General features: G+C 37.8%; 1 protein-coding gene, 1 non-coding gene and 1 pseudogene across 3 annotated transcripts; 1 reads left to right on the forward strand and 2 right to left on the reverse strand.

Annotated features, from left to right (window-relative positions):
- Positions 1-33,117: 33,117 nt before the first annotated feature.
- YES1 (YES proto-oncogene 1, Src family tyrosine kinase) lies at positions 33,118-106,775 on the forward strand. 2 transcript variants are annotated; one of them, XM_027576216.2, is made up of 12 exons: positions 33,118-33,247; positions 82,562-82,834; positions 85,499-85,598; positions 88,266-88,364; positions 89,611-89,714; positions 89,801-89,950; positions 91,298-91,453; positions 91,615-91,794; positions 97,245-97,321; positions 98,615-98,768; positions 102,414-102,545; positions 103,402-106,775. In XM_027576216.2, the coding sequence occupies exons 2-12, from the start codon at positions 82,570-82,572 to the stop codon at positions 103,608-103,610; spliced, it is 1,626 nt and encodes a 541-aa protein (XP_027432017.1). In that variant the 5' UTR covers positions 33,118-33,247; positions 82,562-82,569; the 3' UTR covers positions 103,611-106,775. The 2 variants fall into 2 exon arrangements, with proteins under 2 accessions (XP_027432017.1, XP_027432016.1); XM_027576215.2 differs by lacking the exon at positions 33,118-33,247 and adding an exon at positions 33,325-33,565 and having other exon boundaries at positions 103,402-106,774.
- On the reverse strand, positions 46,664-46,767 carry LOC113913397. Its single transcript, XR_003517187.1, has one exon. It is a non-coding gene; the product is annotated as a U6 spliceosomal RNA (small nuclear RNA).
- Positions 72,889-73,248, reverse strand: LOC113912358 (annotated as a pseudogene).
- Positions 106,776-113,784: the final 7,009 nt, after the last annotated feature.

A 113,784-nucleotide genomic window follows, 5' to 3' on the forward strand; every position in this document is an offset into this window, starting at 1 on the left:
TTTATTTGACACAGAGAGAGAAAGCACGAGCAGGGTGAGGAGCAGAGGGAGAGGGAGAAGCAGGCTCTCCACGAAGCAGAGAGCCCGATGCGGGACTCGATCCCAGGACCCTGAGATCATGACCTGAGCCGAAGGCAGACGCTTCACCAACCAAGCCACCCAGGCACCCATTAACTTTGTTTCTTTACAATATTGTTTAGTTTAACTTATTTTCTATTCTATTTCTAGGAACTAGAAGACCTAAAGACTTGATTACATTCAGGCTAACATTTTTGGCAAGTGGTAATATGTACATCATATTGCATGTATCAAGAAGCACATAATGCCTGATTGTCCTACTATTAGTGATTATAAAACTGATCATTGTGTTGGAGTGGTAAAAGCCAGACAGCAACATTTTTAAGGTATTTTTGCCCTTGACAGTTAGCAAGAAATCTGTGGGGTAATTCTACGCCTATGGCCAAAAAAAAAAAAAAAAAAAAAAAAAAAAACCCAATAATTGGGAGGGGATGTTTTAGGGAATTTACAAAATATTAAAACACAAGGTGATGATTAAAATTAAAAATAATATTTTAAGGAATAATATGTATACTTAGCATCTGGAACGAATTAAGTAGTGTAGTTGAGTCTGTATTTGGCCATGAGTTTTCTGGTAACCAAAACAATAAAGCGAAGACATTTAGTGCAAGGTCTCACTTCCAAATAGAATAAGGCACATAAATTCTTCCATAAAGGTGAACTGGACTCCAGCAAGAATTTCTCACAGGGATGCTTATATAAACACACTGAATAATGTAGTGGATAATTATTTTAATAAGTATGAGAGCCCGGACATTTGTATACTTTGACTGAAGAACCAGGCTTCCATATCTGAAAAGAAAGTCTTCCTCCATCACACATCAATTTTATAGACAGACTCTAAACAGTGAGAAAAGGGACCACTATCACTCCTGCCAGATCAATTAAAGCACCCTTAGAAATTAATAAAAAGACAGATTTGCCTAACAGTATTATTTGATTACTCTTATAAAGATATTTCTAAGGGAACTATGATTACACACACACACACACACAGCCAAGAACGTTATTTTCTGATCATCTCCTATAATACAGTCAAATAACTTAGAGACCCTGGAGAAGCAGATAAACATAATTTCCACAAACCTTTTTCACATTCTTCCTTTCTCTATTTATCTCTCTCTCTTTCTCTCTCTTCAGATGTCACAAGCAAACTTCTGGCAAGTGCTAAATTGCAATAAATTCACATGACTAGAATGCCAGTCTTCTGTGTTGTTGAGTGGAGGAAAATACATATGTTTTAGATCCTAGACATGCAGATGGTATGGTTGAAAGTGTTGCAGAAATTTAGGAACCTGATTTATATTCTTGCCAGAGACAGAGCATCCTACTTTCTCAGAGAAGCTACCAGAACCACAATATTTTTTCTCAAAAAAAAGAACAAAAAACAGCTTCATGGGGCGCCTGGGTGGCTCAGTCATTAGACATCTGCCTTTGGCTCAGGTCATGATTCTAGGGTCCTGGGATGAAGCCCCTGCTCAGCAGGGAGCCTGCTTCTCCTGTTCCAGCTCCCCCTGCTTGTGCTCTCTCTCTCTCTCTCTCTGTCTCTCTCTGTCAAATAAGTAAATAAAAATCTTAGAAAAAAAAAAAAGTTTCAGATCTACTCACAAACTCAAAAAAAATGCATTGTTGGTAAATCTGTATCATAAAACATGGAATAAATTGCTTTGTCTTTTAAGGTTCTTTAAGGATGGTCTTCAGAGTCCAGACAATATTTTAATTACAACTCTAGTACCTGTTAATTAAGTAGCCCTGAGCAAGTTACTAATATCTCCAAGTTTCTGTTTCCATGTCAGGGATAATACCCATTTCTCACAGTTGTTTTTTGTTTGTTTGTTTGTTTGTTTGTTTTTAAAAATTTTATTTATTTGACTGAGAGAGAGAGTGAGCGTGAGGGCGCACAAGCAGGGGGAGCGCAGAAGAAGAGGGAGAAGCAGGCTTCCCACTGAGCAGGGAGCCCGGATGCAGGGCTCAATCCCAGGACCCCGGGATCATGACCCACGCCGAAGGCAGACGCTTAAAGACTGAGCCAGCCAGGCGCGCCCCTCAGAGTTGTTTTGAGTAAGGAAAATACTGTAAAGTGCTCAGCACTCTGTAAATACTTCATAGATGGCTGCTTCTACTGCTGCTCAAGGCTCAACTCCCTCCCTCCAGCCCCTCCTCCCTCCAGACGCCCCCCCCCTCCACACCCCTCCCTCCAGGCCCCTCTCTCCAGACCCTCTTCTCTCCAGACCCCCTTTGGCCCCCTCCCTGCAGCCTCCTGCAGCTCCTTCCTCAGGTTGAGGGAGCCTGCGCCGAGGGAAGGAACACAGAAGTAAAGACAGTGTCTCTTGTTAATAGCTGAGGAATTCTCCTAGGGACTGGAGAAAGGCTCAGGCCTGAGGCTACCGACTGCTTCCCTTCCTTATCCACCTGTTTCACCGGCAAATCCAAGGGCAGGTGGAGCTATTGCCACACAGAGAATGGCCAGACCAAAGTACATTCCCAATGCCAAGCAAATGGCAAAACGGTGAGCAACAGTCTGGACTTTCAGCTGGCGTAGGTCGGCTCCCTGGGGACTCTTGACCTTTTGCCTGCAGTCTGGGTAGGAACCCCTTCAGGAGATAGTGAAGAAGGAAGGGTGAATTTAAGCGAGGTAACCCCCGCGCACTAGTAAAACCTGCCTCACAAACTAGCCACTCCTCTTCCCAAGGAACACAGGCCAGGCAGGCCAGGAGGAAGAAGATTCCCCATCTGTGAGCTACCTGGAATTCTATGGGAGAAGGACTTTGTCCCTCTGACCTCTAAGGATCTCTCATTGCCCCTGGGTGTCAGTACAGCTGTGTCCTAGAGGGTTTATCACAATGAGTTAGTAGCGGAATGTGTTAACTCTTTGAGGTGGGAATAATTGGTATTGTTCTCCTCAAAGTTGAAATTTGTTTTATGAATACAAAAACTGTGACAACGTTCTTCATTCCTCAAGGAGAGTGCCAGTGGCATTTGGGGACAGACAATATTTGGTTGTGCTGGGATCCCATACTGGCTAAAGTTCAGATGGTCTTGCTGACAATACTTAGTTAAAAGTTTTCATTCCTTCTTTTAAGCCATAAGTTCCTGTTAAATGAGCCAAATGCTTTCATATTTGTCTTTCTACTTGTTATGGTCAGAGAGAAGAAATTCCATTCACCCAATAATTGTACATATTTAAAGTAAAGCACTTAGTACAGTGCTTAGTAAATTGTGAGCACTCAACAAATAGCTACCATTTTCTTTGTCAGTACCTTTATCAGCTTTATTTGATGATTAAATATTTGTAAAAAGGAAAGTCAAAAGCAGCAATACTTTATACCATTTTTAACTTAAATTTCACCTGAGAGGAATTATTTTCATTTTCCAATTCCTGCATTAGCACTCCGGTCTCCCCAAAACTCAGTTTCCTTACCTCCGAAATGGCGGTGATGGTATTGACAGTACGTGGTTTTTATGAGGCTTAAATGAGACTGTCTATGAAGTATTAGTGAGTGATAGCAACTAAACAGATGTTTTTCTTAGGTTATTTTAACAGATGAGGGGCAGAAAACAGGGAAGAGGCAATAAAAAAGAACTCAGCTTATGAAATCTCTGTGTTGTCTAATTCCAAACATCAGTGTGCATACTAATCACCTGGAATCTTGATAAAATGCAGATTCTCCTTCAGCAGGTGAGGGTGGGAAGATGGGCCCTGAGATTCTGCATCTAACAAGCTTCCAGGAAGAAGCTTTACAACCAGACAGACCTGGATTTGCACCTGACTCAATGAATAATTCTGTGATAAGTTATCTTTGAGACTCAGTTTCCATATCTGTAGAATGGGTATACATACCTATTAGTATTATTATTATTAAAATATAATAAAATAATAATACACACTTTATATAATCAGTATGTTAATTATATAGCATAATATAAAGCAATTGCCATGTTGTAGGCACTTAGTATAAATCCTGCTTTCCTACCCAGGAAGAAAACTAAAAAAAACTAAGAAAAACTAACTAGAAGACTAATAAAAGATTTATCAAACTAACAAGATTTCATTTCCGTGACAGAGCTTTAGCTCTGTGGTAAACAGTGTTGTCTGTTCAAAATATTTGCTGCTCCTCACTGGGAGAAGATTGTATCTCCTCATCTCAGGAATGTCAGAGCCCGCCACACGACTTAAGCAAGCCAAGGGTACGGGAATGGAAATCGCTCCATTTGCAAGCCGAAGCTTTAAGAGCCAACATGAGGTTCCAACATCATTCTTTCATTCTCTCACTGTCCCAGAAAGGAGCTGCTCCTTCAGCCTTGATCCTAGAGCGAAGATGTGGAATAATAAACAATTTGTGTGGTTGTTTTAGGGCACAGAGCTTCTAAAACGCTTGGAATTTCCTGAGTGACAGGAGTGTCTTTGTTATCTAATGACGTGACTGTGGCAGGCACCTAGATAGCTTTCAGGATACCAGAAAGATCAACCATGTGACTAGAGGGTTGGAACTCTGGGTCAGCCTGACCTCGGGGAAGCAGAGGGGATCCGGAGACTGAGTTGAATCATGTGAGACTCTGGACACCGAAACCCAGTGGAGCTTCCTGGTTGGTGAATGGGTGAACTGCTGGGAGTATGATGCACGCTGGCTCCCCAAGGAGAGGGCTTGGCAGCTCTGCATTCCCTCCCAGACCTTGCCCTGGGAGGACCCTTCAGACTATAACTGTAATCATAAGTATAGCACTTTTGGGGCACCTGGCTGGTTCAGTCGGAAGAGCATGCAACTCTTGGTTGTAAGTTTGAGCCCCGTGTTGGGTGTAGAGATGACTAAAAGAAATAAACAAAATAAAGTAAGTATAGCCCTTCCTTGAGTTCTGTGAGTCATTCTAGCAAATTATCAAACCCGAGAGAGTTGTGGAAACCCCTGAATTTATAGCCAGTCAGTCAGAAGTGTGGGTGGCCTTGGGAACCCTGAAGTGTGTCCAGTGTCCCCGGTAAGGACGGTCTTGTAGAGAAGCGAGCCCTTAATTTGTGAGGCATGACCCAATCTCCAAGTGGTGCACATCAGACATGCATGGCAGCACACCCAGTTGGGGGCAAATCAGAATAGAAGGAGACAAGTTGCTGAACCAACAGATACCAGGAGGGAGAAATAAATCTTCGGTTTTGTGAACCACTGTGATCTTGGAGCTGTTTATTTTGGAATGCTAGGTCATCTAATCTGACTGGTACAAGGGTAGACAGTACTCAGATTCCAATCTGAAGGAATTACATCTCATTAAACTGGTGCATCTGGTGAGGAACGGGGTACACTACCCAGGGCATGCAATGTGCTGCGGTGGCTCTTGCTTCTGGCTGCCCAGCACATTCCCCTTTGTCAGGTAACTGTGCCTGGCTCCAGCCCTAGACCCAGGGGTGGGCATGTTCCACCAGCCTGGCTGATCTTCATACCAGCACACAGTGAAGGGAAGGCATCACTGAGGCAGGCCAGGATCTTTCCCTGGAGCAGCTAAGATGGGAGTGCAGCTGAGGCTTCTGCTGATCCCCTTTCTCGCCCTGTGGAGAGCACCTGTCTACAGATGGAAGCCAAGTGGGGCCAACAGAGATGGAAGACAGATGTCCATTAGGAGAGACCTCGTGACCTAAGCCCTGGTCCCTGCAGCTCTGCCTTCCATCCGGGGAGCCAGCCCAGAATCCTTCTCAACTGCATGAGCCTTGAAATCATTGTTTTTCCTTAAGCTGATTTGAGTTGGGTATCTGTCATGATAACCGAAAGAATCCAGATGAATCGAAGCTAACATTGAAACAATTCTGGCTATAAAAGAATTCTGTTGGATTTTTTTATTTTATTTTAAATGATTGGTACTTGTAAGTTGATGGGTGCTGAATTCTAGCTAAAAGGAACCCTGGAATCTACTAAAGACAGAGCCAAAAAAAAAATAGAAGGATGGCAAAGTGAACAGAAAGACCTGTATTTCTACGACTCCTCCTGGCTAGGCCTGGCATCAGGAACTATCATGTCAATATGTGGATGGTATTAGCCCTGACAAATAAGCCCTAGTCATCTCACTATGGGCCAACTTTTCCAGAGTAAGAAGTTGTTTTTAAAAGGACTAGACCTTAACAAATTTGTTTTTAATCTTAAATTCCATTTGAGGAATGATTTCACAAGTTTAGGATTTATTTTAACACCATGACAGTTTTAAGTCAAGGAAAAATGAGCAGTTACCTCTACTGTCTGCACATAGCATGCAGAACGTGTGTTTGGTGTCATACAGACCTCAGTTGAGATCCCACTTTGCTGCCTACCACCTGTCATGCCTGGGGTAAGTCTCTTAGTTCCTCTGAGCTTTACTTACTTTATAAAATAAAATTGATAACTACACTGAAGATGTAAAATACTTAGCACGTATATTTAGCAGGTCATGTATTTTATGCTTAATAACTGATAACTATTATCATTATTACATCAAGTCATCTAGGCTGCTTCCAGACTATTAAAATGTGTTACTGTATACAATGAAATCCTCTGCCAAAAACCCTCTTCGTGGAAAGTTTCTTGTGGGATTGGAAAGATGCCTACTTCTTCTTAACATTTTGTCATCATTATCTTACCATTTGAGTTAAGGATGGTCAAATCCACTTTTGAAAAGCAACCATACAGAGAGGCAGAATATATTTTAAAAGGAAAATGACCACTTTTAATTTCATCTCTAATTAAATTTATTTTTTCAAAGATTTTATTTTTAAGTAATCTCTACACCCAACATGAGGCTCGAACCCACAAATCAAGAGTCACATGCTCTACTGACTGAGCCCTGATTACTAATTAAATTTAAAATTTAATTTTCAGAGTGATTGGTTGGTTCAGTTGGTTAAGTGTTGGCTCAGGTCATGATCTCAGGGTCCTGGGATGGAGCCCCTGCTCAGCAGGGAGTCTGCTTCTCCTTCTCCCTCTGCCCCTCCCCCCTGCTCATGGCTCTCTTTCTCTCTCTCTCTATCTAAAATAAATAAAATCTTTAAAAATTTTTAAATTTTCAAATATCTACCTCAAACTGAAATAAGAATGGCTGACTATTAAAGTGCCAATTTTTTTCAAAAACCAAGCCCTTTAAATCGAAATGAAAATATACAGTATTATTAGCTCATGACAATAAATTCACTTGGCCAGATGGTTTCCATTTGGAAACCCAGAGAAATGGCCCCTGGAAAAGCAGTCTCTCCACACCAGGCTTCCTATGGTTGGAGCTTGGAGCCCTCCAGTGCCACAATTTCCTAAAATTATTAAGCTTCTAATGAGGGCTTAGGAGGCTGTCACATTTGTTCCAGAGATCCGAGAGTTCTGAATGCATAGCATATTAAAGTAGGACTAAGCAGAAATACAGACTAAGAGAAATCACGTGTTCTTGATGTTAACTAAGGTCATCCCGGCCACCCTCACCACCACTACCACTTACTTTCCCACATGAGTGAATAAGGAAAAATCTAAAACGTTGGCCCTGGGATTTTGTTTGGCTTGGTTTGGTGTTCTAAAATTGTTCCTATGTAAACACATCTTACAAAAGCCCAAAAGGGAGTTTAGAGGTTGGGGTCTTTGCCCTGCTTCCCTTCCTATCATGTTACCCAAAAAAAAAAGGAAGTTAGTCATTAGGAAATGAATTTCCAGTCACCTTCAGGACTAAGAAAAAAAAAAAAAAACACCTCATCATTTGCTTGGAGAGCTTGACGGGAATGATTCCACAGTTGCTTCATTACTATTACCACCAGGATCAGAGGTCTCCCCTGGATGCGTGGGCAACCCTTGTGAAGATGGAGAGGAGAAAGGACACAGTAAGAAGGCAGCCAGAAGCAGCCATTATATGCCTGGTGTAATGGAATTTGGTGAAGATGAGAATCTAACGGAACAGCAGAAATCGAAGGAGGAATTACTTTAAGGAACCAAGTGGTTAGAGATAGCTCTTAAAGAGAGTGTCAAAGAACTTCCAGAATTGGTACAGAATTCCCACTTACATGGGTATTCAAGTAAAAATTAATAAGGAAGCATTCATGGGTAAATTTGTTTGGGTTCTCATGACCTGAGGGAACCGATGTTACTAGGCAGTCTTTTTGGTGAAGAGTCCCATCGAAAGTGTTCCTATGATGGGGAGAAAATGCAAGCATCGAGGACATCTTCAGCTGAGTCCTGGAATACAAACTATCCCTTCATACAAATTGAAACGTAGCAAGAAACAGCATTCCCTATGTTTTGTAGGCTCTGGACTTGTGATCAGAGTTTGATTAGCAAGAGATTTCTGGTGGTTTGTCTGTTGTGAAGCAGGTCAGAATGACTGCCATTTGTCATAACAATTCACGGGGAAGGTGTGCGCAATGTGGCGGCAGACATAGGCTGGAGGCAGGGCATGCCCGACCCAGTGGGCCACATAAAGAATTTTTATCTTACTCTATGTGGCATGGAACCCATCGGAAGATTTTCAAACGTTAAGGACTAGGTCATGTTCAAGTATAAACCTGTCTTGCAGCTACATCACTCCCTTCCATTCACTCAATGAATATTTTGTTAAAGTCCAATATGTACCAGTCACTGTTGTAGGCTCTATAAATAAACTGTTGAACAAGACAGACAAAAGCCATGTCTACGCCAGCCTGGTTGTTATCCCTGAACAATTTCCTTAAACGGAGCTCTTCCGGCACATGAATAGAGGCAGACCAGATTTTAGCGCCTTCACTCACGTCAGCTAGGCTCCCTCATATAGTGCACACCCTGTATAAATGTTCATGGTGGCCCTGGGCAAGTCACTTGACTTCAAAGGGCTTCTGTTATAGTGGGAGCAGACAGACAATGACCAAGTAAACACAAGATAAGGGTAGAGGATGATATGATCAAGAAAAACTGAAGAAAGACTTCTATAGATAGGACGGCCAGGGACACTCAGGAGACTTTCTCTGAGGAGAGAGTAAATAAGCTGAGACATAAAGTACAAGAAGGAGCCAACTGTGAAATAAGCTGTGGTAAGAATGTTGCAGCCAAAGAGAACAACATGGACAGTGGCCTTGAGGCAGCGCCAAGTAGGAACATCCTCAGACCGGAAGAACAGCAAATAGGTTGGTATGGCTGGAGCGCCAAATGTGAGGAGCAGAGCAGGAAGACATGAGGTTGAAGGTGGTGAGGTCCCTGCCTATAGGACTCTGGGTTTTGATAAGATTTGACTGCAGTCAACAATAACATATTGTACGTTCAAAGTTTTGGTAAGAGGCTAAATGTCATATTAAGTGTTCTTTCCGTAACTAACAAACAAAGACTTCAAAAAGTTAAGGTTGAGGGACCTGTGGGACATGGATTTTTATTTATGGGGAGTGACAGTGCGCATGGTGACTTCACATGTATCAGCATAGAAACAGTCATCAAACCCCAGTGTGGGAATGATACTCCCGGAGGAAGGCGAGGGAACTGTGGACAGAGCCTTCAAGCAGGGCAGACTTTAAGAGGCCCGATGAAGGGGCACCTGGGTGGCTCAGTCGGTTAAGCATCTGCTTTTGGCTCAGGTCATGATCTCGGGGTCCTGAGAGCCAGCCACGCATCCTGGGATCAAGCCCCACATTGGGGTCCCTGCCCAGGGGGGGTCTACTTCTCCCTCTCGCTTTGCCCCTCTCCCTTTGCCTCTCCCCCCTGCTTATGCTCTCTCTCTCTCTCTAATAAATAACTAAATAATTTTAGTAAATAAATAAGTAAAATCTTAAAAAAGGGGGGGACCGATGAAGAAGAAACGCTGTAACATCTGCCTTTAAAAGGCAGATGACACTGGGTTTCTGTCTGTTACTCAGGAAGTTATTTAACTCTGAGTCTTGAGATCCTCATATAAAATGGGAATTAAAAACACCTACCTTATACATAAGGTTGTTCTGAATATTCAATGAGATAATGTATACAAACTATTATAGGACCTGGCACTTAGGAGGGGCTCAGTGAATGGCCAGCATCTCTCTTTCTCTCTCTCTTTCTCTCTCTCTCTCTCACACACACAGCATAAGCCTGAATAGGAAACTAAGAAGGAGCTTCTCAAGAGAAAGGAGCATCTGGGAGAGTGGTGTCACCAAAGCCGGTTGAGAGAGCTGAAAAATGAAGGTGGTCAGAGGTATTAAATGTGACAGAGAGGTCAAGATGGGCCAGAAAAGCATCCACTGAATCTGGCTGTGGTAAGTCTGGTGGAGCAGTTTCAGTAGCATGGTTGAGTTGGAAGCCTTGTTACTATCATTTGAGGAATTCTTATACAATATGGGACTGGAGATAGAGAATACACCCTGCTCTGTTAAGAGGGTTGGCTCAGACCAGAAGAAGAGGCCCAAGGCAGTAACCAAAGTGGAGAATAAGATCAAGTCTGATTCTTTGTCTAAAGATGTACACTTATGTACGCAGGATAATGTGCTCTGGAGGAGAAGCTACACATACGGAAGACAATGACAGTTGATGGATAGGGAGGAAGTCAGAGCTCCTAGGATCCAGGATGCGGGTGAGGGCACTCACTTTTGTTGTGAATGAGGGGAGATGAATGAGTATAAATGTCGTAGGCTTTTGGGGATGGGAGTCAAGAGTTTAGATTTCTCACAGTGTGCTAGAAGTTAGATCTGAGACCGGGGGGCAAGGACTTGAAGGGAAGGATTACAGGATTGACCTATAAAATTATAAAAGTAGGTGATTGGTTTGATATCAGCCTATAATAAATTTTGGATACTATAATTTTTAATCCATAAATTTCTTCATAGAGGAAATGAAATAACCCAAAATATAAAAGAAGACAAACTTCCAAGACATTTTTGAATCCAGCTCTTTGGAGGGGAAAGCTTTAGCTTTGCTGTTAAAAAAAAAAAAGTGAGGTTAAACCTAGAGTATGTGCAATCCAAAACCAGAGGCAAGGATCTCATTCCTTGAGGGTTCAAGGACAAGCACAATGACAGGAAAATTCCCTCCAACTTCTGCTCTCTTATCATTTAATTGTATCTGTTTCCTGACAACCTTCATGGCAGACACCGTTTCTGCCCATGGGTAGGAAATTCATAATCCAAGTCCATTCCCAGAAGCTTTTGTCCCAACAACCCTTTTGAATCAATACTGGCTCTCCAGTATTACTCATTAGTCATTTTAAAAATCCTTCAGAGACCAAAGAGGCTGTTGTGGCTCATTGCACAGTGACCATGACTTCATTTCAGCTCAACAGGTGCAGTGACATAAAGAGCAAACACAGAGCAGTTTTGCAACTCTACTGGGAAACTCGGGAGATGGGCCTGAATACGATGATGGCGTTATTTTCAAGGTCACTGTCTCAATAAAGAAAAATTTAATCGAAGTAAGCAGACTCTGAGTAAGTTTTGGCCAACGTTATTGGCCTTCTCTCTCCAACAGGCTGAGCATGCCATAAATTATTCACGTGTGTTGAGTTATTCTGGTCGCTGTGATGAGATTCTGGCCACTGTGCCATAACCAGCTCATCCTCAATTTATCTTAACAAGAGAGCACTCCTATCCTGGATAGGGCTCCCTGTCCCCGGAGAGATTTTTCTGTATATAAATAAAAGCGGCGCGCGTCCCTCAGTCTTAAGTCTGGTCAGAGCCTGTGGACAGCACTATCCGTTTCTACCACAAGGTGGCGCCCGCAACCTCCACAGGCGCTGTGCGGCTGAGTGGCTGAATCCCGGCCCTCACCAGCTAGAATGATGGTATTAGAGCAGAAAGGGTCACTTTCTGCAGCCCTGTTACGCCCTGGAGCCACGGGTCCTGGCGTCAAGGTGTCTGGAATCAGTGGTCTTGGAAAACGTACATAACAACCCCACCAGTGGCTTCTTAGATGTTATCTATCATGCTGGAACACTCCAAAGAAATCTTTTAATTCCTTATCCCTTACAAGGACCTACATTATTTGTGTATGAGGCATGTGTAAAGCATGGGTGCAGGTCCCAGCAAAATAGAAGCAGGAAAATGAGCAAAAAAACCAGTCCTCTATGGGGTCCCTTCAGTTTCCTCATCTCAAGAGGAGTTGAAAACGATTGATGGGGGTGGAATAAACTTAGAAATCCTAAAACGTGCTTCCCGTATAGAATTTCTCTCCCAAACCCTAACTTTCTCCCCTGCCGCATCTCCACCCGCTTCCCAGGCACGAAGCTTCCTCTGGGACCTCGGCAGGGTACAGGCACCAGAAGTCCTTCCTGATCCCAAGTCCCCCAAGAACCCCCACCACGCTCTGGGCGGAGCCTGTGATTCTTGGCCCCGCCTCCTGCCCCTCATTTGCTAATACCCCGCCTTCGCTGCGTCCTGTGGCGGAATTCGGCCAAGGAAGTCAAACAAGAACTCAACTATTCTGCTACAAATTTCTAGCTTGGGCTGCGCCACCAACACTGACCCCACAACCCCCTTTTCAGTTCAGGTTGGTTTCTTTTCCGTTCGTCTCAGAGGTGGGCCGTCATCAAGTCCAAGCTTAACCTCCGTGTCTGTGAATGAACCTGTGTCCACTCTGTGCCACGCGCTCTCCTAAGAACATTCACAACAGTTCTACCGGGCAGGAAATAGTATTTGAAATCCCCATTTTACAGATGAGAAATCTGAGGCACAGAGTTCACAGACAGGGAAATGGCAGAGGCAGAATTTGAGGGCGTGTTCTTATCACCCCTGGTGTGGTCTCTGCTTAGAAAACAGAAATTATCAGGGTGAGTCCCTCCATGCCCGCCCCCCGCCCCATCTCTTCACTTACCTGCACCTCCACCTGTCCTTGAATCCTTCCCTTTCTATCAATAATCTTGATCCCAATTTCTCTCGGTGTCCCAGAAGATTCGCTCTGCCAGTTATTGTTCCCTTATCCCTCTACTGGAAGTATTCCATGGAAGCTTCTGATAAAACCTTGTTTGCCAACCCCAGCGGCTGCTCCAGAGTCCTCTCCCTGCTAAGTCGCCGGGAAACACTTTTTCACTGTCAGCCATCTCCCTCACCTGCAGCCTTGCCCCTTTTAGTTTACGGGACATGGCCCTCACCTGACCTTCTACTTCTACAGCAGATGTTCTCACTTGTTTATTTCTTTCAAGGCAAATGCTGAACTCCTACCTCAGACCACACAACTCAGAACTCTTGGCTCAGAGGTTCAGGCATTTGTAGTTTTTCAAAGCATCCCAGGTGATGTGGCTGAACAGCCAGGTTAAGAACCACTGCTCCCGGGCGCCTGGGTGGCTCAGTTGGTTAAGCGACTGCCTTCGGCTCAGGTCGTGATCCTGGAGTCCCGGGATCGAGTCTCACATCATCGGGCTCCCTGCTCAGCCGGGAGTCTGCTTCTCCCTCTGACCCTCTTCCCTCTCGTGCTCTCTATCTCTCATTCTCTCTCTCTCAAATAAATAAATAAAAATGTTTAAAAAAAAAAAAAAGAACCACTGCTCCCAAGAAGCCGAGCACAACAGGTAAGCATACAGTGATTCCACTTACAAGAGGCGCCCGGATGGTCAAATTCATGGAGATGAAAAGTAGAACAGGGGTTACCAGGGACTGTTTTCTCCACCTGAAACGTTCCTTCCTGCCTTCCTGCCTGGCTAATTCCTACTCATGCCTCGGGCTCAGCTCAGAGCTGGTGTTGGGCTAGTGGAAACTCCACAGTCTTCTCTCCCTTGGAAATGTCATTTGTTCTGCAGCTGGAGCTCTTGCCTACATATTATTCATTCCCAAATCTACCTCCAGCCCTGCAGTGCTCCTGAAACTTGACACAAATTCACATTTCCCACAGGCTGTCTTTCCACAAGATACTGCTTTCCTCAGGCACCTTAAACCCTACATGTCCAAAACTCAAGTTATCATTTCCTCCTTTCCACCCTGCTTTTCCTCCTGTGTTTTCTATTTCAAAAACTAGCATCAGGGGCACCTGGGTGGCTCAGTTGGTTAAGCCTCTGCCTTCTGCTCAGGTCATAATCCCAGGGTCCTGGGATCGAGCCCCAAGTCGGGCTCCCTGCTCAGCAGTGAGTCTGTTTCTCCTCTGCCCCTCACGTGGCTTGTGTTCTCTCATGCTCTCTCTCAAATAAATAGATAAAATCTTTAAAAAAAAACTAGCATCAGTATGTACTGTGCATTTCAAATACTTAGTACTGTACTCAGTAGCTATTATTATATGAGGGTTCATAATATAATTAGCAATAGAATTATAGTAATAGCATTACGACCAAGACTTTAGAAACGTGGTGAAGCTGGTGGTTAAGTGCCTACCACTCTATAGCATCTCTGTGTAAGATAACTTTAAAAAAAATCAGTCTCTTAAATATCATGGTAGAAAAGAAAAAGTTTAATGATGTAACACGTTTATACTGTAGGCCATGTACCATGGTTGATTATCCCCAGAGCACCATTAGATACAGTGTAGAAAACCTCCTTTGAAAAGTGGAGATTTGCCAGAAGACCTAATGAAAGGTAGAAATAGCAAGATATAACAGCTATATAGAGTGAGAGGATGAACCAAGGGTTGAGCAATTTTATGTCTCTCTAATCAAGATGTGCTATAGATTATAGAAGACTCTCAAAGTATGTATTAAGGATTCACTAACTAAACAAAATTAATGTGACATTCTTAAAGATGAGCCCTTATGAATGGATAAACAAGATGTGGCATAAACATACAATAGAATATTAGTCAGCCTTAAAAAGGAATGAAATTCTGACACATACTACCAGGTGGATGAAGCTTGTAAATGTTATGCTAAAGTAAGTGAAGTATGCAAAGTAGTCAAATTTGTAGAAACGGAAAGTAGAATGATGGTTTCCAGGGAAAAGAGGGAGGAGGAAATGAGTGTTAGTGTTTATTTTTTTTTAAAGATTTTATTTATTTATTTGAGAGAGAGAATGAGAGACAGAGAGCATGAGAGGGAGGAGGGTCAGAGGGAGAAGCAGGCTCCCTGCTCAGCAGGGAGTCCGATGTGGGACTCGATCCCGGGATTCCAGGATCATGACCCGAGCCGAAGGCAGTCGCTTAACCAACTGAGCCACCCAGGCGCCCGAGTGTTAGTGTTTAAAGGGTACAGAGTTTTAGTTCAGGAAGATGAAAAATGTCCAGATAAATACTGGTGATGGTTGCACAACAATGTGACTGTACTTTATGACTCAGAACAGTGCATTTTTTAAATAGTTCAAATGGTAATTTTTATACTATGTATATTTTACCACAAATTAAAAAAAATCAAAAAGCCATTAAGCTCAATACTTAATAATTACAAAGTTTCCTTAAATACATTTTCCCTAATAATAGGTAAAACTTGTAAAATTTTTATTTCATTAATAAATGTCATTTACTCCAAGATGGAATATCAGTAAAGAGGGATAGCTGTTAGGGAACAGCTTTCAAGTATATCCAAGTTAAAGTTGGAAAGAGATAATTAAAAACAAGATTATAACTTACATGGAAGAAATAGTTGCAGGAGGAAGATGATAGTTCTTTCAAAGAATAAGGAAATAAGGGACATTTCATTTTATACCATGTCTTTGTATAAAAGATATATATACAATGACTTTATTTTATAAAGTCAATTAGTATAGAAATTGTAATATAAAAATCTGTCCCTACACTTCTACCATTTTACAAATGAAATATTTAATTTTGAGGGTCATATTGAAAAATGAAGAATTATGAATATTAAAATTGCTATTACTATTCTCTTTTTGATTTAATTCTCTCCTACTAGAAAACTTCAAACCAAAAATATTTCCTAAAATAATAAAGCTTAGAATGTCCAATGTGTTCATTCCCAGCTGCTCTTGTAGAAGCTGTGGTGGAGACAGTTGTCCCAGAACATCCGTGGGCTTCTCTGTGTCCTCCAGACCCCCTTGCCATCGGGCTGGGGCAGGTTACTAGTTCTGGCCAGTAGAAAATAGCAGAGTGACCTGTGTCACTTCCAGGCTGGAGCAGCTCAAAGCCAGTATGCCTCACCTTCTCCTGTCCTGGTGACTTTAGCAGCTAAGAAAGTGATAGAATTGCAGGATGAAGGAATTCTGCATCCCCAAAGCGCGGCGCACAGACAGGCCTGGTCAGCCTGCCCTGGAACTTTTGTGAGAAATAAATTTTTGTTTTTTGAGCCACTGAGATTTGGGGGTTGTTACCATAGCATAGCCACCATCCTGGCTAATACAGCAGGAGGACTACAGCTGATAAAGCCGGAATCATTATTAGCTTCCTTTCTCCTTGCAAGAGTTGGTTTTACGTGTGACCACTTTTGAAGATTCCAAAGTAGTCCTGCATTAAATACTATGAAACACTAGAGGGCACAATTGAGTTGTAGAGATTTTTGGCCACTATCGTAAATGAAGCAAGGTATGGAATCTTGTAAAAATTACACAATGCAACAGAAAAATGAGTGGTGAAAATCATTAGTTTTTGAAACAATTGTCTTCTTTATAAATCTGTTGGCTACATTTCACCATTTGAGAAGTGAGTTTGCGGGGCACCTGGATGGCTTGGTTGTTAAGCGTCTGCCTTCAGCTCAGGTCATGGTCCCAGGGTCCTGGGATGGAACCACGCACTGGGCTCCCTGCTCCACCGGAAGCCTGCTTCTCCCTCTCCCACTCCCCCTGCTTGTGTTCCCTCTCCCGCTGTCTCTCTCTGTCAAATAAATAGATAATTTTTTTTAAAAAAGTGAATTTGCAATACTTTAATTTTAATACAAAACCAATAAACTCCCAAAATGCATAAAGCATATATATTTACAAATATGAATACTTACCCTGTGGAAAACTAGTGGGAGTGTTCTCAGGGTAAGAGAAGAGTTCGTTTCCCATCTGTATTTCTCTTTTCTTCAGATATGCCTGTCTACCAGTGATGACCATTAGGCCATGGAATCCGTACGTTTTCTAACCTGGTTACTTGAGAAAGCTGAAGTTTCTAAGACCCGTTATTATAAGAGGTGACCAGATGTTCCAAACATCAAGCTGTGACAGGAAGCTCCCCACCCACTCCAAATGTCATGCTGAGTTCTGAGCAGACTTCCCTTTCCCGTTTCCTTTTTCCCCTCTCTCTAATTTTTTTTCTTCAAAGTCTATTCAAAAGCTGCTGCCAAAACTGTCTTCCTCTATTGTTGTTCTGATGACATCATTCCCTTCCCCAACACCCCCTTGTCTTTAGTCTCATGGTCAAAGCTTGCCTTCATTTCCTTGGACTGCCTCTGTGCCTGCCTGTACTTCATTTCCCCCTTATTTTTGGCTTCTCTTCATCAGTTGCTACACAGGATGTCATTTTTGATGTCCCCGTGTTGAGGTATCTATTCATCTTTACTTCTAACAAAGAGTCTTCCCATTCCTCTATCCCAGATGCCCCCATTTCTCTTTTAAACCCATTCCATTTATATATGCATTGCTCAACATATTGAGAACCTTCTGCCTGCCAGGCATTGCCTGGGCACTGTAAGAGGGGGTATAAACATAGTAGAAGTACCAGGAAGCCATTTAGGTTGGGTCTTTGTGAATCCAACTGGAATCCACTCTTCTTTAGACACTAAGGGGACAGAATTGCAGGAGAAAATTATGCAAGGATACCAAATAAATATCCCACCAGAGTGGCAGATTTGGGGTAATTCTAATTATTTTATCATCTTGTCAAGACTATAACTTCAGGGGTGCCTGGCTGGCTCAGTCAGTAGAGCATGAGACTCTTGATCTGGGGGTTGCGAGTTCAAGCCCCACATTGGACGTAGAGTTTACTTAAAAAAAATAAAAATAAAAAAGACTATAACTTCACTTGCAAATTTGAGTCTTAGATTGGGGTTAAGGATATGAATCCCTCACCAAATCACAAAAACTCTTATTTCCACTGCATACCAAGCTCCTATTAAAAAAAATTTTTGATTGAGTTTAAGATCACAGTAAACAGCATCATGTCAACAGAAAAAATGTATTACAGTAAACATAGAAAAAGGCAGCTGTGTCAAGCACAAGACTCTCATATGAGAAAAGCTATCATCTAGAGTATATGATTTTATTTAGTAAACCAAACTACCTTAACTAATACTCAGGAGTATAAAATTAGTTACTATAATTATAATCTCCTGTTATTGATGTGATATATAAAAGGTTTATTTTGCATTCCTATTAATATACAATTTTGAGATTTTAACATGGGATAATACTGCCTAATAATCACATTAGAGGAAAATCACTTTCTAATTAAAGATCGTGCTGATATTTTATACTTAGGAATTTGGAATTTAGTCTAATGAAGTTTGGTTATTAGAAAGCACACTAAGTTAATGGTTTTGAGCTCAGTCATTAATTTGATGTGTAATGGTTTGCATACTAATGTTTGGATCTCTCCTTTCTCAGTTTCCTCACCTGTAAAACAGGGATGGTGATATCTACTTACCCAGTCTTCAAGATTGTTGTAAGAATCAAATAGTTAAATAAAGTGTTATTCAGTGTAAAGTATTGTTATTACATTTATGCCACTGAGATTTAAAGATGTTATGATACAAATTATATACTTTATTGAGTCAACTAGAAGTTCATGTTGTTGTTTATGGAAACAGTTTTAGACATACAGGTTTCCAAGGCAACATAATTAACAGATATGAAGTAAATGAAAATACCTGCCTTCTGCCAGTACAACTCCTCCAAATGTTTCATTTCAAATCAAATTAGCATTTGTTAATAAGAAAATATTATTTATTCTCAAACTGTGCATTTTTATAATTACAGAATTCAAATACCCTAAATCATATTCTTCCTATATAACAATATTAACTGTTCCTAAAATTTGTATTGTGTACTCACTATGTATCAGGCAGGATACCAGGAGTTAAAAATAGAAATATATAGGAATGGTACCTGCCAAGGCGAGTATTATTATTCCACTTGAGTGTTTAAAATTAAAAACATAATTTGTCATTTTAAAAGAATACTTATGTGATAGAATCAAAGGAGTAGTAGTGGTATGCCTCATTCATTAAGTTTTTATTAATATTTTTTCTTTTTTTTTAATTTTATAGTAACCACCACTTAGTCAGTGACTACTCCGAGCCATGCACTGTACTAAGTGCTTTATGCACTTACTTTATTTCATTCTCAAAACAACAGTATGATGGAGAAAAAATTATTATTCCCAATTTATAGATAAAGAAACTGACACAACAGAAGTAACTTCCAATATCCCACATCTAGTAACTGGCATTTGACCCCAAGCAGAGGTGTTCTTCACCACCATGCTGTACTATTTCAACAAAAGGAACTGGTTTAAAATCCACATTTAGAATTAAATTTATAGACCATGACGTTTTAATGGAATAGATTTGGGATATTCAACTGATCACATTACTTGTGAATAGTGAAGCTTCATGATGGTTAATTTTATGTGTTACCTTGCCTGGGCCATGTGATCCCAAGATATTTGGTCAGATATTATTCTGGGCATGTCTTTGTGGGGGCTCCTAAATGAGGTTAACATTTAAATTAGTAGAATGAGTAAAGCAGATTGTCCTCCCTGGTGTGGGTAGGCCTCGTCTAATCAGTTGAAGGCCTGTCCAGAACCAAAGGGCTGGCCCTCCCCCCAAGTAAGGAAGAATTGCTCCTGCCTGACTGACTTCAAACTGAGACTTTTCCCTGTTTTCAAACTACAACTAAAACATCAGCTTGTCATGGTTCTCAGGCCTTGAGAATCATACGGAAACTATAGCATTGGCTCTTCCAGGTCTCTAGCTTGTTGACATACCCTGCAGATTTTGGAACTTGTCAGCCTCCATAATTGCATGAGCCAATTCCTCATAATCTCTCTCTCTCATTCGTCTCAATACATATACTCACATGCATGTGCACACACACACATACACACATATGTATCTTATTGGTTCTGTTTCTTAGTTTCTCTGGAGAACTTTGACTAATACAAACTTAAAGGCCACACAAGAAAATATCCAAAAAGCCAAGGAGAATGGAAAAATAATGATTTTGTAACATTTTACAGTTCATGTCTGAGTAGGATAAAAACAAATGGTCTGTTCCAGTCATAACTCTATCACTTTCTAGTTGTTTGACCTTGAGTAATTCACTTAAACTATCTGAGACTCATTCATTCATTCATTCAATCACCAAATACTTTCAGAAGGCACTGAATTTACTGTGTTAGGCACTAAGGATATCAGGGTAGATAAGATAAAGGCCCCACCCTTAAAAAATTCAGTAGAGGGAGAGCTGGAGGCATTTGATAGAAACTTTCATGTCCAAAGTCAAGAGTCATATATGTTGAATCATCAGACACCTTTATCTCTTATCTATCCCCCAACAAACTGTGCTGCTGGCATCGCTTGCACTCCATCTCCACACACATTTTGGGCTCTGAAATTCTGCCTAAGTAATCTTCTTCCCTTTGAGAAATGTCTTTATGGAATAGATTTCTCCATTAAGTCCCACTGCCTTTTCAAAGTTCAACTGCCTATTAAGATTTCCCTCTACTCTAATTTCCCAAAGTTTTTATTTTCTATGCTCTTCATTAGCATGTATCAGATATGAGCTATTATTCATCTTTGTGTATAATATTCTAGGTGTTAATTTTCTAAAAGCAGAATATATCCTTTCATTTCTTTGTTTCATTCAATACATTCTTGAGTAACAATAATGATTTCTTCTATTGACTAGTGATAAGAAACTGGGGAATCACCTCTTTTCAATGTTAATTTTTTGTAACCTACACAATGAAGAAGATACTTGATAATGGGAATTCTATGTAAAGTATTTTTTGTTATCAAGAGAGAAAAAATTAAGTAGGTTACAAATAGAATAATCTGCTCATGATGTCATTATGACAATAAGGAAATTAATCAACTCTGTTACTGAGATTAGATATTTTCTGCCCATGACAAATATCCAAAAGTATTCCCTTATGTAAGGATTCTAATCTATATTCAGTAGTTAAATTTTAATTTTTGAAAAATGCTTAAGCCAGATACAATTTACAGTTCAAATTTATTGATATGTGGTTAAGGAACTGAGCTCTCTAAGAAAATAGGTAGGGTTGTTGAGCACCTTTTAATTTGTGGAGGCAGTGGAGAAAACTTATTATGAATCAGACTCAGTTTATAATAATGATGCTACTTGTTATAAGGGCACAAACTTGGACACACTAGCCTTACGAAGTCTCACAATGAAAATTCATAAATTAGAATTTTATTCTCTTTTTATTTGGCATAAATTGAAAAGGATATTCATCACAGAAGAATATTTCTGATTCCCAGGACATTTGTACCTCATTAATACCCAAATTTGTAGGACTGATATGAGGGATTAAATGAGCTATCATGATGTGAAGTACTAGTAATTTGCCTGGTACTTAGTGATTGTGAAATAAATGGTACCTGCTGTTAAGAAGAGACAACAGGTCAAAATAGAGTCACTTGTGCTAAGCCTACCTAAGCACACCAAGACTTGATACCCAACCTACTTGCAATTTCAACTTCTCCTAGGAATGTAATCTTGAACTAGTCAATCTGGAATTTCCTGGTCAGCAGTAGTGCCGCCTGACAGACCCCTTCCATCCTCTAAAGAAAGAAGTAATTCACTCTTTCCTTGTCCCTGTCCCATCTGTTTATAAAAGTCTCCCAATGGGGCATCTGGCTGGCTCAGTCAGTAGAGCATGTGACTCTTGATCTCAGGGTTGTGAGTTTGAGCCCCACGTTGGAGGTAGAGATTACTTAAAAATAAAATCTTTTTAAGAAGATCTTAAAAATGAAAATAAATAAAAGTCTCCTATTTTGTTCGGCTCCTTGGAGCTCCTCTCTATTTGCTAGATGGGCTGCTGCTTGATTCAGGAATCACTGAACAAAGACCTGTTTGATCTTTAAATTTACCCAGAATGGCCAGAAAGCTTGTATATGGCTCGTCACACTAAGTTCTTCATACTAGTTCTGCATTATTCCTGCATGGCTAAAATCTCTGTTAAATGTGTTCTTTTTTTTTTTTTTTAAGATCTTATTTATTTATTTTTGAGAGACAGAGCATGAACAGGGGGAAGGGTATAGGAAGAGGGAGAAGCAGACTCCCCACTGAGCAGGGAGCCTGATTCGATGCAGGACTTGATCCCAGGACTCATGACCTGAGCTGAAGGCAGATGCTTGACCACCCAGACACCCTGTCTGTTAAATGTGTTCTTCCTCTGCCTTGAAGAAGTTCATAATCTGATTTTTCCAAAATAGGTTTTATAGGTTAGAAGTTTCTCTCTGTTATGCTTTATACAAACGCTTTTACTTTACATTATTTAATGTTCTTTGTGGGGATCATTATCTCAAGCATTGTTCCAAGGGTATAATTTTTTTTTTAAGATTTTATTTATTTATTTGACAGAGAGAGACACTGCAAGAGAAGGAACACAAGCAGGGGGAGTGGGAGAGGGAGGAGCAGGCTTCCCGTGGAGCAGGAAGCCCAAACCCTGACCTGAGCCGAAGGCAGATGCTTAACGACTGAGCCACCCAGGCACCCCTCTCAGGGTATGATTATAGAGGTTTGGATTAAAAGAAACTCAACCAGGGGTCTCCCTTCCTCTTTAAGTTCCATAATGAATTTGCAAAATTCCATCTAAATAGCTACATTGTTCCTGGCCCATTAGGCATTAGCAGCAGGATTTAAATTTAATAATTCACAGTGAAGCATTAAAAAGGAAATGTGAAAAATGTACATATGATTGTAAATATAAAGGAAATATTCATGATTTGAGCTGAACCAATGGTGAAAGAATAATAAGGGTCCCTATAGTTAAACCAAATCTTTTAAATAGCTTATAACAGTAAAATAGATCCCATAGCAGATGGAAACCAAAGAATGAGAGTATTATATTTATTTCAAATAATTGCAACAACAGAAAACATACTAAATACATATATACTGGGTATGGGCTAGAGGGGAAGAGCAACACTTCAGGGCTGTATAGTGGGAAAAACTAGGAGGTGTGGCTCAGAGAATCTGACGCTTAACTCAAGATGGATCTTTTAATACCAAATTATTTTAACTAAGTTTCAGTTTAAAGGGGGGAGTAACCTCACAGATGGTGGAGAAGACAAATGCAAGTGAATTAGTATATAAATCAGGGCAAGTGCCTGGTAAAGAACAAACACTCAACAAATAATAGTTTCCAATTTTTTTTTCTATTTTGTGTCTTTTTTTTTTTTAAAGATTTTATTTATTTATTTGACAGAGAGAGACACAGTGAGAGAGGGAACACAAGCAGGGGGAGTGGGAGAGGGAGAAGCAGGCTTCCCATGGAGCAGGGAGCCCGATATGGGGCTCGATCCCAGGGTCCTGGGATCGTGACCTGACTTGAAGGCAGACGCTTAATGACTGAGCCACCCAGGCGTCCCAATAGTTTCCAATTTTTATTGCCAAGAGATTGGAAGCTCCTTGAGAAGCAGGGACCATGTCAAAATAATTATTGTGTTTATTGAATTAGTAGAAGAGTATGTATGCATGCCACAGAATATAGCTATCATCAAAAGGAAAAAAAACATAGGAAGACAGAGAATCTAGCATTTGTTGCTGTTGTTTTAATTGCATTTTCTTCAGCCATTCATTTAAATTCTGTTTCTTATCTCTTATGCATCTTATTATCATTTGCCTTTTTTAGACGCTAACTGGGACAATTTTGAGATGTAGAAAGACACTAGACATTTTTGTGACCAAATTCAACTGAACTAAAGTTGAAGAAATCTTATATTAATAGAAACAAAAGAATTAAAGGAGTTTTGTTGTTGTTGCTGTTTTTTCTTAAGGGAAGACTATTGCAGAGAAATCTCTCTGTCTCTCTCTCTTTCTTTCTGTCTCTTTATAAGTGAAAATTTTCTGCTACTCGGTCAAAACCTTAAGATCTATGGAGGGCACTGGTCTGAAATGATATGTTGACTATCCCTCCCCCACCTCTTAATGCTTTCTCAAATGTGGTTTTGTTAATATCAAGGAAAATGTTTCTTTTTTTAGGTCAATATTCACCACCTAAAATATGTAATTTTATAATATTGAGTGGAGAAGAACTACAAGATTGTAGATCAGTTTAAAACTTTAAAGGTTTTTTGCCAGAATTCTTAATAGAATGACATAGTGGTTAAAACTGTTGGCTCTAAAATTAAACTATTTGGGTTTAATTTTCATTTCTACCACTTCCAGCTATATATTTTTGTCTTAGTTAGGACATTCTTTTTCCTTCATTTTCTTTGCCTATAAGACAGGAGGGTTTACAATAATTGTACTGTTTCGTAGTTTGCAGTGAGGATTGTTAGTACATAAAGAGTTCAGAATAGCTTCTGATATACTGTATGTGTTCAAAGAATGTTAACTGCAAGTTTTACAAGATCAGAGAGAAATTTTGCTACTACCAAATCAAATAGTGTAAACTGATAGATTTTTATAGAAGGAGAGACATTACAAATCAGCTAATACAGTGGATTGCAAACTTTTAATTGTAACACAGTGAAAAAAAAATTTTACATCATGACTCAGTGTATACACACCTATAAGGGAAACAAGAGTTTGGCACAATAATACTTATTATATGTGGCTCACACTCCTATTTCCTTGTTTCATTTTCTAAAAGATGTTGGTTGCCATCTACTAAATTGTTTTGCTACTTATTAAGGAATTACAACCTACAGTGTGAAAAAAGTTGATCTAATAAAATGCCTTCACTTTACAGTGGAGAAAACTGGAGTCTTAAGAACTTGGGAAACTCATTTAAGATTATATAGCTAGAAAACATGATTCACCACGTTAATCGAATAAAAGATAAAAATTATATAATCCTCTCAATAGATGCAGAAAAGCATTTGACAAAACTCAACACCATTTCATGATAAAATCTTTGAACAAATCAAGAATAGAAGGAACATATAATAAAGGCTTTATGTGACAAACCCACAGCTAACATCATACTCAATGATAAAAAGCTGAAAGCTTTTCCTCTGAAATCAGGAATGAGACAAAAGTGCCCACTCTCACAACTCCTATTCAACATAATACTGGAAGTCCTAGTCAATTAGGCAAGAAAAATAAATAAGTGTAATTTCCAGTGGAAAGAATAGAATATGGGGGCAAGTGACCACCTACTTGGAAAAAGAGAAAAATTAGATCACTACTTCCTATTCTGCATCAGTATCAAATGTATTCAAATGCACTGAATATTTTAATGTAAAAGGAAATCACAAAAATAGTAGAAAAACATATAAATAACTTTAGGATTAGAAAGGAAATTTTAAGACTGCCAATTTAAAAGAAACCAAAAAGAAAGAGATTGATAGATTAAAATACTTTTCAATTTTTCTGTATTAAAGGAAAATCCACAAATAAAGTTAAATGGCACATGAAAACATGGGGGAAATGTTACCATTGTTGATGAAAAATAAAGAATTCAAACATTCAAAATATAAAGAATATTTACAAATCCATAAAGAAAGAACAATCACACCTAATTGTAAATTTGGTAAAGGACAATTCACAAAATTAGAAACATGGATAGCTGGGGAGCCTGGGTGGCTCAGTCGGTTAAGCATCTGCCTTCAGCTCAGGTCATGATCCCAGGGTCCTGGGATTGAGCCCCGCATTAGGCTCCCTGCTCTGCGGGAAGCCTGCTTCTCCCTCTCCCAGTCCCTCTGCTTGTGTTCCCATTCTCTCTCTGTGTCTCTCTCTCTCAAATAAATAAATAAAATCTTTAAAAAAAAAAGTTTAGAAATATGGATAGCCAATAAATGTGCACAAATTTTCTAGGCAAATTTTCCTTTCTTCAGATGGACAGATTCCCAGTGTCCTATTCTTTCCATTGGAAATTATATTAATAATTTTATTTCCTTATATTGATGTACTTTATATCTTTGATCAATTCTATATAGTATAAACGGTGATGGATATGCTAACTGACCTTATTGTGGTAATCATTTTACAATAGATATGTGTATCAAGTCATCATATTTTATACCTTAACTTACATAATGTTGTATGTCAATTATATCTCAGTAAAGCTGAGGATGAAGATTACATAGCTACATAAAGGCATAAAATTCTGGGACCAGAATTTCTTTTGAGATATATTTTATGTACCATAAAATTCACCCTTTAAAATGTATAATTCAGTGGTTTTTAGTATATTCACATAGTTGTGCAACTGTTACCTTTTTCCAATTCCAGAATATTTTCATAACCCTAAAAGAAACCTCATACCCACTAGCAGTGGAACCAGAATTAGTATTTACTCCCAGATCAAAGATCTTTCCACTACCAAAGCTTTATATGAATTTCCAAACTGATTATCTTAAGGTAAGTAAAGTTTAACAAGGGTTGATATGTCTAAATGACCAAATTTACCAAATACATGCTTGGACTTTACGTGAGTCTGTGCCATTAACCATCCTAAGATTTTACATAAATTTCTATATTCTTTTTTTAAAAAAATATCTACCATATTCTTAAGGGTACCTGACAAACACTTAAGAAAAGAGTCTATGTATTCTAAACAGACTCAGGAAATGTTTTGTTTTTTGGATGTATAGCTCATCATCTCAAAGGAAATGAGACTAGTGACTTCTAGAGAGTATGTGAGACTTGGAGCCTTTCACAAAAGGAGGAATTTTTTTTTCTATTTCAAAGTTTTCAAATAAAATGCACAACTAGACAATAGGTCCTTAAGAGGTCTAAGGAGAATCTACATATTTTCCTGAACAGGAGTTCAACTAAATTTTAAAAGTGCCTCACGGCAATATAAACCAAAATTTTCACTCTTATTTTTAAAATATCCATTCCTTGGTCTCTGGCTTTGCTTCTATTTTAACTAGGTTGGAATTAATTTCCCATAAAATGAACATGAGTACCTATTTTCTATTTTAATTACGAGGTTTCTAAAAGAAAAATCTCTGTCACATTTGGATTATTTAAATAGTATTCTCTAAAGTGTGAGTCATTGTATATTTTTTGGTTCTTCAGTGCAAAATTGTTGATTCTTTAGTAAACACAGTTTCAAGTATTCATAAGGACATAGGCCCAGGCAAATTAATGATTCAGAACTCAGGGCTCAAAAAAAAAAAAGAACTCAGGGTTCAAAAAATTTGAAATGGTTGTAGATTAGTCCACCATAAAGAAATGAAAATGATGATAATGACAATAAAACCAAAAAATAATTTAAAAAATATAGTAGCTAGTTCTTTTAAGCAAAATAAAAAAAAATTAATCAAATTAGGTATAACCTGTAAAAACTGATTTTTAGTCTCTAATGAAAATTTCCAAAAGAAAACTATATATTTTAAATTAAATTTGGTAGGATATTAATTCCTTTTTCTCTGAAAAAAAAATCCCAGTAAAAGCTTTGAAAATTTATTAATATTTATATTCCTTGGATTTCAACACAAAGAAAATATCCTACCATCAATTTCTAGTTCTCCAAGTCAAGTCCCAAGACCTTTTAAATACTATATAAACTAAAATATAAAGAATTCATCAGGAAATATTGTATAGATGCTTTATGAATGAATAAGTTGATTTTAAAAATATTAAACAACCTTTCCTAGTGTTGGGTTATTAACAGTGTACTGACTCTAATCACTGAGTTATGGTTACTAGGGAAGACTTAAGTATAATTACATAGCCTTGGCATATTAAAATGTAAACTTTAACATTGACTTAACCTAAATATTTTGTATTTGGCAAGGTGATTATGTTGTACATGTATTCAGTTCTCAGACATTTGGTTCTCCATCTGAAGACCATGGTTTGGGGGAGGTATCATTGGAAGATTGACAATAGATGCCAAATGCTAATCTCCAGAAAGTTATGCTTAATGAATGTTGTTTTTTCTGAATTGAATTCATTCCTTTTAGGCTAGTCTCATACATCATTTTTTTTAGTTTGCCCCTCCCAAACCTTTCTTAGAGATACAAGATGATAAAATAAAGAATTTCCTACAAATCTGTAGAATTCCACATTTCTTATTTATAGATTCCTATTTATACAAACAATTTACTAATTTTAATTATTCCAGAATTTGGAGAAATAAATGCTGTTTTCATGGCCATTGAAATAACATTTAAAAATAATTTCCTTTTTGTAATCACAAAGACTTTCAGTAGAATAGGTTTTGGAAACTTTCCTCTTATTAGTTGTGTGCTGCTTAACCTCTCCAAGCCAGAGGAATCCAATCTGTAATTGGGGATAACACTACCTGCCTCCAGGGTGATTCAGTGAATGGTGCGGGTAAAGCACTTGGCATACTTACAGAGAGGGCTTAATAAAAGATAGCCATTGTTATTCTTGTTATCAATCCTGGTATCTGTATTGCCAATCTCACCGATTCATTCACATGACCTAAAACATTTCACCAAAGCATAGATCTTATTTGTTGCCTCTGTTATTCCCTTAGAAAGAAGAAAAATTAAGTAGCTATTTTAAGTACTCAAAAGCCCTATTTATATACAAATCAAAAGGAGTGTAAATACACTTTACTAAAGGATTAAATGCATTATGGTGTACATTGCATAATAAAATCTGGTCAGATTTTAATTTGCTCAGATTTAATTTACTTTTCACAAATGTGAAAAATAATTATACCACTGAATATACAAAAAGAAGAGTTAGCTTAAAAAGGATACTAAGGTTTTCAAAATGCATAGATTTATTTTCAACACATTTTTTAAAAAAAATGCCAACCAGTGTTAGCTTGTAAAATATCTAATTAATTAGTCCCTAATACTAACCCTTTATGTTTCATAATCTGATGTCAGTTGACTTAAGAGATAAGAGCATGCGTGATTTATAGTTTCTTTTCCAAAACTTTGATGTAGGTAAACATTCTAACTTCTTGCCTTCAAGCAAAGTTATGTTCTACTTTTCATAACCCATTTGTAAAGATTTCCAGGAAGTAGCAATCTGGTAGCAATTTTAGTCGTGCTTAAACTCAATGTCAGAGACACTGACATATTATGACCACACACCAGCTTAATGTACCAGAAAAGTAAGAGCCAAACACTTGGTAATGGCTACAGGAATTGCAAATATAGATCTTGGGAGGAAATTACAAGTCTGTAGGGCAGAGATATCAAATGAGTTTCAACATCTAACACTAATTTCAGGTGTTTGCTGCCTGAATTTTTGTGTTGGGGATTTTGAGGATGGGAGTTAGTGCTCTGGGAGAAAAGGTGTGTACTATGCTGTGATCTAAGAGCAATGCTGCCCTGGGCAGGCAGGATTTGCCAGCTCTGTTCTAGGTTTGGGGTGTTACATGTGGCTAAAGGCAGTTAGAGTCAGCCTTGGGGTCCTACAATATCTTATGCCTGCTTTTCACTATGCATCTTCTTCATTCTCTCTCTGAAAACTGGTTCTCCTATCTAATGCCCACCCCTGCTATGTGCATGAGACAGGAGATGTTTCCCTTAACAACATTTGAGTTTCCTGTTGGTAGTACAAACAAGTAGCAGAGACTTAGTGGTTTTTATTTGCAAAGAACAGAGGTCTGTACTTAATTTAAGCAGAAAGAGAATTTTCTTTTGGAAGTTCAGAGAAGCGACAGGAAGATTGGTGGAGCCAAGGAAGGCAGGGCAGAGTCCAGGTCCTGCCATAGGGATGGTCTGCTTAGGATGCAGGCACCCTCAGCACTGGACACTTGCCTACAGCTGCTGGACTCCCCTACCCCTAGACATCAGTCTTCTGCCACTGGATTCTCAATACCACAGCCACCATGAATAATCACCAAGTCACCTTTGCGTCACTCCCTCAAAATTCAAAATTCCAACCTGAAGCCTGGGAATAGTGGCACTCAGATCACAGGGCTACACTCCTGCTATCAGTAGAGGATTTGTTCTCAGGGAAGAGGAACTCGGAGTTAAACAATACCCTCAAAAGGTGTCCACCTCATGCTATATTCTGCTAGGCGGAAGGCATGTGAGAAGATGTCATGCGCCATCCAGCTTAGAAACTGCTGACACAGAACTAAATTGAGAGTGTGAAAGTTTAAAGTTATAGGTAAGGCTACCTAGGATTAGGCACAGTGGGTACTAGGAAGAGCTAGAGCAGAAACTAGGGGTTTTGCTAGATATAACAGGCCTAGGACCAAACTGCAGAAGAAATAGAAAGAACGTGAGTTAGAGAAACAAACCAAGAAATGACCCCAAAGTAGATTCCAACCCAAAGACCAGACTTCCAAAAAATAGTCCTGGAGCTCGGGAGGCACACTGGGCACAAGGTGGAATTTGATTTTAGACGGGGTAGCCAAGTTTAGAAGCTGGAGAGAACAAAACGGCAAAAATATTGGCTGGTTTTGCTGAAGCTGATATAAGATTGACATTTGTTACATCTATTCATTGTAGGATGTGTCCTTACACATCCAATGAATTGGTTCTCTTAGGCCTTGGCCAGTTGAGGGGAAGTAAAAAGTATAATACGCTGGCACCAGTCCTTGAGGCAATGAAGGCATCAGGAGCATTCAGAAATTGATGGGTTATTGTACCTCTCCTTAAACTTGGCACAATGAGCCTAACATTCCAGGATGAATACTTTCCATTTGCCTAATTTTCCAGATCTTTGTTTAGAGGGGTCCTCATATTTTTCCTAATGGGGCCTAGGAGCTGTTTTGGCCAGGTAGAGAAGCCAAGTCTAACATGCTATAGGTAACTTTAGGTAACTTTAGGCATCAAGCGGACATGAGAAGAGCCAGGCTTTGAGTGGGAGGCATTTTGAGGGCAGTTGTAATGGGATGGTAATTAGAGAGCAGAGACCACTGCATGCACCCTATGTAGGACTGCAGGCTTTCTAGTTATCAGGAAAAGAAAATCATCATCACAGCCTTAGTGATGGAAGCAGCAGGTAAATTTATCCTAAACACAAACATTTCCTGGCAAAATCACATGTTCTAGGGTGAGATTGAATGTGCCCCAGCTAAACTCTGAATCTTTTAAACTTTCAAAGCATTCAGTAAGCATTAATAAACTTGAATAAATGATACATTTCACTTTTGTAGGGACTTAACATATCTCCCTACTTTTGTTTCAAGCATTCCCCTAGCTTCCTCAACCAGTGGACTCTCCCGGGGATTCCAAGACTTATCCCTCCTTAACACATACATACCAGACCTCTCTATGCTATGTAGGAGGGACACAGGGGTGCACTTGTCTTCCTGAATGAACAGATTTTCACTTAAAAGCAATTTCTATTGTATCAAACTCAGCAAGACTTTAGAGATTCTCTTTCTTTTTTGTTTTTGGTGGTGTTAGTGTTGGGTTTTGGTTGGTATTTGTTTTTGTTGGTTTTGGTTTGTTGTTTTACATATCCTTGGAAATAAGTGAGCCATTGAGTCTAAGATTGAAGTCTCCAGATTATTTACAGAGTAAAACTTGACATTGTAGATGAATATTCCAAAAGACAAAACAGGGAATGAGGTAACAAAAAGAATCAAAATGAGGGTGAGTAGAAGAAAACCTAGTAAGTTAACAGAACATGTCGGAGATTTTGACATCCTTTCCCACCTTTAAAACTCCATACAGAACATTTTCAAAGCCACCTCATTCCTTAAACTGGGTAAACTAGTACTTTAGAGTTCATTTTTTGAGTCTGCCAGTTTAGGACAACAAAAATATATTTTATCTAGAAGTTTAGGAAAGTAACAGCTCAAAAATTTATTTCCTAGTTTATTTTTTTTAAAGATTTTATTTGTCAGAGAGACAGAAGGAGAGAGAGAGTACAAGCAGGGGAGTGGCAGGCGGAGGGAGAAGCAGGCTTCAGGCTGAGCAGGAAGCCAGAGGCCGGACCAGATCCCAGGCTCCTAGGATCATGACCTGAGCCAAAGGCAGACGTTTAACCTACTGAGCCACGCACGTGCCATTTTCTAACTTCTTTTTTTTTTTTAAAAAGCTGAATATAAATCTACATAAAAATGTTTAATCCCCAATACAACTAAGGGCAGATGAAATTTTAGTAGCTAAGTCAAATTAAAGCACCACGCCATATTATGTGTACCTTTTTGTTAATGTGAATGCATATGCCTACTTTTGGTTCATTTAGTGAGCTGAAGAAAAAAATTTCACCCTTAAATGCATTTCCTAAGTTCCTAGAATACCAGAATACTGACACATACGATTGTACTATTTATTTGTCAAAGATGATTCTGAATTTCGCTGAAAACCACAAAGGAAACCAACAAACCCACATTAATAATTCTGATAACCCCACCAAGGAGGAAATACAGAGAGGAAGTTAATCTACAAGTCTGATAGGGCAGAAGTGATTTTAGCAGAAGAGCCTCAATATTCAGCCCGTTCCGACCACTGACTAACCCTCATCTTTATCCCAGTTCCTTCTGGATCCTCTCCCTTCTCCTTCAGGCACTGGCTACTGGGCAGACAGGAAAGGTGCTCGGATTCGGGTTAGCAGAATTCTAGTTCTGGCTGCCTCACTTTCGGGGTCGCAGCCTCAGTTTCCCAAGCTGTCAAACAGGATATTAGTACCTGTCCCTCACTGGGAAGTTGCCGGGATCATATAATACGTTGTCTCCAGATAAGCCAAGGCCACCATTACTGGGAGAGTCGCCAAGAGAACTCAGCTTCGGTTCCCTCTCCCGGCAAGGCTGGTTCGACCAACAGTCAACAGGAAGCTCCAGGGGTTGGGACAGGATCCCTGGCTCGGAAGGAGGCCAGACGCGAGCGTTTTTGGACGGTGATCAGGCTGGTGATGAGAGCGTTAGGAACGCCCCCCTGGCTCATGCGGCTGGGCTGAGATTTTACTATCAGCGACAAAGGGTGCGGAAGCATAGTACTAAAAAGCAAACAGTGAACCAAAATAACTCAACCCTGTCCTCCCCCACAAAAACAAAGCCCCAAAGCCTTCGGCACTACAGAACGGGGCGAAGGGAACGGAGAAAGGCAGAGGGGGCGGAAGCTGCGCCCCTCACTCCATCTCCAGGGGCAGGCGCGTGTGTGGCCGCAGGGTCCGCGGAAGGGGAGGGGGCGCTGTGGGTCCGCTCTCCGCGTGCAAGAAGCACCTCCTCCTCACGCCCCCTCAGCCTGCGCCGCCTCGGGAATCCGCCCCGGACCCCGCCGCCATGTTGGGTCCGGATAAGTGACTCGGACTAGCAGCCGACGGGGACCGCGGCGGGACGGCCCGCAGCCGGCGGAGCGCGCCGGCGCCGGAAGGCGGGGGGCGCTCGAGCCCGTGCGGGCGCGGCGCGAGTTCCGGTGAGGAGGCCGGCCGCGCGCGCAGGTAGCCGCAGCCCCCACCCTCGCCCCCGCCCTCGCCCCCGCCCCGCCCCCGCCGAGGAGGGGCGGAGCCGGGAGTGAGGGCGGGCGCCGCGCGGAGTGGAGGTGGAGAGTGAGGCCGAGGGGTGGGGGAGCCCGGGAATTCCCTCCTCCTGAAGTAACGAGTGCGGGGCGGCTGTGCAGTCGTCGCTGCAGCCGGGCGCTCGGGACGAGGAGGTGGAGGAGGGAGAGGGCCCCGCGGTCCTCGCCTCCGCCCGCCGCCCCCTCCTCACCGCCCCGAGCCGCGATAGCGGCGACTCATGAGAGCGCGGCTGGAGGGCAGGTAAGGACCCGGCGGGGCCCCGCTGGCGGAGGCGCCCGACCCTGGCCCGGGCAGCGCTAGGCCCCGGCGCCCGCCCGCGTCCAAAGGCGCCGGCGCTCCCCGCCCCCGCAGACTCCGAGTCGGGAAGTTGGGGAGAAACTTCTCCCCTCCCCCGTCCCGGCTCGCCCGGCGGGCGTGTCTCCTTCCCGGCGCTACCTGCTTGCCCCCTGACTCGGTCTCCGCCCCGTCCAGTCCTTCCCGGTCCCGCCCAAGTCCGACTTAAGGTCCTTGGAGCGGTACGCTACCTCCCATCGGTGCCTGGGGGCGAGATTAATTTTGGCTCGCTTGGCCAGACTGAGGGCCGAGAGCGGCGGCCCCTTTCTGTCCCGGAGCTTGAGGGTCTCCGTGTTAGCTGACGCCGGGTGGCTACTGTGCTGGGAGAGCGGACGTGGGTGTGTGTGGGGGCGAGTGGGTGAGCCTCTCGCTTTACTCGGTTTGATTGAAAACCGCAACATGTTAAAGTTTTCCTTTGTTTTGGGTTGGGGGTTGGGAAGTATGCCATTCAGCATCCACTTTTACAGTACTAAGCCACTCCGCCTCCCGTTTGGTTCGGTTCTCTGTCCACATGTTACAGAAAATTCTGTTTTAAAGTGTTTTTTTCTTCTTGATAATTGCTTCCAGCTTTTGCTTTATTGGGCATGGGGCAGTGTCGTTTTAAGAAGCGCGTCGAAAACCAAGTCCAATGTAGGGATTGCTTTAATTTTTGTTTTGTGGTGAGTGGAAAATAAGTCCAGTGCAGGGACCGCTTTAATTTTTGTTTTGTAGTGAGTGGGATACAACATAGTTCGGATTTGGTTGAATTTTCTGCGTAATTAATTTAAAGTCATGGAATAACATACATTCTAACAATTTATAAATTATTAAAGAAATAAGTCTCTAATGGAATCACAACTTTATGTTCATGCCATTATGTATATGTGTTTCGTGGTGTGCTTTCACATACATGATTTCACATATATGCATATGATTGTAGTATATTCGTGTCCTTGTAACTAGGATTTCAGTGCCGAAAGTATCTCGATTAATTCTGAGTATATTTAAACCATCTTGTTAAATTTCTAAAGTTAAGTTACACACTAAGGACAATGTTACTAAATGTGTACATGTAACTGTGCACTTTAGGCATAGTATCCTGGTAAATCTAGTATCTTAACTAGGGCAATGCATACAGTGGACAGAAAACATTTTGAATGGGCAGGTTATGAAGGAGTGTCTTGTAGGAGAAAGAGGATCTTGTGTGCATCATACATGATTTTCATATATTCTGTAAGAAAGTTGTATTTCACTAAGCCATACATATGTTTTGTTTTACTAATACGTGAGACCTCTGTCAGAGTTGACACTTAAGAAAAGGAAGTTTAATTATTTTAAATTTTGGACATTACCTAAACCTCAAGTGGAGATTTTGAATGCTGGTTGACAATTCATAGGGTCCTAAATTTGAAAAACAAAACGAAACAATTGCCTTTGATCTGAATCTAAATAAAAGACAGTTCATATCCATGTTTCCAGAATAAAAGACAAAAAGGCTCTTAAAATATGTACTCTGCTGTAACCACCATAATGTTATAATAGCTTTTAATTTTGCAGTATGTTTTTGCTGACTTCATAAACCACAAAATTGACTCCTTTCTATTCAACCGAAAGTGAAATTATGGCTTTGACCTGTCTTCCTGGGATAGGTGGAATTTGTCTTATGGCTGAAGTATAATATTAATACATGGCTTAAGGTTTTTTTGTTTTTTTTTAATTCAGGAAAATCTCAAGCTGAAAAATCAACGTCCATGCAAATCTCCTTCCTGATATGTAATGTTAAAAGAATAAATGTTCTAAGCTAATAGCAACAATCCAGTATAAGTGAAATATTACCAACCCATGGTATAAGATTTATTAATGCAAAGTGCACATTTGCATATTTTTAGGCAGTAATTTGTTAATGTGAGTAATTTTTTTAATAAACATGTAGCTCTCAATCTAGTGTTCAGTGTAGGCGTCATTAGTTCCTTTTAGCATTATATTAAGAAGAGGTACAAACCCAGTTACAAAATAAGTCACGGGAATGTAAGGTACAGCATAGAGAATATGGTCAGTAATATTGTAACAACTTTGTCCGGAGACAAATGGTAACTAGACTTATACTGGAGGGGTTTGTTTCATGATGTATAAAAATATCAAGTCACTATGATGTACAGTTGAAACTGGCAGTGTATTCTATGTCTTTTATACTTCAATTAAAAGAAGTGCCTAGGGATGCCTGGGTGGCTCAGTTCGTTAAGCAACTGCCATCGGTTTGGGTCACGATCTCAGAGTCCTGGGATCGAGCCCGGCATTGGGGCTCCTTGTTCAGCGGGGAGCCTGCTTCTCCCTCTCCCTCTACCTGCTACTCTGCCTGCTTGTGCTCTCTCTCAGTCAAAAAAAAAAAAAAATTGCCTAATATCAAAAAATTTAAAAGCAATACTAAGCTCTGGTGTCTGGGAATGCAAACTTGGGAAATAAAACTATATTAAAAAAAAAACCTGCAAGGAAGTGATTTCTATAAAAGTAAAGATAAGGAGGTGGGAGGAAGTTGTGATTGGGACCCGGCTTCTGCAGTGGTTACAAAGTTTTAACCTGGTGGTGGTTGCAAGGGTGTTCCTTAGTATATTCACCAAACCATACATTTGTTCTGTATGCTTTTCTGTATCTGTTTTAATCCACATAAAATTTTTTTTTAAGAAGCCTGGGTGTAGGGCGCCTGGGTGGCTCAGTTGGTTAAGCAACTGCCTTCGGCTCAGGTCATGATCCTGGAGTCCCGGGATCGAGTCCCACATCCGGCTCCCTGCTCAGCTGGGGGTCTGCTTCTCCCTCTGACCCTCTTCCCTCTCATGCTCTCTCTCTCTCATTCTTTCTCTCTCAAATAAATAAAATCTTTAAAAAAAAAAAAAGCCTGGGTGTAATGTAGTATATAAGGTGCTTGGGTAAAGAACTTAACATTTAGTGAGTGCCTTTAGAACACTGGGCTATCCTTTGCAAACAGGATTAGACTTATTAAATCATAATTGTCATATTCCAGCTAGTGTTTGTCACTACTTTGACATATAAATAACTTGTTAATTATGTTAATATTTTGAGGGAGAACACCAGATTTTACTAACTTTAAATCCTTTTAGCTTATATATTGTAAATGGTAAATAGTTGGTAGTCAAAATGTTTATTAAACTAATGGATACTATTCTGTCATCAAATATAAAATACAGTTTATTTTTCATAAAATTATGTAAATGACAAAACTGTCACATCAAGGTAATAAGTCTTTTAACCATTTTGTTTTTTTTAAGATTTGAGCGAGAGTGTGCGTGTGTGTGTACACACACACGTGCGCACACGCGCCGCGCGCTGCGGGGAGAGGGAGAGGGAGAAGCAGACTCCCCACTGAGCAGGGAGTCTAAGGCAGGATTCTATCCCAGGACCCTGAGATCATGACTCAAGCCAAAGGCAGCCGCTTAACTGACTGAGCCACCCAGGCGCCCCCCATTTTCTGTTTTCTGTAACAGTAATTCTTTGGATCAGTAATTTTGGCCTTGGTTTTGATATTCTTAAGGATATAATGAAATTCTCAGCATAATAAGTTTTCGTTTACTTAAGCTTTATGAAGATGTGCCATATGGCACCTAACAGAAGAGTATGTTTTGTTTCAAGAAAGCAAATGACAGTATGGTGTTGGAGTTTCAAAAATGCTGAGAATCATTGTATTATGCTCCTTGCTTTATGTAATGGCTTGCTGTTTTAGTCGTTGATTTTGTTGCTTTGCGTTGTCTTAATGTAGAGTTAAAGAAGAGATCACGTCTGTGCCAGATTCTTATATCACAGGAACTTTTAGTCATGTTATAAAGGTGATGTTTGCGGCGCTGGCTTTGTTATATGAATATTTACAGGAAGTTTTAGTTAAGATCTTCCATTGTTCAGAGCTCTATGTGGCTTAGGTCATCTTCAGTTCACATTTAAACAGGTCTATAATACAAATCCAGAATTCTTCCAGAGAAGTACAACTGCTTTTCTTTAAAGGTAGTAATCTGTTCCTATTAAAGTATCTTGGCATCTTATTGGTATTGTATACAGCAGTTTGTGTGTGGCTATGGTAGGGTATGTATTATCGCTTTTCTTCCTCTCAGCTGCTCCAGTGCCACAATTAGGCTGAGTATTGCTCAGCTGCAGCTGCTGGGTGATTATGAACCATCCAGCTCCTGTCTAAACTCAGAGGCAGATTTAGCAAAAGGAGCTATAGTAACAGCAGAGGGTGAAAGAGAAGAGCCAGTGCTGCTGCCAGTATCATTTTAACATGTCTCTATGCCAAGGAATTGTTGGCTGCAGCAGCACTACTGTTGTCTTGGAACTGGCAGACTTGACGGCAACATATCCTGGTCTGGATTGAGTTTACCTGATGTTACTCTTTAAAATCTTGAAGCTCACTCCAGGAAAGAGAGAGAATCCTGTAATTTCAAAGTACAGGATAATACCGATGGACTGAATTACAAGCCTCCTAGCCCAGGAGAGCAGCGCCCTTCAGTTTCTCTTGCTTGAGTGCCTATATTGCGACTGCAGGGTCCCTGAAATTTATACCATATACTCCATGCTGCCGCAAGCTGTGTCACTTAGAAGTGCTGCTGCTATTACTGTTTGTGGAGTTGCAGGAGAGCTTATATGCAGGTTCTTTGGACATCCTACTTTTTCCCAGGAAGTGGAAGACCCTCAAGACGGATTATTTCTAGAACTACTTGCACATGGTATATGCCCTGTGTCTGCCTGAATTTTGCAAGTAGGAACCCTAGATTTCTTTTCTTTTGTTCTTTATTCCTGGGGTATGAGAAGATGGACATCGACAAACGCAGATACATTATCAGCTATATATGGCGAGCCCCAGACTGGAAGATGCCACAGGCAAATTTTGCTGCTTCTGAAATGTTACTCATTTTATAAACATGCTAAGCAAAGAGCATTATCTTTTCCTCTCTTTTACCATGACTGTCAGAAAATCTGCAGAGACGATTCCTTTTGCTAATTCTGGCTTGAAACTTAGTTTGAGGTTGGCTAATTTGGGGTGGGTAATAGGGAGCATTGGGAGAATCAGTGCTCCAACATATATAACCAGAAGGAAGGAAGAGGTATGGAAGACCGTACTCCTGAACGTTAACAAGTGCACATTGTTGTTGTGGCACATACTTAGCAAAACACTGGTATATTGGCTCCCATCTTTGTGCTCCCACAAAACTCCTCTGATATGAAAGCACATTCTCCTTACATTATAATTCTTTCCATTACTGTGATACATGTGGCAAGGAACTGTTTTATATGAATTTTTGAGAACAGTCTCCAGTAGAATAAATGCTTAATAAATTTTGAGTTGTATACAGAGATGTGGTTCTGTGTGTTTTATGACTATAATATACAGACTTTTGCTACACATGTTCTAAAGATCTACCTCTAAAATTTTATAAAACTTAGTGCTTTTCCGTAAGCTAATGTTAAAACAAATTCTTTAGATTTTTACCCTCAAAGTTTTGTTCTAGAAAATGATTTTATAAAACAGTTTGTAAACACTTGCAAATGTGAATTTAAAGGTCATTTTGATATTTCTAATAAACTGGGAACTCTTTGTAGTGAAGTTAAACTAGTCTTTAATAAGATTTATTTTAAAGAAATGGTTTTTACTGTTTTTTTTTTAAGATTTTATTTATTTATTTGACAGAGACACAGCAGGAGAGGGAACACAAGCAGGGAGAGTGGGAGAGGGAGAAGCAGGCTTCCCGCTGAGCAGGGATTGATCCCAGGACCTTGGGACCATGACCTGAGCCGAAGGCAGACGCTTAACGACTGAACCACCCAGGCGCCCCTGTTTTTTACTGTTTTAATGCATATAGAAAGCCCAGGCTATCCACCAAAAAAAAAAAAAAAAAAAGGAAAGAAAGAAACCTAGATTTTTCTAAAATACATTTGTCATCCTATCATGTTACTAGTGACAATCAGTATTATAATCATGGCTTACGTTCATATCTTCCAAGGACAAAAAGAAAAAAGTCCTGATTTTCTTGATGTAATGTGTGTAAAAGAATGTGTATTTTATAGGATATGTCTGCTGTTACTGGGGGTGTGGGTGAAGACAGGAAGGAAGTACTGGGAGGAAAGGGCTGACCACTGAAACTTAAAGATTGTCTGGTTTCAGCCTATGTTCCTAGCAGTATGTAAACTATAGATTTTCTTTAATTATGGAGGCTAGTTCTCTAATTTTTTAATGTAACTTACAGTTTGTTAGCGTTAAGTAGAAATGGGAGTGGAGTGGAGAAAGTTGGTGGCTTTTGCTGCATAATTTAATACTTATAATTGTTCTTTGGCAAGTTTATTTCTTACATTTGTTCTCACACAATTACTATTTTATTTTATTTATTTATTTATTTTAAAGATTTTATTTATTTGACAGAGAGATACCAAGAGCAGGAGCACAAGCAGGGGGAGCGGGAGAGGGAGAAGCAGGCTTCCCGTCGAGCAGGGAGCCCAACGTGGGGCTCAATCCCAGGACCTTGGGATCATGACCTGAGCCAAAGGCAGACGCTTAACAACTGAGCCACCCTGGCACCCCCAATTACTATTTTACAGATAAGAACATTTTTAGAATAATAGCTGTCAGGACTTTGAAAAGGAGCAGAGAAGGCAACATGGTATAATAAGGAAAGGACTAAAAGGTAGAAGGTCATCTGGATTTTAATGCCACTTTGGACAATGAGGAGCTATGTGGCCTTTGTCAGTTCAGTAAGTGCGCTATGCCTCAGTTTCATCATTTGAAACAGGAGGTAGTTGGGCCAGATGGTTTCTGATATCCTTTCAGCCTTACATAAATGTGTGGTTCTGTTACAGTTGAAGTTTTTATATTGATAACATTTTAAGGAAACGTTTCAGAATCTAGAATTTGAAGTGAATAACAGGTAAGTAAAGGTTGTAGTAAAAACCTGACCCATGGACTTGGCACTGGACTTTTCTCCAGCAAACATAGTATTATTTCATTAAGTGGATATTTATTAAACCCATGGCGTAACAAATACTGTGCTAGTTTTTATGTTATAAAAATGTTTGTAGCATGACTGCTGCCTTTTAGGAATTCACAGTTGGGTGGGACTGGCTATGATTAGGAGATTGTTACAAATTTTGTAGATGGGTAGATCTTTTTAGTGTGATAATCTAGTACAACACTTCTCTGGTTTTTGATGGTATTACTGTGTGATACCTCTGAAACTTTAATGAATCCCTTTGCACTAGATACTTGTAGCCTCAAAGCAAACTGATTCAATTCTCTAGGCAGGAAGACTTGATTTGATTTTCTAGACAGTTCATTACAGATATGTGTGACACATATGCAGGTTCCATAACACTTAGAAGTTTTACTATAAGAAGGCACATTTGGGGGCACCTGGGTGGCTCAGTTGGTTAAGCGACTGCCTTCGGCTCAGGTCATGATCCTGGAGTCTCGGGATTGAGTCCTGCATCGGGCTCCCTGCTCAGCAGGGAGTCTCCTTCTCCCTCTGACCCTCCCCCCTCTAATGTGCTCTCTCTCTCTCATTCTCTCTCTCAAATAAATAAATAAATAAAATCTTTTTTAAAAAAAAGAGGCACATTTGAAAATAAGGCCTTTAAAAACCATTTCAAGGGTGTCCGGGTGGCTCAACTGGTCAACCATCTGCCATCAGCTCAGGTCATGATCCCAGGGTTCTGGGATCAAGCCCCGCGTTGGGCTCCTTGCTCAGCAGAAAGCCTGCTTCTCCCTCTGCCTGCCTCTCCCTCTGCCTGCCGCTCCTCCTGCTTGTGCTCTCTCTCTCACTCTCTCTCTGTGTCAAATAAATAAACATTGCAGATTTATTTAGCAGTAAAATTAAAAAGATAAGGGCTTTATTCATTGAAGCAATTAGATGTGATGTCAGTTAACAGATAATCATGACTATTTGGATGATAGCTTTGCCACTTTATATCAGGAAAATAGCCACTAACATTAAAACATTTAATTTTTTTAATTGATAAAAACACAGAATAATTGTTCTGGATTTTTTTCTTTAACACATTTAGTTACTAGTTAGAACAAAATAAACATAGACATTAGAAAATGGTTAGCTTTTTAAGGTTTGCAAAAAAGATCTTGTTAAAAAAAGGAAAAAGAAGAAAGCCACTAAAATTATAAGTAGTTTGTGTTCCCAAAGTTTGTCAGTTGGGTCTTTGAAAATCAAAATCTTTTCCCAGAAAAAGTCTTTCCTGGAAGGTTAGCCTTTTTGGTTAGATTTCTAGGCAGACCATTAGAGTTTATAAAAATTTAACAGTTATAATAGTGTTTCAGTTTTTCAGGTTTTTGTTTTTTTAAATCTGAGCTCTTTGAACATAGGAAATATTTGGTCCACTAAATGCTCTGATTATATAGGGTATGACCCCATTGCCTTGCCAGTTACACTGTCTCACCTTCCCAGCTCTTCACCATTTAAAAATCACTCTGTTACGAGTTTCATATTAGAATGCCAGGAACCCTCCCAGTGACGCCTTGCTGTTAAGCTGAATTTAAGTACAGGAGGGTCCCTAGTTTCTCCCACCTGCTTGTTCCAGGCACTCTAAGCCTACTTCCTACTTTATCCCTATAGGACAGTGTGACGAATGGGAAAGCTTCTAAAGATTGGAAATGAGAAACAAAAATGAGGAAAGTAGAAAAGTGCTTGGGAAAATGAGGAATGAATGTAATGTAGAAGTTTATAATTTCCTTCTTTGGGCCTTTTTTTCTGTTTCCCACTCATTTACTTGTCATAGGAATTGGTTATGAAGGAAGAAAACCTGTTTTATGGCAGGTGCTGTGCTACATGTGTAGTTCATATGCATTATTGCAGTTAAATATTTGAAATGCCTTTCCAAAATAAAAAAATTGTGGATGAAATAGGCATTTATTACATGTGAAGAAACTGAGGATCAGAAAGTATATGTAATTTGCTAAGGTCACATGATTAGTGATGACTAGTGGAACTGAATTTATCTACCTGACAATAAGCCTGTTCCCTATAAGACAACTTCCTTATGGATAACGAGCAGTGATAGAAAGGAGAATTTATCTTTTTCCTTCTCCCTTAAACTGTACATTTTTATTGGGGCTGTGAATTTTCAACTCACACTTTTCTTTTTAATTGACGTAGCTTTGCCGTACTTATTTCATAATGGGAATCAAGGTCAGTTATTATATGAACTGAAAAAGATGGGTTATTACACTAAACTCTAGCAAATGCTTTCCTTTTGTAGTTTGGCTTTGTAATGGAAAATTGATATACTAATTCCAGAGCGCTCTTTATCTTTTTATAACAAGATGTTCAGCCCAGATTAACAAAGAGGCAGTGTTTGGATGTTTTTCTAATCAAGCTGCTGCTTTTCTTTTTTTTTAATCTAAATTTAACTCATCAAAAGAACAAAGCAGGCAAAAGATGGGTATTACGCTAACTAAACTGTAGCAAATGCTGTCCATTTGTAAGTTTGGGTGTGTAGAGTGTATATGGAGTTTGTGTGTATATAGTCAGCTCCTCTCTCTATTTCCCTGTCATTCCTCCTCCCCTGAATTGAGTTTATGCTCAAATATGAGTCTTCTGAGTCAAAAGCTGGCTCAAACTTCTATTGTGCAACATTGCCTTTATTTCTACTAATTAAATCATTTTTTCCTAGATGAGTTGGTAGAAATAGATGGAAGGTCTGCCTTTTCTGAATGGTCCTACATCATATTTTGGATATGCTGCAGAAAGAGAGCATACTTTTTAATTTGCCCTGTCAGTAAGATGGCAGTTTCCTACACCTTGGTACAGACTCATCAGCCATTCAAAGCTTTCCTACCTTCTGAAGGATACAGTAGGATTCTTCCATACTGGCTTGTCCTATGAATCTTCTTATATAAATTCCTTACTCTCTGGATGAAAATCTCATCTAAAGCTCCAAATGGAAATTTTGTTTGCTACTTATTTACCACTGTGTCAAATTCTATTGACAAAGATTTCTTTAACCACCTTAGAAGCCTTTTCTTCTTTGGCTTCCTTTTATTTCTTCAGTTGTATCTAAGAATGTACCCTTTGTCCTCTTTAATAAGCTGGAGCATTGTTTTCTAGTGGGAATGCTAGGTTGATTATCGTAGCATTATTATCCCACATAGAATATAGCTCCTTCATACATCACTCCAACAATTCCATCATTGCCCATGTTTATTAAGTCTACGTAAGTGTTGGCAGATAGGTTTTAAACTGTTGCACCAAGTCTAAATGATGGGAGTGGCTGCTGCTAGAATGTAAGCTCCATGGAGGTAGGGAGGGATCTTTGTTTTGGTTACAGAAGTTATCTCAAGCATCTGGAACAATAGCACAATCTTGGCACTTATTAAATGCTCTAAAATGTATGACAGTGTAACAGTCTGCTGGCAGTGTTTGCTTCTCATGGGCATGGGAGAAAGAAATGTCAACAAATAGCTGGCTCCTCATTGGAAACTCATGCTGCAAACACAGCTGCTTTTTACTGCAGGCTCCTTGGAGTGGCAGGCCTAGAGCTAAACTAGTGGCATCAGTGCTCAGGGTGAATTCATTTTTTTTTTTTTAAGATTTTATTTATTTATTTAACGGGGGGGGGGCTAGAGAGACTAGTGGGGGAAACTGTAGAGGGAGAAGGAAAAGCAGACTCCCCGCTGAGCAAGGGACCCGATGAGGGGCTTGATCCCAGACCCTGAGATCGTGACCTGAGCCGAAGGCAGTCACTTAACCTACTGAGCCACCCAGGTGCCCCGCTCAGGGTGAATTCAAATAAACATTGTACTTGAGTCTGCTGGAGAAATTGAGGTTTGATTTAGCAGTGACTTGTGTTAAAGACCAGTAAAAAAAAAATGTGCAATAAGGGGATTTGTTTTCTTTATATCTTATTCTTTATATTTCTAGTAGCTGTGTTTCTTAAAAACTGTGACACACATCAGTTCCTCTTACAGTATGTTGATGTAAATGAGTTATAGGCATATATCTGGTTGCAAGTAGACTAAGAAAAATAGTCTGTGGTAGGACTACCTTACAGTGACAGTCTTAGAAGGGGAGAATGAATTTTTGGTGGAAGAGTAGTTGCCTTTGTCCCAGAAGGGGAGAGAAAGTAGCCTGTTAAAGTTAGACATCTATATGGAAATATACTATTTGGTTGTAGAAACATGGTTAGAATATTTGAAAGTTGTGGATAAAGATGATATCTTTTTTTTTTTGTTTTTAAAGTAAGCCCTACGCTGAATGCCCTCATGACCCTGAGATCGAGAGTTGCATGCTCTACTGACAGAGCCAGCCAGCTAGGTGCCCCAAGATGGTATCTTCTTAATTGAAGACAACATATTAGTACAGAAGCAAACTAATTATGATGGAAAAAGTCAGACATCCCAGCACCTTCTGGAAGTTTGCTTTTTAGAGCAGAGCATCTGGAAAAATATAATTTCATGTTTTAGGTGGTAAAGGAAGCTATAAAGATATTTGCTGTTTTGAACTTAATTAGGACCAGTAGGAAAAAGTGATATACAAATTATAGAAAGAACTTTTGGAGATAGGGACCATGTTGCCCTGGGTTTATAGTAAAAGTAACAGGAAAAGTAATTTTGGACAGTAAGAAGATGTATGCCCTAGACTTTAGGAAACATATTTGAAAACCAGCAAGAGTCTTTGATTTCAGATTCTGATGTGCAGTATTCCACCTAAAGGAATGAAAAGTCTAAAAAGGCCCCAAACTTTTTATACGAAGAGCTTGGGAAGCGCTCTGATGTGGGAGGGGGTCAGAGGAGAATTGTGGATTGTATCTGCATTTATGTAGTCCTTTTAGTGATTGAGAAAAGATAGTAATTAGCCGTAGCAAAGAATTTGGTGGGGATAGTAGCAGGTGGGAATTTTGATAGGGCTAAAGCCCTACCCCACTCCCTCCTTCTCACCTCATTACTTCTCACCCCCTTAGCCACTCCTGCTGGGGCTTAGTTTTTGTTTTTTGTTTTTTTGTTTTGTTTTTTTTTTTTATTTATCTTTATTTTTTTTTTAAAGATTTGTATTTATTTATTGAGAGAGAGAATGGTAGAGAGAGAGCATGAGAGGGAAGAAGGTCAGACGGAGAGGCAGACTCCCTGCTGAGCAGGGAGCCCTATGAGGGACTCGATCCCGGGACTCCAGGATCATGACCTGAGCCGAAGGCAGTCGCTTAACCAACTGAGCCACCCAGGCGCCCTTGGTTTTTTTTTTTAATGAATAGGACTTAAGTCAGAAGGAGGAACTCATAGTAAAGGTCAAGTAGAAGAGAGGGTCAAGAACCTCTTAGGATATTGTCAGAAGATGAATAGGATTTTTAGAATGATTGATGCCTAGGAGAAAAAAAACTAATGACAATGTAGATGATTCTTAGAGATAAATTCAAAGTTGGAAGAAGGAAGCCACAGATCCACAACTTAGGGAAGGTGGCATAATAGATAATGGGAAATGCCTAGCATGTCTTCTTTGAATCTCCTGACTTCTGTAACATGCTCTTGAAGTTAGAAAAGCTAGAAAAGAGAGTAAGAAAGTAGATAATAGATAGTTAAGAGGGCATCTGGCTTCAGTTGATTTCAAGCTTCTAGGTCCAGAAGGATTCTTTCTGAAGGTTCTGAAAGACATTTCTCATATTCCCAGGGCCTCGGTAATAGAGAAATAAATAGAGACAGGTAGACGTTTCCAAAAAAAAAAAAAAAATTGATTAAACGATACCTTAAATGAGGTTTGTTTACTCTCGGGCCTGTTTCTGGGCTTTTGTTCTTGTCCAGATATTGTTTATTCCTGTGCCAATACCACGTAGCCTAATGATTAGGACCATGATAACAGCAAGAAGAGCAGTTAATGTTGAGTACTGCCTGTGTGCCAGTCATGGTAAAAAATACTTTAATATATTTTAACATTTCTCACAAAACTCTATGAGTTAAGTATTTTTCTTCTGAAAATTTGGCTAAATATTCTGACATTTAGCCCTTTTATTTCGTGAAAGGATTTTCTTTCTTTATAAGAAAATATGGAATGCTGCACAAATTTGTGTTTCATCCTTGTCTACAGGCTGTGCTAATCTTTGTATCTTTCCAGTTTTAGTATATGTGCTGCCAAAGGGAGCACTGAGTTAGTATTCTTTTAAGTACACTCCACACCCAGGGTGGAGCCCAACGTGGGGCTTGAATTCACGACCCTGAGCTCAAGACCTGAGCTGAGATCAAGAGGCCATCGCTTAATGACTGAGCCACCCATGCACCCCAAGATGTTACATTTATTCATGTACAAGCTAGGACTACAACCAACTCTCTAACTTCAGAGCCCATTCTCTGAACTATGAAGTTGTGATTACTAGTAGGACAAATCTCATTTTTCTTTTTCAAAAATTTCCCGGCTATTATTATGTGTTCACTTATCCATATGAGCTTCATTGTGATTTTGATTTAGATAATGTTAATTATTTAGGTTTATTTAGGAAGAATGGGCATCTTTTAATAATGGCTCTTACCATCTAAAAAGTTATAGGTTTCCATTTATTGAGGTTCTTTATATCACACAGTTTTATTTTTGTAATATAGACTCCAAACATTTTTCCTTAAACTTATTTGTAGGTATTATTTCATGTGTGGTTTGAAAAAACTTGTTACTTGGAAATAATTTCAAAGTTACAGAAGAGTTACAAGAATAGTACAAAGAACTTCTGGATCTCCCTCACCCAGATTTACCAGTTGTTAACATTTTGCTACATTTGATTTTATATTCCCGCATTGTGTATATGTGTATGGATATTCCCACTCTTTCCACCCACCCCCACCATTTGAAAATTAGTTGCAAACATCATGTCTTATTACCCTTAAGTACTTCAGCCTGTATTTCCTAAAAACAGGGACATTTTCTTAACCACAGTACGATTACTAGATTTAGAAATTTTAATGACACTGTTATACAGTTATCCAATATACAGTTGTAGGTTGAATTGTCTTTTCCTTAAAGATAGTTTTAAGTCCTAACCCCCAGTACTTGTGAATGTGACCTTATTTGAAAGGGTAGTTGTAGATGTAATCAGGTTAAGATGAATTAATACCAAATTAGGGTGGGCCGTAATCCAGTATGACCAGTGTCCTTATAAGAAGAGGAAAATGCCATGTGACAACAGAGGCAGAGATTGGAGTGAGCCAGCCCAAGCCAAGGAACCTCTGGGATTGCCAACAACAATCAGAAGCTAGGAGGAGGCAAGGAAGGATTCTGTCCAGAGTTTCAAAGGGAACATGGCCCTGCTAACACCCTTGATTTCAAAATTCTAGTCTGAGAGCTTAAATTTTTGTTGTCCTAAGCCTTTTTTTTTTTTTTATAGCAGCCCTAAGAAGCTAATTGGTATTTTCCCAGTTGTCTTCGTAATTCCTTATGACAAAAATCCAGAATCTAATCTATTGCAATTAGTTATCCTGTCTTTTTGGTCTCTTAGTTTGAACAGTTCTTCAGCACTTTCAGATGTTGGTATTTTTGAAAAGTCAGACTACATGTTTTGTACAGTGTACCTTAGGATTTTTCTGGTGTTTTTCATGATTAGATTAAGATTATGAATTTAGGGCAGCAATGCTATGTAAGGAGTATTGTGTCCTTCCTAGTATAGGCCATGAAGAGGCACTCTATGTTAGTCTGCCCCATTATTGGCAATATTAACTCAGGTAAGGTGATACCTGTCAGGCTTCTTCACTGTAGAGTTAGCATTTTTCTCTTTTAAATTAATAAGTAGTAGGTGGGGAAGTACTTTTAGCTCATTTATCAGTGAGTCTTGCCTGAATTGATTATTTAACATTGGTTGCAAAATAATACTTTTCTAGTTCTGTAATTCCTTCTATGTTTATTAGTTGAGATTCTGTAAGAGAAGACCTTTCCATATTCCTCGTTTGTTTACTATCAGAATGATTTATAGACTTTTTTTTAGTCAACAGGTTATAATCCATTAATATCCTTATTCATTTTTTAAAAAGATTTTGTTTGAGAGCACGCACGAGCTGGGGGAGAGGGAGAAGCAGACTCTCTGCTGATCAGGGGAGCCCGGTGTAGGACTCCATCCAGGACCCTGAGATCGTGACCTGAGCCGAAATCAGACCCTTAAAAAACTGAGCCACCCAGGTGCCCCTGTCTTTATTCATTTTGATGCTCAAATTTGTTCTATTTTTGGCCAGCAAGATCTTCAAGATGCTTCCTGTGTACTTTTGATATATTTGATTTAGTCCCATCATTTTCTGAGAACTACTTTATTATTATTATTATTTTTTTGGTGTGAGATGTACAGGCTCATCTTGTACTTACCTTGCTCCTTATCGAAGGAGCATTGATTCCTTTTAGCCAGGTATGTGTGATTTTGAATGCTTTGTTTTTAAAGTATATTTTTATAACTGGCTATTTTGGGTATATAAAGAAGCTATTTATCTGTATATATTTTGTAATTGTTCTATAGAAATCTCTTGTTTCTGATGGTTTTTCATTTAATTCTCTTAGGTTTTTCTGTATAAATAATCACTATGCATAAATAATTATTCTATCCCCAACTTATTTCTAATATTTATCCATCTTATTTGGTTCTCTTGTCTAATTACATTGTTTAGTACTTTGAGAACAGGTCAAAATGTTATAAATTTAGTTAAGAGTGTTTCTAGGGTTTGTCATTAAACCATGATGCCAGAGTTTATTTGAGCTTTAGCTCTGGATATAGAATAGAAGGATTTCTTTTTTTTTTTTAAGATTTTATTTGGTGTTTTTTTAAATTTTTTTTTTTATTTGAGAGAGACACAGCAAGAGAGGGAACACAAGCAGGGGGAGTGGGAGAGGGAGAAGCAGGCTTCCTGCTGAGCAGGGAGCCCGATGCGGGGCTCAATCCCAGGACCCCAGGATTATGACCTGAGCCGAAGGCAGACGCTTAATGACTGAGCCACCCAGGCGCCCCATAATAGAAGGATTTCTATATCTGTGTCGTGATTTATTTTATCACGTAGGGGTGGATGCTGACCTAATTTTTTCTCTTGGGTTTTTTTAATGGCTTTTCTTATTTTGTAATATGAATTGATATTATGAATAGACATACTAATACAAAACTGTCCTTAGATTCTGAGAATAAACTACATATATTTTTTAGTAGAGAAGCATACAATAGTGGTTACAAGCACTGTCGAGTATAGTAGTGAAAGGAAAAAAATAACAAGCTAGAGGAAAACTCTGTTTCCTTTGTACAGTACCCACAGAATATTCTGGTCAACAGGCATATGGGGTTTTTCCCATAACAGCTAGTTTTCCAACACCAGCTGGGTGTTCTTCAGTTCTGACACTCTTTACCTGGAGTTAGCTTTAGATCTCACAGATTAGGGGCTCAGTTTTTCAAGACTGGTCCCCCACCCCCAACCTCAGGTGCCAGTTGTAAATAGTGGATTCTCAGGTTACCCACAGCTTATGTCCAACAAGGTTATAAATTGGGAGTTTGTGCAACTCCCTCCTCAGGTTTGATAATCTGCCAGAATGGCTAACAGAACTCAGGAAAACAGTTCACTTACTAGATTAATGGTTTATTATAAAAGAGTACAACTCAGGAACCACCAGGTGGAAGAGATGCGTAAGGCAGAATATGTGGGAAAGGGCATGAACTTCCAGGTAAGCCACCCTCCTAGCACCTACCTGGGTTCACCAATCTGGAAGGTCTCTGAACCCTTTCAGTTAGGATTTTTATGGAGGCTTCTTTACGTAGAAATAACTGGTTAAATCATTGATTGTTGGTTATTAGCTTAACCTCAGCTTCTTTTCCTTTCCCTGAGGTGGGAGTGTGTGGTGGGGCAGAAAGTCCCAACCAACTAATCATACATGGTTGGTCCTCTGGTGAGCAGCCCTCTACACTTTGGGCTTTCCAAAAATCACCACATTAACATAAACTCAAGTGTGGTTGAAAGAGAGTATGAATAACAAAAGGTATTCCTTTCACCTTATTGCTCTTACCACTTAGGAAATTCCAAGGGGTTTTAGGAGTTCTGTGCCAGAGCTCCTTGGCTCTAGCATTTCTCTGGCACCTATCACTCTGTTTTATGAGTCTTTGGGAAGCAGGTATTTTGATAACCCAGAATGTCTGTTGAAACAATACTACAACCAAGAAAATTGAAATCTCTAAAAGACAAATGGCCTGGACTACTCTCTTAGGTTAAATCTTTGTATCAAAAGGTTAGAAAAATCGAAGGACAAATTAGATGTTTTAAGATTAGGAAGTAGAAAAACATGTATTCTTTTGTATTTGCACTGCATTTTCAGAACTGTCCTAGACTCTAGATCTGAAAAACAAAAAATTATATTCAGGGTTCAAATATGGTGGGAGAGGAGAGAACACTGCTGCTGGTCCTTGGTGGTTATAGAATATTAGGGGATTTTCAGTGCAGTTACTTCTCCAGGAAAACTGATTAGCTAGTGACTAAGTAATGCTTATATTTTCTAGCAGTTCAAGAGAAGATTCTTGAGGGTGGGAAGAGAGAGATTTACCTCACTCAGAGCCTCTTCACTAGATCTTGCCCTTGTTCCCCCGACTTTTTGGCTCTGTCGCGATTGGGCTATCAGCAAAAAAAATAAGAAGGAAGCTTTTTCCTGAATGCTTTGTAAGAGATTAAAGAGTGTAAGACTAATTTATTCATGTAAGTGTCAGAAAACTTAATTTATCCATGAAATACATGCTTTTTTTGATGGATTTTTGGGAAAGGTTTGAAGTATTTTCATGCTTATTGATTTCTTTAGGTCTCCTGTCTTTAACTGAACTTTTATTAATTTCTATTTGCCTAGATAGTCATCCTTTTCATCTAGTTAAAAAAATTTTGTTCTAATTTTTTTTAAGATTTTATTTGTCAGAGAGAGAGAGTGCGCACACGTGCACAAGCAGGGGGGTGGCTGGCAGAGGGAGAAGCAGGCTTCCCGCTGACCAGTTGAGCCTGACGTGGGACCCTAGGATCATGACCTGAGCCGAAAGCAGATGCTTAACCGACTGAGCTACCCAGGTGTCCCTCATCTAGTTAACATTTTATGAGCAAGGTGTTTTACAGAGTTCCCTTTTATAGTCATTTCAAATCCTCGATGGCTCTAGCACTGTTCTTGCACCTGATACTCTGTTTTTTTGTTGTTTTTTGATTAAGATTAAATCTAGCAACTTATTTCACTGATTTTTATTTATAAACCATATTAGAATTTTTTTATTATAATAGTGAAAGAACAGAAAATTAAAAGAAAAGTTAATGAATTAGAAACAATGGAAAAAGAAATCTCAGTATGATTTAAAAATAATCCTCTTTTGGGTTTTTTTGGTTTTTGTTTTTTCCTTGTTTATTTCCTTTTTGGTAGTAAGTGTGTAAGGCTATGCTCTGAATATAGCCTTTGCTGAAGCTCACTAATGTGGTAAAAAGTTGTTACTCTTTTTATTTTATAACTTAGTCTGTTTCCTCTTTGACATAAGAGTATTGGATCATGAAAAACTTTATGTATTTATCTAGGAAAACTTGAAAACTTTTTTTTTTTAAAGTAAACTTTACACCCAATGTATGGCTGGAACTCATGACCCTGAGAGATGGAGTCACATGCTCTGCCGACTGAGCCAGTCAGGTGCCCCAAACAGAACATTCTTGTGTTGCCATTTCCTCAGATTTTATAGTATATATTCTGTTGTCAATACTCACTAAATGATAAAAACATCAGAAAATTGTTTCCAGTCAGAAGTAACGTATTCATGTATGTGGAATTTTAAATATCTGTTCCCCAAACCAGAAATATAAAATGTAGACCATAATAATATGACAAATGTTGATGTAATTCAGTTCAAACTTTTTTAGATACTTGACCTGAGCAAGCAAATACTGCTAATACTGCTGTTAAGATTCTGGTAATAGCACAAGATAGTATTGGGGAGTAAAAAAAAGTTCTTGTTGAATTCTAATAGTTTTCCATAGTTGGAAACTTCTACTCCTGTATATGAGAAACCTTAAAAATCAAACGTGTTCTTTTTTTTTAAAGAAGATTTTAGAGAATATTTTATATATACATAGTTACCATACATATGTTTTTAAAAAAATAACAGGATTGAAATAGTAGAGCACAGAGGTAAGGAATAGTTCAGAAATATTGTACCAGTGTTCTGGCTTTAATTCTTAAGTCATGCGAAGGAACTTGGGACTGAGACTAAGTGATCATTCTTAGCTCAGGGGAAAAGACTTATAAAATATGAAGGTAGAAGGAAAGAAAACATCAACTTTTCTTTAATTAAAAACTTGGTCTCCTTTTAATGCAACACCTTCATCAGACTAGAACAAAACCATTCATACTATTTCCACATTATTTTTTTACTTCAAAAAGTAAAAGCAGGCAACTTCATATTCTTTGGAGATTCAAATTATAGATGGAATGAAGTTCTTCAGAACATATGTCATGCGATGTATTTGATTTTATGATACAGATATGGTCCATGGAGCTCAAATATATAAAAATTTGATATGTCCAAATACTTTTTTCCCGTAAAATTCAGTTTATTCAAGTATCTATAATATTTCTATATGGAGAGAGTAGCTGTTGCTAAATAATGAACAGTACAGGAAACTAATAATATCAATTTTGTTGCCTCCCTGAATTGCTAAGATGATTTCTGGAAATGGTCACCATGCATTTTGCCTTTCTTTTTTTTTTTTTTTTAATTTATTTATTAGAGAATGAGAGATAGCACGAGAGGGAAGAGGGACAGAGGGAGAAGCAGACTCCCTGCTGAGCAGGGAGCCCGATGTGGGACTCGATCCCGGGACTCCAGGATCGTGACCTGAGCCGAAAGCAGTCGCCTAACCAACTGAGCCACCCAGGCACCCTGCATTTTGCCTTTCTAATGTAACTGCTTGTCTTGTCACCCACTTTATACTGACATTTTGAAGCTAGAGCAGTTTTTGAAGTCATAGCATTATCAAGTCTTTACAGCTTAAAGGGGATATAGGTAACTAGTAAATTAATATATATGTTTACTATGGGTTGAATTTATTTTTTTTATCTTACATGCAGTGTTTTTTTATCTACACTCCCTTCAGTTAAAGAAGCCAGATTCAGACGTTAATTTGTTGGCTAATATTTATCTTTTGGGTCCAGTCGTAAACATTGATTGGGAGAGGACCTGTAATTCATTTCAACAAACTTCAAAAGAAAAAAAAATGTCTACTTCAGGCAAGGCACCATGTTAATTAAGCTTTTTAGGAGATAAAAAGGAAACTCTGTTTATTAGTTTCCTGTTTATTAAATATACTACTATATACTACTACTGTAGACTTAGAAGAAATTTTGTATTGGAGGTTTAAAGTTCAATGGCAGATCAAGAGGAGAGAAACACATGTTCAGGGAAGGCGTGGTGGAGGTGGGATTTGAGTGTTTTGAAGGATAAATGGACATTCCAGAGGGAGTGAATAACATGAACAAAGACACAAAGAAGATGGCAAAGGCAAGATGCTTTCTGGTTATAGGGTGCTTCTAGCACAGAAATGTATGTGCTTCTAGCATAGGAATAGGGGTCAGTCACGGGGCGCCTGGGTGGCTCAGTCGGTTACACGTCTGCCTTCAGCTTGGGTCGTGATCCTGGTGTCCTGGGTTTGAGCCCCACCACGTTGGCTCCCTGCTTGGTGAGGAGTCAGTTTCTCTCCCTCTGCCTCTCCCTATGCTTGTGCTCTCTCTCGCTGTCTCTCTCTCAAATAAATAAAATCTTTAAAAAAAAGGAATAGGGGTCAGTCATATACTTAGTGGCTTTCAAACTTCACTGTTGCTACTCATCACCTGGGATGTCTGTTGAAATGTAGGCTCCTAAATTCTACCTCTAGGAATTATAATTCAGTAAACCTGGACTGAGAGCCAGGAACCTTCATTTTTACTAAATACCTGAGGCTATTGTAGGGACACTTTTGTACAACTTGAAGCTTTAAATATGTTTATTTTGACACTGGTAAACCACTGGAGCTCTGAAGTCTTATTGCCTCATTTGCTGTATGACCTTGGACAAGTTACTTAATCCTCTGTGTGTCAGGTTCTGTATCTGTAAATAAGAAAAGTAACAGTAATTGTTTTTTTAGGATATTTTGAGGCCTAAATGAGATAAACCATTCTAAGTACTAAGCATAGTGGCTACAGTGTAGTAACTGCTCAGTAAGTGTCATCTGTTGTTTTGTAGATATTGTCATCTAATTAAGAGAAATGTATTTTTTTTGCTAGATTATAATTCAGTTCATTAGTTATTCTACTCTACATACTTCATCAGACTACTTCTTGGTGTATTACCTTGTGTTCAGTTACTTCGTTTACTCCTTTATTCATCAAAACCCTTTGAAATGTAATAATAATTTAATGTGCATTATTAAATATACATATAAAATATGAATGTCATAACTACTTGTTCTTATTTGCTCACATTGATTTTTGTTTTATTTATTTTTTAAGATTTTATTTGAGAAAGAGAATGTGGGAGTGAGGGGAGGAGCAGAGGGAAAGGGACAAGCAGACTGCACTGAGCTCAGAGCCTGATGTGGGGCTCTATCTCAGGACCCTGAGATCATAACCTGAGCCAAAATCAAGATCGGACACTCAACCAGCTGAGCCACCCAGGTGCCCCTGATTTTTTTTTTTTTTTAGTAATTGACAATGAAATACATGGTTAGCAAATTCAATACTTTCTCTATTTAAGGCAAAACAATATAATGTAACAATTCATTTGAATGGATTTTTAATTCATTCAAAAATACAAAGGTAGTATGGATATTGTTGGTTTTAATTCATTTAAAGATGTAATTTAAAAATAGAACAGGGGCATCTGGGTGGCTCAGTCATTAAGCGTCTGCCTTCTGCTCAGGTCATGATCCCAGGGTCCTGGGATCGAGCCCCGCATCGGGCTCCCTGCTCAGCAGGAAGCCTGCTTCTCCCTCTCCCACTCCCCCTGCTTGTGTTCCCTCTCTCTCTGTGTCTCTCTCTGTCAAATAAATAAATAAAATCTTTAAAAATAGAACAAACAAGAAATTATACTTTTATTTTTTAAATTTTATTTATTTATTTTTGAAGACTTTATTTGTCAGAGAGACAGCACAGGCAGGGGGAGAGGCAGAGGGAGAAGCAGGGTCCCCACTGAGCAAGGACTCTGCGATCATGACCCAACCTGAAGGCAGATGCTCAACTGACTGTGTCACCCAGGCATCCCAAGAAGCTAAATGTTTAAAAACATTTTAAAAGTATGGCATTTTAGATTTTTCTTTTAAAAATTTATTAGAGGGAAATTTGACACTATATGTCACAACTTTAAAAAAGCATAACTTTTGACTCAGAAATTTTTTCTATCAAAGTGTTCATATACAGTTAATTGTCATTATTTACAGTAGTTATGTTTTAGAAAGTCACTGTGAACACTGAATTAGTGAATACTGACTCATTGCTCCTAGAGGAGTTACAAGGTTAGGTTCCTTTGAGCCTCTGGTTACAATGTTTCTGTCAACTGATCAATTCATAATCTCATTCCATGTGTGCTTCTGTTCAATGTGTGACATCTTATTTAATGTATACTGTTGATTCATTAACACTGAACTCAACAGCACTATAACTGATGTCCAAGTGAAGCTTATATAACACATTCTCTCTAAGGCACACCTCAGCATTTTTGGTTTAAGACCCCTAGACAGCGCTTCAGCACTGACATCTGGGGGCCATTTTAAACAATGACATCACCAACAAAACACACACAAAGTGACACTATGATAGACTTCAGAAAGGACACTTGTTTACAGTATGAGAATCATGTTTGACCTGAGCTGGGGACATGTGGATCTGGCAACTTAAATTTTCACAGCTCTGCACGTATCTGCAAATGACCATAAAAACGCCATGAACATTGAGTTAGGGGTGTTTACAGATAAATCTTAGTAGAGTAGGCTAATTCACAGATAACTCCCTCAAATTAAGTATTCTTTTATCAAGCACCCCTCCCTCTGCAGGGAGGGGATAAAAAGGAAAAAGTGCGTCGATGTTTGGTGTTGTAACAAAGAAGGAAGTCACCCATGTACTCACCCAAAGTCTCCCATCTTTAAATCCCTGGTAATTTTGGTAATTTTTCTGCTGAGACCAGTTTCCTGTCGAATTCTCGTTAGGGTGCACTTGAAGAACAGTTGGGTCCAGTGTCATCCGAACAGGTTTATGCCAACCACAGGCCTGTTACCAGGATTCAAGCCTTTTACAATGTTTCTGTCTCCTCCTAGCCACGTAGAACAAGGCCAGCTTTACTTGTTTCTCCTCCACCAAAGGCTAGTGCTTCAGAGGTTTAATAAGGAAGAGGAAGATGATATCTCTTATTGGCTTTATTTCCCTCTAAGACCTAGTTAGATGAGTGAGTTCATTCAGTTGACTTTGTTCTACTTTGAGAGCTAAATAAATTAAACCATTCTTCTAATTTAGAAAAGTTATGTTCCTTAGTACCTAATTAACATATGATACATTTTGAGCCAAAACATGTTCACTATCTAAACCATAACAGATCAGTATAATTTTGGTAGCATATTTATTACAAATATAGGCACTGTGATAGGCAGAATGATGGCTTCCCCAAAAAATCCATATCCTAACTCCCAGGACCAGTGAATGTATTTGGTTACATAGCTGAGGGGAAGTACAGTTGTAGATGGAATTAACGTGGCTAATTAACTGATTCTAAAGTAGGAAGAGTAGCCTGGATTATCCACGTGGGTTCAGTTTAGTAACAAGGGTTTTTTAAGAGTGGAAGAGGAAGGCAGAAGAGTCAAAGAAATTAACAGGCAGAAGCTTAGCCAGGCAGTGTTGCTCACTTTGAAGATGAAGAGACTACTCCATGAGCCAAGGAATGCAGGCAGCCCCCAGAAGCTGGAAAGGACAAGAAAACCAAGTCTCATAGATTCTCCAGGAGAGAATGCAACCCTGTTGACACCTTGATTTTAGCCTAATGAGGCCCATGTTAGACTTCTGAATGGTAAAATAATAAATTTGTGTTGTTTAAATCTACTAAGTTTGTGACAATTTGTTATGGTAGCAATAGAAATAGGTAATTTATTACGCCTGAAGCGGAAGTAGAAGTAGAAAACACAGACAAAATCTGAGTTCATTCAACTTCTGGCTTTGTCTCTATTACTAGTTTTGTGACATAGAACCAACTTAATCTCTCAGGTTTTAAATTTCCTCATTTGTAAACAGGGATAATGGCACATATCTTCAATGGTTACTGTCTGGATTAAATCACTTAGTGCATCCAACACCTTTTTACTTTATATACATGTTATTTAAGTTTTATTTATTTATTTATTTATTTGTTTGTTTATTTATTTATAAAGTAGGCTCCACACTTAGTGTGGAGCCCAACATGGGGCTCAGTGTGGGGCTTGAACTCATGACCCAGGGGTCAAGACCTGAGCTGAGATCAGGAGTCCGATGCTTAACTGACTGAGCCACCCAGGTGCCCCACATCTGTTATTTAAATTTTAATATGAGCATGGAGGAAATTTGCAGTTAAAAAGAAAATTTTAAAAACTTGCTCTTAATACAAGAAGAAACTAGAAATTGTGTTTAATAAATATCCTATGGACATTACAGTTTCAAGAAAAGTTTTGGCCATATATGTGACAAAATGTGTCTCAAAATAGGCATTTTGGCAAATAAGAAATTTGGGAAGACTCAGTTAATTTAGCATTCCTGTTTTCTTTAGTGTAAATAACGTGTTTATTTTATTATTAAAGGAAACAGGTAAAAAACTTTAATTGTATATTACAAATATTAATATCAGGTGAAAAATTAACCAGTAAATGATACTACATATAGAAGCTTAGAAAAATCTGTGTAGAGGCAGGGAAGTAGATATGTTAACTCACTCTGACTGTTTTATGCTGATTTTTCCAATTGAACTAAGTTGAGCTCTCAGATACAGTTTTGTTATAACCTTGGATCTATACTTATTGCTAGAGAGATGTAAAATGTTATGTGATGATTTTTCCCAAATGTTTTTTTCCACTTTATATAAGGTTTTCTGTTCAGTTTGGAACAAGATAAGAGGAAGGCATTTAGAGGGTGCTAATTCAGATTTTAAAAGGTGTTTTTGAGATCTATTCCCAGCTCTCTCTGGATCTCTAGCTAGAAGTGTGCTGTATAATTTGGAATTTTCTTAGAATATCCTTAAATACTTTGTAGTCTGTCTTGCGTCATTAGCTGTTCAGATCAGAAGTTCAGGGAGTTAAAAATAAAGAGAATAATCCTTTTTACATGTTTCATGTTGATATCACATTTTCCATTCATACAAACTTAAAATCAGAGAAGTGTAACTTAAAACTTGACTAATTACTAATATATTCTTATTGTAGCTAATTCACTTAAGTAAAATAATTCTTGTGAAACATTAATAGCATTTACTTAATGGATGGAGTAGTAAGCCCCGAATGTTTTGATTGCCTAGACTCCCTCATTTTCTAAGACCTTCCCCATCTGCCATGTTTCAGTGGTGATCCCACTAGCCTGAGGGGTCTGGGCTAGAGTTCTTTAGGAATTTGGAGTTCATACTTAGAATCCCTCTCTTTAGCTCTAAAATAAGGATCTATAACTCGAAGTATTGGCAGCCATGTTCTACCCTGTAAAGAGTCGAAAAAGCTATTCTGCTGTAGGAGAGAAGAATGACACAGATGAACAGGGTAGCAGAGGTGAAAGATGGGGAGAGATGGAAACAAACACATGAAGGGAAAGGAGGAGAGAGATCGATAAATAGGAGAGGAGGAGATGAGGAAGAAAGGGTTGGAAGGGGGGCAGACAGAAGGACCAGAAAAAAGAAAACAAGGAAATGTACTTATTATTTAAGTTCCTGGTTCTAGTTTTTCCCTATGACTTTGAATTCCATGAGAAAGTCCTGTAGGCTTTATAAAAATTCTCCGTTTTTGGGTGCCTGGGTGGCTCAGTCATTAAGCTTCTATCTTTAGCTCAGGTCATGATCTCAGGGTCCTGGGATCGAGCCTCACATCAGGCTCCCTGCTCAGTGGAGAGCCTGCTTCTCCCTCTCCCTCTGCTGCTCCCCCTGCTTGTGCTCTCTCTGTCAAGTAAATAAATAAAATCTCAAAAAAAAAAAAAAATTCTCCTTTTTGCTTCAGCTACCTTTAGTCAGATTCTGTCCTTGTAGCCAGAAGAGTCTTTACCAATGCAAACACTTGTCTTTTTTTATGTGTTAGCTGCTCTCTATATAATGTTAGTTAACTGTCATAACCTTGCAGGGTAGGTATTATTAATCATCAAAAAAAAAAACTTAGGGTTTAGGAGCAATTTAAGTAATTTTTTTTTAAAGATTTTATTTATTTATTTATTTGACAGAGTGAGAGCACAAGTAGGCAGAGCAGCAGGCAGACGAAGAGGGAGAAGCAGGCTCCCCGCTGAGCAGGGAGCCCGATGTGGGGCTCGATCCCAGGACCCTGGGATCATGACCTGAGCCAAAGGCAGATGCTTAACTGACTGAGCCACCCAGGCACCCCAGCAATTTAAGTAACTTGATAAAGGATCACATAAGTGACAGAACTAGGATTGAAATGTAGGTCTTAACTCCAAAGTTCTTACTCATTCACTCTAAAAATAATGGGTATCAGCTCTGGGGTAGATAGTAGGCCAACCTACAATTGCAATTTGGGACACCATGGGCAAGTTGAGATCAAAGAAGAACCTTACTTCGTAGAGAAAAGGAGAAAGTTGGAAGTTGAACAAAAGTCCTTTAGAGGAAATTGGGAGTTCAGTGGTGATGGTTTCTCATAGGTGGAGTTGTGGTATTTTCTTAATATCTGAGCTTGTTGCTGTAGGCAAGGAGAAATTCTTCTCTTCTCCTGTAGGAGTAAAGTAGGCTTCTTCCCTTTGGGAATGTGAGGTATGTCTCTCCCTTTTGGTACCCACAATCTCAAGTCCTTCTGGCCTCCCGACTCCATTTTAAATGAGGTTTCCTTTATTCAGTTTCACATTCCTTATCACATTTTCTTTGTAGAAAACACGTCTTCACATTGCAACCATAAAAGACTGGAGAAACTGTAACACTAGAAGTATAGAGGTCAGTTAAGGAAGTTTTTGCAGTAGTACAGACAGTAAATAACTAGTAGCCAAGTGAAGTAGTAGTTGGAAAAGTGGAAGAATTTTGGAGATTACAGGGTAGTATGGTCAGGTCCTGGTGACTCGTTGATAATATGGGGTATGAGTTAAGAATGGCTCTCAGGAGTCTGACTAAGGCAGTATGTACTTACCATTGATTGAAACATGGGTGACAGAGAAGGAAGAGTGGGTTTTGATGGGAAAGATGACAGGTCCCATTTTGGAGTTGGTAAATTTGAGATTCCTGGAAGGTGTTCCAGTGGCTGCCCAGCTAAAAGAGCCTGTTATAGTGAGTGGGTATTTTGGCAAAACTAGAACTAATCTTTCATTTTCACCCTTTGTTTCTGGAAGAGAATGTCTGCAGGTACATATGTAATAAGTTTTTATATTTTAGAAGATCTGAGAGACTTTTTCTATTTAAAAAGTAAACCATGTTCTTTTGCAGCAAATTGCTAGAAAGTCATTGCTTGTCTTTGCCATTCTACTGTATAATTACCATTATTCTGTAGACTGTAGAAGAAAAAAGAGGCCTATTTAAAGGCAAAATTGGTAATTACCATATCCATTTACCTAGTAGATATCCAGGCAATTATATTGGCATTGATTCTGAATGAAAAAGGCTAAGAATATTAAACAATAAACATTTAAGTATCTAATATATACCAAAACCATACTTTTTTATTTATTGAGGACAGGATAGAATTTTCTTAATGAAAGTTAAAAATTAAGTCTTTTTTAACATTGGGTAATTAAAATTTTGAAGCATTTAATTTGTATCAAATTCTAACAAAATAAACTACATGTAGTAATATATCATCTTGCTTGAGAAAGGATATTACGTAGGAAAATAAGCTAAAAAAGGACAGCATTTTAAAAGAACATGTTTAGGGGTACCTGCATGGCTCAGTCAGTTGGCGTCTGCCTTCGGCTCAGGTCGTGATCCCAGGGTCCTGGAATTGAATCCCTTGTCAGGCTCCCTGCCCAGTGGCGAGTCTGCTGCTCCCTCTCCATTTGCCCCTCCCCCTGCTCGTGCTCCTGCTCTCTCTCTCAAATAAATAAAATCTTAAAAAAAAAAAAATAAACATGTTTATTGTGTTTGCTTTGGCAGCACATATATTAAAAACATGTTTGTAACTTCTAAAATTCAAAACAAATTTTTTTGGAAAATGGTTTTTAGATATACATAATATGCAGAAATTAAATTCTTGGATATCAATTAAAACTTATTTAAAAAAAAACTTTTTTCTTACTCCTATTACTAGAAACATTAGCTTGAGTATGAGAGCCATGTGTATAGCTTCTGCTAATTCCTGAGAAAAGGCTCGTGGTTGAACAGAATATAAGACCTGCACCAAGAGGTATTATCAAAGATCAGAAAGGTTCCTAGTCTCTGAGAACTGTAACAGATTAAACTGATTTCTTCTTGCCTTACTTCCCAGCTCATCTCCAGCTATGCTCCCCTTCATGTGATTCATGTGACTTATTTTGGTTTTTGAAGCACATTTGACTACTCCTTGCTTGTTACTTCTGTTGCTGAAAGCTTCCTCTCCCCAAATCTTCTGTATTAATTTCATGTGTATAATTGTATATTCAATTTATATACCAATTAAACTTCAAAGTTTTAAATTTATTGGCTAAAACATACATTGAAACTCAGGGTATTGTTACAGCAAAAGCATGGTGGGAATAAAGTAAAAGTGGGAATTTGGGGAAAATTAAAAGATTTTCAGGTCAATTTTATAAACTTTCTAAAAATGTGTATCTAATTTCTCCTGCTCTTCGGTCTGAAAGTAATGTCTAATTATTTACTGTGATTTGAAGGTATAAAATCTTGGTAAAGGACAGTAGTAGATAAAGTGAAAATCTGAGAGGATAAAAATTTTTAAGAGAGGGGGCGCCTGGGTGGCTCGGTTGGTTAAGCGTCTGCTTCAGCTCAGGTCATGATCTCAGGGTCCTGGGGTCGAGCCCCACATCGGGGGGGGGGGTCTCAGCTCAGTGGGGAGTCTGCTTCTCCATCTGTGCTCTCCCTCTCTCAAATAAACCTTTTTAAAGAATCTTTTTAAGATAGGTATAAAATCAGCTTAATTTTTCAAAAGTTCAGTGAATTTGTAGAGGGAATTATGCCTGATAAATATTTACATGTGTCTTTCTACCAACAAACTGTTTTTAATAATTGCCTAAAGTGGCCAAAGGTAATTAACTTACCTGGTATCTTCGTAATTCAGATCTGTTCCATTTGAATATAATAATTTTTTTAAAATCTTGGGGCTTAAAAAAATAAAATCTTGGGGCTACCACAATTCCTAATATAATACATTTTAAGTATTCTTTACAATTTTTTTTTTTAGATTTTATTTATTTGATAAAGAGCGCACAAGCAGGGGGGAGCAGTGAGAGGCAGAAGCAGGCTCCCCACTGAGCAGGGAGCTGACTCAGGGCTTGATCCCAAGATCCTGAGTTCATGACCTGAACCAAAGGCAGATGCTTAACTGACTGAGCCACCCAGGCACCCCTTCTTTACAATTCTTTACATATTTTTTTACATCAGGTGTTTCTTATGGCTGATCTTATGCCAGATTTCATTAAAGAAAACATAACCAGATTTCATTAAAGAAACCAAAGAGGAATTCAGAATGAACGGGTTTACTTTTTCTTTAACGTCGATTGTTTGTGTATCTAAAATGAAAAAAAAAAAAAGGTAGAAAATTGCTATCACTGAGCAGGGCAAGCTCAGTTTTCCATTGCTCACATTTTCTGTTCTCCTTTGACTCTTGGAAAATTAAGTTCTTTGTTTGCTTTTACAAGACAAAGTGCACGCCCTTTAGTAGTCTGCTGTTTCCTCCTTTCCATCTATGTTTTCTATTCTTTCCTAGTCCTGCCTGCCCTTTGTGCTTTATGCTAAAGGGAGGAAATTTAAAAGTAAAAGTTAAAGAAAATCGTCCCTTATGTTTATGGTCTATAGAGCACTGTGACCTGTGGAGAACTGATCATTTCATATCTTATGATTAATTCTATAAATTTTTTTCTTTGGGATTTCTTACAGATTTAAAGCTTAGTTGTAAACTGGAGCCATCTGCGCAAAATGCCAAACTAGGGCTCCCTCCACCCCACCACTGGATACAGCATATAATGTAATAATTGCTTAGCTTGCCAGAATTAGTTTACAGATACAGTGTACATTTAAATTTTTTAAAGGTTCAAAAGTATGTTAAATTGAGAAATATTAATCACTATTACTAATAATAAAGCAATATGATCATGGTGCAGAGGTGTGGAGTACTATTTTCAGTTAGACTTCGGGGAGTGAAGCTGGCTGCCAATAGTGTTACCATGTTTGTAACATTTTCTAAAGGGCTAATATTTAATAACTTATCAAAGAACAGAAAATGGTATACACAAGGCTTCCCTAGAGGCTCTGAATGGGTATCGGAAAGAAGGTAACCTAGAACTCAGAAGACTCAGCCTCATCTCCTTGAGCAAGTCAACCTTCCCAGGCTTCAGGTTCCTTATATGATGTAGAGATTATCCCTACTTTTTTTTTTTAATATTTTATTTATTTATTTGACAGAGAGAGGGAGAGCACAAGCAGGGGGAGCGGCAGGCAGAGGGAGAGGGAGAAGCAGGGTCCCTGAGGAGGAGGGAGCCCGATGCGGGGCTCGATCCCAGGACCTCGGGATCATGACCTGAGCCGAAGGCAGTCGCTTAACCAACTGAGCCACCCAGGCACCCTTTCCCTACTCTTTTGCTGGTAACATATTAGGATTATTATGGGATCAGATTAAGTAATAAAGGACTTTGGAAACAAAGCATTGTCAAAGTATAAAATATTATTAAAACAAAATACCTTAACACATGGTGTCATGTGCTAATGATTGAGCTAGATGCATTAAGAAATATACCAAATTTGTTCCAGCTCTATTAGTCACACTGTTACAGAGCAGGTTCACTATAGGTAATTCCAATATATGACCATCTACATATATATAAAGTTGAAAAACATTTTTATCTGACTTACATAATTGGTAAGTTAGGAAATGGTTGGAAAACCTGCAAGTATTTATAGAACTCTTTCTATGCTTGGTCCTTTTGGGGGAAACAATTTGTTGGGTTGTTGGATAGAATTATTCAGAACCAAGTTATTCTTTCAACAAAAATGAAATGAATGTCCATATATATAAAGTAGTTTGTGTTAATTAGAAGGAAATAGAAGATCCTTGTGACAGGGGTGCCTGGGTGGCTGGGTGGCTCAGTCAGTTAAGCTCCTGACTCTTGATTTCAGCTCAGGTCATGATCTTGGGGTCATGAGAACAAGCCCCATGCTGGGCTCCACATCAGCACAGGTCTGCCTGAGGTTATCTTCCTCTCTCTCCCTCTGCCCCTCCCCTACTCATGTGCACACTAGAACGCTCTCAATAAATAAAGTCTTAAAAAAAAAAATCCTTGTGACATAAGCTCTGTTCCCTGTTGCTATTTATTCTGGCCTCCTCTTACCTCTTATTTTATGTTATACTTCAGCACTGAACTACTTGAGGTTTCAAAATCCACTTTGTTCTCTCGTCTGTGGGATTCTGAACATCCTGCTATTTCAGCCTAAAACACAGTCTCTGATTTGTGTAGTTAACTTTTTTTTTTTAAGATTTTATTTATTTATTTATTTGACGGCGAGAGACAGCGAGAGAGGGAACACAAGCAGGGGGAGTGGGAGAGGGAGAAGCAGGGCCCCCTAGGGCCCCCCCCCCCCAGCAGAGCCCAATGCAGGGCTCAATCCCAGGACTCTGGGATCATGATCTAAGCCGAAGGCAGACGCTTAACGACTGAGCCACCCAGGTGCCCCTGTGTAGTTAACTTCTAATTGGCCTTTTTATCTTCCCCAGTCCTTAAGCCTGTGTTTTGGAAGTTTAAGTGATGGGAAAAGCAGGTTAGGAAAGTAAATTGGGGAAGTTAACCTGGAATACCTTAATAAATCTTTATAAAGTCTTTATAAATCTTTACTTTGTAAAGATTATTAGGTAGTCAACATGTTAGAACCTCTTTTGGTAGAATTAGAGGTTGAGAATCACCATAAATTGCAGATTATGAAGCAGAGTTGTAGAAATGGAGGTGATCTGAAGACAGACAAAACAAGCATTCATTCATACGTTCTTAGCTTTGTTCTAGGAGACATAGGTGAAGGGGATAAAAATGTCACTCCTCTGGTATTTAGAAAATATAGAGAATGCCTGTAGATCATTAAAAAAAAAACAGCCCTATAGAAAAATGAACAAGTGTTTTGAACAGACATTTCACAAAGGAGACTGGCCAATAAACATGTAAAGGCACTCTTTATTAGTAATTGTGAGTGTAAAGTTCAAATCATAATGAGAGACCACTCACTACATGTCCACCAGACAGATTGAAAATGCCAAGTACTAGTGAAGATGTGAAGCAATGGTAACTCTCATACTTTGCTGTTGGGAGTATAAACTGGTACAGCCACCCTGGAAAACTGTTCAGCAGTGTATAGTCTGACCCAGCAATCTACTGCAAGGTGTATTTCCAGTAGAATGGTTGCTGGCAGTACATTTCTTGATCTGAGTGATGAGTTACATTGGTATTCAGTTTCTGCTAATTCACTGAGGTGTACATTTGTTATGTTTACTTTTCTGTGCATGTGTTATACTTTAATAATTTTTTTCAAAGATTTTATTTATTTATTTGAGAGAGAGAGAATGAGAGACAGAGCACAAGAGGGAAGAGGGTCAGAGGGAGAAGCAGATTCCCCGCCGAGCAGGGAGCCTGATAAGGGACTCGATCCCGGGACTCCAGGATCATGACCCGAGCCGAAGGCAGTCGCTTAACCAACTGAGCCACCCAGGCACCCCTAATAATTTTTTTTTCAATTTTCCTGTTATATTCTGGAGAGGGGAGCCATCGTTATCAAAATCATCACCATGAATGAGTAATATATGCCAGGTACTGTTTAGGTGCATTACAGATAACTCATTTAGCCCTCAACAACTCTAGGAGGCTTACTTTTAATATCCGCATTTTGTAGTTGAGGAAACTGAGGCACAGAAAGGTTGAGTAACTTGCCAAAAGCTCACACACTAAGTGGTGGACCCAGACTTTGAACCCAGATATTTTGTCTGTAAAGTCTTTGCTCTTAACTACTATGCTGTACATCCATACAGGTGTAGGATGACAGCACAAAGGTGTCAGCACAAAGACTTAAAGAAGCTGAGGGATAAGCTGTGCAGGTGTCTGGTAAGAGCTTTCCAGGCAGAGAGAGGAAAGTGCAGTGGTCTGACATGGCCCATCTGAAGGATACAGGAAGAAGGCTGTGGCAGAACTGGGGCAAGTAAGTGTTGGAGATGAGGTTAGAGAAGTAACTGGGGCTACGTAGTAGGGGGAGGACTAGGAGGGTTGTGTCCTAGAAACCAGGTAGAAAGCATTTTTAGGAAAAGAGATGATCCCTGTGTCCAGTGTGGCTGACAGCTCAAGTAACATGATGACTGGAAATTGACTATTGGATTAGCAATGTGGAGTTAATTGGGGAACTTAGTGGGCAGTTTTAATGTAGTGGAAGCAGCAAGCACAGTCAGAAATCCAAAAAATTTAGACTATATTTTAAGCAAGTATGAGAAATGTAGGGAAGTTGGAATAAATTTTGCTAAAATGGGTGGTAAAGTTGAAACAGACAGGATTATCAAAGGCCAAAGGTTGAAGAAAGAGAATGCCTGAGTATCTGAAATATTTGGTAGCATTTCTTGTTGTCACTACTTTAATCCTTTATTTCCTACAGGAATTTGAAACAAAAGACAAATGTAATGGCCCTGGTTTTCAGGTACAATAATTTGCATTCTTTTGGGGGATGACAGGACAGTCATATGAGAAATGGTAAAGGGACCATTTTACTTCTCCGCTCCTGAGAACTTGCCTCATCAACAAAACTCTTGATATTTTTAGTTCCACGTTTTTTCTTGCCCATTATCCAGGGAAGGTGAGAAAGTAGTTCAGGTGTGATGAGGAATCAAGGTAAAACGTGGCATATACATTTGACCCTTGAACAGTCAAAAATTCATGTGTAACTTTCGACTCCCCAAAAACTTAACAACTAGTAGTCTACTATTAACCAGGAGCCTTAACAATAACATAAACAATCAGTTAACACATATTTTTTATGTTACATGTATTAAACACTGCATTCTTACAGTAAAGAAAAAAGAAAATGTTAAGAAAATCATAGGGAAGAGAAAATATTTACAGTACTGTAAAAAATCTGTATAAGTAGACCTGCGTAATCAAACTTGTTCAAGAGTCAACTCTGTCGGGGCGCCTGGGTGGCTCAGATGGTTAAGTGTCTGCCTTCGGCTCAGGTCATGATCCCATGGGATCGAGCCCCACATCGGGCTCCTGGCTCAGCGGGGAGCCTGCTTCTTCCTCTCCCTCTGCCTCTCCCCCTGCTCCTGCTCTCTCTCTCTCTCTGTATCTCTGTGTCTCAAATGAATAAATAAAATCTTAAAAAAAAAAAGTCAACTGTATTAACCTGATTCTAACACAGAAATCTATTTCAGTTTGAAAGGTTTTCACTTTGTTTTGCTAAAATGGGCCTTCATATGGCTAAAAGCAAGAACTTACACTAAACAGAACAGACGTGATGGTACCTTCTAGACTCACAGTCTCTTAAGGAAAGGTGAGCACCCGATGGCCAAACCATAACTGGTCAGCAAGTTAGGGCTTTTGCTTTTACTCTCCTTCATATCAGTGCAAACTCAGAAATAGGCAAATCAAGCAGTGGCTGTGGGAAATTACAGGAACCTGGAGTAGACCACAAATGAATCAAAATTGTAAGTAGAAGTTATGAGGTAGGGAACAGCTATCCCAGCAGAGCAAATAGTTAGTTAAAGCATCAGGAATACTGAAATAGAGATGCTGAATCCACATATGGTAGGGAAGTAATAAGCTCCTAGCAATAAAGCAGTGATAACCTACTGTCAAGATATGCATTCGAACTGAAACAACAGCCTTTTGGGATTAATCTGTATGATCAGATTGTTCTGTAGTTTCTGACTTATATGAGATTTTTAACTTCTCCCCATTACCATTTTTATCTTTAGAATAAAACCCCTTCTTGAGTTCAAAACAGCCTGCCGAGCATTAAGCTATAAATTTTAGACTTACCATGTGGGCACATAAGGAAATGATACTTATTTAAAAATTATTTTTCTTTCTTGAAAAAAAAATTTTTAAGATTTTATTTATTTATATGACAGAGAGAGACACAGCAAGAGAGGGAACACAAGCAGGGGGAGTGGGAGAGGGAGAAGCAGGCTTCCCACTGAGCAAGAAGCCCGATGCAGGGCTCGATCCTAGGGCCCTGGGATCATGACCTGAGCCGAAGGCAGACGCTTAATGACTGAGCCACCCAGGCACCCCCTTTCTTGAAATTAAAAGGAGAGTCCCACACAGTACTTTAACCAATTACAGTAAATACTTAAAATGTTCATTTGTTTGAAAGTGATCATTATTAAAGAATAAATCTGTTACATAAACTGAAGTACAAATTTATTTAGAAATTAATACTCTCTGCACTTTAGTGACATTAAAACCAGGGAATGAAATGTTTTTTCTAGGGATTAATTTTTGAGAACATTAAAAACTGAAAATCTGAACAAAACATATGAAACAACTGTTTTCAGATGTTGGACAACAGCAGTGCAGGACTATGATCCCTGAAATAAGGGAAACAAACAAGTCAGCTGTATGGTCACCTAATCACCCCAACTTCCTGCCTAGAGGCACAGTCTGAATTACAGAGCAGAGAGAGGAATCTTGGGCAAAGGACAGTGGTCTCAACAAATTGAGGAGACAGAGATCAGAATTCATCGAGGCTGAGGCAGTTGAAAGTTACAGGGCAAAATTGCAAAAGAAGGACACTTTGTAGGAAAATAATTCTAAAAGCTTCTGTAGGAGTCTCTCTGACTTTTTATTTTTCTCTGAATTCTGGAACATGTGTGTAGAATGAAACTATAAAGCCAGGCAAAGGGTTGACCAGGTTGATATGAGCTAATAGCCCTTTGAGGTCATAGAGGATGGGGAGGCATTTGAGTTTTTTCTAGCTAGCAAAGTCCTTGTTGATCATTCAGAACTTTTAATAGAAACGTCCAAGGGCTGTGATACTAAAGTACGTTAATAAAGAAACATTATGAACAATTTTATGCTAATATAAATTTAACAATTTGGATAATTAGACAAATCTCAAAAGCTGTAAGTTACCAAAGTGTAACAGAAATTGAGAATGTGAGTAGCCCTGTATGTAATAGATATTGAATTGGTAATTTATTTCACTTAGCATAATACCTTCTCGGTCCATCCATGTCGTTGCAGATGTCAAAATCTCATTCGTTTTTGGGACAGAGAAATATTCCAGTGTGTGTGTGTGTGTGTGTCTATCACATCTTTATCCATTTATTTAAAAATAAATTTTTTTTAAGTAGGCTCCACACCCATCATGGAGCCCAACACAGAGCTCGAACTCATGATCCTGAGATCAAGACTCTGAGATCAAGAGTCAGATGCTTAACCAACTGAGCCACCCAGGCACCCCTATCCGTTTATCTCTATTAATGGAGATACTTAGGTTGCTTCTGTATCTTGGCTATTGTAAATAATGTTGCAGTAAACATAAGGGTGCATGTAGCTTTCTGAATTAGTGTTTGTTTTCTTTGGGTAAATACCCAGTAGTGGAAAAAGTAAATCACATAGTTCTATTTTTAAGTTTTAGAGGGACCTCCATGCTGTTTTCCACAGTGGCTGCCCCGATTTCCATTACCACCAACAGTGCATAAGGGTTCCTTTTCTCTACATCTTCACCAATACTTGTTATTTCTTTCTGATTTAATCATTCTGACTGCTGGGAGGTGATATCTCATTGTGGTTTTGATTTGCCTTTCCCTGATGACTAGTGATGTTGAACATCTTTTCATGTGTCTTTTGTCTTTTCATGTGTATGTCTTCTTTGGAAAAATGTCTACTCAGTTCTTCTGCCCATTTGTCAACCACATTTTTGTTATTTTGGTGTTGATTTCTTTAAGTTCTTTATATATTTTGGGTACTAACCCCTTATCAGATACATAACTTGCAAATATCCTCTTCCATTCACTGGGTTGCCTTTTTATTTTGTTGATGGTTTCCTTTGCCGTGGGAAAAAGCTTTTCATTTTGGTGTAGTCCCAATAGTTTATGTTTGCTTTTGTTTTCCTTGCAGGAGACCTATCCAAAAATATGTTGCTAAGGCTGATGTCAAAGAGATTACTGCTTGTGTTGTTTTTGTTTTAGGGGTTTTATGGTTTCAGATCTCACATTTAAGTTTTTAATACATTTTTGAGTTTTGTTTTGTTTTTCATTTTTGAGTTTATTGTTGTGTATGGGATAAGTGGTCCAGTTTTATTCTTTTGCATGGAGCTGTCCAGTTTTCCCAACACCCTTTATTGAAAGACTTTATTGAAAGACTGTCTTTTCCCCATTGTGTATTCTTTCCTCCTTTGTCATGGATCAATTGACCACATAAGCTTGGGTTTATTTTTGGGCTCTCTCTTCTATTCCATTGACCAGTGGGTCTGTTTATGTGCCAGTACCATACTGTTTAATTGATTACTATAACTCTGTAGTATATCTTGAAATCTGGGATTATGATACCTCAGCTTTGTTGTTCTTTCTCAAGATTGCTTTGGCCATTTAGGTCTTTTGTAGTTCCATCCAACAAATACTAGGATTCTAATTCTGTGGAAAATGCTCTTGGTATTTTGATAGGGATTGCATTGAATCTGTAGATTGCTTTGGGTATTATAGACATTTTACCAATATTAATTCTTCTGATCCATGAACATGGTATACCTTTCCATGTGTGTTGCCTTCAGTTCTTTTCATCAGTGTTTTATAGTTTTCAATGTACAGGTCTTTTACTTCTTAGGGTAAATTTATTCCTAGTTATTTATTTATTTAGTGTAATTGTAAAAGGGATTGTTTTCGAAATTTCTCTTTATGCTACTGTTACTAGTGTGTAGAAATGCAACAGATTTCTGTATATTAAATTTATATCCTGCAACTTTACTAAATTCGTTTAGTCAGTAGTTTTTTGGTGGAGTCTTTTATTTTTTTTAAATTTTTTTTTAAGGATTTTATTTATTCATTTGATAGAGAGAGACAGCAAGAGAGGGAACACAAGCAGGGGGAATGGGAGAGGGAGAAGCAGGCTTCCTGCTGAGCAGAGCCCAATGCAGGGCTCAGTCCCAGAACTCTGGGATCATGACCTGAGCCGAAGGCAGACGCCTAACGATTGAAACATTCAGGTGCCCCTGGTGGAGTCTTTTAGATTATATATCATATCACTTCATCTGCAAATAGTGACAGTTTTACTTCCTCCTTGCCAATTTGGATGTATTTTATTTCTTCTTTTTTTTCTTTGATTACTGTGGGTAGGACTTCAAGTACTATGTTGAATAAAAATGGAGAGACATGGACATTCTTGTCTTGTTCCTGATGTTAGAGGAAAAGCTGTCAGTGTTTTCACCATTGAGTAGGATGCTGGCTGTGGGTTTTTCTTATATGGCCTTTATTATGTTGAGGTATGTTCCCTCTAAACCCACTTTGTTGAGAATTTTTTTTTTTATCATGAATGGACGTGGTATTTAGATTCTTTTTCTGCGTCTATTGAGATGATAATATGATTTTTATCCTTCATTTGGTTACTGTTGTGTGTCACGTTGATAATTCGCAAATATTGAACCATCCTTGCATCCCTGGAATAAATCCTACTTGATTATGGTGAAAGATCCTTTTAGTGTATTGTTGAATGAGGTTTGCTAATAATTTGTTGAGGATTTTTGCATCTATGTTTATCAGGGATATTGGCCTGTGGCCTTTTTTCCCCTAGTGTCTTTGGTTATGGTATCAGGGTAATGCTGGCATTGTGGAATGTGTTTGGAAGCTTTCCTTCCTCTTCTATTTTTGGAATAGTTTGAGGATAATACATATTAACTCTTTTTTTTTTTTTGAAGTATAATTGCCATTTATTTTTTTTTTCCTGGAGAACAGCTTTTCTTCAATTCTTAAGGATTTTAGCTCCTTATGTGGGCTTTGGTGGAGGTCGTGGGGCAGCACCCATGGGTCTGAATCGGGGTGGGGGTGTTCAGTCCTTCCGTGCTTCACAGGAGCAATACCTTACTACCTTGCTGTGAGTGGCACAACTCACGCAATAATATAGTTTCACATACAGCTTGGGAAGCACATAGGCATTGAAGACAGTCACTTCAGAAATGTCCCTGAAGGTGGTGGCCTCTACTGTGGTCTGAATAATGAACTTCTTAATGGCCTTGTGGGCATTAAGATTAATGGGCATGCAACGGGCATGGTTGGTACAGTGAATAGGCCCCAAGTGGCTTCAGCCCTTTTTGGCACAACCATTATTCCTTCTCTCCTTGGTCATCTTTGAAGCAGGACCCTGGAGAGCTAGATATTAACTCTTCTTAAATGTTTGGTAGAATTCCCTTGTAAATCCATCTGGCCCCGAACTTTTGTTTGTAGGGAGTTTTCTGATTACCACTTCAATTTTGTTACTAGTAATTAGTCTGTTCAGATGATTGTTTTGAAGATGGAATGTTTTTAGGAATTTATCCATTTCTTCTTGGTTTTTCAGTTTATTTGCATATAATTTTTCACAGTAGTCTCTTACAATCCTTTGTACATCTGTGGTGTCAGTTGTTACTTCTCTTTCATTTGATTTTATTCATTTGTGTGCCCCCTGTCTCCCTCTTTTCTCTGTCTCTCTTTTTATGTCTGTGTTCTTTTTTTTAAGATGTGTCTAACAAAGGGTTTGTCAGTTTTATCTTTTCACAGAACCAACTCTTGGCGTCATTTATCTTTTCTATTGTTTTTTAGTCTCCATATCACTTGTTTCTGCTCTGATCTTTATGATTTCCTTCCTTCTACTAACTTTGGGCTTTGTTCTTTTTATAGTTTCTTTAAATATAAGATTAGGGTTTTTTTGTTTTTAAGATTTTTCTTGTTTCTTAGAGTAGGCCAGGATTATTATAAATTTCCCTCTTAGAACTGTTTTCACTGAGTCCCAAAGATTTTAGACTGGTTTGTTTTTATTTTCATTTGTCTCCATGGATATTTTTATATCCTCTCTGGTTTCTTCATTGACCCATTTGTTGTTTAGTAGTGTGTTGTTTAGCTTCCACGTGTTTGTTCTTTTCCAGTTTTTTTCCTTGTAATTGATTTTTAATTTCATACCATTGTAATTGGAAAAGATGCTTGATATAATTTCAGTTTTCTTAAATTTATTGAGGCTTGTTCTGTGGCCTAACATGACTTATCCTGGAGAATGTTCCATGTGTACTGGAATATGTGTATTCTGGTTTTTTTTGGACGGAATGTTCTGTGCATATCTGTTAAGTCCATCTAGTTTAATGTGACATTCAAAGGCACTGTTTCCTCATTGATTTTCTGAGAAGATGATCTCTGCATTGATGTAGGTGGGATATGAAAGTCCCCTAATACTATTCTAGTTAGTGTCAGTCTCCTTTATGTCTGTTAATACTTGCTTTATGTATTTAGGTGCTCCCGTGTTGGGTATGTAGATATTTACAATTGTTATATCCTCATATTGGATTGATCCCTTTAGCAGTAGGTAATGCCTCTTTTGCCTCTTGTTAGAGTCTTTTTTTTTCTTAAGGCTATGTCCTCATTTTTTTTCTTTCTCTCTCTTTTTTTTTTAAAGGCTTTATTTCTTTGAGAAAGAGAGAGCACAGAGGGAGAGTGAGAGGGAGAAGCAGGCTCCCCACTGAGCAGGGAGCCAGATGTGGGGTTCGATCCCAAGACCCTGAGATCATGACCCAAGCCCAAGGCAGACGTTTAACTGGCTGAGCCACCCAGCTGCCCCTACAGTCTTTTTTTTTTAAAGTCTGGTTTGTCTGATATAAGTATTGTTACCCTGGCCTCCTTTTTTGCTCTTATTTGCAGGCAATATCTTTTTCCATCCCTTTACTTTCAGTCTATGTGTCTTTAGGTTTGAAGTATATCTCTTATAGGTAGGTAGCATAGATGGGTCTTGGTTTTTTTTAATCCATTCTGTCCCCTTATGTCTTTTGATTGGAGCATTTAAACCATTTACATATTTACATTTAAAGTAACTATTGACAGGTAAATACTCATTGCCATTTTGTTAATTGTTTCCTAATTGTTTTTGTAATGCTGTTTCTTCTCTTGCTGTTCTTCCTTGCAGTTGATGATTTTCTTTAGTGTTATGCTTAGCTTTCTTTCTCTATATTTTTTATCTATTATAGGTTTTTGGCTACCATGAGGGTCATACATATGGCGGGTTTTTGAGAGGGAAAAGAAAGACTTAGAAGTGTTGAGAATGTGGAGCAACTGGAATTCACATTCAGTGCTTGTGAGGATACAAAATGGTACAGCTGCTATGGAAAACGGTTCAGCAGCTTCTTATGGTAAAGGGTATGCTTAACTATATGACCAAGTGGTTCCATTCCTTGGTATTTATGGTGGTGGAGTATGAGCTATGTACCCACACAAAGTCTTATACAGGAATGTTCATAGCTACTTTATTATATTAGCCCCAAAGTGGAACAACCCATATACTCATCAACAGGTGAATGGATAAACAAATAATGGTATATTCATATAGTGGAATTCTATTTAGAAATAAAAATTAGTGAACTACTTATCTATGCAGCAACATGGAAGTATCTGAGACAGACAGTGCTTGGGGGGTGGGGAAACCAGATGCAAGAAACTCCATATGGTATGAATCTATTTATGTCAAACTCTAAAACTGGTAAATTTTGAGTTAGAGAAAACAAATTAGTGGGTTGTCTAGGGCTGGGATTGGTATTGATAGGAAAAGGGTACAAACAGTCCACAATAGCCAAACTGTGGAAAGAGCCAAGATGTCCATCGACAGATGAATGGATAAAGAATATGTGGTATATATACACAATGGAATATTATGCAGCCATCAAAAGGAATGAGATCTTGCCATTTGCAACGACGTGGATGGAACTGGAGGGTGTTATGCTTAGTGAAATAAGTCAATCAGAGAAAGACATGTATCATATGACCTCACTGATATGAGGAATTCTTAATCTCAGGAACAAACTGAGGGTTGCTGGAGTGGTCGGGGGTGGGAGGGATGGGGTGGCTGGGTGATAGACATTGGGGAGGGTATGTGCTACGGTGAGCGCTGTGAATTGTGCAAGACTGTTGAATCACAGATCTGTACTTCTGAAACAAATAACGCAACATATTTTAAGAAAAAAGAAAAAGAAGAAGATAGCAGGAGAGGAAGAATGAAGGGGAGTAAGTCAGGGGGAGCCGAACCAGGAGAGATGATGGACTCTGAAAAACAAACTGAGGTTTCTAGAGGGGAGGAGGGTAGGGGGATGGGTTAGCCTGGTGATGGGTATTAAAGAGGGCACATTCTGCATGGAGCACTGGGTGTTATGAACAAACAATGAATCATGGAACACTACACCAAAACAAATGATGTAATATATGGTGATTAACATAACAATAAAAAATTTTAAAAAAAGGGTACAAACAAACCTTTTGTAGGTGATTGAAATGTTCTATATTGTGATTGTATCATTGGTTGCAGAGTTAAAAACATTTGCTGTAAGTCATTGAACTGCATACTTTAAATGGGTGCATTTTATAGTATGTAAATTACACTTCAAAGGATTTAAAAAATATTTTAGGAAAAGTTTCTAGTAGTGTCTAAGAGAAGAAATTTCCATAATTTTAAGTATATATTTCTCGAGAAGTCTTAAAATATCAGTAGTATTCAAAATAAGAGTTAAAGTCTTTCAGCAAATATTCATGTACATTATACTCTATCAAATATCAGTATGAAATAGTTTGCTTAGAATTTTAATTTTATCTTTCTAGGGTATGAGATTTACAATTTTAAGGATATCCCAGATTTCAGTAAACATTTTGAAAGAAGTTTGGGATCTATTTTTGTCAGTGTATTGAATCCTGACAGATTGAAAGGGATTAATGTATTAAGTATTGTCCTGTGATTTATCATTTAAGATCCTTCCAACTGCAAGTTAACAGAGAACCAGACTAAAACTGACTTACACAGTGGGTATTATTTCACATAAGATTTCTGGAGCTAAGGTGTGTTTTCTAGGATTATAGTAGGGTTTTACAGTTCAATACCTGAGCAGTATCATGAAGGACCCAAGTTCCTTTTATCTTTCTGCCTTACCATTCTTGCTATGTTGGTATCCTCCTTTCAGATGAGTGCTTTGTCATTCTTGGATGGTTGTCTCAGATTTAGGCATCATAGATGATAACATTTAGGGAAGGAAAATGGAATATTCCTGTTTTGTATTCATTTTTATAAGTGAGGAAAACTTCCAAAAAGCCCATGCTCATGGCTTACTCAGTTAATTGGAGAAAGGGATAAGACCACACGAGTGGCTTGAATCAAACATTATTTACAACCCAGGGTTGGAAACATGAAGAAATTGGCAAATAGAAGGAAGGTAAACAAAATCAGATAATCATTTTTTTATTAAAGTAGGGAGGAGAATGGCTGAGTAACCCAATGGTTTGCTGTATTAGATTACACTAAGACTCTGAAGGACAGGTTTAGTGAACTAGACAAAGAAATAGAAAACGTCTTGATAAAAGTGTATGTCCCCAATTTATGAAGGTGTTGCATTCCAAAAATTCTCCACACATTCATGGCCTAGTCATTAATTTATTGCCCAACTTAATGCAATATAGCTTTTATCTTCATGACACTGTAGCAGAAATGCTCTTCCTAAAGTCACCAGTGAGCTCCTAATTACCAGTCACCTGGCCTTTTAAAATCAGTTGAGGGGTGCCTGGCTGGCTCAGTCCTTAAGCATCTGCCTTCAGCTCAGGTCATGATCCCAGGGTCCTGAGATGAAGCTCCACATCGGGCTCCCTGCTCAGCGGGAAGTCTGCTTCTCCCTCTCACACTCCCCCTGTTTGTGTCTCTCTGTCAAATAAGTAAATAAAATCTTTAAAAATAAATAAATAAAATCAGTTGAAATACTACTTGACTTCATTTTGGTCTGTAGCATTATTAGCCATTTTCTTTTTTTTTTTATAAAATACATCAAGCAAAGATTTATATATCTATTACCTACATTTAATACATTATTATTTCTCTATTTGCTTCATGTTTCTTTTAAGAAAAAAAAAATGCCACAGATACAGTTGAAACTTCGCCCCATTCTACTATCTTGAGGTTGATGATTATCTTTTCCAACCATGTTTTTATATTTATGGTAGTACTCCCAACTCTTAATTGCTGCTTCCTAATTTCTTTGCCTGTTTATCCGTTATCTGTAGGTATCCTGCACCATTGTATTAATTCTTCATACTCCTCTAAATCTGTACCTTGTGAAAATGTTTTTGTTTACTTTTTCTGGTTTCTGCCTTTTGCTGACATATTATCAATCCTCTACAAGACTTTTCAACATGATGCCCCAAAGGCACCTAAAACTAATATCTGAATGAATCATGTCCAGAAATACCTGCTTCTCTCTTCTCTACCTCAGTTATGGTATTACTCTACACCCAGTTCAAACTAGAAACTTTGGAGTCATCCATCCCATAACGCACACATCATAATTCTTTTAAAGTGTTCAGTAAATAATGAATGAATGAATAACGACTGAATGACTCCTTTTTGAATGAATGAATAAACGACTCCTTTTTCTTCATATCTCCTCTACCTATACCCAACTGATCATCCACACTTCAGTTTTCTACTTATGTTTACTTCCTTAGTATTTTCCTCTAATCTTTGGCTCCATGGTGTTTCTGCTTCTGTCCTTTCTTGTATGGGGTAGTGCAGGTTTATAACTTGACTAACTGCCATTATTCTTCCTTTCTTTCTGTTCTGTAATTCATACTTCCACCACAGTTATTTTTAAACACATATTTTCTCCTGCTGTTCACTTTTTAAAAGTCTTGAATAACTCTTGGTGCTCCCTGGATAAAGTCTAAAATAATTCCCTGTATGTGTAAATTGTCCTCTACCTTTAGCCTCTGTCCCACGATCTGATAGATACCCCTTATATTCCTGTCACAGAGAAAGTTTTCTGTTCCCTCAACACCCCATGCTTTTCAAACATCTAAGCCATTGTGCACACTTTTTATTATTCCTGGAATATCCTATTTCCTCTTCCCAAAATCTCCAGCTCTTTAAGACCTAGCTCAGATGCCACTGTTTTGCAAAATTTATCTCCCCAAGCACTCAAGGCAGAGCATATAACTTCTTTTGTAGTCTTGGGGTGTTTTATACCTACCTCAACTCCAGCATTTTTCACATTTTACAATACTGTACCTGTTTCCTACATTTGTGTGCTTTTTTTTTTAAGCAAAGGGTTCATTTCTTGACATTTCCAGCTCTTCTTAGTGTCTAATAAATATATGTTAATAAATATATATGTGTATGTTAGTAGTGTGAAACGTGAAAGACGCTTTCCCTTATAACTTAAAAAAAACTTTTTTTAAAGATTTTATTTATTTTATTTGTCATAGAGAGTAGGAGCACAAGCATGGGGGAGTGGCAGGTAGAGGGAGAAGCAGGCTCCCTGCTGAGCAAGGAGCCCAATGTAGGACTCGAACCCAGGACACTGGGATCATGACCTGAGCCAAATGCAGACCGACTGAGCCACCCAGGTGTCCCCCCATAAAACTGTTTTAAGGGATGTTATGTTTCTCGGACACCCCATAAAAATCTTTTTAACTCATGTTGCACCTGAAGTTTAAAAATGTAAATCATGCCCTACATTTGTAATAATGTTTCTGAAGGAGATGGGCAGCAGTTTCCTTTTCTCCACATCCTTGTCAGCTCTTACTTCTTTTTGTTACCATTTTGACTGCTAGGAGGTGGTATCTCATTGTGGTTTTGATTTGCCTTTCCCTGATGACTAGTGATGTTGAACATCTTTTCATGTGTCTTTTGTCTTTTCATGTGTATGTCTTCTTTGGAAAAATGTCTACTCAGTTCTTCTGCCCATTTGTCAACCACATTTTTGTTATTTTGGTGTTGATTTCTTTAAGTTCTTTATATATTTTGGGTACTAACCCCTTATCAGATACATAACTTGCAAATATCCTCTTCCATTCACTGGGTTGCCTTTTTATTTTGTTGATGGTTTCCTTTGCCGTGGGAAAAAGCTTTTCATTTTGGTGTAGTCCCAATAGTTTATGTTTGCTTTTGTTTTCCTTGCAGGAGACCTATCCAAAAATATGTTGCTAAGGCTGATGTCAAAGAGATTACTGCTTGTGTTGTTTTTGTTTTAGGGGTTTTATGGTTTCAGATCTCACATTTAAGTTTTTAATACATTTTTGAGTTTTGTTTTGTTTTTCATTTTTGAGTTTATTGTTGTGTATGGGATAAGTGGTCCAGTTTTATTCTTTTGCATGGAGCTGTCCAGTTTTCCCAACACCCTTTATTGAAAGACTTTATTGAAAGACTGTCTTTTCCCCATTGTGTATTCTTTCCTCCTTTGTCATGGATCAATTGACCACATAAGCTTGGGTTTATTTTTGGGCTCTCTCTTCTATTCCATTGACCAGTGGGTCTGTTTATGTGCCAGTACCATACTGTTTAATTGATTACTATAACTCTGTAGTATATCTTGAAATCTGGGATTATGATACCTCAGCTTTGTTGTTCTTTCTCAAGATTGCTTTGGCCATTTAGGTCTTTTGTAGTTCCATCCAACAAATACTAGGATTCTAATTCTGTGGAAAATGCTCTTGGTATTTTGATAGGGATTGCATTGAATCTGTAGATTGCTTTGGGTATTATAGACATTTTACCAATATTAATTCTTCTGATCCATGAACATGGTATACCTTTCCATGTGTGTTGCCTTCAGTTCTTTTCATCAGTGTTTTATAGTTTTCAATGTACAGGTCTTTTACTTCTTAGGGTAAATTTATTCCTAGTTATTTATTTATTTAGTGTAATTGTAAAAGGGATTGTTTTCGAAATTTCTCTTTATGCTCCTTCATCATTAGTGTGTAGAAATGCAGAAGATTTCCATATATTAATTTTGTATTCTGTAACTTTACTGAATTCATTTATTAGTTCTAATAGTTTTTTATAGTTTTCTATATATCGTATCATGTCATCTGCAAATAGTGACAATTTCGCTTCTTCCTTACCAATTTGGATGCCCTTAATTTCTTGTCTGATGACTGCAGTATAGCTACATTTTAAATGTTAAATAGTCAGGGTTGTAAATATTCACCCTTTGAGAATTTATGAGGCGGTTGTCTTATCACTCACCTACTTCCTTTTGAATGCCACATAAGAAAGGAAAAGCTATAAAATTAGAACAATCTTTGAAAGTAAGTGAATTAATGAAATCTCCATTTAGTGCTCTCACAGGAAGTGAATATAATCAGATTTTGTAATATCGGTAACCTATTATATGAGTCACATTGGTAAGCTGGACAGTCTATAAGAGATGAGTAACTCTTGATTTTTAAGAAATGTATTGCCAGTAATTTGGGGATAGGGTGGGAATTAGGCCAGTAAGCAAAAAACAAGATACCAAATGGAATAAGGTGAGGAAGTCCCATATAAAAATCTCCCCAAAAGTACATTGGAGGTTTTAAGGAAGACGATATTTTGCCAGTTATGGGGAAAAACATGAATGGAAAAGTAGCATTTGTGATGATCTTCAGTGATTGGATAGAACTTAGCAGGTAGAAAAGTTTTAGGTGTAAAATCCTCACAAACTTGGGAAAGCACAGGGCATATATACTGGGGAAACAGGAAACTGTGTGTATGTAGATAAGCATGAGGAAATAATAGGAGATAAAGTTGGAAAGATAGATTGGGATCAAATTTGGTAAGCACTGGGAGTGTGACTGTAGATAAGGAAAAGTTACAGAGCTACCTGGTCTTATATGTGGTAGCTGCTAGCCATATATAGATACTGAGCACTTGAAATGTACCTGGTCCAAATTGAGATGTACTGTAAGTTTAAAATACATAACAGATTTCGGAGACTTAGTACAAAAAAAAAAAACTAGAATTTTTTTTATATTGATGACATGTTGAAATAATTGTATTTTAGAGGTACTAGGTTAAATAAAATATATTATTAAAATCAGTTTTATCTTTTTATTTTAACGTGGCTGCTAGAAGATTGAGAATTATATATGTGGGTCAGATTATATTTCTATACAGAGGGCTAGTATAGTTAGAAGGAATACAACTGATATTGCTAGTACTTACTGTGTGTCACATATTGTCTAGAACTTGTAATAAGTTTAAGTTAATCCTCATAGAAAGCCCTATGAAGTAGGTGTTATTATTATCCCCCTTTTTCAAGTAACTGGGGTACAGAGAGGTCAAGCAACATACCTGAAATCACTCCACTACTGAGTAGGAAGCCAGGAGTGAAGCGTAGGCCTCTCTGGCGTCAGAGCCAGTGGCTTTCCCAGCACACTGTGGCATGTTGTCATTGGACCATTAAAGGTGGTTGAGCTGGAGAATGACATGATTGGAGTGATACTTCAGCAGAATTGTAATAAAGATAAATGAGGAGAAGAAACTTTGTTTTTAGCTGTCTAGTTTTTTGTTTGCTTTATTAATGTTACTCTGTTTTGCAGGAGAAAAATTCCTTGTTTAAAGTGAAGTTTTGAAGTTTGTATTTTTGAAGTATACTTTATATTAACCACTTCTCAAATATTTGCCTATTGCTTTGTAGATTTGATAATGGGCTGCATTAAAAGTAAAGAGAACAAAAGTCCAACCATTAAATATAGAACCGAAAACACTCCAGAACCTGTCAGTACAAGTATCAGCCATTATGGAGCAGAACATACTGCAGTGGCACCATCATCTTCAACAAAGGGAGCATCTGTTAATTTTAGCAGTCTTTCCATGACACCATTTGGAGGATCCTCAGGGGTGACACCTTTTGGAGGAGCATCTTCTTCATTCTCGGTGGTGCCAAGTTCATATCCTGCTGGTTTAACAGGTGAGATTTAAATGGACAATTCTGTTGGCAGCTTGAGAATGTGACCTTAGGGAGGCAGTACATAAAGTTTTTTCCTGCTGTAAGAAAAATAATTTACTGGGGACTTAATAAGTTTATGTGAAAATTAAAGCATCTAACGTAAAAATTAAAGTCTTACGACATACATGATATTCTGAAAATTTGGTGATAATCTGGTGATTATCTACTGGTTATACCATTAATTATTTCATTAATTCATTTTTCGAGTAATTATTAAGTGCCTACTATGTGGCAGGCACTGGGGATATAAAGATTAAAAACATGTACCCCTCCCTCAAGAATGTTAATGTTACAACTTTTCAGGTTTATAGAGTACTATCCAATATTAAAGTATTATAGTACTTAATTAAATGGCACTATTGTGATGATAATACAGTTTTTCTATCAGATACTGATTTAAAAAAATAAAAGTCCTGAGGCTGAGTTAAATTTTTTTTTCAGAGTCACGGATAATCAGGAGAGCCCAGGTTTAATGTCCTATACCAGAACTCCATTTATTATATTATGATAGCCTTTCAGAGGACAAGAAGTGACAGCTGACAACCTTTCATGGAGCCAGAAATGCTCTAAAAAAGTAGTCAGAAATTTTAAAAAGAGTTCTTTTATGGGATTTCCAGATCAGGATACTTTTTTCCTTGAGTAAGAAAACGTAACTGGCTTAAAAAAGGTAGGGTGAGCTCTAGGATTCCTTGATAAAGCAATAGTTTGTTGATGTCATGAAGGACTCAAGTCCTTGATCTCTTTCCAGTAGCCCTTAGAGTATCTTAGGCTTGGCAAAACAGCTTCCAGCATCAAACTGAGCAACACATGTCCTTACTACCAACCAGAGGGGGCAAAAAAGGAATCTATTCTATAAGCTTGGACTATAAATTTGTCCTTTCAGTCTGCTTACCTCCAGACCAGTAATAGTGCTAGAGGAATGCCATATGTGAATTCTATGAGACTGTTCATTTGAGGAGTTATGGACATCAAAGGGTCAATTTCAGTCTTAATTCTAACCCCCTAACTCTGAATACCTCAGTAATAGATGACCACAATAGTGTCCTCAGTCATCAGCCAAGTTTAAGTTATTTTCAGGATTATATGTTTGGGAAAGACAGTAATCCAAAAGGATGCAAGTAAATGTTGATACTTAAGGACATACTTACTTACCTAAACAGTTTACTTATGTGAGAAGTCCATTCATGGTATACGTCTGTTAACACAGATGGAGTCTCTGTGTGCTACCTATAGAGAACTGTAAGCAAGAGAAACAAGGTTTTTGTCTTAATGGAGTTTACGTTATAACAAAGGTTGGACAATAATTAGTGAGTGAACAACTCAACAGGATGATTAATGGTTCTTAAATGCTATGAGGGAACTGACCAGAGTGATTGGTGGAAGCCCTTTAGAAGATCAAGGAAAGCCATCTTGAGAAGAAAACATTTGAGCTGAGGTTTGATTGATGAGAATGACCTAAATATGTACAGAGCTGGAAAGAGCTTTCTGGGGAGAGAGAACACCAAATGCACAGTTTCGGAGGTACAGATGAACCTGGCGGTTTTGAGGACTAGTGAGGACACCAGAGGGTAGAATTGTATAATACGAGATTGAAGAGTCAGGATTACTCAGGACCTCATAGACTCTGGTAAGAAGTTGGGGTTTTATTCAAAGGCAAGAAGAAGCAATTGAAGAGTTTTTAATAAAGGATTTGCATAATTGAATTTCCTTTCTAAAAACCTCACTCTGGCAACTAGCTGTGGAAAATGGATGTAGGGAAGCAGGTACAGAAGTGGGTTAGGAAACTACTTCTCTAACAGCCTCAGCAGACTCATCCAGAGATAACAAAGATTTGGATTAGGGTGGCAGCAGTGGAAATGGAAAAGAAAGTAGATAAAGAGGTATTTTAGAGGTAGAATAATAGTGCTAGTAAAGTGACTTGGCTTGAGTACCTGATTAGATAGTAGTGTCATTTGCTTAGTTAGACATTCAAGTAGAGATGTCAGATAGGCAGTTAATACATGACTGGAACTCAGGGGAGAGCAGTAAATAATCTGTTCTGTTCCTTTGTTTGCAGGTAATAGTTGTTTGGTGTCCTGATCTCTTAAGCATCTGTGTACAATTCTATGTATGACAGTTATTTTTGGAATTTATAATTCATATCAGCCATATCATTTAATTTTTAAGAAAAACAAGCCATTTTTAAGTGTTCATTATAATAACTACTCTTACTAAATCCTTAGTTATTGCTACTAAGGATCAGTTTTAAGGATGGACATGTTCACCCATTGTTTATAAGAAATTGAGATGATCAGTGCCAGTTTGTAGTACTTGTTAATACTTTTTCTGCCAAAGAATTGATTTGAACTTTGTGTTTCCAAGTCAGAGATATTGCTACTATGAATCAAAATTAAATTTGTTTCTGTAGGTGTATAGAATTTTAGAATTTGTAGCATGCAGTAGTTTCATGGAGGGTCTTCAGAGAGCATCTTATTAACTTAAACTCCAGCTACTCAAGTCTCCATTCAGAAATAGATTCTGGAGACTAGGAAGAAAATTATGCTTAAGCTTTTTGCTGACATTTTTTTTCTCTTATGTTAACATATATAATTTACTTTGTTTTTTTGGGTTTTTTTGCTCCAATAGGTGGTGTTACTATATTTGTGGCCTTATATGATTATGAAGCTAGAACTACAGAAGACCTTTCATTCAAGAAAGGTGAACGGTTTCAAATAATTAACAACACGTAAGTGTTGGGAATATTTTGTGAGGGAGAAAGACTGACAGAAACCTAGTCTTCATGCTGAAACCACTTAGCTGTTGATTCAGAGATGAGAGTGGTGAGGCATGGGTCTCTGCCCACTGGGTTGGATGATGCATTGGTTTCTTTAGACACATGGCATAATAGCTACTTTTGTAGCCAGAGTTATGACTTCTACAAATTGTGCTGTAGTGTGTGGTTCTTGTATAAACAGTAGAGATTTAAGAGTGAAGACTGAGGGAGTATATGCAAGTAAGTATATTACTTTAAAAGAAAGTCTTTATAAAGAGAATTCTTTGTTCCTATTTAAGTATAGGATGATTTAAGGATCTTCTTTCTTCCTTTCTCTTAACAAAAAAACAAAGGAAAAAGGCCAAGTAGGGAGCCCCTGCAGTCCCAACGTGACCACATTAAGTTACTTTTTCCTTAGGTGACTCTTAGACTTTTTGTTTAAGACTTTTAGTCTGAGATGACGCTTAGACTTTTAGTGAGCCACTAAATAATGAAAGTCATTTAGTGGCCCACTAAAAATTCAGTGTTTGAATTGAAAATTCAATACTTGTTATAGAAAAATAGATCCCATATATTATGGTCTCTTTACTTCCAGTCATATTTCCTAACATTCTTGCTCCCATTTGCTATCCATTATTGTTCCAGAATATAAAATATCATTATTCTCTGTTTTATAATCCTTTTTCAACACCTCTACCAGTTGTTGTCAAGATAAAAGAAAAGCAATAACAACGGTAGACATCAGCTATCCAGCTGCTTCCCCTTCCTCATTTAACTGCCCAGCCATACTGAATTGCTTATAATTTTATGAATACACTGGGTTTCTCACCTTCCCATGCCTTGACACCTAGTTTCTTTTTTCTGAAACGTGACTTCCTGTCTCCATTTCTTTTTCTTTTATCTAGCCAACCCTGTTCATCCTTCAAAATGTATATTCCTATGTCATTTCTCAAGGAGGCCTTTCTTAACATTCTTCCTCTCCTACCTGGCCCACACCCCATCTCCTGCTGGGTTAGGTATCTGTCTTACATGTTGATGTAGCACCCTGTGCAAACCTCAGTCATACTGCCATCAGTACTTCGAATTATAATTTATTGTGTGCTTGTCAGTCTTTTAGACCAGTGGTTCTCAACCTGGGGAAAAGTGCCCAGGAGACATTTAGCAATGTCTGGAGATAGGGTGCCTCCACTGTTTTCTGGTGGGTAGAGGCCAGGGATATTGCTGAACATCCTATAGTGCACAGGACAGCCCCCAGCAACACTAGCCCAAAGAGTCAGTAAGGCTGAGGTTGAGAAATTCTGCTCTAGGCTGAGTTTCTTGAGCTTACAGACAGTCTTTTTACCTCTCTTTCTAGCATACCCTCTCAAAGTCTGTCACTTAAAGGGTATTCAATAAATGTTTGAATCATGAGTGGTTAGCACAAATGTAAAGTTTTCAGTTTGTGTATATGAGAGTGCTTAATATATACTAGGAAGCTACAAACCAAGTGTATGAGTATAAATATTTGAATTGCCAAAGGATTTTTCATCTCATTTTCTAGAGAACAAATTCCCCTCGATCATTTATAAAATTTCAATTTAGATAAAATATTTTCAATACTTTCCTCTGGCAAAGCAAAACATGCATTTAATTTTTAGTGGCAGAACCCGTATATATCTTCCCCATTAGAGAGTGATAATATTTGCTTCTTTCACATTAATTTTGGAAAAGTCAGGGCTTATGTATTGCAAACTACACATAGTTCTCATGTTCTGAATTGATTTTAGTCTTGTTTAAATATGTATGGGTAACATTTTTGTAAATATACTTTATTCTAGGAATTAAATTTTTTATTCTTGTCTGTTGCAAATATTTTGTCTGCATTTTTAGGGCATCCTGATACTTTTCTTAAAATGACTAAAAAGGAACATTATGATTTTTATTTATGGTTAAAAGCATTTGACAGTAAAAAAGAATGAACTGATAACATACTACAACATAGGTGAACTGTGAAAAAATTATAAGTGAAAGAAACTGGTCCAAAAGTCCACATTATTGTATGATTCTATTTATATGAAATTCCCTGTCCATAGGAACAAAAAGGCAGATTTAGTGTTAGGCCATGTTGCGGGGGAGGCGGGTGGAGGAGTGGAGAGTGACTGTTAATGGGTATAAGGTTTTTTGGGTGGGGGGTGATGAAATGTTCTAAAATTGATTGTGGTAATGGTTGTACAACTCTGAATATATTAAATCCATTAAATTGTACCTCTTAAAGGGGGAATTTTATGGTATGCAAATTATATGTCAGTAAAACTTTTAAAAAAGAAAACATCCAGTTGAAACTGAATAATTTAAAAGATTTACCTCCCAAACTGTTTTAGTCAGTATAGTTTATTGTTTTAGGTTGAAGATAGTTATGTAAAGAAGGGATCTTATAACTAAAACTTTTTTTTTTGGTTTGGAGCAGAAATATGAATTGTGATTCCCTTAATTCAAGTAACCTGTTTTTAAATATTCTTTTGAGTTTAATTTTTGATCAAATGAATGCATTAAAAAATGGAAGTTAAACCTCTTTTCTACATAGATACAAGGCAACACTGCAGTAAATTGTGTTTTGAGCAGTTATCTACCTTGTGGTAATTGTTGTTTTATGTGTTGCAGGGAAGGAGACTGGTGGGAAGCAAGATCAATTGCTACAGGAAAGAATGGCTATATCCCTAGCAATTATGTAGCCCCTGCAGATTCCATTCAGGCAGAAGAGTATGGCACTACTTCATATTTTATTAATTACTTTGATTTTAAAAATGTTTTAATGCACATTCTACTTAGCCACAATTTTACACACGCACAATTACATACCAGTCTTAATACAGCTAATATATCATATTAATAGATGTTACTTGAAAATTAATAATTAATGCCATAGTATTTGCTTACAGTAGGATCATAAGTGAATCTGCATTAATAATACTGTTTTGCCTAGTCTGTATCCTTTATATTTTCACTTAAAAATTATATGAACCCATTTTATATTCTGCAGACTCTCTCATTTCAAAAATTTACCTTCAGTAAATAGTATTGTATTTACAACACTGATAGTATTGTATCAGTGTTAATTTCTTGACTTAGGTGCTTGCTCTGTGGGTATGTAGGCGAGTATCCTTGTCTTTAGGAAACACACACTGAAGTGTTTAGGGGTAATGTTTCAGAATGTTTGCAACTTACTCTCAGTTCAGAAAAAATATGTATACAGGGAAAGCGAATATAACAAAGTAAAATTTTAACAGTTGAGAAATCTGGGTGGAGGGTATATGAGAATTCTATGTGCTATTCTCACAACTTTTAAAAAATTAAAATTCACCTTCAGTGACATATTTTTTTAGGTCAAACCAAGAGTATCTGGGATTCATAAATACTACTTTGTTTTCATATCACAACACTTAACACAGTGCCTTGCACATAGTACGTGCTCTATCAGTGTTTGTTTGCTTTTATGATATGTAATTCGTTTCCATAATTCTGGTCTGCTTGACACTTGTTACTTCCTGTTTTACTCTGTGAGCTTCTATATTAAACCAAAGCCATGCTAATTTAGAGTTGCTAATAATTTGGATATGGTTCACTTGCACCTTAATGAATACAGATGATCACACTGTTACTAGAGAACCACTTCTGTTCTTCCTACTACAGTCTTAACATTTCCATCTGTCAGTGACTGAGAGGTTCTCTGTTATTGTTGCCTTTCTTTCTCCATTTACTGATCCTGTGACTTGCAGGTAGAGTTGAAGAGACTGGTTGAATAGTCAATACATGGAAATACTAGGACAATAAATTCTGACAGTAATATTTGTTATAATTCTATTAATTAAGACCCTTTATTATGTTTTGCTGTATTTTTAAGCTGTGTAGCTCTTTGTTGTCATCCTTCCATTCCATTCTTACTGATCCTTATTTATAATCTTTCTGACCCTTCCACATTTCTAACTCAGAACACTATTTTTTCCAGATGGTATTTTGGCAAAATGGGGAGAAAAGATGCTGAAAGATTACTTCTGAATCCTGGGAATCAACGAGGTATTTTCTTAGTAAGAGAGAGTGAAACTACTAAAGGTAATTATAATGTGATATAAGTATAAAAATTTTCTTGGATAATATTTTGAGAAAGATATAGAAAAAGTATTTGTTTTCCCCATTAGGTGCTTATTCTCTCTCTATTCGTGATTGGGATGAGGTAAGAGGTGACAATGTGAAACACTATAAAATTAGGAAACTTGACAACGGTGGATACTATATCACAACCAGAGCACAATTTGATACTCTGCAGAAGTTGGTAAAACACTACACAGGTATGTGAATGTTTCACAGGTGAAAATTATTTCTTGATCTGTTTTATGAGAACAGAATCTCTGTCTTCATGTCTCTTAAGGTTTAGTTTGGTACTTTACACACAAGAATGTGCTCGATAGATGTCTGTTGTATTCTAGTTTTAAAAATGAGGAGCAGGTAGTACTTATTACCTGAATTAGGTTCTTAGATATGCTAAAATCTGACTACCATTATTTGATTCCTTATATCTTACTGGCATAGTATTTACATTGGAGTTTCATAGTAGCTAAATAGCAAGATAGATTATGACAATAAATAAAAAAGCATAAAAACAAATATTTTTTAGGGACATTTATTAAGTGGGTAAAACTAAATACTTAATGTAGAAAGCTCTATCAGACGTCCTTTTGGGTTACCTTCCTCTGCATGGCTGGACCACATAAAACTTCCTAAAGTATAAATCCAATGAAATTTAATCTGAAGATGCATTTCTTCTAGTCTTTCAAGGACCTTTGAAAGGTATTCAGTATTAGATTCTTGTGTCTCAAAATTTTGCATTGCCAATTTGATACATGAATGTATCTAAAAGTTTTTAAATTATTAATACCAGGGGAGGGGAAGTTTCCATGGCAATCTCTTCTTCAGTGACAGCTAGCTACAAACAGTCTGTCAAGTCAACCACCAATCTTGACATTGATCAAACATGTTACGAAGCAGTTGCATCAGTTGTAATTGCACTTTTTAGAATGTTGATTTGTGTGGTTACGTGTTGAACATGGGAGGGAACATGTCTTATTTATAATAAGAAAGATTGTGTAAGCAAGATTCACAAGTCAAGACATTGTGAATTTGGGAGAAAACCAGTCTCTTAAGTGAAGAAGTTTTCTCCTTAATTTTTGGTATGCTTCTTACATTAGTGGTTATTAGGAATAACAGTCAATAGTAGCATTCTCTTTGGGAAGAAACAAAACACAGTGGTCAAAAATAGAACTTTGGGGGCAGCCAGAACTATGGTTTGAATCCCATCTCCATCACTTACTGGGTGACATTAAGAAAGTTGCTTAAGTTTTTCAAGACTTATTTATATGAGATATTTGTAAAGTACTGAATTAGCACAATTGCCGAGACATAATAAGTATTCAGTAAATTATAACTTCAAAAATGTATTTAACAAAAGGTGTTTCACCTCTTGTATGTTTTGCTACAGCTCCCTTTTTGGTGTTTGTGCCTGTAGAGTAAAACTGAGAGAACATTATCTTTTTGTTTTTGTTTTCTTCAATTTAAACTTTTAAAAACATTAATATACTAGATGTACCTTAATTTTTGTAATTAATTCATTTTACAGTATAGTTTATTCATTTATCTAGAACATGCTGATGGTTTATGCCATAAGCTAACAACCGTGTGTCCAACTGTGAAACCCCAGACTCAAGGTCTAGCAAAAGATGCTTGGGAAATCCCTCGAGAATCTTTGCGACTAGAGGTTAAATTAGGACAAGGATGTTTTGGTGAAGTATGGATGGGTAAGAAGCCTGAACTTTTTTTTGTCATTTCTTTAGCCATAGATTAAAACACCATAACTTTAATAAGATATATTGAAATATTTAAGGTAACTGCTGCTCATTGAGGTTTGGCTTAAAATTTCTTAATATATAGATTAAAATAGTAGACTGTGTTTCTCTAGGAACATGGAATGGAACCACGAAAGTAGCAATCAAAACACTAAAACCAGGTACAATGATGCCAGAAGCTTTTCTTCAGGAGGCTCAGATAATGAAAAAATTAAGACACGACAAACTTGTTCCACTATATGCTGTTGTTTCTGAAGAGCCAATTTACATTGTCACTGAGTTTATGTCAAAAGGTATGTGTATGTTAGTTTCTTTTAGGGTATTCATGTTGATAAATTTTTTTTAAAATCTTCGTTTCTATTTTTATGCATACAAATTTTTATTGTCTAGTGTTCCCTAATTTGAGATTTTTATGTAGACATCGAAGAGAAAATCTGACATTTTGTGTAATGGAATAGTGATTAGTTGCAGTTATTCCAGAGGATAGTACAAAGTTTAAAAGGAAAATTAAGCCAGCTCAATTTATGTTGAAAGTAAGTAGGTTTTTTATTCCATTTTACTAAAGGAAATGGAATAGCTAGGAAAGTGTAAAAGTATTTCTACAAATTAAAATAATGCAATTAGAAAGATATTTGTATCTTTATTCCTAAATCAAAGAAATCAGGTAAAGTTAAGGAAATCTTATTTTAGTATAAAAACAGTCTCCAAAGTCAGGGTTCCTAGAAACTTTTTTCCACTATCATTCACTAAAATTTCTCCATTCTCCCAAACTCCAGACCCCAAGGTGGGATCTTTAGTAACAGAATTGGTTAGGGCCAGGATAAAGAGAAGGGACAGATGATGCTTTAAAAGAGGAACCAGTAAGCACTAAGTATGTTGATAGTCCTCCTTTTGCCCACTCGAACTTTATCTTTTTCCCCCCAACTCTTAATGAGTCATTTATCCATAATTAAAGCTACTGATTATGTTATCCCTCTCAAGTAGTTCCATTTTGGCCAACAATGTAGTTCCATCTAGTGGTGACAGGGCCAATTACAAGCTACATATTTGCTGTAGGAAATCAACCCCCCACCTCCCAAAGGAATAGAAAAGCCAAAAATTAAGAATTGAGGTAGCCTACTAATTGATAGCCAAAACATGTGCCCCAAGGCACATGGCACTTTTTGGAAGGAATCTCTACTGCAAACAACTGCCAAATAATCCCTTTCAGATTACATTGGATGAACTATATAAGGAGGGGAAGAGGGACAAGGAGGAAGTTTAAATTAAGATATTGATAGCATAAGAATATAATGGAGGTAAAGCTAATGGTTCATTTAGGTTTGTATATTGATTTCAAGAATTATTTATTTGGGGGAACATGATAGACATGTTGTCAGATTCCTGGTTAGAATTATTTCTAGATGGGAGATTTAGAATGCAAGATCACAAATGACCCTTCTGGTTTTAAAACTCCATAATTACCCATTTTGTTTCAGGTACTTAGCAGTTGATCCTCAATAATCCATTCAAACTCACTGCCTCGTGTGCTCCCAGATAAACCCACTTTCCTTGCTAGACAGGTCTTACTGCTTGTGGTTTCCATGATCTGTTCAAAGTCTTTCGTCTGGAATTTTATTTCCCTATCTCTCAACCAGGCCATCAATCATATTTCCTTCAGATTATACTTAAGTCAAGTATTTGAGGCCTTCCATTAATATCCATATCTGTCATGATCATTATATCCTATGAAATGTTTATAATCAGACTATTCTATAAGTTTTTAACAACCAAAATGTATTGAATACTTCTAATTTACAGGACACACTGCTAGTCATTATAAGGTATCAAAGAAATTAAGCACCCAAATAACTTACATTGAATTTGCAGAGAAAAGACCTGACCTGATGAATTATTTTCAGTATAAAAGTAAATATTAGCTCACTATAAACAAATAAGCTACAAGGCCAAAGCATAATGAATTTCCAGGTATTTAACACATTCAATAAGTATAGAAATGAGGAAGAGGTCACATAGGCTGGAATAAATTGAGAAAAATTAGTAGAAAAGTCAAGTCTTAAACTGACCTTTAAGGTTATAAAGGCTATGGATGGGTAAAGGGAAAGCTATGGGTATTTCTGCAGAGCTAAGAGGATATGAGGAAATGGGGAACAAAATCATGGGCAGGAGAATGTACAGAAGGCAGCTGGTTGGAAATAAGGCTGGAGAGATATTGTGAGAAAAACTTACGGCTCCTCTGAATTGATTTCACTATTACTTATTGAGTACCTGCCCTCTGCCAGAGTCATGAATGAGCTTCAAAGGGTCCATGAACTTCCCCTGAAGTTATGTGTCAGATTTTTGCATATTTATGTATGTTTCCTGGGAAGAATATAAGTATAACGCACATTCGATGGGGGGGAGGTAGGATTTGTTGTCATTGGTTAAAGATCAGAGAAAAGGAATTGTCAAAATGACACCAATTCCAATCTTAGATTTCTGTGTGTTGCAGTTTTGCACTATTTTAGTAATTATCTATTGTTACACTGCAAAATGTTCTTCTACTTAATGTATCAATCATGGCACCTTATTTAGATTCTTTAAAACAAAAGAACTGTACCTTCTGTTTATTTCTGTATACTCTTCATTGCCATGTGGAGTATTTCTGTGATGTCAATTTATCTTATAGGAAAGGAAGTGAAGAAAAGAAGTGTCTCTTCCTCTGTTTAAGGACAATTTCTTTACCTGTGTTTTTGATCCTTTAAAAAGAAAACCCTTCCTAGGTCTCAACATCTGCTTTTCACCTACTGCTCTGCTTGTTTGCTTCCCTTCACAGCCAAAATTTTTAAAAAATCTTCACTTCTTAACCAGCCATTTACTCTTTTTTAAAACTGTTTATTTAATGTCAGCACTTTTCATAGATTTTTTTTTAAATTGTGGAATATTTCAGACATACAGGGAATACCATAACAACTGTGTCCCTACCATCCAAATTTAACTAATGTTTACTCTTTGCCATATTTGCTTCAGATCTCTCTGCTAAGAAAACAAAACATTACAGATCTAATTGCATCTTTGTTTTTACCCCTCCTTGAGCCCATTCTCACTTGAGCCTTCTCTTTAGGTTCTTTTGGGCCCATTTCCCTTCCAGAGGTAGCCTTAATTTTGAAGTTGGTGCCTACCTTTTCCATCTGTGTCTTTCATATTGATGTACTTTTATTGATACATATTTACCTATTAACAATATTTGTATGTTTTTAACTTACATAAATCTAACTAGCTTTATTTTCATTCAACATTATGTTCTTGAGATTTATTCATATGGATAGGGGAAGATCTAATTTGTATATTTGTAACTGTTGGTTGAGATTCTGTATGAGTATACCATTGTTTATTCATTCCTTTCCCAGTGAACATTTAGCTTGCTTCTAGTTTGTCACTGTAACAGTGAATGTCCTTGTGCCTATATGCAAGAGTCTCTAGTGCATTGGATGGCAGCAACATTAACATCACCTGGAAACTCAGAGATGCAAACTCTGGCCGTAGGGCCCAGCAGTCTTCACTTCCCCACCACCTTGTGTAATAACGGTCCATTCGGTGCCATTGATCCCATTTATCACATCTCTCTGGAAAATACCTCCTTCTCTCCATTCCCACTGTCATTGCTAGATTTTAACATAATAGTCTGTCTTTCCTAGACTATTTTAGGAACTTTTAAACTTAATCCTTTTATGCAGTTTTGGCCCAATTTCATTTTCCATATTACTATTGGAATGATTGCTTTTTAAACATAAATCTGATCATATTGCTTCTCAGTATAAAACTTCATGTAAAAAGGTTAAAGTCCATTGATGCATTGCCTTCTGTTTTCTCTTTCCTTCTGTAGCCTCTTCCTCATCAGTTCCCATCTTTGTCCCCTGTGTTCTTGCATAGGAAGGACTGTTTTCAGTTCCCTGAACTTTGATGTCACATGCAGTACTGCCTTTCTACTTGTTAATCTCTCTTCCTAGAATTCCCTGTCTGCCCCCATTCTTCCTTAGAAACAGATCTCCTCTGTAAAGCCTTTTCTGACATCTCCATAGAATTAACCATATCTACTGTGTCTGTAAAACTGTAGGTTTTACAGTACATTTTATAACACCTACTGTGCAATATTTTCGTATATTACTTGTACAGTTCCTAGATCTATATATTATACTTTCTTACTAGATCACGATCTCTTCAAGCTCAGGGGCCGTGACATATTTATCTTTGCATTTTGTATATCTTTTATAGTGCCTTACATGTAGTAGATCCTTCGTAAATATTCAAATGGGCAGATAAAGGAACAAACACAATACCATGTTCCGTCTGCAGTAGACAGACCAGAAGAAATATAGATATTCTCTGACTTTGAATCTCTGTAAAGGAAGAGACTATGTCATAGCTTTCCTTTGCTTCACAATCCTGTCATGGAAAGGGCTTTCTTTGTCTTGTCTTGTTTTATTTTGAAATACTTTTAAACTTTAGAAAAGTTGTAAAAATAATACACATAATTCTCATACATATTTCAGTCAGATTTGCCAATTGTTAATTATATATGTATCTTTCAATAAATAAAATATAAAGATTTTTCCCAGAACTGAGGAGCACATTGCAAATATTATGTTCCCTTTACCTCTAAATACTTCAGCGTTTGTCTCCTAAAGACAAAATTGGATACAATTCCATTATCTGATATCAGTCCATCCATATTTCACATTTGCATCAGTTGTCCCGGTGATGTCCTTAATTAACAGCATTTTCCCCCCGATCCAGGATCCAGTCCATGGTCCTGGATTTCTTTTAGTTGTCATTTTTCTTTGGTGTCCTTTAATCTGGAACAGTCCCTCTCTTAGCTTTTCTTGTCTTTGATGACATTGTTATTTTTGGCAAGAACAGTATAGTTTTGTTTTAAAAATGTACCGTAAGGGGTGCTTAGGTGGCTCAGTCATTAAGCGTCTGCCTTCAGCTCAGGTCATGAACCCAGGGTCCTGGGATCGAGCCCTGCATCGGGCTTTCTGCTCAGCAGGAAGCCTGCTTCTCCCTCTCCCACTCCCCCTGCTTGTATTCCCTCTCTCGCTGTCTCTCTCTCTGTCAAATAAATAAATAAAAAATCTTTAAAAAAATAAAAAAATGTACCTTAATTTTGGTTTATCTGCTATTTTTTCTTGATTAAGTTCAAGTACATGGTAAGTTTTTAACCAGTAATACAAGAATAGCAACTAGACTTTTCTAGCCTTTCTGTTAGCTGTTATTCATAGTACTTTGCTGTTTCATGGTATCTTCTGCTAAAATTAAGAGAAGTTAATTAGACTAACACTTCCATGTCAACTCAGCCACCAAGGTCTATTTTTAAGTGTCCCAAAATGTTCCCAGTTGTCTGTGCTGTGCTCTTGATTCAGATTGACTTAAAAATATACAGGTATCTGATACTGCCTTTTGGATCAAAATTGGGATTGCTGATCTTGATCATAGCAAAGAAGGAATGCCTACAATCTAATGAGGTGATTGAATTTTCCATATGTTATCAGAGAGGTTTTTAAAAAATTTCAATTTAGGGATCTCTTATAGAATATTAAAGATAATTATTCAGAAATTCCAAAGCTGCAATAAATATTAAAGAATGACAAGTTTTAAGTTTTGTATTGTGATGTGGTGATTTGTTTGGAGGTGGGGGAATGTTTATTTCAATCCTAATTTAAGATTTGCTTATTTTCCATGAACATTTTTCTCTCTCTTATAGGGAGTTTATTGGATTTCCTGAAGGAGGGAGATGGAAAGTATTTGAAGCTCCCACAACTGGTTGATATGGCTGCTCAGGTATTTGTGTATCTGTACATGCATCAGTTTGCATTGAAAGTATACATAAAAATGTAAAATAATCATAGTAGAGCTGTTGTTTATATAGTGAAATCATGGAATTTTAGAGTTGGAAGGAACGTTAGAGATAATCCAGTCTGATTTCCTTATGTTACAGATAACGTAGTGTCCGAAGACCCTGAGGTATCTAACAGATTCATATAACTTACTAATATTAGAACCAAGTGTGTAATTCCGAGTATAGTGCTGTTGTGTATCATGTGGCCTTTTAGAAATCCATATGTATATATATTTCAGCAGATAAATTTTAAGATAAGTGATTGCTATTCCAAAGAAAATTTTGGAAATCTAAAGTATGTGCTGAAGTTTCTATTTAATATAGTCCAAAACAAGAATGAAGATGGCAATATACACTTAAAAATGGGCTATTTTTACTCTTCTGAATTTTTGTTTTTACTTTTAAATTTTTATTACCATGTACTAGCAGTTTTATATATTAAAAAAATTTTTAATTGTAGTTGACACAACGTTACATTAGTTTTAGGTATATAGCATAGTGATTCAACAAGTCTATACTTTATACTGTGTTCACAAGTGTAGCTACCATCTGTCACCATATGATGCTATTACAACATTACTGACTGTATTCCCTATACTGTGCCTTTTATTCCCCTGAATCTTTGTTTTTAAATATGAGTGAAAACTACCAGAAGTTTCTATTCAGAAATGTGGTAGGTGTTTGAGGCGCCTTTAGTTAACATGTTGGTTCTAAGACTGCTTTCTTGGTGTAAGCATCCAGATGTCCATGGAATCTGAAAGTTTAGGGAAGCTTTATTTTTTATTTATTTTTTTAAAGATTTTATTTGTTTATTTGACAGAGAGAGACACAGTGAGAGAGGGAACACAAGCAGGGGCAGTGGGAGAGGGAGAAGCAGGCTTCCCGCTGAGCAGGGAGCCCGATGCGGGGCTCGATCCCAGGACGCTGGGATCATGACCTGAGCTGAAGGCAGACACTTAACGACTGAGCCACCCAGGCGCCCCATTAGGGAAGCTTTATACCAAGAAACTGTCCATGTGAGGCTTTAGCATATGCTAAGCCTAGTCCATGGTCCTGTGTTCAAGGCTCTTAAACACAACAGTAGGGTTCAGCAACCTGTTTTTGTAAAGGGCCATGTAAATGTTTTAGGCTTTGTGGGCCATACGCAGCTCTTGTTTCTTCTCCTGCTCTCCCTTTTCTGACTCCCCTTCTCCCTCCTTCCCTTTGTATCATGTCTTTTTTTTTTCCTTTTCAAGATTGCTGATGGTATGGCGTATATTGAAAGAATGAATTATATTCACCGAGATCTTCGGGCTGCTAATATTCTTGTAGGAGAAAATCTTGTGTGCAAAATAGCAGATTTTGGTTTAGCAAGGTTAATTGAAGACAATGAATATACGGCAAGACAAGGTAAAATTACGTTTAGTAAATGCTTGTAACCTAATGCTCAATGGATTTTCTTACCATTCTTTTGAGTATTCAGGGTTTTGCAGAATAAGAATCACTCTAGGTGTTCAGAAGAGTCATAGAAACATCTTATTCATCATGTATATACAATACATGATGCCATGACTTTATGATACTTATTTCCCTCAAGGAAGAACTTGACTTCGTGTTTTTTGTGTTATAAATATAGCAAGCAGTACACTCTTTTTTTTTTTTTTACTATTTTTGTCATGCCAACAAATAAACATTTTTAAATTCCTTTTGTTACAAACTTCAGAACCATCCAGGTTTTACTACACTAAGGATCAGAAAAGGTATTTTTGAAGTTAATAAATTGAGTAATGGCATACAGTTTTATAAAGGACTTGGAAACCATCTTTACACCAGATTTATAATTCTTCAAATTTATAATTGTGATAAATAAAGATGTTTGGAAGATTGACACTGTACAGAGGGAAGGGAACTTGTGGAAATTAATATAAGGTTGATTCTTCTGTTTGATGTCTGTTTTTCCAAACTTTCAGTACATACTTACTGAATATACATACATACAATATATGCATATGGAAAGAGTATGAGTTTTTGAATCCCAGTTCCATCTTATTACCCAGAGACTTCAACGAAGTTACCTAAATTTTTTGACTGTGCCTCAGTCTCCTTACTTACAAAGACTAGATGGTAATATCCACTCTTAAAGATTGTTGTGACACTTTAGCGAAATAAAGTATTGTGCCTGACATTACCTAACATAGTAGATACTCAGTAAATATTGAGCTTATATTTTAATAGGTGTAATATATATATGTATGTATATAACTATAAAGCAAGTTATTGTGTAATTGATGTCAAAAGAGTATATGAAAAGTACTGTGGGAAAGAGGAAAGAACAAGAAGGACTTCACAGAGGGGATGGCTCAGAGAGCAGGGCTTTGGAGAAAGAGTAACTTTTTTTTTTTTTTTTTTTAAGATTTATCTGAGAGAGAGCATGCAGGGGGAAGGGGCAGAGGGAGGGAGAGGGGGAGAGAGAATCCCAAGCAGACTGCCCCCCCCCCGCTGCTGAGCATGGAGCCCCACGCAGGGCTCAATCTCAGGGCCCTGAGATCATGACCCAAGCCAAAATCAAGTGTCAGATCTGAACTGACAGCCACCCAGGAGCTCTGAAAGAGAGTAACTTTGACAGGTAGAGATTGAGTAGGTTCCAAAACAAATCAGGACATAGGTTGTAATCCTGCTTGAAAATCTTCAGTCAGCTTCCACACCTACGAAGAAAGAGGCTTTAAAAAAAAAAAAAGATGACTTGGCATGCCATGTCCCCTACTCTCTAGTGCTGGCTTACCTTTAACAAACGTTTGTGCTAGGCATGAGGGCATGGCTCTAGGAGAGCTTGGTTTCTGCTATCGAGGAGCTCATTGACTAATGTCTAAGACTGAATTGTAAACAAACTATTTCAATACAATCTAGTAAGCCCAGCATAAAGATTAGTAAAGATTTAGTTAGTAGACCAAAAAAAATTTTTTCTCGGCTATCAACTATTATCATCATTTCATAAAAGAAAGCATTTTAATACTATCCAAGTAGGAAGGACATAATCTCAGGTTAAAGGACATACCTATAAATTAATAATTAATAAATATAAATTAATACCTGTAAATTAATAAAAATTGTGTCTTGATATGTGATCCTTTCTCTCTCTCTCTCTCTCTCTCTCTCTTTTTTTTTTCCCCAGCAGACTGTGACTTTTTGTCAGTGACCACATTAGTACACAAACCACTGGGAACTGTTGCCTTAAACTAGGTTCTCAACCAGGGGTGATATTGTTCCCTCAGGGGACATTTGGCAATGTTTGGAGACAGTTTTGGTTGTTACAGCTGGGACAGCTACTGACATCTAGTGGGTAGAGGCCAGGTATTCTGGTAAACATTCTACAATATACAAACTGGCCCCCCACCAAACAGAGAATTATCCAGCCCCAGGTGCCAGTCGTGCCAGGTTAAGAAACCCCGTTCAACACAAGGCTTTCTTTTCAGCCTCTATACTTTTGTATAGTTCTCTCCAGCTGAATATCTTCCTGTTCTTCTATAATCCTTAACTTTAAAAATTCTAACCATTCTTTAAAGTTTAACTTAGCTGCTACATTTTATTTTGTTTATTTTATTTTATTTGAGAGGGAGGGGGGCGAGAAGGAGCAGAGGGAGAAGGAGAGAGAATCTTAAGCAAGCCCCACACTGGGCCTGGAGCCTGAGATCCTGACCTGAGCCCAAATCCAGAGACGAACTTTTAACTGACTGAGCCACCCAGGTGCCTCTAGCACACGGGTGCTGCTTTTTAAATGAAAGTTTTTGTGACTGCTGGTGAAAATTGATCTGATTTTCTGAATATCTAAAGAACTATTTGATACTGTTGTGTATATACATAAGTATATAAGACACCTATAATCTTTTTTTCTGAATTTTTTATTGTTATGTTAATCACCATATATTACATCATTTGTTTTGGTGTAGTGTTCCATGATTCATTGTTTGTTCATAACACCCAGTGCTCCATGCAGTACGTGCCCTCTTTAATACCCATCACCAGGCTAACCCATCCCCCTACCCTCCTCCCCTCTAGAAACCTCAGTTTGTTTTTCAGAGTCCATCATCTCTCCTGGTTCGGCTCCCCCTCTGACTTACTCCCCTTCATTCTTCCTCTCCTGCTATCTTCTTCTTTTTCTTTTTTCTTAAAATATGTTGCGTTATTTGTTTCAGAAGTACAGATCTGTGATTCAACAGTCTTGCACAATTCACAGCGCTCACCGTAGCACATACCCTCCCCAATGTCTATCACCCAGCCACCCCATCCCTCCCACCCCCGACCACTCCAGCAACCCTCAGTTTGTTCCTGAGATTAAGAATTCCTCATATCAGTGAGGTCATATGATACGTGTAAGACACCTATAATCTTATTTTCACTCTAAGCTTCACAAAGGCTGTGTTTTTATGTCTCCCATAATGATTAGCAAACGTCTTGTGCATAGGAAGCATACACTAAATACTTGAGTAAATATAGGCTTTTAAAATTAGAATCCAACAGAATGGGCCCTCATCAACCAACAGTTAGCTATAGCTACTAGGTGTTAGACTTCCTTAAAAGTTATAGAACCTATAATCATGTTTTTAGTTGCTTATTAGAGTTTCTACCTCTGGTTTTTTTTTGTTTGGTTTTTTTGTTTGTTTCTGTTTTTTTTAAGTAGGCTTCACGCCCAGTGTGGAGCACAGTATGGGGCCTAAACTGATGACCCCAAGACCAAGACCTCAGCCGAGATCAAGAGTTGGATGCTCAACTGACTGAGCCACCCACGCGCCCCCTACCTCTATTTTCTTGAACAGTTTTCTGTCCCCACCAGCATTTCTTTTTCTTATGTCATTGATTTATGAGGAAGAAATGTGATTTATTTTAATATAAATTTTAAATTTTAAAGAATTTTTTCCCATGTATCTTGTGCTTTTGAAGAATCTGACATTGATGACCCAGTAAAGGTATTGACAAAAGATTAGCCCTGCTTATGCCATATTTACAAAAATAGATTTTTAAAAACAATTTACTTAAGCAGGATTATCATTGTTTTAGGTGCAAAGTTTCCAATCAAATGGACAGCTCCCGAGGCTGCACTATATGGTCGATTTACGATAAAGTCTGATGTATGGTCATTCGGAATTCTGCAGACAGAGCTGGTAACAAAGGGCAGAGTGCCATATCCAGGTAAGCTGGCATTTCATTTTAGCTCTTGGTTATTCCAAGAGCCTTAACTAGAGTTTATTAGCAAAAAATGTGAGGGGGAGAAAGGCTTTTATTTCTTCTCTTTTCTCCCTTTCGTCTCTCTCTCTCCCTCTCATTATTTTGGCATTTGAGAATCATGACGGGGCAAACACATGAGGTGTGACCCATATTCACCTCAGCTTTCTCAGGACATTTTCCAAATGGGCCTTTTATCTCTACTGTTCTCTCAGGTAATAAACATACCTTAAATATCCTGGATCATCTCCCCAACACCCCCCCCATAATTGAAGGTATGCTTAGCCTAGTGTAACACAGGGTGAGCTACTAATGAAAGCAGGATTACAAAGGAATACAAGAAAGGAATTGTATTTAATAACTTGAAGAAAGGCGAACAGGAAACTCTTTCAGGGAAGCACATCGATAGAGTTACCAGGACCAAAACTGTCTTCTGAACTTGTTTGGAAGTTCTTTCCGACATTATCTTGCCGCTGTCCCTCATTAACCCAAATTTGGTCCTTGTAAACTGTTCATATCAGAAAGTATCAGTACTTCAAACTAGTACTCTACATTCTCATTAATCAAATGGGGTTGGCTTTTGAAGGCATTAGTGTTAAAAGTAAGGTTTTAGGTGGAATGAAAAAAAAATTATACCTGTTGAAACAGATAAGCATTTTCTAAGCTCTTGATCTACTTGACATTTAAAATCTATTTTTTTGTTGAAAGAATCCTTTCACTAAATAAACTTAACTATACCTTGAATCACTTAGTGGCTAGGGGATTTGTTCTGTTTTGCTAGTGATGTTTGGGATCACTCTAATGTTTGGATCTTGTATGTTAGGTATGGTAAACCGTGAAGTGCTAGAACAGGTGGAACGAGGATACAGGATGCCTTGCCCTCAGGGCTGCCCAGAATCCCTACATGAATTGATGAATCTTTGTTGGAAGAAGGACCCTGATGAAAGACCAACATTTGAATACATTCAGTCCTTCTTGGAAGACTACTTCACTGCTACAGAGCCACAGTACCAGCCAGGAGAAAATTTATAATCCGAGTAGCCTTTTCTATGCACAACTCTGCCAAAATGTAAAGAACCTGTGTAGACTTCCTTATTTTACATACAGGAATCAAAAGAAGAAAGTCTTCTTCACTCTGCATGTTTTTAATGGTAAACTGGAATTCCAGATATGGTTGCACAAACCACTTTTTTTTTTTCCAAGTGTTAAACTCTAAAATACCAATGATGAATTTTCCAACTTATTTCAGGGTCCAAAGAAAGTATAGTTATGATATTGATGACAGTGTGAGTGATAGCATGACAATGAAAAGCAACAAGGCTACTTCGTTATAAATCACTTCCTTTCTTTTATTCCCCAAACTCAAGAGTTGTTAAGAGAAAATTGTGTATCATTATAGACAAAACTTGGGAGATAAGAAGTTATACCATAATAAAATCTAAAGTTAAGGAACTTTAGGGGACCAAACAATTCCATTCCAGTTTTTAAAGATTTTTTCCATTCATTGTTCTCTCAAGTTTTTTTCTAAGTTGAACAGTTAATATGCAATCTTATTAATATCTACCTTCTTTTGCATGGAAATGCACCAGGTTTTTAGAAGCAAAAAGGTCTTTCCTTTTTGCTTCTAAAGCAACATTTGAAAGTATAATGCACTATGTTAATACTCATACTCATGGAACTGGAAAGTAGACGAAATTTTTCACTTTGATTAATCATTTTCTGAATAGCTCAGTTTAGAATAATGAAGGTAACTAGAAAGTGAGGTAATCTTTTATAAGGTTGCATTGATTTTTTTTTAAGGCACTATATAATTGAAGTTGTACTGTCCAATCCAAGGGAACAATTTTTTCATCTTCAGATAGCATGAAAAAATAAGACCCAGTATTTAAACAGTCCTTTTTAAAAAATAGACTGGTACTGTGAGAGATTTCTAGTATGTACTTATGGTGATGGGTGCCACAAATATAAAATATCACTAGATCAGGGACTTGAATGCACTTTTGCTCTTCCTGAATATAGACTGACAGAGAGGAAAATATTTAAAAGAAATATGAGAAAAGAAAATGTGAAAATTTTGTAGGTAGAGGGATGGAATGTTATGCTTAATGTTCATGTTAAGGAGTGACAAAATGGCTTTGCTGGCACCCACAGCTCCTCACTTAACTGTTTTCTGAGATTTTAAGAGTTACAAGGTATGACTAAAACTAATCTTAACATAAACACTAAATGAGTGTTACAGCCTCAAACAGCTAAGTTAAGGCTTCCCACTAATTCCAGTGATAACAGCTTTTATGCAAAACATTTTTAGAACTCCAGTTTTCAAATCTGTGTTGAAATCTGCATTAACTTTTTAAATATACTTAATGGTGATCATTTTTTCCCTTTTTAGAATTTAGTTGACTTGGGGAGAAAAACTTAGTGAGAATAACAGCAGCACTGGAAGGGGCCGGGGGGACAGGTTTTTTGCCCAAAGTGTAGAAGTGAAACTCAAAAGTTTTATGACCAACTCAAAAAGAAATTCCAAAATATGAATTTAAATAGCTGGTTTAAGTGTAGCAAAGGAACTGAATCTGACAAATAAAAGTCTGGTATTTATGTCGTAAAATATTCTCCTTTATAATAAGTCACACTTTTAAGGCAATACATTACGTTCCCATATTTTAGAATTATAATTTTTTTTCTGATCAACATTTATTCAAGAAAAGTGATTGAATCTAAGTAAAATCAGTGAGCTTTGTTGTGTACTTGCCCTGTTCACAACCCCTAACCCCAAGTTCCACTGTAACCTTGAAAACCAACAGTCCCTGTAATTATAATTTTTAACTACCATCACTTACCTGATTTCATCATTAAGTTTAAAAATCTGTGCCATGGTAACTATGTTTAAATTCAGACAATTTAAAAATGTGACAAATGAGCTTCATGTAAGTTGGTAATAGTTCTGGTACTAAAAGTTGTTGAGGTTTCTAATGTTTACCAAACCTGTTTAGTATTGAATCTCTCTTCCAAGAGGGTCTTCCTAAGACTGCTGTCATCATTTACCCTGAACATCTACAACCTGGGACATCAGATTTTTAAAGGGCTTTATGTGAACTATGATATTATAATTTTTCTAAGCATTTTAAAAAGGATAACAAAATTATGTACTAATTGTGTTCAGAAAAATAAGTCAGGAAAAGTTGATGGTGTTCATTAGGTTTTAACTAAATGGAGCAGTTCCTTATATCAATTGTATAGTAAGGAAATAAAACACTAATGTGTATTCAGTTTAAATGGTTATGTATTTTTAAATTGCCAAGAGAAATAAACAACTTTGTACATTTGAAGATTTTTTTTCCCAGCAGCTTTTCATCTTCAGTGTCTTAACGTGGAATTTAACCCTCACCAGAAAAGGAAGTTGGCAAAAACAACCTTTCTAGCACACTTTTTTTTAATGAATAATGGTAGCCTAAAACTTAATATTTTTATAAGTATTATAATATTGTTTTATGGATAATTGAAATAAAAATTCTCATTGAATGCACCCATTTATCTTTTCAGCCACTATTCGTATTTTCCCATCGATTTTTTAAAAAATTGGTATTTATAGCATATTCTGAATTTGTTCTTCCATTAGGAAAAAAGTGTTCAGTTATGACTCTTGAGCAGAGTTAAATCAATTCTTTATTAAATTCAGATCATTATTGAACTCATTCTATGTGTTTAATATCCCATGTCAGGTGAGTGACATTTTTACAAGTTGTCTTTTTTTTTTTTTAATTATACCAGCAACTACAGTTAATGTATTGTACAACAAAACCTAGGTAATTTGCGTGAAGCTATTCACAGTGAACATGTGTGAAGGATATAAAATAAAATGACCACTTTTGACCATAAGGGACTTAATTTTCTAAAAATGAAAAATATGTGAGCCTTACTTCTGTGTGTATTTTACTCTTCTATTATAGGTATAATGAAAATAAAATTTTACTAAATTATGAATGGCCAATCTAAAGCATTTATTTTCAATAAGGTAATATCATTATCTTTTACTGTTATCTAAAATAATTAGCTTTGTTTTTCCCTAATGATTTCAGAACAGTACATTTAACCAACAAAAACATCATTTAGTAAACTTTAATATTTTTATATAGTGTAGTAATAGTTCCTCAGTTTAAGAATGTTTTTCTAGTTTGCTGTTTGCCTTTTAATTTTGCATGTAATTTTTTCTCATTTAAGTTGTACATTTATATGTTGTAAAATCTCCTTTATTATACTTAAAAAGTCTTTTGCATCCCAAGATTAAATGTTCATCTTCTCTATTATATTTTATGCTTTCCTTTTTTACCTTTCTCTTCAAGTTATCTTTATCTTTTAAGTTATCTAGGTATAAAATGTGACTTAAGGGTCTAGCATAATTTTGTCCCATATAGTTAATTTTCCCAGCACCATTTATTGGTTAATCCATTCCCATCCCATTAGTTTGGGTTCTTTATTATGCACATACCTACATATCTGCTTTGTTCAATTAACTTGCTGTTCTTCCATCAGAATAACACTTTTAATTGCTAATCACTTGATAATGCAATTTTTTTAAGATTTATTTATTTATTTGACAGAGGAGATAGTGAGAGCAGGAACACAAGCAGGGGGAGTGGGAGAGGGAGAAGCAGGCTTCCCGCCGAGCAGGAAGCCCAATGTGGGGCTCGATCCCAGGACCCTGGGATCATGACCTGAGCGGAAGGCTGACGTTTAACGACTGAGCCACCAGGCGCCCCTTGATAATGCATTTTAATAATTGAACAAGTTATCTTTGCTGTTCCTTTTTTGGGCAAATTCTTGATGAAGTTTAGACTTTATTTTTCATATTCCCCAAAAATTCAAGTGATGTTTAGGATTACATTATGCTTATAATTTGATAAGAATTAACATCTTTCAAATCAGTCTTCCTAGCCCGTTTATGCAAATCTTCATTTGCGTCTCTTAGTAAAGTTCTTCTCTAAGTCTTTGCTCTATGGAGTTGGAAGCTGAGTCTCATCTCGTCTCATTATACTGCTCTAAAGATGCCACCCAAGTCACTTCTGGAGACCAGGTCCCCACTTTGTTACAAAAGAAACCAACTTGTAGAGATGAGGAAGATTGTGCCCCAGGAGCATTTGTTTCCCTAAAATCAGTTCTTCTCTAGCCCTTCCTCCAGTTTTTCCTTTTTTTTGTTTAAATGACATCACATTGAGTTTCTGTCACCAGCAACTGCAGTCCTGATTAACATTCAAATTGTCAATACAGAAAGGAATACTTACTAAAATAAGCAGCACATGCTTTGCATCATCTGTTGGCCCCTCCACATCCACTCTGCTGAAGGCCAGCCTGTACTCCTCACTGGGTTCCCTTACTTTGAATTCCTGTTGGGGTAAGCCAGTGAGGGGCTCTAGGAGAAGATGGGAGGAAACCTCAGAGGTCAAGGTATTTATTTCCCTATTTCCTCCTTTTGAGGTTGGGCTGCCTGTGTCCTTCAACCAAAGTTTCCTTTCAATATACCTTTTTTTATCTTTTTGGGGAGTGATAACAGCTCTCATCCCTTATCTTTTCTGTTCTAGGAGTAGGGTGCTTCTAATTTTGGTTGCTGCATTAATCCTGTGATTCCCCTATCCTGCCTGCCCTTTTGTAAATATCTTTGATTCATCCTAATTTGAGTGTACTGTTTCCAGCTGGGACCCTAACTGATGTTCCTCATGCAACTAATAACTGTATCAGTAGAAAATACCAAACTTATATTATTACATCAAAGTGATAGTTGATACAAAGTAGTAACATTTTTGGTAACAGTAGCAACATACAATATTAAGTGTAAAATTACTGTAAGACTTTATTAACTGGAAACATACTAAATGTTTAAATTGAGGTACAATTAACATACAACATGTTTCAGATGTACACTATAATGATGTAGTATTTGTATATATTTTGAAATGATCACAATAAGTCTAGTAATGTCTGTCACCATATGTAGTTACAGAACTTTTTTTTCTTCTGATCAGAACTTTGAAGATCTCTCTTAGAAACTCTTAAATATGCAACATGGTATTTTTAACTATAGTTGCCAAGCTGTACATTACATCCTGATGACTGACTTATTTTGTAACTGGAAGTTTGTATCTTTTGACTCTCTTCACCCATTTCCAACCCCCATCTCTGTCAGCCACCAGTCTGTTCTCTGTGAGCTTGGTTTATTTATTTGCTTTTTGGGTTCCACATATAAGTAAGATCACACAGTCTTTCTCTTTCTCTGACTTATTTCACTTAGCATAATGCCCTCAAGGCCCATCCAGGTAGCCTCAACTGCAAAAGTTTCTTTCATTCCTTTTTATGAGAGAATAGCATTCCATTATATATACACATTTTACCCATTCATCCATCAGTGGACACTTAGGTTGTTTCCACATTTTGGTTATTCTAAATGCTGCAATGGAGATGCATAGACTTTTTTGTGTTAATGCTTTTATATTCTTCAGATAATTACCCAGAAGTGTAATTGCTGGGTCATATGGTAGTTCTGTTTTTAATTTTTTGAGGATCCTCCATACTGTTTTCCATAGTGGCTGCACCAATGTACATTCCCACCAATAGTGTATAAGGTTTCCCTTTTCTCCACATCCTTGCCAACACTTGTTACTTCTTGTCTTGTTGATAATAGCTATTTTATCAGGTGTGAGGTGATGTCGTGCTTTCATTTGCCATTTCCCTGGTGATTAGTGATGTTGAGCATCTTTTCATGTGCTTTTCTTTGGAAAAAATGACTATTCAGATCTACCCCTTTTTAATTGGATTATTTGTGGGGTTTTTTGTTGTGTTATTAAGTTGTAGGATTTCTTTATATGTTTTGGATATTAATCCCTTATCAGATATATGACCTGCAAATATTTTCTTCCATTCAGTAGGTTGCCTTTTCATTTTGTTGATCATTCCTTCTTGAATGAGCTTTGGTGCTTTTTCATAATCTTCCCTTACTATCTTTTTAATGTTTATTGGATCCATATGGATACTTCCAGTTTTATTCCTGATCTTGGTAATTTGTGTCTTCCCCTTTTTTCTCATAAGTCTAGCCTGTGGTTTATCACTTTTAGTGATTTTTCTGAAAGAATCAGCATATTACTTCATTGATTTGTCCTACTTTGCGTGCACATGAGTGTGTTCTATTTCATTGATTTCTGATCTTTACTAATTACTAATTTAATGCAGTAAATTTTCCTTTAAATACTGCCTTAACTGCATCCCACATATTTTGATATGTTGTGTTTTTATCATAATTCAGTTCAAAATATTTCCTAATTTCCCTTGAGTTCTTTTTTGACCCATGTGGTATTTATGCTGTTTAATTGTTAAGTATTTGGGGATTTTCCAGATATTTTTCTTTTTCCTTTTTTTCCCCCTCTCTTTTTTTCCCAAGATTTTATTTATTTATTTGACAGAGAGGTAGCGAGAGAGAGCACAAGCAGGGGGAGCAGGAGGGAGAAGCAGGCTCCCCGCTGAGCAAGGAGCCTGATGCAGGGATTGATCCCAGAACCCTGGGATCATGACCTGAGCCAAAGGCAGATGCTTAAACCGACTGAGCCACCCAGCTGCCCCCAGATATTTTTCTTTATGTTTATTTGTATAATTTCAACCTTCTTAATGTATTAACTATATTAAAATTGTGGCGCAGAATATTCTACCTTGATGAATGTTCTATGAGTACTTGAAATATTATGCATCTTGCTTTTGTTAGCTGGAGTTTTCAGCAAGTGTCAATTTGGTCAAGTTGATGGTGTAGCTTAATCTTCTGTGTTCATATTGCTTTTCTGCCTATTTTCTGTCAGTTACTGAGAGGAATGTTAGAATCCTCAACTGTGGTGGTATATTTTTCTGTTTTTCCTTTTAATTTGGTCTTTTTATGTATTATGTAGCTCTTACTAGGTGCATATACATTAGTATTGTTGTGCTTCATGATAAATTGACCATTTTATCATTAAATGTCTCCATTAACCCTGGTAATATTCCTTTGGCTAAAACCAAATTTCCATCTGGTATCATTTCCCTTCTCCTTAAGAGCTTCTTTTAATATTTCTAGGTGCACAGATCTGATAGCACTGCATTTAAAAGTTTTTGTTTGACTTCCTTTTTGAAATATGTTTTAGCTCAGTTAAGAATTCTTGGTTGATGGTTTTCTGTAGTACTTTACAGAAGTCTCTTCACTCTCTTCTAACTTGAATTATGTCTGACAAAAAGTCTGTTGTCCTCAACTTTATTCTTCTATATGTAAAGGGTCTTTTCTCCCCCTCTGTATTTTAAAAATACAGCCTCTTTATTCTTGGTTTTTAGCAATTTATTTATGATATGCCTCTGCACAACTTTCTTAAAGATTATTCTACTTGGGGTTCTTTGAGCTTCTTGATTCAGTGGGTTTACAGTTTTATCAAAGTTGGAAAATTTGGGGCTGTTCTTTTTCAACTTGTTTTTCTTCTTCTGGGACTTAAGTTACATGTATGTCAGGCCATTTAATATTGTATCACAGGTCATGGATGCTTTGTCCTTTTCTTTTTTCTGTTTAATCTTTGTGCTTCGTTTTGGATACTTTATTTTGCTTTGTCTTCATATTCACTAATCTTTTCTTTGGAGTGTCTATTCTGCTTTCAATCCCATATGGTGTATGTTTTTTATCTTAGAAATTCTAGCTTTCATTTTTTTTTTTTTTTTATCGTTCATACCTCTCTTCATTATGCTTACATTTTCCTCTACCATCTTGAAGGTTTTTATCTGGATATTGGACTGTTGGGTCTGTTTCTATTAAACTTTCTCCTGTATGGGACTATATGTTTCTACTTTTATATATGCCCAGTGATTTTGGTTGGGTGCTAAACAATGTAAATTAAAGTTTTGGGTTGCTGAAATTTTTTAAAAATTCTTTTAAATAATGTTGAATTTTGATTTCATGCACATTTTCTACTCTGGCTGGCGGGGACAACCTCTAGGGATTGTTTTGTCTTTTCTTTACTTGGAATCAGTTGAATCCTTTCAAGGTATACATTAAAGCTCTGTTAGGTCCAAAGCAATCTTTAATCTTAGAGGATTTGATCTCTACCCTGCTGAGGATTCTACCTAATGTTCCATGTATTATTACCAGATCTTTACTATCAGGGACAGGTTAGACTATTCCTAACCCTGTGCAACTGCCAATAATTTTTTTTGAAGATTTTATTTATTTGAGAGAGAGAGCAAGTGCGTGTGTGCAAGAGAGAGCGAGCATGAGCGGGGGAGGGCAAAGGAATAGGGAGAGGCAGACTCCCTGCTGAGCACAGAGCCTGATGCAATGCGGTGGCAGTGGGGCTTGATCCCAGGACCCTGAGATCATGACCTGAGCCAAAGGCAGACACTTAACCGACTGAGCCACCCACACACCACCACCCCCACCCCTGCTGCCAATAATTTTCTTGCCTGTTCTTTCTAGTGGCTCTTAAATTTGAGTAGTTTTCTCTCATTCATGTGCCTATCAGTACTCAACCAAAGTTTAGAAGGGGTCCTTCTGTTCTCTCCCTCTCAGACTATAGCCTCATTGGCCTCCACTAATATAAATAAACACTAATTTTTGTCTCCTCAACTCAGTAACACTGCAGGCTCTGTTTGTGCCCCCCCTCCCCCCCCCCTGCCCCGCTCTGCGCTGTAGCCTGTAGACAGTGAGTTGGGACAATTGCAGGGTTTTTTGTTTCCCTTCTCTCTGAGGTCAGTCTTGTTCTCCCTATGGTCCATTGTCTGAATTCATTTCAAATATTTGAGCTGGTTTTCTGGCTAAGATGGTAGTATAAATCCTGTCCTTGTTACTTTATTTTTCCTAGAAGTAAGAGAGCTATTAATTATAGTGATTTTTTTTTTTTTTAGGGTCATTAATTAGAGGGCAACATTTGGAATGGCTGGGTAGGCCTGTCCTGGTAAAATAAGCTGATAACAATACTAACAGTTTTCAAAACAAAGTTCACAGTTTGCCTTGGGAGAGTCCTAGATGGAATCTGGGGGCTGGTGAGGAAAGCAAGCAGATCCTAAAGTAAACCCTGATCACCACAAGGGCAACAGAAAATGGAGTAGTTTATTCTGAAATTTACCCCTGGGATCCAACTCTGAAAACTCAGAAGGGACACAGGCCACCTCACCTAGAAGAAAACCTGCTGACATACCTGTGCTGCCACGTGTCCCCCTCTTCCACAACCACCAGACACAGGTCTTCAAGTCCTAGCTTCACAGAAAGGCAAAATGTGATTCTCAACAATTAATATTAATGGACTTAGGAGAAAAAAATGGGCATATGAACACTAATGTGAAGAAAACCACTGTAAAGGAAAAGAAATCAACAACCAAAACTAACACCTAAAGAACCAAACTTAGTGGAGGCAAGTAATGAAAACTGTTTTGAGAAGGTGTGGCATCCATTTTTTTCAAAAGAGGTGAAGGTACACTAGTCTCCTCATCTGTGGTTTTGCTTTCCCTGATTTTAGTCACCTGTGGCTAGCCTGCTGCGCAGAAGCAGATGATCTTCCTGATGAATCCTCAGAAGGTCAATAGCCTAACACACTGTGAAAATCCCTAGTCGTTCACCTCATGTCATCATGTAGACATTTTATCTCAGAGCATCACAAGAAGGGTGAGTACAGTACAAAAAGATTTTTTTGAGAGACCACATTCACTTTTATTTGTATATTGATATAATTCTATTTTATTATTAATCTTACTGTGCCTAACTTATAAATTAAACTATCATAGGTATGTATGTATAAAAAAAACATAGCATATCTAAGGTTTGGTACTAAGTGTGGTTTCAGTCATCCACTGAGTGGGGGGAAGTCTTGGAATGTGTCCCCTGCTAAGAGGGGACAACCGTACTATGAAAATTTGGAAATTCAAAACAGATGGAAAAAATCCAACACCAAAGGAAAAAGAATTGGAGTAAAAGAAGAAACACAGTTGGAGATCAAATCTGAGTTGTATTATTAAGCCAAAGAACATACCCAGAATTCAGTACAAAAGAACAGAGTCAAAAAGTTTTTTTTTCTCCCTGGGTGGATAATAGATTCAGAAGATCAATTATCAATCCAATTAAGTTCCAGATGAAGAAAACAAAAGAATGAAGAGGAAGAACTAATGAAAAATACAGAAACATTTTCCAGAGAAATATATTGCTTCTGGTTGAAAGGAACCCTCA

This window comes from Zalophus californianus, chromosome 14 (genome assembly GCF_009762305.2).
Source record: "Zalophus californianus isolate mZalCal1 chromosome 14, mZalCal1.pri.v2, whole genome shotgun sequence".
Taxonomy (NCBI): domain Eukaryota; kingdom Metazoa; phylum Chordata; class Mammalia; order Carnivora; family Otariidae; genus Zalophus; species Zalophus californianus.

What these genes read in the sequence shown, in the direction of transcription:
- YES1 (XM_027576216.2), top strand. Translation starts at nt 82,570, where the DNA reads ATGGGCTGCATTAAAAGTAAAGAGAACAAAAGTCCAACCATTAAATAT. An exon ending in GATTCCATTCAGGCAGAAGA is followed by an intron (nt 88,365 to 89,610) that starts GTATGGCACTAC and finishes TATTTTTTCCAG; the next exon opens with ATGGTATTTTGGCAAAATGG. An exon ending in AGAGAGTGAAACTACTAAAG is followed by an intron (nt 89,715 to 89,800) that starts GTAATTATAATG and finishes TTTCCCCATTAG; the next exon opens with GTGCTTATTCTCTCTCTATT.